Source organism: Gorilla gorilla, chromosome 8 (genome assembly GCF_029281585.2).
Source record: "Gorilla gorilla gorilla isolate KB3781 chromosome 8, NHGRI_mGorGor1-v2.1_pri, whole genome shotgun sequence".
Taxonomy (NCBI): domain Eukaryota; kingdom Metazoa; phylum Chordata; class Mammalia; order Primates; family Hominidae; genus Gorilla; species Gorilla gorilla.
The window spans coordinates 71,828,818-71,951,711 of NC_073232.2; the positions used below are offsets into that span (position 1 = coordinate 71,828,818).

The 122,894-nt window shown below is 42.1% G+C and overlaps 2 protein-coding genes, 1 long non-coding RNA gene and 2 pseudogenes across 10 annotated transcripts; 3 read left to right on the top strand and 2 right to left on the bottom strand.

Annotated features, from left to right (window-relative positions):
* Positions 1-8,522: 8,522 nt before the first annotated feature.
* ZNF485 (zinc finger protein 485) lies at positions 8,523-21,033 on the bottom strand. Of its 2 annotated transcripts, XM_019035463.4 has the most exons (5): positions 20,900-21,033; positions 20,372-20,449; positions 18,699-18,825; positions 18,090-18,185; positions 8,523-11,148 (listed from the first exon to the last, which is right to left on the bottom strand). In XM_019035463.4, exons 2-5 carry the CDS (start codon positions 20,393-20,395, stop codon positions 10,070-10,072), a joined length of 1,326 nt encoding a protein of 441 aa, XP_018891008.3. In that variant the 5' UTR covers positions 20,396-20,449; positions 20,900-21,033; the 3' UTR covers positions 8,523-10,069. The 2 variants fall into 2 exon arrangements, with proteins under 2 accessions (XP_018891008.3, XP_055208040.2); XM_055352065.2 differs by lacking the exons at positions 18,699-18,825; positions 20,900-21,033 and having other exon boundaries at positions 20,372-20,443.
* Positions 21,034-21,143: 110 nt separating this feature from the next.
* On the top strand, positions 21,144-22,835 carry LOC101146325 (adenylyl cyclase-associated protein 1-like; annotated as a pseudogene).
* Positions 22,836-28,477: 5,642 nt separating this feature from the next.
* On the top strand, positions 28,478-28,910 carry LOC101153759 (coiled-coil-helix-coiled-coil-helix domain-containing protein 2-like; annotated as a pseudogene).
* Positions 28,911-47,056: 18,146 nt separating this feature from the next.
* Positions 47,057-52,899, bottom strand: LOC129524897 (uncharacterized). The gene is made up of 3 exons (XR_008668851.2): positions 52,631-52,899; positions 51,743-51,842; positions 47,057-50,852 (listed from the first exon to the last, which is right to left on the bottom strand). It is a non-coding gene; the product is annotated as an uncharacterized lncRNA (long non-coding RNA).
* Positions 52,784-71,135, top strand: ZNF239 (zinc finger protein 239). Of its 7 annotated transcripts, XM_063710135.1 has the most exons (5): positions 52,843-52,891; positions 53,753-53,793; positions 55,339-55,392; positions 59,410-59,532; positions 69,308-71,135. In XM_063710135.1, the coding sequence occupies exon 5, from the start codon at positions 69,400-69,402 to the stop codon at positions 70,774-70,776; it is 1,377 nt and encodes a 458-aa protein (XP_063566205.1). In that variant the 5' UTR covers positions 52,843-52,891; positions 53,753-53,793; positions 55,339-55,392; positions 59,410-59,532; positions 69,308-69,399; the 3' UTR covers positions 70,777-71,135. The 7 variants fall into 7 exon arrangements, with proteins under 7 accessions (XP_018891199.2, XP_004049351.2, XP_004049350.2 ...); XM_004049303.5 differs by lacking the exon at positions 55,339-55,392 and having other exon boundaries at positions 52,788-52,891; XM_019035652.4 differs by lacking the exon at positions 55,339-55,392 and having other exon boundaries at positions 52,872-53,389.
* Positions 71,136-122,894: the final 51,759 nt, after the last annotated feature.

Sequence of the window (122,894 nt, forward strand, 5' to 3'; positions counted from 1 at the left end):
ACAGTTTTATCAAGGCATAATTCACATACAATAACACTCACTTATTTTAGGTGTACAATTCAATTATTTTTAGAAAATGTGCAGAGCTGAACAACTAACATTGCAATCTATCATTAGAACATTTGCAGTACACCATTAACAAACTTCATTTCCATTTGCAATCATCTCTCATTGCTACCCTCTGCTCCACGGGACCATAAATCTAATATCTGTTTCTATAGACTTGCCTTTTCTGGACATTTCATATAAAAGGAGTTACACAATATATGGCTTATTTTATTTAGTATAATGTTTTTGAGGTCCATCCATATAGTAACACGTATCAGTACTTTATTCCTTTTATTGTTGAGTAATATTTCATTGTGTGAATATAGCAGATATTGTTTATCCAGTCATAAGTTGATAGATATTTTGGTTGTTTCCAGTTTTTGGCTATTTTGAAAAATGACGGCTGGATGCGGTGGGTCATGCCTGTAATCCTAGCACTTTGGGAGGCCGAGGCAGGTTGATCACCTGAGGTCAGGAGTTCAAGACCAGTCTGGCCAAAATGGTGAAACCCTGTCTCAAACAAAAATACAAAAATTAGCCAGGCATGATAGTGCATGTTTGTAATCCCAGGTACTCCGGAGGCTGAGGCAGGAGAATCGCTTGAACCTGGGGGCAGAAGTTACAGTGAGCCGAGATCGCGCCACTGCACTCCAGCCTGAGTGACACAGCAAGACTCCATCTCAAAAAAAAAAAAAAGAAAGAAAGAAAAATGATGCTACGAATATTTACATATAAGTTTTTATGTGGACATATATTTTAATTTTCTTGGGTATACCTCAGAGTAGAATCGCTGGGTCATATGGTAAAACTGTATTTAGCATTTTAAGAAACTGGAAAACTGTTGTCAAAATGGCATTTTACATTTCCACCAACAATGTATGAAGGCTCCAGTTTCTTCACATTCTCCCCTGTATTTGTCCATCCTGTGTTGCTATAAAGCAAGCTTGTCCAACCTGCAGCCCAACACAAATGCATAAACTTTCTTAAAACATTATAAGAATTTTGCAATTTTTTTTTAGCTCATCAGCTATCATTAGCGTTAGTATATTTTATGTGGGGCCCAAGACAATTCTTCCAATGTGGCCCAGGGAAGCCAAATGATTGGACACCCCTGCTAAAAAGGAATACACAAGTCTGGGTAATCTGTAAAGAAAAGAGGTTTATTTGGCTCACAATTCCGCAGGCTGTACAAGCATCTGCTCAGCTTCTGGTGAGGCCTTAAGAAGCTTACAATCATGGCAGAAGGTGAGGGGGAGCCAGCACATCACATGGTGAGAAAGAGAGTGGGGTGGCAGTGGGGGAGGTCCCAGGCTCTTTTAAACAATTAGATCTCAAGGTAACTCATTACCACAGGGAGTGCACCAAGCCATTCATGAGGGATCCACTCCTATGACCCAAATACCTCCCACCAGGCCCCACCTCCAACACTGGAGACCACATTTCAACATGATAATTGGAAGGAACAAATATCCAAATTATACCATCCCTCAACACTTGTTAGTGGATTTTTATTACAGACAACACTCCCTGGGACATAAAGCATCGGTGGCATCTCATGGTGTTTTAACTTACATTTCTCTAATATCTAACGATGTTTTCATGTGCTTATTGAACTTTTTTTTTTTTTTTTTGAGACAGAGTCTTGCTCTGTCATCAGGCTGGAGTGCTATGGTGCGATCTCAGCTCACTGCAACCTCCACCTCCTGGGTTCAAGTGATTCTCCTGCCTCAGCCTCCCGAGTAGCTGGGACTACCACACCCGGCTAATTTTTGTATTTTTAGTAGAGATGGGGTTTCACCGTGTTGGCCAGGCTGGTCTCGAACTCCTGACCTCGTGATCTGCCTGCCCCAGCCTCCCAAAGTGCTGGGATTACAGGCATGAGCCACCATGCCCGGCCTCTTTTTATTTATTTATTTATTTATTTTAGATGGAATCTTGCTCTGTTGCCCAGGCTGGAGTACAATGGCGCCATCTCGGCTCACTGCAACCTCCACCTCCCAGGTTCAAGCAATTCTCCTGCCTCAGCCTCCCAAGGAACTGGGATTACAGGCGCATGCCTATTTCAAGTAAAACTATGATCAAATAAATGTGCATGCCTTTTCTATTAATCTGCCTTTTGTCAGTGATTTTCAGCAAACTTTCAGAGGGCAATGGGGAAGTTTTCCCTTCGCTTTTACATCCCAAACCAAATTTATAGTTATACCTCTTATATTTAGGTCAACGATCTTTCTTGATTTTTATGTATGATATAAAATGACTAAACTTATATTTTTTTACATGAGGATATCCAATTATTCCAGCACCATTTGTTGAAAAACCTATCGTTTCTCCACATTGAATTGCCTTGGCACATCTGTCAAAAATCCATTGGTAATGGGCTCAGGTGATCCTCCCGTCTCAGCCTCCCAGGTAGCTGGGACTACAGAGATCACTTGAGCCCATTAAAAAAAAAAATCCAATGATGGTGGGCCTGGTGGCTCACACCTGTAATCCCAGCACTTTGAGAGGTTGACGCAAGAGGATTGCTTGAGTCCAGGAATTCAAGACTAGCCTGATCAACATAGGGAGACCCCATTTCTATAAAAATATTTTAAAATTAGCCAGTGTTGTGTCGCACATCTGTAGTCCCACCTACTCAGGAGGCTGAGGTGGGAGGATCGTTTGAGCCTGGGAGGTCGAGGCTGCAGTGAGCCATGATCTTACCACTGCACTCCAGCCTGGGCAACAGAGTGAGAGAACCTGTCTGAAAAAAAAAAAAATCCACTGACCAAAAACATAAGGGTTTATTTCTAGAATCTCTATTCTGTTTGATGGGTCTATATGGCTACTTTTATGCTATGACCACACTGTCTTGATAAATGTAGTAGCTGTGACATTGTGAAATACAAAATATATAAATCATTTCCTAGCATACAACTCCTAAAACCCTTAGGAACACCAAAGTGATGTCTTATTGTATGTTAATGCATTGCCAGCCCCCCAGGTAGCTTCAGGATGGGGCTGTCACCATAAAGACCAGGGGAGGATTACAGGGTTGGGACTTTCAGGCCCACCTCCTCTGGAGATGGTTGAGGGAGTGAAGGTTATGTTGATCACCAATGGCCAATGGTTTAAACAATCATGGCTATGTAATGAAGCCTCCATAATAACCTCAAGGACAGGGTTCAGAGAGCTTCTAGATAGCAAAACCTATGGAGGTTCTGGAGGGTGGCACACTCCAGGAGGGCATGAAAGCTCCATACCCCTTCCCACATGCCTCACCCTAGGCACCTCCTCATCACTTTCCTTTGTAATATCCTTAAGAATAAACCAGTAAATTTAAGTAGGTGTTTCCCTGAGTTCTGTGAGCTGTTTCAGCAAATTAATTGTGTGGTGACAGCAGTTATGTAAATGGAACCCAAAGAGGTGATTGTGGGGGCCCCAACTTGAAGCTGGTGGGTCAGAAGTTTTGGTGGCCAGGGCTTACCTCCAGAATGCCTCCAGATGCACCTAGCATCTGAGAGGGTGTAGGCAGTCTTATAGGGTTGAGCCCTCAACCTGTGGGGTCTGACACTATCTGTCAGGAAAAATCCCCACACATTTGGTCACAGAAGTCTTCTGTGTTGATTGTCATCGTGGTGTGAGAGCAGATGGAAAAGTTTGTTTTTTCCCCTTAGTAGTTGTATAGTACACTCTGAAACTGGGATGAATTTTGTTCTTTGTTCTTTTTCAAGATTGTTTTGACCATTCTCAATTCTTCTTTTAGTATAAATTGCAGAATCAGTTTGTCAATTGTTCAGAACAACCCTGCTGCAAATGTGATAGGTGCTGCATTGAACCTACAGATCAATTTGAAGAGTTCTGCAATCTTAAAATTTTGAGCTTCAACTCCATTAATGCAGAGTGTCCCTGCATTTATTTAGATTTTTAAAAATTTCTTTCTGGAATGGTTGTAGTTTTCAGTGTACAAGTCTCACATTTATTTCGTTAAATTTATCTCAAATATTTTATTGTTGCTATGGTTTGAATTTGTTCCCCCAAAATCATGTGTTGGAAACTTATTCCCAATGCAAGTTTGGGGAGGTGGGGCCTAATGAGAGATGATAAGGCCATGTGGGTACAGTGAATGGATTAATGCTGTTGGCATGGCAGTGGGTTTGTTATAAAAGGAGGGAATTCAACCCCTTTTACTTTCACTTTCACTTTCTCTCTCTCACTCTCTTACCTTCCACCATGGGATGACATAGCGAGAAGTTCCTCACTAGATGCCAGAAACTTAATACTGGACTTCCCACCTTCCAGAACTGTGAACTGCAGTTTATCAATATTTTTCTGCATGGATTATGGTTTTTGTGTTACGTCTAAGAATTCTGTACCTAACCCAGATCATGAAGATTTTCTCCTGTGTTTGCTTCTAAAATTTTTACAGGTTTGTGCTCTACTTTCAGCTCTATAATCCTTTCTGAGTTAATCTATGTGTAAAGTGTGAAGTATTGGTCAAAGATCATTTTTAATACATGTCTAAATGCTCCAGTACCATTTGTTGAAAAGACTATGCTTTCTCTATTGAATTGTTTTTGCACCCACGTTTAAAATTTTTTAACTAGTCATATTTCTGTGGGTCCATTCTTGACTATTTTGTTCCACTGATGTGTATTTCTATACCTCCACCAATACCACAGTCTTGATTACTGTATCTTTAGAGTCTTAAATTGTGTAAAGTGAGTCAAAGTTTTTTCTAGTTTTGTGAAAACTTGTTTTAGCTATTCCAGTTCCTTTGCCTTGGATAACACTTTGGAATCCACTTATCTACATCTACAAAACAATCCTTCCAGGATTTTGACTGATATTTTGTTAAATCTAAAGATCAATTTATGGAGAACTTACATCTTGACTATGGTGAATCTTCCCATTCATGAATATGACATGTCTCTCCATTTATTTAGGTCTTTTATTACTTTCATCAGCATTTTATAGTTCTCAGTGTACAGGTCCTATGCATGTTTTGATTTATACCTAAGGATTTAATTATTTTATGAACTATTGCAAATGACAGTTTTTAATCTCAGCTTTCAATTGTACATTGCTAGTGTGTAGAAACAATTTTTATATGTGGCCTTGGATCCTATAATCTTGCTAAACTCACTTGTTAGTTATTAGATTTTGTTTTTTTTTGTTGTTGTTGTTGTTTTCTTTATGAAACAGTCTTGCTCTGTCGCCCAAGCTGGAGTGCAGTGACGCAATCTCAGCCCACTGCAACCTCCACCTTCTGGGTTCAAGCAATTCTCCTGCCTTAGCCTCCCAAATAGCTGGGACTACAGGCATGCACTTTAATGCCTGGCTAATTTTTGTAATTTTATCCGGATGGGGTTTCACCATGTTGCCCAGGCTGGTCTGAACTCCCAGCCTTATGTGATCCACCTGCCTCGGGCTCCCAAAGTGCTGGGATTACAGGCATTGAGCCACCACGCCTGGCCAGGGATTTTGCTTTTTATAGCTTCCTTTGTATGTTCTACATATTCAATCATGTCCTTTGTAAACAGAGACAGTTACAGTCTTTCCTTTACAATCTGTATGATTTTTATTTCCTTTTTTTGATTTATTGCACTGGCCAGGATTGCCAGTCCTATGTTAAATAAGAGTAGTGGCAGCAGATATCCTAACCTTGTTTTCATCTTATAGGGAAAATATTCAGTCTTTCACCATTAAGTATGAGGTTAACTGTAGGTTTTTCATAGTTGGCCTCTATGTGGCTGAGGAACTTCCCTTCTACTAGCTTGCCAAGAGCTTGTATCATGAATGGATATTGTATATCGTCAAATGCTTTTTCTGCATCAGTTGGTATGATCAGGTGGTTTTTCCTCTTTGGCCTTTAATCTTCTTTAATGTAGATTACATTGATTGATTTCCAAACACTGAACCAGCCGTAACCCCATTTGATCATGATTCGATATTATTAATTCTATATATTACTGGATTTTATTTGCTAACATTCTATTCAAGATTTTTGCTTCTATGCTCATAAGGAATATTGGTCAGCTTTCTTTTATTGTCCTGTCTTGTCCCATTTTGAATAAACACCCTATTCTTTCAAATGAAAACTTCTTAAATGAAATACATTACCAAAAATCCCATAATTATCATTAACATTTTGAAATATTTTATTCATTTTCATATGTTAAAGTAGGTTTCCTCAATAAGACAAGCCAGTACCCAGGCTTTGTTCATGGTGTTTGACAGCGGGTAAAACCACTGGTCCCTCTTGAGCCTTGTGCACACGATATAGATGATGGTGGAGCATGTTCTTTTGAGATCTTTAATCAATTCTGTAAGAGACCTCTCATATATATATATATGAGAGAAATTTTTTTATTTTATATTTTTAAGCAGAAATTTTAATTTTATATTTTTAAAAAATATATAGGTGAAATATATGTATATACATGTGTACATATATATGTGTGCATGTACATATATACATACTATACATTTTTTTAAAAAAACAGAAATGAGTATCACTAACACAGCACCAGCTAACATTTACCTTGCACTTCGCATCTGGTATTCAGCTAAGCACTTTATAAAATTACCTCCTTTAAACAAAACTAGTTTATTTTTATCTGTACATGGTAGACAATTCAACAGGCTACATAACTAGCCAGTGGTTTCACAAAGTGTAAGAGGTAAGCTGCATCTTGCACCCTGACTCCAAAGATTATACTTCAAAGTTGCTGCCATAAGCTTTCAGATACTGTCCTGTAACCTATTTCTTCATCCAACATATCCACTTTATCCTTTTTAATGGTTGTATCATATTCCATGATAGATCATATTTTCCAAAATTATTGCAATAATATATTCCATCGAATATACTTTTCTGGCAATGTGACTCTGATACTCCTCCGAAGAAGTATGGTCTATGATCCCTCCCCTTTGAGTTTGGACAGGCTTGACTATGGAGAAAGAGACACTGAATTTTTTGTTGTTGTTATCGTTTGTTTGTTTGAGACAAGGTCTCACTCCAGTTGCCCAGACTGGAGTGCAGTGGTGCAATCTTGGTTCACTGTAACCTCTGCCTCCCAGGCTCAAGCAATCCTCCCACCTCAGCCTCCCCAGCACTACAGGCACGTGCCACAGACCTGGCTAATTTTTTTGTATTTTTTTGTAGAGGCAGGGCTTCACCAAGTTGCCAAGACTGGTCTTGAACTCCTGGCCCCAAGCAATCCAGCCACCTCAGCCTCCAAAGTGCTGGGATTACAGGTATGAGCCACCACACCCAGCCGAGATGCTGTTATTTCTGATGCTAGATCACAACAAGCAATAACAGTTTCTCTGCCTGACTCTTCAGAACCCAGGCACCAAGCTGAGGAGGCCTATGCAGCCACATAAAAAGGTCACATGTAGGTGTTCATATGCAACTGCCCTAGCTGAGGTCCCAGCCAACAGCATCAACCACCCAATTTCTGATGGAGCCTTCAGTTGTGTTGTCTGATAGCAACATGCGAACCATACATGTAGGCCGCATATGTAAATTTGAATTTTCTAGTAGTCACATTAAAATTCAATTTTAATACATTGAGTTTAACCTATCTAAAATATAATCAATGTAAAAACCATTAAGATAGTTTAGTTTCTTTTTTTATACAAAGTCTTCGAAATCTGATGCACATTTTATACTTACAGTCCTATTTTCAATCAACACACTAGTCTCCATTCAGACTGGCCTCACTTCAACTGCTCAGTAGCCACTTGTGGCTATCATAGTGTGGCCGCTTCAAATGACCCCACTGACCAACTGTTGATTCCAACCTTGAGTTTTCCCAACTGAAACCCCAGACATCATGGAGTTACAAAACTGTTCCTGCTGTGCCCTTTCTGAAACCTTGACTCACAAAATCTGTGAACACAAATACTGGCAACTAAGTGTGCGACGGTTTATTATACATCTGCAGTAACTGGGATGCTAGCCTATGAGAGTTTCATAACTTATTTAAACATTTCCCTACTTAGATGTTTCTCCCACCTCTTTCCAGGATATTAGTATAACCAATGATGATGAGAAATACAAGCTCTGTAAGTTAGTCAAATTATTTCCTTAAATGTTTGAGGGTGGCATTTCTGGGTCAATGAGAACATACATTTAGATTTACATTCATGTTGCCAAACTGTTATCCAAAGCAGCTTAACCAGTTCTTACCAACAAACATCTATGTGTGTGTAACCGTGCTTCTTTTGATTAAATCTGGCCCTCTGCAATCATGAGTTGAATACTTAGATCCTTTCTTTTCTATTTTATAACATTCCTAAGTTTGCTTTATTGCTTTTACATTTTGAACTATATCTGTGATATATTTTTATCACAAAATATTCAGGCAATGCATTGACTATACAAAAGAAGTACTATACCATTATTCTTTACTTTGGATCCTTTTCAACTTAATGTCATAGACAGCTTTGCCTGTCAGCTCATAAAAGTCTAACTCACCAAATGTTAATTAATTAAAGGACCGTCTTTTAATTAAATGTTGAGTGACTACATGGTAGTCCAAAGACTGCATGTATCTTAAACATTCCTCTGATGACAGATATTACAGTGATTCCACCTCTTCATTACTACAATGCTGTAAAGACCATCTTTACTTTTTAATTAGATTTTAAGTAGAAATGTTAGGTCAAAGGGTCAAAGTTGGCAGGCATAATCATTTATATTTCTTTTTCTGACAACTGTACATTCACATCCAAGACCATTTCTCCACTGGAATTTTTATATTTATGTATTTTAAGGACTCTCTAAATATTCTAAGTGTTACCTGTTAAATATGATGATGGTAATATTTTCTCCAAGTCCAGCCCTTTGTATTTTAATACTACGAAGCCTCTAGTTGCAGAAACTAAAAGCTTTTAGTTTCTGTGTGGCATTTGTCTTATTTTAATGACTTCTGATTTTTCTTATATAGGAAGATAACTATACTAAGTTACAGAAGATACATGAATGATGCTTGATTAAATATTTCATTTCAAAGAACTCAGTCAAAGTCATAATTTCACTTCATCATACCAATGTAAGTCGAGTATCCCTCGTCTGAAATGCGTGAGACCAAAGTATTTAGGATTTCAGACTTTTTTGGACTTTGCAATATTTGCATGCACATAATAAGGAATCTTGGGGGTGCATTTTAACTGCAACCCATCACATAAGGTCTGGTGTAGAATTTTGCACCTGTTGGTGCTCAGACAAATTTTGGATTTTGGAGCACTTCAGATTTCAGATTTTCCAGTTATGGATGCTCAACCTATACTACATCCTCATCAAAGATAACTGCTGTTAGCTGAGTGTGGTGATACGTGCCTGTAGCCCCAGCTACTCCAGAGACTGAAGTGGGAAGGTTGTTCAAGCCCAAGTTCAAAACTACAGTGAGCTATGATCACATGGCACTCCCGCCTGGGCGACAGAGTAAGAGCTAGTTTCTTTAAAAAAAAAAAAAGAGAGAGAGAGAGAGATAACTGCTGTTAAGATTGGTCTTTATTTGTCCAGGTCTTTTTGAATGCATATAATATAGATTTCCTGAAACTTGCTTCTTTAACAAGGGTATATTGGGTATATTATCATGGGTATATTTCTACTGTTGTATTTTTTTACTTAGAGATGGAGTCTTGCTATGTTGCCCAGGCTGGAGTGCAGTGGCTATTCACATGCACAATCATAGTGCATTACAGACTCAAACTCCTGGGCTTAAGCAATCCTGTCTCAGCCTCCCAAGTAACTGGGACTACAGGCATATGCCACCATGCCTGGCTTTGTACAGTATTTACAGCTCCACCTCATTCTTTTCAATTAGTACACAGTATGCTATAACTACTTCCATACTGACATACATTTAGTTTCTTCAAATATTTCACTAGTAGAACCTCACAATGAATATCCTCACAAGTGATACGTTCTCTCAGAAGTACACAGAGTATTTCTGTTAAATGCATAATTTATTTAATGTCTCCTCTATGATGGTCAGAAGGAATAAACTACTCTGCACAATTTGCCACACTAACTACATTTCATGGCTCTTTCTTTATTATGAATTTTCTTATGTTGCTTAAGGGCTGAACTTCGGGGAAAAGCTTTCCCACATTCATTACATTTATAAGGTTTTTCCCCAGTATGGAGTCTCTGATGTTCAACAAGGCCTGAGCTGTGCCGAAAGGCTTTCCCACATTTCTTACAGTGATAGGGTTTTTCTCCAGTATGAATTCTCTGATGTCCAGTAAGGGTTGAGCTCTTTGTAAAGGCCTTCCCACAGTCACGACACTGATACGGTTTATTTCCACTGTGAGTTTTCTGATGACCAGCAAAGGATGAGCTATACCTGAAAGATTTTCCACATTTACTGCAGTGATAGGGTTTCTCCCCAGTATGCATTCTTTGGTGACTAATAAGAGTTGAGCTCTTCCTAAAGGCTTTTCCACATTCATTACACTGATATGGCTTCTCACCAGTATGGATTTTCTGATGTTCCAACACAGTTGAATTATCCCTGAAAGCTCTCCCACACTTGTTACATTTAAAAGGCTTCTCTCCACTATGTATTCTTTCATGACGAGTAAGAGCTGCATTCTGAGCGAAGGCTTTCCCACAGTCATTACATTTGTAGGGTTTCTGGCCAGTATGAATTCTCTGATGACTTAAAAGGATTGAGTTCTTTCTGAAAGTTTTTCCACATTCAATGCATTTGTGGGGTTTCTCCCTAGAATGAATTCTCTGATGGTTGATAAACGTTGAGTGCTTCTTCAGGAACTTCCCACATTCAATACATCTATAAGGCTGTTTGCCTGCATGAACCTTATGGTGATTTAAAAGGGATGAACTGTTCATAAAGGCGATCCCACATTCTTTACATTTATGTGGTTTCTCGCTGGTGTGATTTCTCTGGTGGCTAATAAAGGACGAATTGTATTTAAAGACTTTCCCACATTCCTTGCACTTATAGTTCTTCTCTGTGGAGCTTCTGCCCTCCCAGTCCAGGCCTTTTTCCATCATGACACTTTTCGTTCGCTCTCCCAGAACAGATCCTTCAGAAGTGCTTTGCTTTAGGGCTGACATCTTTGTTTCAAGCCAGTAATCCTGGGCTGAAAGAAAATTTTAAAAATTCAAATGTTCTTTATGTTGAAATGCTGAAAGTGAGAGCTGTGCAAGGACTTGAATAATGTTCTATTCTACATAACTAAAGGTTATGAAAAATTATTAATGTGTCCCACTTGTGATTCTTGCTGAGAAAAGATGGCCAGACTAAGGGCAGGAAAAGGAAGTATGATTTTAAAGAAAAGAAAAGAATCTGTACTATAAACATTGCATTTAAAGAATGCAGTGAGCCCCTAAGAAGTTGCCAAGTTAGGAAGACAACACAGGAAACAGCTAAAAAAGAAAAAAGACAATGTGAGAATAAATACGAAATTGAGGAGAAAGCCCAGAGTCACAAAGCAAGTATAATTACTACTAGGGCAGATTTCTGCAGGTGGTATATTTGAGAACATTATGATGTCACCAAGAACTTGAGAAAAATATTTCTCTGTGAGGATTTAAGAGTGAACCAATATTTAATTGCTCAGTGGAAAAAAGAAAACAGAAAAAAATATTCAAGGAACAAAAATAGTTCTCAGGCCAATAAGATTTTACTATAAACTAAATTTTTAACATATCTAAAAAACAACATACCTATGCCAGGCACGGTGGCTCATGCCTGTAATCCCAGCACTTTGGGAGGCCGAGACGGGTGGATTACTTGAGGTCAGGAGTTCGAGCCCAGCCTGGCCAACATGGCAAAACCCTGTCTCTACTAAAAATGCAAAAACTAGCCAGGCATGGTAGCACATGCCTTTAATCCCAGCTACTCGGGAGGCTGAGGCAGGAGAATCGCTTGAACCCGGGAGGCATAAGTTGCAGTGAGCTGAGATCATGCCACTGCACTCCAGCCTAGGTGACAGAGCAAGACTCTGTCTCAAAAAACAAAAAAAAATTACCAATCAATGGGTGTACTATGTGAATTTTCTCTAGCTTTTTACAAAGTACAGACACAAGACCTAAGACAGACAGAGCGAAATGATTCAAACAAAAACGTTCTGAAAAACTGATAGAGCCAAACTTGTAGTAAAATTAACAATCACCAACCAATTATTTTACTAAATGCACTTTTCTTATAAACATAAGTTGTATCTATCTATACCTAAAGATATATACACATACATATATTTATATGTATTTATACTTAGTAGTCTGGGGAGAAATTCCATGCAATGGATATTAGAGCTAAGACTTATTTTTTCAAGGAAATGTAAGTTGAAGGTGAAGCCCAGTCAGAAACAGCCCACATTCTTCCAATGGCCTTTGATGGGATATGTGTTTAATGTATTATGATCAAACTAGAGAAAATTTCAAGATACTGATTGTAAAGCTGGCAACGTGAAGACACATATGGGCACTTGTTCTATGACAAAGGTGGTCTTGCAAAGCAGTGAGGAAGAGGAGGTTCTGCATGAGTACATTTTAGGATAAAAAAAATATATAAACCCTAACTCATATGATGCACAGAAATCCATTCTAAGAGGATGGTAAATGTAAACATAAAAACCAAATAATAAAGCTTCTAGAAATTAACACAGAAGAATATCTTCATGATCTTGGGAAAAGAAAAAATATTAAAATCACAAAAATAATAAATGTTAATAAATAATTGTTAATATATAATTTAAAATAAACATTTTAAATAAAGCATGACACAAAAAAGCACTGACAAAAAAGAAAGGGATTGATCAACTGGAAGAACTGGGCTTGGCACGGTGGCTCATGCCTGTAATCCCAGCACTTTGGGAGGCTGAGGCAGGAGGATGGCTTGAGGCCAGGAGGTCCAGACCCACCACATGGGCAACACAGCAAGTCTCCATCTCTACAGAAAAAAACATGTTTTGAATTAGCTGAGCATGGTGGCATGTGTCTGTAGTCCCAGCTACTCAGGAAGCTGAGACAGGATTGCTTGAGCCCAGAAAAAGGAAGAACTGCTATTCATCAAGACCATTAACAGTCGGTAACAACAGAGAGAGGGATGGTACAATACATGTAATCAATAACAGGCTCTTCAAATAGTTACCTAATCAGAGATGCTCTATAGGGACCAATAAATATTCTAAAAGGTCTTTTTTTTTTTTTTTTTTGATACGGAGTCTCACTCTGTCACCCAGACTGAGTGCAATGGCGCAATCTCAGCTCACTGCAACCTCCAACTCCCAGGTTCGAGCAATTCTCCTGGCTTAGCTCCCCGAGTAGCTGGGACTACAGGTGTGTGCCACCACACCCAGCTAATTTTTTGTCTTTTTAGTAGAGACAGGGCTTCACCATGTTGGCCAGGCTGGTCTCGAACTCCTGACCTCAGGTGATCCGCCCACGTCAGCCTCCCAAAGTGCTGGGATTACAAGCGTGAGCCACCATGCCCAGCCCTAAAATGTCTTTAACCTCATTAGATATAGAGACATGGATATGAAAACCACAATGAGGCACACAGAACATCTACCAGAATGACTAACTTCACAAGACTGACCACAGGAAGTGCTGGCCAGGACATGGAACAAGGAGTGCTCTCACACACTGATGAAGGAGTATAACTGGGTACAAAACTCTGGAAGATTATCTGACATTATATACTAAAGCTGAATACATGCCCAACAGAAATGTAGCCACGTAGGAACCAAAAAATAAAGTATAAGAATGTTTACAGCACTTGCAATAGCCAAAAGCTGGAAAATGCCATATATGCATCTGAATGTAAGAGAGAAACTGCAGTAGAGTCGCACAATGAGTCACTCTAGAACAGTGATTTTCCAAGCATGGGCTCCAGCCCCGCAGCACCAGCATCAGCATGCCTGAGAACCTGCTGAATAAAGAACTCTGCAGGGGGCCCCGCAACTGTACTGCAGCATGCATTCTGAGGCACGCTACAGTTTTCAGAAGCGTTGATCTACAGCAAAGAAATAACTAAAAATGAATTTGAAAACATGTTATGCATAAGCCAGACCAAAAATTATATGTACTATATGATACCATTCACATAAAGTTAAAAACAGGCAAAAATAAATTATAGTGTTAGTTCAAGGGGAGGAGAATGGACAATAATTGGGAGGAATTATGATGTGATTTACTCGGGTATTGCCAAAGTTCTATTTTTTAACCTAAGTTTTGGTTACATGGGTATAGAGTTTTAAAATACTAATTTAGGCTGTATACATATTTTATCAGCTTTTCTATATATGTGTTAATTTTTTTAAAGGCTTTAAGAAAAGGAGAGTCTAGCTTATCAATCTCTTAGTACTTCAATCACAGAAATCAAAACACAAATTGTAAAATATCTAAAAAACGATAATGAAAGCTCTACATACTGTAACCTACTGAATATAACTAAAACATTACATAGACAAAGTTTAAGGCTTTAAATATTTATATTACATCAGTAAGAAAGAAGAAAAATCAATGAATGAATAACTAAAATGTTTAGGAGAAAGTAAATAAACCCAAGGAAAGCAAAAGGGAAAAGGAACTTAAGATTCAAAACACAGAAAACAGTAACACTAATAAATACATCCAAATGCTTTTGTTCAAAAAAATAAAACAGAGCTAATAAAGGGGAAATAGGAAAATATAGGAAATGGAAAAAAGACAAAGTAAGAAATCAGGAAAAAGTAACCAAAGATGTGGAGAATATTACTAAGAGTTATAAAAAGCTACTTTGTTCAACACAAGTAACTTATGACCTTGAATTACTGGATGCTTTTTAGGAAATTATAAATTACTAAAACTGTTTCGTAGAGAGAGAAAATCTATTTGGACAAGTCACTATTGACAACACTGTCAAAAAAAGTACCCCCAATTCCTCCCCTCTGCTCCACATCACAATAAACAAGCAAAAATGGGACAAAGGACCCAAACCTTTAAGGAACAGCTATCATGTGAGTTAAACTAGACTAAAGGATAAAAATATGAAAGACCAAAAAAAGTTTTATGAAAGTATTACAAAATTAAAATCAAAGCCCAATGAAAATGGGCAGATGAAAAAGAAAATGTAAATACATTTAAGTATCAGTGCAAAAATTTAAATAAAAAATTGGCAAACAGAATCATCCACTGTCATATTCAGAGAATGATATAATGTGTCATGGCCAAGATAATTGAGAATAAAATCTACCACAGAAACAGATCAAAATGGAAAAGACAGATATTTCCATATACCTTGAAAAGGCATTTAATAAAATTCAGCAATCATGCTTGATTTAAAAAACTAAAATTTCTTAACAAAATATGTGAATGAAATACTTCCTTTAAATAACAATGTAGGTGTATCCCAACTCAACAGCCAGCTCAAATGAGAAGGCCAGACACAATGCAAAGATGCAAAGACAAGCATATCCATCATTACCTTTGTTAATATAAAGCTGATATAAAACAAACTTTTTAAAAAAAAATCTGTGATATATATGATATACAATTAATTTCCTGAATGTATAAAGAACCCTTCACACTGACAATAAAAAGACCAACAATCTAACAGTAAAACGGGCAAAGGACTGAACAGGCAGTTCTCAGGAAAGATAAATACAACGGTTGCTGAAAATGTTGAAACATGCTAAATCACACTCCTGATAAGAGAAAGGCAAATTAAAATTACAATAAAATATTTTCACCTCTCAGATTTGCAAGGATCAAAGCATATAAGACACTGCTGACAAGCTATAAGAGTGGCACTCATATGTTGTCATTAGGAGTATAAACGTATTATCTTTATGAATAGTGGAAATACCCACCAAATTTGGTGGATTTAAAAATTTTAACCTTTAACAATTCTTATAGGAATTTATTCTATAGATTTACTTGTACACAAGAGAATTGATGTGTATGAGGATAATCACTGCAACATTGTTCAGAGTCATTATGTCCACTAAAGATAACTGATTACATAAATTATAGGACATCCATAAAGTGGAACACTATGCAGGCATCAAAAAGAAAGATAAGCTGGCATGGTGACGCACGCCTGTAATCCCAGTACTTTGGGAAACTGAGGCAAGAGGATTGCTTGAGGCCACGAGTTCCAGACCAGCCTGGGCAAAATAGCAAGATCTCACCTCTACAAAAAAAAATTTAAGAATAAATAAATAAAATTAAAAATAAAAAAATTTAGCCAGGTGTGGTAGCATGCTCCTGTGGTCCCAGCTACTCAGGAGGCTGAGGCAGGAGGATCACTTGAGCCAGGAGGTCAAGGTTGCAGTGCGCCATGATCATACCACTGTACTTCAGCCTAGGAAACAGTGAGACTCTGTCCCCAAAAGAAAGAAAGAAAGAGAGAGAGGAGAGAGAGAGAGAAGCTCTAAACAATATAGTTATGTCAAATGACTTCTAAGACATAAATGCCAAAGTAACAGGCAAAAGAGCGTGCTACCATGTGCTTAAAGAATTCATGGATACTCTCACAAAGTATACATCACACCTACAAATCTCCACAAGAAACTGACACAGGGATGCCTCTGGGGAGGGGAACTGAGTGATGAGAAAGGTATGTGAAGGAGACTGCATACCATTTGAACCATCTGAATGTGGTACCATAAGCATGTCTAACAACTAACAGAAAGGGAAATATACACACACAAAAAAAAACATAAAATACTGACTGGTTGTGAAGTCTTTGTAGAAAGATTTACTAGTCCTCTAAGCAGATGAAAGAAATATTAGGGGAAACATCGCTTGTTTTCATTACATCCAAGTTTTAAACATTCTATTTCAAATAACCAAAATTAAAACAGAAAGAACAAAGAATAAAGAAGACTGAGTGACTTTTGTTACTATATAAAGAATCTACACAAGAATTTAGGGGAGAAATGTTAAACACAGTAAGAATAAAAGGAATTACTTCAAAAGCATCCCACCCACAACCAGCAAAGACCTAGGTTAAGCAAGACTATGTATTACTGGTATTTTACATGAAATACAGTTATAAACATTCTCCTGAAGAGGATAGAGGCAAAGTGACAATTAGAGTCTTAGAAGAAAAAAATACTGGCAGGAAAAATATTTTAGGTGAGAGAAATATTCAGGCTTAGAGATTTAGAAATGAACTATGGCACAGAGAAAGTGACATACAAAAACATATACAAAGTATACACAGAAAAAAATGAGAGCCAAGAGCAAAGGACAGTAGAAAAGACAAATAAAAGAAGATCCCTAAGAAAAGGAAAGAAAATGCTTCCCCAACAATGTGTTTGCCAAAAGTCGCAATTACCTGAGAGCTAAAAAACCATGCTTATGTTTGGAATCTGCGACTACCACCAGGAAGTGGTATATAGTGAGTTAGCAAGCTTCCATGAGAGACTGGGTAAGGAATGGAAAATGAACATGGGCCAGGCATGGTGGCTCACACCTGTAATCCCAGCACTTTGAGAGGCCAAGGTGGAAGGACCACTTGAGGCCAGGAGTTCGAGACCAGCCGTGACTAATATAGCGAGACTCCATCTCTACATAAAATAAAAATTTAAAAATTAGCCAAGCATTGTGATGGACACCTGTAGTCCCAGCTACTCCTACTCAGGGGCCTGAGGCAGGAGGATGGCTTGAGTCCAGACTTTGAGGTTGCAGTGAGCTACGATTACACTCCAGCCTGGGCGACAGGGCGAGATTGTCTCAAAAAATATAAAGAAAAGAAAGAAAGAAAATGGACCAGAAGTAGAAAGAAACAAAAGATAGCCTGGTGAATGCCTGGAAAGAGAGAGAGAAAAATCACATAAAGAGCTTGAGGATTTCAGAAGGCTGGGAGATGGCACAGATGGGCCTGAGGCCCTCAGGAAGGCAGCAGCCCTCCCAAGTGCAGAAAGACTGGGGAGAAAAGCGGCCAGCCACTTGACAGGAGGATGACATCAAAAGAGGAAACCAGTGCCTTTCTGCACCAACAGGGCACTCAAAGATGAGCTTTCCACTCAGGAACCCCCGTACTGCTCCGTGTGCTCAGCTTCTGCTGGGATGTTCCCCACCCACTCACCTGCATGTGTGCCTGATGGAGCCTCTCGCATCTCAGTCCAGGGCTCTGCCCCTTGCTCCAACTGAGTAATTAGTTTTGGTTTGGAAGAGAGAAGCCCTGTTCATAAAGAAAAAGGATCTTAGAGGAAGAAAAAAAAATGAATGAAAAGGAATGTCATGGCGGTTACAAGCACAAGCAGTCATCCCAGACCTCAGTGTCAACTTGAGCATCTGCAAGGAGCATGGACAGGTCAGAGAGGCCTAGAGGGTGGCACCCAGGATGTCCAACTCATGGAGTAAAGCAAATGGAGGAGGCAAAGTCAACTAGAAAACCAGGTCCTCCTGGAGGGCGAGAAACTCCTATTTTGGGAGGCAGATGAATCATGACACAGAAACATTCCAGAACTGGGCTAGTTGGCACCACAAAGCTACCCATCCTAACTCTGTATGGCTCTGACCTTTCTTGAGGGGTGTAAGGGGCATAAACTCCAGCCTCTAAGCCCATACTTAAGAAAAACAAAACAAAAAGCACATCATTTAAGATTTTTTCAATACCCCAAACCATTCACCCTGTGAAAACACAAAGTTGCCCAGCAGACCAATCCTGAGTCAAGGAGAAAGCCATCCTCACCCACAGACACCAGATTCCCATAGTTCTCCAGCATCACATCCCTGTACAGGGCCCGCTGAGCAGCATCCAGGTGTCTCCACTCAATCCGGGTAAAGGCCACAGCCACATCCCCAAATGTCAGCGGTCCCTGCAAAACCAAACCCAATTCTGCTCATCCGGGAACCCCTGAGGGAGGCATCCCAAGAGAAGGAAGCAAGGTGGTCAAAGCCAGCTTCTGACAGTTCCAACAGTGCTCATGGAAACCAACAAGTAAAAGCTGAGGGCTGAGGGGATGTGCGACTCCTCCCTTGAGCGGGTTCTTCCCGCATGCCTGTCCTGCTCCCTCCTCCAGGCCTAGCCTCTGCTCACTCCACCCTTCATGTCACCTCATCAAAAAGGTCTTCTCTTTCTCCACCCCATCCTCTGCCACTCAGTCTCGAAACCCATTTCACTTTTCTTCACAGGATTTCTCACCACCTGGCAGGAGAGGTTTGCACTGACTGTCAGCATCCTCTCTAATGTGAGCTCCAGGGGGACGGTGTGGGTCACTGCTGCCTCCCAGCCAAAAACACTGCCTGACACAGAAGTGTTCAGGCTTTATTCAATCAACAAATGAATAGAAACTTTGAAAAGACGTGGAAAGTGATTAGCTTTATCCGAGAATTTACAAGGAGTATGATCTGACTCTGGGGCAGAATATTTTTAAAAAAGAAAAAAAAATTGCTTTTCATAACAGTAACAACTTACTATGTACCAGCCACGGTGCTAAACCCTGAGATACATATCATCTCTCTAAATTTCTGCTGTAACTATATAAAGTAAAATCTATTTCGTAGCTAAAGACACAAAGGTTCAGAGAGTTGGAAGAACTTGCTCAAGGTCCCAGGGCTGGTTGAAGGCACAGTATAAAAGGAAGCTACAAAAAGTGGTAATGAAACTAGAACAAATTGGAATGGCTATGAAATATTAAAAGAAAAAATGAGTAAGCCTTAAAAAAATGAAAAGTGTGTTTCAAATGAAATTACTTGACTTGTTAGAGCAGTAGAAATGTAGGTGATCTTTAATTTTTTTAATTTTATTTGTATAATAGACACTCAAATGTTTATCACTTCCTTTCAAAATACCAATTATTTAATCAGCTTCTCAAAATCCTTCAAAACCTAGTTTTCTCCAGGATAAAAGCAAACTCCAGTCTGGGATTCTAGACCATGAATGTTTCCAACTTTCTCAGACCAGTTTGTTCATGGTCCCGCCATAATGACTTCATTCAGGCAGCGCTTTCCCCTAGTATCCTCTGCAATTATGCAAATCTCATTTATTCTTCAGGAAGAACTAAGGCGCCCACTACTCCACCCCTCCCACCCTACCACACACTAAAGGTCAAGAGAGCGCTGCTATCACCCTATGTCTTTATGGCCTGCCTACGTCTTTATATGCTAACGTGTATTTTTTTCATCCTCTGCCAGTTTGCAAAGCACTTTTCTGTTTCTAGCACTCTAGAAAACATGGGTAGCAATAATCTACTTGGTGAATGACTACGTAATGGGTAGACAGGACGGAAATCGCGGGACCCATCCAGGATTGGTTCGGGTAGCTTTGTCCACACACAGGACAGGGCATTGTCCGGGCAAGAGGCATAAACCCCACCTCGCTGAAACACGTGGCTTCTCAAGAAATGGAAAAATCAAACTTGCCTGGATCTGGGCTCTTGGGGCCATCTGTCTCCTGAACTGTTCTCCCAGGCAAGGGCAGAGAATCCTGCGTAAGTCAATCTGGGAAAGAAGAGAGGAAATTGAGGAAGTCCCTCCGTGCCCTAGCCTAGCTAGAATCTGCCCTCTGGACCAGGCCCCCGCCCGCCCGTTCCCTCCACAGGTGGGCAGACAGGTCCAGGTGGGTACGCTCGGGAAGAAAGGAAAGGGAACGCCTGCTGGGATCCGGCCTGGACTGCAGCCAGCTCCACGCCAAACACTTTTGGCAGCACCGGGGGACGGCCTTGTCAGTGGCCCAATCTGTCGGCCGGGGCGCAAGGCTGGAGGGCTCTGTGATGCACCAGCCTCGAGCGGTCGCTCCACACGGCGCAGCCACTGCGGGTGGGCACTGCCCACCGCCGCCTTCCCCTCCCACCCCGGCTCGCCCCTCGACCCGCCCCTGGGAAAGGCGGGGAGCACCCGCCAGGGGCTCGAGGCTTCAGGGACCCAGCCTGACCGCGGCCGCTCACGAACCGAACCGAGCCGGCAGGGCTGCAGAGCTGCACGCCCAGAGAGACAGCGACCACACCACGCTGTTCCGACAGTAACCACCAGCCAGGGGCTGGTGCAGCGCTCGCACCACGCGGAGACAGGCTGGACCGGAAGCGGAAGTGGCTGAGGCCGCGGAGGCCTCTGGGAAACGTAGTCTGGGCCGCTTGGGGGTCTTAGGGGCTCCATCCGCAGAGCAGGTTGGCATCACCTGGGAATCTTTGAAAAGTGAAGGTGCGGGAAGTGGAGAGCGGCTGATCGCAGTCGGGAGGTGATACATTATGACTGACATGCAAAATCTGGTAAAAAATTGGACAGGGCAGTGGGCCGCCTGGAGGCAGTATCCCATACCTCTGACATGCACCGTGGATATGGAGATAGTCCTTCAAAAGCAGGAGCAGCTCCATATGCGCAGGCATTTGACTCGCTGCTTGCCTGCCCTGTGGCAGAGTACTTGAAGATCAGTAAAGAGATTGGGGAAGACGTGCAGAAAGATGTGGAGATGGTACACACAGGTTTGAAGTTGGAGTGAGCTCTCTTGGTTACAGCTTCTCAGTGTCAATAGCCGGCAGGTAATAAGCTTTCCGATTTGTTGGCACCTATCTCAGAGCAGATCAAAGAAGTGATAACCTTTTGGGAGAAGAACCGAGGCGGCAAGTTGTTTAATCAGCTGTCAGCTGTCAGTGAAAGTATCCAGGCCCTAGGCTGGGTGGCTATGGCTCCCAATCCTGGCCCTTATGTGAAAGAAATGAATCATGCTGCTGTGTTTTATACAAACTGAGTCCTTAAAGAGTACAAAGATGTGGATAAGAAGCATGTAGACTGAGTCAAAGCTTATTTAAGTATATGCACAGAGCTGCAGGCTTACATTAAGGAGTTCCATACCACCAGACTGCCTGGAGCAAAACGGGGCCTGTGACAAAAGAACTGAGTGGACTGCCATCTGGACCCTCTGCTGGATCAACTACTCCTCCCCCACCACCAGGCCCCCCTCCTCCACTAGTCTCTGTCAGTTCAGGCTCAGATGAGTCCACTTCCCTCTCAGCACTGTTTGCGCAGATTAATCAGGGGGAGAGCATCACACATGCCCTGAAACGTGTATCTGATGACATGAAGACTCACAAGAACCCTACCCTGAAGGCTCAGAGTGGTCCAGTACGCAGTGGCCCCAAGCCATTCTCTGCACCTAAACCCCAAACCAGCCACAAAGAAGGAGCCAGCTGTACTTGAACTGGAGGGCAAGAAGTGGAGAGTGGAAAATCGGGAAAATGTTTCCAATCTGGTGATTGATGACACAGAGCTGAAACAAGCGGCTTACATATACAAGTGTGTCAACACGATGTTGCAAATCAAGGGCAAAATTAACTCCATTACAGTAGATAATTGTAAGAAACTTGGTCTGGTATTCGATGATATGGTGGGCATTGTGGAGATAATCAACAGTAGGGATGTCAAAGTTCAGGTGATGAGTAAAGTGCCAACCATTTCCGTCAACAAAACAGATGGCTGCCACGCTTACCTGAGCAAGAATTCCCTGGATTGTGAAATAGCCAGTGCCAAATCTTCTGAGATGAATGTCCTCATTCCTACAGAAGGCGGTGACTTTAATGAATTCCCAGTTCCTGAGCAGTTCAAGACCCTCTGGAATGGGCAGAAGTGTGTCGCCACAGTGACAGAAATTGCTGGATAAGCGAAGTGCCACTGGGTTCTTTGCCCTCCCTTCACACCATGGGATAAATCTGTATCAAGACGGTTCTTTTCTAGATTTCCTCTACCTTTCTGCTCTTAAAACCGCTTCTCTGCTCTGAAAAGCACAGCTACCTGCCTTCACTGAAATATACCTCAGATTTGCAGTGGGATAGCAGGTCAGTTGATCTTCTGCAGGAAGGTGCAGCTTTTCCAAATCAGCTCAACTGCCGACCAGGACTAATGATGCATTTTAGCTTTGAGCTTTGGGGGTTATTCTACCAACAAACAGTCCACTGGGAAGAAAACAGTCCCAGGAATTAACAGATCAGAATGTTCACACTGGTTAATCTTTTTCTGACAATGAGCATGAAGGTAGCAGAAGCTGGTGTGTTTCCAGATGGTTCTTCTAACCAAACTAATTTTTCACTATTGACAAGTGAGGCAAGGATTGCACTGGACCAAAGGCTGAGGCTTGGCCATCTAGCATTCCACGCGAAATTGTTTCCTATAAGCATTCCTTTTATTCACTATTCTATCCTGGGTCTGCCTCAACCATGAGATAGGAGAGTCTCCGGTACTAGCTGCTGTAGCAGTGCCCTTCATCCAGGGCAGTTAAAGGAGTATTCGACCCTTTCTTTCTCTGGGATCCGTGCCCAGCACCTTCCTACAGAGATGAAAAAAAAAAAAAGGAAAAACAACACTCCATTCCAAGGAGTCTGGGATTCCTGAATCCTCTTTCCCTGCTAGGTGCCTGTCACCTGTCTTCACTGCCTCCTTTTCCCTGTCACACTCACCAGCTTATGGTTTCTGTCCAAGCACCTGAACAGGGGACCAAAACCTCCACTGCAAGCTGCTTTTAGGTCTTGATTTATGTAAGAATCTTGCACAGCACTGCTAATGTAAATTTCAGTTTTTTCCCTCTAGGACAAACACTTACCAAAATATGCAACTTTTTTGGTGGGAAGAGAGATTGTCCTGTGATTTCCACCCATTTCCTGATCCTGTGGAAATAAATCTTTATGTACTTAAAGTTGTACAGAAAATAGAATAAAATAAATACCAAAAATAAAAAAGCAAAGTGAAGGTACCTGGGTCCCAGCTTCAGAGATTCTGAATTAATTGCCCTAAGTGTGGTCCTGGCATTCGGATTTTTTAAAGCCCCCAAGTGGTTCTAATGTACTGCTTAGGTTGACATCTGCCACCAGAAACCGATACGGAAAGTATGAGAGACATATTTTATGTGCCTTTGGATAGCTATTTGTTTCCAAATAATCCTGTTTTTATTTCATACAAATAAAAAGCATGTTAGAAAAGTACATCACCTAGAACACTAAAAACATTATTTCCTCACCTTTTGCTGACATAGAAAATGAAAGTAGGTTGAATCTGTTTTAACAAATGTATTATTTTCTAGGAAAAACATATGTCTCTATTTATTAACTCCAGGAATTGGAAAGCTAAGGGAGGAAAATGTATCTCTCTCATTCAATTAGGGCCTTTTTTTTTTAAGAAAATTTCTCAGGATGGTGTGTTCATTTACCAATTTGCCAGTGATTGACCAAAGACCCACTGCGTGCTACTCACTTCTGGATGCTAAGGATAGAACAGCTGACAAGCGTCCCTCCTAGACTAAAGTGGAGTCAGGCTCCTTTGCATCCTCCTTTCAACTATGCCTTGTCTTGGCCTGGTGAGCCGAGTGTTAGCCAAGAATCCTACAAAGCCACTTTATCAAGAATCATGGCCAGGCATGGTGGTTCACACCTGTAATCCTAGGACTTTGGGAGGCTGAGGCGGGCGGATTGCCTGAGCTCAGGAGTTCGAGACCAGCCTGGGCAACACAGTGAAACCCCATCTCTACTAAAATACAAAAGAAATTAGCTAGGCGTGACAGCGTGTGCCTATAGTTCCAGCTACTCGGGAGGCTGAGACAGGAGAATTGCTTGAACCTGGGAGGTGGAGGTTGCAGTGAGCTGACATCGCACCACTGCACTCCATCCTAAGTGACAGAGCGAGACTCTACAAAAACAAAAGAATCACACTTTTTCCATCACACTTTTTCCATCCCACTTTTTCCAGCAAGGGCACCTAAGGACCAGTCTTTCCTTACTTTGGCGTCTGGATCCAGAATCTGCATTTATTTATATATGGCTACCATTTGCTGAGTCCAGAGGACATGCAGAGCCTTTTACATACATCATTACACTGAGCTCTCACCACCAAAGAAGGTACAATTATTATTCTCATTTTGCAGATGAGGAAATTGGCTCAGAGAACGTAACTTGTCTTTGGTCCCTCACCTAGTAAATAGCAGAGCTGGGTACCAACAGTCATTGTTGGATCCCAAAGCAAAGTTGCCCCCATTGGCTTTCCATCATTCCTCGACTGTCTGAACTCCTTGCCTAACCTGCGGGGCCCTCCACCCTTTCCTGCCTGCTTTGCCATCCTCACCTCTCCCTCGGCCAGAGCTCATGTGGCTGTGCCCCAGCGGCTTCCTTAGCCCCTTGCTCACCAAGCTTCACACCACCTAGGGAGCTGGACCCATGCAGGAGCTGCCCTGGGCTCTTCCTTCTGCTTGCCTAACTTGGGCCCCCACTCTTGTCCTGGCCAACTCCTCTCCATCCTTCCTATCTGAACTAAAATATCAATTTCACTTCTGTGGCCCAAGACTAAGAGACATCTTCTCTTAGTACACTCCACTATAAGTGCTCCTGTGTGGGGCTTGAACAAAGTGTCAATTGCCAGTGGACAGATGTAGGCAGAGCCTGCAGGAGTTACGTCAATCATTTGAAAAGAACATTATTTACTGATAATAGAGATTAAGGACTCAAAATGGGGTGTTGGGAGCAAGCCCCGCCAAAATCCAGCCATAAACTGGCCCCAAAACTGGCCATAAACAAAATCTCTGCAGCACTGTAACATGTTCATAATGGCCCTAATGCTCACACTGGAAGGTTGTGGGTTTACGGGAATGAGGACAAGGAACACCTGGCCCGCCCAGGGCAGAAAACAGCTTAAAGGCATTCTTAAGCCACAAACAATAGCATGAGCGACCTGTGCCTTAGGACATGCTCCTGCTGCAGTTAACTACGGCAACCTGTTCCTTTAATTCGGCCCATCCCTTCGTTTCCCATAAGGGATACTTTTAGTTAATTTAACATCTATAGAAACAATGATAATGACTGGTTTGCTGCTAATAAATATGTGGGTAAATCTCTGTTCGGGGCTCTCAGCTCTGAAGGCTGTGAGACCCCTGATTTCCCACTTGACACCTCTATATTTCTGTATGTGTGTCTTTAATTCCTCTAGCACCACTGGGTTAGGGTCTCCCCAGCCGAGCTGGTCTCAGCAATGGGGAGTTCACGGTTTCAATCACTACCAGCTAAAACTTACAAAGAGACAGGCTCTGTGCTAAATGCTTAACTTCCTCACTTCTTCAGCCAGTTGGCAATGTGAAGGGGATGGTGTAATCTGTCCCCATTTTTCAGATGAACTCAAGGCCAAGTGGAGATGTGGTGCTCCAGCCAGTGGGTGGCACCAAGGCTGGCAAGAGGCTGGGCCAGGATGAAGTTTGGACCTTTCCCTGCAGGCAATGGGAAGCCTTGGAAGGTTTTACACAGGATAAGACAGGAACAGGCCTTTTTCTGAAAAGATCACCCTTGGGGGGCCTGGGGTAGTGAGAACTTTAAGGGAAGGGACTCACAGCCAGAAAGGTAAGGAGCACATTGTGAGCACATCCAGTGACCCAGTGAGTACCCTTCCACGGGCTCATCCTAAAGAGATAATCAGCCTAGTGTCCAAAGGTATGTGTGTGTGAGAACACCAATTAACAAGGACTATAGTTGTGCACCATCACCCCCAGCTAATTTTTTTATTTTTTTGAGACAGAGTCTCACTCCATCACCCAGGCTGGAGTGCAGTGACCAAGCCAAGGATTCGCCATCAGACTGTACCTGTCTTACCTGTACAAACTAGATAAATTCCTCTCTTCTCTAGGTCTCAAAATATATTGAGGTTCCTGTGCCTGTCAGAAACTGATATCCTTTTTTTTTTTTTTTTTAATTGGAGTCTCGCTCTGTCACCCAGGCTGGAGTGCAGTGGTGCAATCTCAGCTCACTGCAACCTCTGCCTCCCGGGTTCAAGCAATTCTATGACTCAGCCTGCAGAGTAGCTGGGATTACGGGTTCCTGCCACCATGCTTGGCTAATTTTTTTGTATTTTTAGTAGAGACAGGGTTTCACCATCTTGGCCAGGCTGGTCTTAAACTGCTGACCTTGTGATCCACCTGCCTCAGCCTCTGAAAGTGCTGGGATTACAAGCATGAGCCACCATATGTAGCCAGAAACTGATATTCTTTTCTTACCACAAGGTCAGGAACTTTGTAAGGGAACTGTGTAGACAAGGTACCAGGCCAGTCATTCCCCATGTCTATCGGCTTTATAAGTCAACTTCAGTTATTTAAAGCAGTCTGGTCATATCAGAAAATATGTCATTCCAGTCAAATGGTGGTTTAAAAAAGAAAACAGTGTCTCCACTTGCGTCCTGTTTAAAAAAAATGGATTCTTACTGAGCTTATGCAAATAACTATATTGCCAAAATGTAAGAATACACACAAATAGTTTCTGAATTCTGGAGAAATCAGGTAGAGAGAAAGGTAAATGTCTCAATCTGCTCCCAAAAGTATATTTTAGGCTGGGTGCAGTGGCTCATGCCTGTAATCCCAGCACTTTGGGAAGTCAAGGAGGGCAGATCACTTGAGGTCAGGAGTTCGAGACCAGCCTGGCCAACATGGTGAAACCCCTCTGATAAAAATACAAAAATTAGCTGGGCATGGCGGCAGTCACCTGTAATGCCAGCTACTTGGGAGGCTGAGGCAGGAGAATCACTTGAACCCAGGAGGCAGAGGTTGCAGTGAGCCGAGATCACACCATTGTACTCCAGCCTGGGCAACAAGAGCAAAACTCTGTTTCAAAAAAAAAAAAACAGTATATTTTACCCAATTTCTGTGACTTACAAGTAGCTCAAAAGAAATAAAGTTTTCTTGATTCCGCAAAACAAAACATGAAAAGAATCAGCAATGTTTCAAACAAATAGACATAAAAATCATTTCACTCCTCCATCAGTTCAGTCCCATGTAATTAATTCTTGTTCTGCTTGATGTTGAGTTAGTGATATGGTTTGAATCTGTGTCCCAAATCGCATGTCAAGTTGTAATCCCAGTGTTGGAGGTGGGGCCTGGTGGGAGGTGATTGGGTTGTGGGGACAGATTTCCCCTTTGGTGCTATTCTCATGAGAGTGAGTGAGTTCTCATGAGATCTGGTTGTTTAAAAGTGTGTAGCACCTCCTCTCTCTCTCTTCCTCCTGCTCTGGCCATGTAAGATAAGCCTGCTTCTCCTCTGCCATGATTGAAGGTTTCTTGAGGCCTCCCCAGCCATGCGTCCTGTACAGCCTGCAGAACCCTTGAGCCAATTAAACCTCTTTTCTTTATAAATTATACTTTCTTTCAGGTATTCTTTATAGCAGTGCAAGAATGGACTAACACAATTAGTGATATTCACGAACACACCAGTTTTTTATTAGTGTTCTGTAAGTTTTTACTTAGTCTAATGATATGATCTACAAAGTGGTCAGAAACCTCTATTCAAGAGTATAATTCCTGGTCCTTTCCATGAATATCCTTGAAGACATAACACTCTAGGATTTGCACAGAGCTAAAAGCTCTATGCAGAAAAGCATCAGATTAAAGCAATTCACTACATGTACCAAGATATATCACCTTTTTAGAAATCTCATACAATTTTGAAATAATATTCATAACATATTTATGGTGTTGGGCTCTTTGCAGGCTTTCACAGGCTGAGCCTCTGTGCAGCCATAATGATGCATGGAAGCCACATCATCACTTGCATGTCCCCTCCAGCCAGCCGGGCACCTGAGATGAGAACTGCACCCAATCCAGCACCAAAGCTCAGCCCCCAGCAGCAGCCCCACCCTCTGCAACTGGCTTTTATGCTGCTGCACCTTGGTAGCTAGCTCTGATGGCCCAAATGGCAACCACTGCAGCTGGCATTGCTGCAGGCTCTACTGTGGGGCACACACTGGGGGCTTTAGTGGAAGAAATAATGCTGAGCCTCCAAGGCCTGGCCTCACTTACCAAGAACCTCAGGGAACCCGGCCAGCGCGGCAGCAGCAGCCTTGCTTCTGAGATGAAACAGTTTTTGGAGCGTGGCCAGAACCAGGATGACATAAAGCTCTGTGAGGTCTCAATGAGGTGCTGAAACACTGCAGATTTGCAAATGGAATAGCCTAATCAAGAAGTCCAAACTGAAGAAATGAAAATGGCTCTCATGACCAAGTTAATTTAGCATAAAATATAATTGGCAGTAAAGGTATAAAGTATAAAACCATCAGTTAAAATTCTCCTCTGTCATTCATATCTTTCCTGCTTCAGAATTACAATGGAAGAGGGTGTTCTCAATGTGTAGAATTTCACCGAGATGGTATAGAATTTTGGGCTGGACAAATATTTCTGTGGTTTCCTTAAACGAGCTGTTGTAATTTTATTGTTTGAGCGTTAATTAGAATAAAGTGATTTTCTCACCACCCCCCACCCAAAACAAAATTAATATAGGCATGCTGGCTCACATCTGCAATCCTAGCACTTTGGGAGTTCAAAGCTGAGGACCTCTTGAGCCCATGAGTTTGAAACCAGCCTGAGCAACATGGTGAAACCCCATCTCTACAACAAATACAAAAAAATTAGCTGGGTGTGGTGGCATGAACCTGTGGTCCCAGCTACTTGGGAGGCTGATGTGGGAGGATCGCTTGAGCCCAATAGTCCAGGCTGCAGTGAGCCGTGACTGTGCCCCTGCACTCCAGCCTGGGTGACAGAGTGAGACTCTCAAAAAAAAAAAAAAAGCGTACATTCATGCAAATACAAATCAAAGAAAGTTAAACATTTCTTTCTTTTTCTTTTCTTATTTATTTTTTTTTTTTGACAGGGTCTCTCTCTGTCATCCACGCTGGAGTGGCAGTCACTGCTCACTGCAGCCTCCACCTCCCAAGCTCAAACCATCCTTCCACATCAGCCTCCCAAGTAGCTGGGACAACAAGCATCAGCCACCATACCCAGCTAATTTTTTAGTTTTTTGTAAAGACAGGGGTCTCACTATGTTGGCCAGGCTCTAAACATCATTTCTTATTTGTCATTGCTCCCGATATGATTCTAACGTACCAGACCTGGAACAGTGGGCTCACACCTATAATCCCAACACTTTGGGAGGCCAAGGTAGGAGGATCACTTGAGTCCAGGAGTTGGAGACCAGCCCGGGCAACATAGTGAGACCTCATCTCTACAAATAAAATAAAATAAAATAAAATACAAAAAATAAACAAAATTAGCCTGGTGTGGTGGTGCATGCCTGTAGTCTCAGCTACTAGAGAGACTGAGGTGGGAGGGTCGCTTGAGCTCAGGAGGCTGAGGCTGCAGTGAGCCAACATTGCACCACTGCACTCCAACCTGGGCAAGAAAAGGAGATCCTGTCTCAAAAGAAAAAGAGCCCTGAAAGAATTCACTGCCACCAGACCCATCTTACAAGAAATGTTCAAGTGACTTCTTCAGTCTGAAAAAAAAATCGCTAATGTGAAAAAAATGGAAGTATAAAACACACTAGTAAAATAAAATACATAGAAAAACCCGGAATGCTCTAATACTGTAATTGTGGCATACAATCCACCCACAATTTTACTATGGAGCCCAATAGGCATGAGACAGAAATTTAAAAATAATAATAATAAGTACTGCATTTATTCACTCCAAGAAAAGTGAATAAATGCGGTAATTAAAGGTGAAGTGAGAAACACAAGTTTTTCTCTGCTGCAGGCAAGGGTATAGACAGGTCGTGGTGACCTAGCCTGCAGAAATGAACTCCAGACACCCCCAAGCAAGGTTAAAAGAAGAAAAACAAATTCCTTTACTGTCTCTCCTGTATTGTACTATTAGTTATGACTATGTTTGCCAATGCTTGTATTTAGTAGGATTTGCAAAGTTCCTGTTTTTCTTTTGCTGCAGCTGCTAGCCACTAGCTATGCAAGGCCACAGGTTATTGCCAAGGTCAGCAGTTATGCTATGGATTACATGACTAGTCACTGTAAAACTCACTGCCTTTGTTTTGCTTTTGAATGCTGGCCTATATAAGCTAAACTCTGTTTTGTTCAATGCTTAGCTTTTTGGATGCGAATCCACTGAGCCGGTGCGTGCCTTAAATAAACATCCTCCTGTATTGCCCATTTTGATCTCTCTGGTCCTCAGTTTACCACAACATTTTGGCAAGCCAGCCAGGAGTGGAGATGACAGGCTTACTATCTCCTTTGCCTGTGGGGCTGGAGCCCTGGGTCAAGGGAAAACTGTGACCCCAGGCGTGGCTGGGACAACTTCAGCCCAGAGGGGAGATAGGCTCTCCTGTGACCCAGTGCCCCTTCCCAGCAGTGCAACAGAACCTGAGAGGGGCTACAGAAGGATTACCAGGAGCAGCATGCTTCAGGAACCACGGTAAGGTATTGGGGCCCAAGGCAGGACCTGTTCCATAAGGACAGAAGGGGAGCCTGATCACCTCCTGGGGTGTAACTCATAATCCGACCCAGAGAGGTAGGGAGCAGTGAGAGTGGCTCACCAATTTAGATTAAACTCACACCCCAACCAACACAGGATGCGAGAGTGGCTCACTAAGTTGGTTAGGAAAAGGAAATTGGAGGTGGTGAGAGTGACTCACTACCCTAAATAGGAACACAGGAACTGGGAGTGGGGAGGTGTGTGAAAGTGTGTGAAAGAGACAGTTTCAAAAGGAACCAATGTGGGGAGTGATGTGGGGAGTCATAAATCTCTTAGCGTGCACTGTGTGCTCCAAGCAAAGTGTGGGGCTGACCTGGACTAGTGGCAAGCTGCATGCAACTAATAGGAGCTGCCCCACAGCTCAGAGTTGTGGTGGGAATAAGAACCCCTCCAAAGCTAAGCGGCATCTGAAAACTCCCTCAAAAGGAGACAGTCTGGTCAGCCTGAGGCAAAAGGAACAGTGAGTGTACTGCGCCACAGAGGGAGGAATGGAAGGAAAGTCATCAAAACCCACTCCATTGGAGTGCAAGTTACAGACTTTTAAGAAAGATTTTGCAGGGGATTATGGAGTTAAGCTGACCCTCCAAAGGTTGAGAACTCTCTGTGAATTAGAATGGCCTCCTTTTGGTATTGGATGGCTGACCAAAGGAACTATAGACAGGGAAATAATTGGCCATGTATTTAAGGTGGTGACAGGGGTCGGAGGACAGCCTGGGCATCCAGATCAATTTCTTATATTGACTCATGGTTAAATATAGTACAAACAAGACTGGCCTGGATCCAGCCCTGTTTAGCAGCTTATCGGAAAACACTTGTGGCCTGAGCTGAGCCAAAAATGAAAGTAAGAGCAGCTTCGCTGGCAGACACAGAATTAAAGGGAAAGTCCCAGAGGAAGCAAAAGAAGCCAGTCTTGCAGGAGCTGCCAGAAGGAGCAGAGATTCTTCCTCCATGTGTTCCACGCTTTGCTGAGGCCAACAGCCCCCCAAGAACGAAATTCAGGAGCTAGCACACCCCAGGTTTCACCCCAAAGGGAAGGATCGGAGCCTCGAGAGGCCAGGGAAGGAAGTCAAGATAGTCAAGCAGGCCGTCTCAGATCTGACCATGCTCAAGCTATGCAAGTGCCTCTCAGGGAGACATGAGGACCCATTTATTGTGATGACCAAGGCCAAGTCCAGTGGGGAGCAGCGGACTTGCATCTATCAGCCCTTTTCAACCACTGATCTCTTAAACTGGAAACACCATATTCCCTCCTATATGGAGAATCCCCAAGCTCTTATAGATCTGATGCAGTCCATCCTTCTGACACACAATCTAACCTGGCCAAACTGCAGGCAGCTTCTTCTCACACTGTTTAACACTGAGGAACACAGGAGAGTAACCCAGGCAGCTCTCCACCGGCTTGAAGCCCATGCACCAGCAGGCACAGTGAATGCTCAGGCATACACTCCGGGCCAGTTCCCAGACCAAGATCCTAGCTGGGACCTGGAAGATGTGACCCAGCTTCAGCATTTGCAGAGGTACTAAGAGGCACTTCTGCAAGGGCTAAGGGATGATGGAAAAGAGGCAATCAATATAGGAAAGATCTCAGAGGTGCTTCAGGGAAGTGATGAGATCCCTAGCCAGTTTTATGAAAGACTCTGTGGGGTATACCAGCTTTTCACCCCATTTGTCCCTGAGGCTGTTGAACATCAGCATATGGTAAATACATCATTTATAGGACAGGCCCAGGGTGACATAAAGTGAAAGCTTCAGAAACTGGGAGGCTTCTCAGGCATGAATGCCACCCAGCTTATAGAAGTGGCCACTAAGGTGTATGTTAACCGTGACCAGGAGGCAAAGAAGGAAGCAGATCAGAGGCTTAAGAAAAAGGCCAATTTGTTGGCAGCAGCCCTTATAGAAAGAGAGATTAATAATGTGAGAGGACATGGACATGGACGTGGATGTGGAAGAGGTCTAGTTAGACGGGGATTCAAGAGCTGACCAAGGCTAGAGAAGGATCAATGTGCACAATGTAAAAAGAAGGAACACTAGAAGGATGAATGTCCAAAAGGCAATGAGGGAAATGGCCAAGGCTGTGAGACAAAGAGGCCATCAGCCAGGGGCTGCTGCACCCTAGAGGAACCGGATACTGATCTAATTGGGCTGGCAGGGGCTGAAGGATATGAGGACTAGGACAGACCAGGATCATTCTCATTGGGCCTCCAGGAGCTTATGGTCACATTAGAAGTTGGAGGACAATTGATGGACTTTATGGTAGATACTGGGGCTGAACACTCTGTAGTAACTCAACCCTTAGTGCCATTATCCAAGAACTATAAAACTATTGCAGGGGCTACTGGAGTCTCAGAGAAGAGGCCATTCTGCCAGTCAAGGAGGTGTGTTACAGGAGGATGAAAAGTTCAGCATGAATTCCTATAGCTCCTAAACCGTCCAGTTCCCTTGTTAGGGAGAGACCTACTTCAAAAACTGCACTCACAGGTTACTTTTGGCCCGCAGGAAGATATGACTTTAAATCTAAGTCACCCGAAGGCCATGGTGTTAATCTTTATCATCCCACAGGCTGAGGAGTGGAGACTTTATGGAAAGAAACTACAGGCACCAACGCAGCCTTGTACACAGTATGAAGAGAAATTATTTCAGTTAGTTAGAGAAATTCCTGGAGTTGGGCTGAAGACAATCCATCTGGGTTAGCTGTAAATCAGGCACCAGTAGTAATAGAATTAAAACCAGGAGCAACTCCTGTTTGGGTTCATCAGTACCCAGTTCCCCAAAAGGCTGTATGGGGCATCTGTAAACACTTAGAGTGGCTCTATAAACGTGGGATTTTAGTCCAATGCCAGTCGCCCTAAAATATTCCACTTTTACCAGTACAAAAGCTGCTGCCAGGACCAAGGTCTGATGAGTATAGACCAGTGCAGGACTTGTGTGTTGTGAACCGGGCCACAGTAACCATCCATCCAGTGGTACCCAACCTGTATACTTTAATAGGACTTATTCCAGCAAGTGCTACCTGGTTTACAGTCTTAGAATTAAAGGGTGCTTTCTTTTGTATCCACTTGGCACCAATTAGTCAGCCTATCTTTGCATTTCAATAGGACAAAGAAGCTACACAGTTCACCTGGACTAGGCTCCCACAAGGGTTTAAAAACTCTCCCACAATCTTTAGGGAAGCATTGGCTTCAGACCTTAAGGCCTATACCCCACCAAATGATAACTGCCCCTTGTTACAGTACTTGGATGACCTTCTTGTGGCAGCCCCAAACCGAGAGGACTGTTATCAGGGAAACCAGGACCTCTTCTATCTCCTGTAGAAAGCAGGTTACAAAGTATCTAAAAAGAAAGCCCAAATTTGCCATGAAGAGGTTAAATATCTAGGTTTCATAGTGAGCCACAGGGAATGCCGGCTTGGCTATGAGTGAAAGCAAGCCATTTGTGTGCTTCCAACCCCAACCACCCAACATCAAATAAGAGAATTTTTAGGGACAGCAGGATTCTGCCACATCTGGATTTGAAATTTCCCACTGATGGCTAAGCCGTTATATGAAGCCACAAAGGGGGGAGAAAAGGAGCCCCTCCTTTTGGAAACTAATCAGGAAATAGCAGTCAAACAGATCAAGGAAGCTTTAACTCAGGCTCCAGCCTTAGGACTACCAGACATAACTAAGCCTTTCTTTCTATATGTTCATGAATGAAAAGGAATGGCTGTAGGGGTTCTGATTCAAGTGATAGGGTCATGGCATCACCCAGTGGCATATTTATCCAAACAACTGGACTCCATGGTGCTGGGATTTCCTCCTTGCCTTAAGGCATTAGCCGCCACCATCTTGTTAACACAAGAAGCTAGCAAATTCATTTTAGGACAGCAGCTAACCGTCTGGGTGCCACATTCAGTTAGAACTTTGACGGATCAAAGAAGGCATCATTGGTTATCAAACCAGAGGATGACTCCGTACCACAGGCTTCTGTGTAAAAATGCTTACATTATTTTAGAAACAGTGAACACCCTAAACCTGGCTACTCTGCTCTCAGTTGAACCAGGAGCTCCCCTCCATGACTGTGTCAAAACAGTAGATGCAGGTATTCTCCAGTTGGAAAGCTCTTACAGACAGACCCCTCAGAGACCCAGATGTCAAGTACTTCACAGATGGGAGTAGTTTTGTGCTAGAAGGGGTTCAACATGCCAGGTATGCAGTGGTAACATTGAACTCAGTATTAGAGACTCAGCCTCTGCCTACTGGAACATCTGCTCATGCCGAGACCAACTCAGTCGTGGAGACCATAACCCAGCGGCACTAGAAGAATTAAAGATAAACACACAGAAACATAGAGTGTGGAGTGGGAAATCAGGGGGCTGACAGCCTTCAGAGCTGAGAGCCATGAACAGGGATTTACCCACATATTTATTGACAGTGACCCAATGATAAGCATTGTTTCTATAGATTATAGATTAACTAAAAGTATTTCTTATGAGAAACAAAGAGATGAGCCGAAACAAAGAGCTAAGCTCTGGCTAGTTATCTGCAGCAGGAACATGTCCTTAAGGCACAGAAAGCTCATGCTATTGTTTATGGTTTAGGAATGGCTTTAAGTGGTTTTCCACCCTGGGTGGGCCAGGTGTTCCTTGCCCTCATTGCAGTAAACCAACAACCTTCAGCATGGGCGTCATGACCATCAAGAATATGTCACAGGCCTGCAGAAATTTTGTTTATGGACAGTTTTGGGGCCAGTTTATGACCAGATTTGGGGGCCTGTTCCCAACATGTTACCCCTTTTTGTGTTTGCAAGACGATAAAAGCAAAGACGGCTTTATCACACTGAGCTACTTCTTGCAGGAGTCGGGAGCCACATCTGCAGACTATATAAAGACAACACAGATTAAAAGCACAATCATCACTGAAATCACAGAGCCTTCAAGTGTTTTTATCTATTTTAATGGGTTACTAGCTGCTAATCCGTCTGCAGCTCCTTCAAGCATTCCAGTTCCTGGCATTAAGGTCAGGTGTGCCTGGGATGCTTTAAATACTTGTTCTTTTAATTTTTCAACATCCAAAGACAAGTTTGTAGAGTGTTCTTCTGGATGCTTTTTTTAATTCTTTCCCAAATTTTTATGTTATTAAGAGCCATTAATAGTTTCCACAAATCCTTATGTTTAGCTCCTACAGTAGGCCATATCATTTGAGGTTGAGGTGCCACTATACCGCCATGTTTCCAGATAATAGGAACTCTTGCCGTACTTCTTACCATTTCTACCATCTGACCATTTTGTTTACACCAGCTGAACATAGTGTGGCCGTGGTATGCAGACTGAGAGGTGCAATTCAACCTAAACATCCCCTTAGGGGACCAATCAATAATGATTCCATAGGAATCATTGCGCAGCACCTCTGCCTGTTCTGCAAATGCAATGTTCCCAAACAAGTACATTCATTATTTCTGACCAGGTCCAATTCTGTTTACAAATAGGTTTTTGAGGGCGATATGCCTCAATTATAGGAGCAGATTTATTATGGTAAATACTGAGATCAGAAAGCATGTGTAACTGTGTCATAGAGTGATTACATCCAGGCATTATTGCCAGCCAAGATTGATAAATATGCCCAATAAGTATAATTGTTCTCTGTGTCAGCCCTTGCTAAAGGAATACTCATGGCAATGGTGATCACCGCTATCATAGCTATCATTAAATTACGCATTATGACTGGTTGTCACACTTTCCTCAGGTTCTCTTCCACCATCTGTGACAGCTTCTTGATCTGTCCCCAGGTAGGTGGCTGTGTTCGACAGATGTTGCTTGTGACAGTTGGGGTCCTCCTCGCATCAGTTTTGACATGGCTGCAACCGGGGGGTCCTGGAGATCCTCCCAGAATCTCTTCCTCAGCATCCGGATCATGATAAGATTTCAGGTGTCTTGATGGTATCCAAAGTGGCTGCTGGTTCTGTCCTAGAGAAACACAAGCATAACCTCTACCCCAAGTTATTATTTTACCTATTTCCCAACTTTTTGTTATCGGATCTCTTCACCAAACCAGTTGTCCTGCTTCTGCCTTTGCAGTTGGTTTCTGTAGATGCTGTTCAGCTGCCGATAGCATCTGGCCTTTAGGCAGGCTCAAAAAATTTAAAGTCAATAATGCTAGATTCAACTGCATATGGGGTGTCCTGTAGTCCCTGTTTCTCCCCTTTTGCTTTTTCAACTGCTGTTTCAGGGAGAGATTCATTATTTCTACTATGGCTTGTCCTTGAGAATTATATGGGATGCCAGTAATGTGCTTAATATTCCACATAGAGAAAAAATGTAGCTAGAGCTTGGCTAGTATAGCCTGAGGCATTATCTGTTCTAATAGAAGCTGGAATGCCCATCACTGCAAAACACTGCAAAGGTGACATTTAACACAGGCAGAAGACTCTCCTGATTGGCATATAGCCCAAAGTGAGAAAAGGTGTCCACACATACATGTACATAAGCTAGTCTCCCAAACGAGGGAACATGTGTGATGTCCATTTGCTAAAAAGAATTAGGTTCCAATCCTCGAGGATTAACTCCTCCTATAAAAGATGAGGAATGCACCATTTGGCAAGTGGGGCATCGCTGGATAATAGCTTTATCTTCTTTCCAGGTGATGCTGTATCTGTGTTTGAGACCAACGGCATTAACATGGGTTAAATTGTGAAAGTGCCTGGCATTAGATATTGCAGTAGCAACTAGGTGATCAGCCATTTGATTCCCTGCAGTCAAAGGTCCTGGAAGAGGTGTATGAGCCCTAATGTGAGTGATGTAAAAAGGGTGCATTCTACTCCTAACTGCTATTTGTAATTGGGTAAATAAAGTCATCAGTTGCTCATCTGTATGAAATCGCAACTGAGCATTTTCAATTAACTGTGTGGAATGAACCATGTATGAAGAATCAGAAATCACATTAATAGGCATATTAAAAGTAGTCAATACCTCAATTACAGCTACAAGCTCTGCTTTTTGAGCTGAAGTATAGGGCGTCTGGAAAACTTTACCTTTCAAGCCAGAATAAGAAGCTTTACCATTACTAGACCCTTCCGTAAAAACATTCTCAGCACCGTCAATTGGTTTAAATTTAGTTATTTTAGGCAGAATCCAATTAGTTAATTTCAAAAATTGAAACCGTTTCATTTTAGGAAAATGATTATTGAGAATACCCACAAAGTCAGCTAAATGGATTTGCCAAGTAAGACTATTTTATAAAAGCTTGCTGTATTTGTATCTTCGTGAGTGGGACAATAATTTTTCCAGGATCATATCCATGTAATTTAACAATCCAAGTTCTCCCATTTCCTATCATAGTAGCGATTTGATCCAAATAAGGAGTTAGAGTCTGTGAATTAGTATGTGGAAGAAAAAGCTATTCTACTAAGTCCTGCTCCTGGACAATAATACGGGTAGGTGAATGCTGAGTTGCAAAAATTAGCAAATCTAGAGTCTTCTCTGGGTCTATTCTATTTATTTGGGCTTTATGGACGTGCTTTTCAATTCGCTGTAACTCTGCCTCAGCCTCCTTTGTTAATTGTCAAGGGCTAGTGAGACTAGAATCTCCTCTAAGGATAGAAAATAGATTACTCATGGCACACGTAGGAATGCCTAAAGCATGTCGCATGCAATTACTGTCCCCTAGTAATTTTTGAAAGTCATTTAATGTTATCAGTTGATCCCTACGTATGGTTACTTTCTGTGGCACAATGGTAGTGTCATTTACTAAGGTACCCAAGTAGGAGTAGGGAGTAGTAGTCTGAATTTTGTCCTGAGCTATAATTAAACCAGTGCAAGAAATCCAGTTTTGCAAGTGATCATAACCTTGGAATAATATTTCTTAAGTGGGGGCAGCACAAAGTATATTGTCCATATAATGAATAATGTAACACTGTGAAAATGTTTTACCAGTAGATTCAATTGCTTGCCCTACATAAGTCTGGCAAATTGTTGGACTGTTTAACATGCCTTGTGGCAACACTTTCCAATGAAAATGCTTAGCAGGCTGCAGGTTGTTCACCGCAGGATTTGCAAATGCAAACCGTTCACAGTCTTGCTCAGCTAAGGGGATAGTAAAGAAACAGTCTTTTAAGTCTATGACTATTAAAGGTCAATTTTTCGGAATCATAGCAGGAGAAGGCAGTCCTGGCTGTAATGTCCCCATAGGTTGTATAACTGAATTAATGGCTCTTAAGACAGTTAACATTCTCCATTTACCTGATTTTTTCTTAATTATGAAAACTGGAGAATTCCAAGGGAAAATGTTGGAGCTACATGTCCTTTTTCTAATTGTTCAGTAACTAAGTCCTCTAAAGACTCCAGTTTATCTTTACTCGGGGGCCATTATTCTATCCAAATTGGCTTATCTGTTAACCATTTTAAAGGTATAGGTTCTGGAGGCTTAACAATGGCCACCATCAAAAATGATATCCTAAACCTTGGCAGGAACTTTGTCTTTCTGTGTGAAGCGGTTTCTTCAAAACTTGCAAATTTTTTTCTAGTCCCATACCAAGGACATACCCCATTTCATGCATCATATGTTGACTTTGAGGGCTATATAATTGCTCTGGAATTAGAACTTGCGCTCCCCATTGTTGTAATAAATCCCTTCCCTATAAATTTATAGGTAGAGAAGTTACGATTGGTTCAATAGTCCCAGGTTGTCCATCGGGCCCTTCATAATGCAAAATATAACTACTTTGATATATTTCAGGGGCTTTATCAACTCCAACCATGTTAAATTGAGCAGGTTGAATTGGCCACATGGACAGCCAGTGCTGTAGAGAAATGATTGAATTGTCCACTCCTGTATCTAGCAAACCTTTAAATTTCTTTCCCTGAATAGTTATTTCACAGGTAGGATGTTTACCAGTAATTTGATTCACTCAATAAGCTGCTTTGCCTTGTTTATCTGTGTTTCCAAATCCTCCTGTTTGTTTAATTTCACTTTTCCCCATTTCCACATATGGCACAATCAGGAGCTGTGCTATACGCTCTCCTGGCTCTGCTTTCCAGGGAACAGAAGTAGATATAACAATTTGAATTTCCCCATTGTAATCTGAATCAATGACTCCTGTATGTACTTGCACTCCTTTTAAATTTAAACTAGATCTACCTAGAAGTAATCCTATCATCCTCGCTGGCAAGGGTCCACAGACCCCTGTTGGAACTTTTTGCAGGGGTTCCCCAGGCAGAAGGCTCACAGCTTTTGTGCAGCATAAATCTACTGCAGCACTACCGGCTGTGTTGGGGGACAGATATTGTACAGGGGTGAGGGAGTGGCCTCAGCCGGAAATGCCCCAGTAAACCAACAACCTTCAGCATGGGTGTCATGGCCATCATGAACATGTCACAGGCCTGCAGAGATTTTGTTTATGGCCAGTTTATGGCCAGATTTGGGGGCCTATTCCCAACATGCTCGAAAGGCAGAATTAATAGCCCTGACAAGAGCACTGTATTAGCAGAGACAAGAAGGTTAATATTTACACTGATTCTAAGTATGCTTTTACTACATTGCATGTACATGAAGCTATATACAAAGAGAGAAGACTTTTAACAGCTGGAGGCAAAGAAATAAAGTACAAGGAAGAAATTCTACAGCTCTTGGAGGCTGTATAGGCTCCAGAAAAAGTAGCTGTAATGCACTGCAGAGGGCACCAAAAGGCAGGGACGCCAGAAGCCAAAGGAAACAGAAAGGCAGACAGAGAGGCAAAGCAGGCAGCAATGATTACACCGCATTTTCAAGAGGAAGCCTTAGCTATGCCTCTCCTGCCAGAACCTCCTCTCCAAGGGACCCAAGTTATACTCCAAATGAAAGAGCCTGGTTTGCCCAGGAAGATAGAAAATATATTAAAGGAAGGTGGTAGAAATTATTCGATAAGAGATTAGCCATTCCAGTGATGTTAGCTCCTAAGTTTGTGAAGCAAATTCAAGGAACTCATATGGGAAAAACAGCACTAGAAACGTTACTGAAATGCCATTTCTATGTGCCACAGCTCTTTGCTATCACTCAAGCCATTGGTGAACAATGCTTAACCTGTGCTCAGAACAACCCATGACAGGGGCCCACTTGGCCCCCAGGAATTCAGGAAGTAGGAGCCACGCCTTGTGAAAACTTGCTTATAGACTTTACCGAACTGCCCCGTGCTGGAGGCTGTCGGTATATGCTACTGCTTATTTGCATCTTTTCAGGATAGGTTGAGGCTTTCCCCACCAAAACAGAAAAAGCACGAGTAGTGACCAAAGTACTGCTAAAAGACATTATCCCCAAGTTTGGACTGCCTCTATCTTTAGGATCAGACAATAGGCTGGCATTTGTAGCTGAAATAGTGCAAGATTTAACAAGACTATTAAAAATAAAATGGAAGTTACACACAGCCTGTTGGCCGCAAAGTTCAGGAAAAGTGGAACGCATGAACTGGACACTCAAGCAGCTACTGAAGAAATATTGCCAAAAAACTCATCTGAGATAGGATCAGGTCTAGCCTATGGTCCTCCTCTGAGTCAGATGCACCCCCACCAAACAACTAAGAATTCACCATATGAGATTTTGTTCAGTCGGCCTCCCCCAATCATAGGTCAAATTAAAGGTGATCTCTGTGAACTAGGAGAATTAATCTTAAGAAAGCCAATGCAGGTTTTAAGGACAGCCTTGCAAAGTGTCCATAGTTAAGTACATGAAAGAATACCTATAAGCCTGACAGACCCAGTACACCCCTTTATACCTGGAGATTTTGTTTAGGTTAAGAAGTAGAACCAAACTTCTCTAGGACCCATATGGGATGGGCCCTATACTATAATCTTGTCCACTCCCACTGCTGTTAAAGTTGCAGGTGTTGTGCCTTGGATCCACCACAGTCTGCTGAAACCGGAAGCTCAGGACAAGTGGACCAGCCAGCAGGACCCAGATCATCCAATCCAGCCGATCCTAAGACGAGACCAAGCTGCTGTTAAAGACAACCAGCCTGCTGTGGTCACTCCGGAAGCTGACCAGTCTACTCATGGCTGAAGCTTGAGGAGACAACAAGCCCTGCTCTAGTCATACACCGGAAGCTGACTAGTCTATACATGGCTGAAGCTTGAGGACTCATCAAGCAAGTAAAGGTGGTTAGAAATCTTAGGACTAGTAGTTTTCCTTGTAATACTAACTGTTTTCCTATTGTTCTGTTGCTGTGCTCAACCTCCTCCCCCTCTTCTGTCCTTGCTGGATATGAATATGCCATACATTGTTTTGCTGTTGTTACCCCCCTTAACCATGCTAGAAGAAGCACCTATAGAAGGGTGTCCCCACTGTACACATACTACCTGGTCAAAGAACAGTATAACTATAACTCTATTGTACCATACTTATAAGTGTACAAGGACTCACTTAAGAACTTGTACTTACAATCAGACCACCTATTCAGTCTGTGACCCAGAGGATGGCCAGCCTTATGTATGCTATGACCCTAAATTTTCACCTGGTGAATGGTTTGAGATTCATGCAGAGTCAAAGGAAGGTCCCCTTTTAAAACCAGACCAAGGTCCCTCTTTTTTACCAAGGGCCTATTTCTCTGTACTTTGATGCCTGTCAGGCAGCATACCCAGACTCACCTGTCTGTGGTAACTTACCTTTAGAAAGATACTATAGAAATGACTACAAATATGTATGTATGCCAAGAGCAACTCCACGTTGTTCCCCTGGGACCCCAGAAAAACATTGTCAGTAATGCATATCATGGCACCCTAGTACACAACAAAGGCCAATTATGCTTACTGAAATGCCAGTAAACCAGATTATGAAACAAAAACCTGTAATCCTGTAAACTTCACCATTCTAAAGCCAGACCTACCCATGTGGACTGCAGGTTGCCCCATACATGTCTACATACACACATACCCAGCAACTTACCTATATGTTATCAAAAAAGGAACCCGGAGCCGTCCAGCCCAGCAACAGTTCCAAGTCTTTAAGTCATTCTATAAGCATGTAGACCAAAAGTTACCAGAGCCTCCTCCTGTAGCCAAAAATCTGTTTGCTCAGTTGGCTGAAAACATTGCTGGCAGCCTAGGCATTTCCTCATGTTATGTTTGTGGAGGAACTAACATGGGAGACCAGTGGCCTTAGGAAGCAAAAGAGTCAATGCCACAAGATAATTTTACTCTGACTGACTTTTCCCCTGAACCGATGCCCACAAGTTCAAGCGTCTGGCTCTTAAAAACTTCTATTAGGCCAGGCGTGGTGGCTCACTTTGGGAGGCCAAGGCGGGCAGATCATGTGAGATCAGGAGTTTGAGACCAGCCTGACCAACATGGAGAAACCCCATCTCTACTAAAAACACAAAATTAGCTGGGCGTGGTGGTGCATGCCTGTAATCCCAATGACTCGGGAGGCTGAGGCAGGAGAATCGCTTGAACCTGGGAAGCTGAGGTTGCAGTGAGCTGAGATTGCACCATTGCACTCCAGCCAGGGCAACAAGAGTAAAACTCCATCTCAAACAAACAAACAAACAAAAAAGCCACTTCTATTATCAGGAGATACTGTGTTGCTCACTGGGGAAAAGCTTTTACAGACCCAGTAAGAGAATTAACATGCTTAGGACAGCAATATTATAATGAAAAACTGAGAAAAACTTTGTGGTGAGGTAAAAATAGTTCCAAATCACCTCATCCAAATCCATTCTCCTGCTTTCTCTTCTGTAAATCACACCTGGTATCAGCCTGAAGCTTTTTGGATGTGAATCCACTGAGCTGGTGAGTTCCTTAAAAAAACATCCTCCTGTATTCCCCATATCGGTCTCTCTGGTCCTCAGTTTACCGCAACAGGCATGATAGATTTGTCATGAACAATAATAGCTATAGCAACCTGTCAAGAGGTAAGTAATATAAATATATGTAAATTCAGACAACTAAAAGTCAAAATGGGGGGATAGAGTTAAAGTGTAGAACTGGTCTTTTTTTCCTTTTTTGTTTATCTTCTTTTCTTTGTGATCAAAGTTTAGTTGTCATCTGTTTAAAATAACTTGTTATATCTGTAAGATACATTTTTTGGTTTCCTCACGGGAACCACAATGCAAAAAAAAAAAAAAATAGATTCACTGCAAGTAAAAAAAACAACGAATTAAAACATACTACCAAAGAAGATCACGTAGCCACAAAAGAAGACAACAAGAAAGGAAGAAAGGAAGACAAAATTACAAAATAACCAGAAAACAAACAACAAAATGGCAGTAGTAAGTCCTTTCTTATCAATAATAAAACAGAATGTAAATGGACTCAATTCTCCAATTAAAAGGGTTAGAGTGACTGAGTAGATAAAGAAATAAGACCCAACTATATGCTACTACAAGAAACCCACCTCACCTCTGAAGACACGCATAGACTGAAAGTGAAGGGATGGAAAAAGATGCTTCATGAAACTGGGAACCAAAAGACAGCAGGACTCACTATACTTAGATCAAATAGAATACAAAATAAGACTGTAGAAAGACACAAAAGGGGTCACTATATAATGATAAAGGGATCAATTCAGCAGGTGGATATAATAATTATAAATTTGCATGCAACACCAGAGCTCCCAAGTTTAAAAAGCAAACATTAATAGGTCTGAAGGGAGAGATGGCATGCAATACAATAATAGTAGAGGACTGTCTCAGTAATGGATAAATCATACAGACAAAAAAATCAATAGAGTAACATCACAATTAAACTGCACACTATACTTAATAGGCCTAAGTAACATCTACATAACATTTGCCCAAATGCTGCATAACACACATTATTTTCATCAGCACATGGAACATTTTCCATAATAGACCACACCTTAGGCCACAAAACAAATCTCAATAATTTTTTTTTTTTTTTTTGAGACAGAGTCTCGCTCTGTTACCCAAGCCAGAGTGCAGTGGCCTGATGTTGGCTCACTACAGCCTCTGTCTCCCAGGTTCAACCAATTCTCCTGCCTCAGCCTCCTGAGTAGCTGGGATTACAGGTTCCTGCCACCATGCCCAGCTAATTTTTGTATTTTTAGTAGAGACAGGGTTTCACCATGTTGGCCAGGCTGGTCTCGAACTCCTGACCTCAAGTGATCCACATGCCTTGGCCTCCCAAAGTGATAGGATTATAGGCATGGCCACTGTGCCCAGCCTCAGTAAATTTTAAAAAGTAGAAATCGGGCCAGGCATGGTGGTTTACACCTGTAATCCCAGTATTTTGGGAGACTGAGGCAAGAGGATCACTTGAGTCCAGGAGTTTGAGACAAGCCTGGCAACAAAGTGAAACTCCATCTCTACAAAACATTTTAAAATTAGCTGGGCATGGTGGCACATACCTGCAGTCCTAGCTACTCAGGTTGTTGAGTGGGGAGGATCTCATAAGCCCAGGAGGTCAAGGCTGCAGTGAGCCATCATCATGCCACTGCACTCCAGCCTGGGCAACAAAGCAAGACCCTGTTTCAAAAAAAAAAAAAAGAAGAAGTAAAAATCATATCAAGTATCTTTCCTAACTACAGTGGAATAAAACTAGAAATCAAGAAGAAAAGAAACGTCAGAAACTTCCCAAACACATGGAAACTGTGCAACATGCTCCTGAGTGACCAAAGGGTCAATGAAGAAATTAGGGAGAAAAATTTAAAATTTCTTGGACAAATGAACAGGGAAATACAACATACCAAAATCTATTGAACACAGAAAAAGCAGTACTAAGAGGGAAGTTTTTAGCAATAAACACCTTCACCGAAAAAGCAGAAAGACAGGCCAGGCACAGTGACTCATGCCTGTAATCCCGGCACTTTGGGAGGCCGAAGTGGGAAGTCTGCTTGAGGCCAAGAGTTCGATACCAGCCTGGACAAACACAGTGAGACCTCATCTCTACAAAAATTTTTAAAATTAGCTGTTGTAGTGGCACATACCTGTAGTCCCAGCTACTCGGGAGGCTGAGGTGGGAGGATCACTTGAGCCTGGGAAGTCGAGGCTGCAGAGAGCCATAATTACACCCCTGCACTCCAGCCTGGGTGACAGAGCGAGACTCTGTCTCAAAAAAGAAAGAAAAAAGAAAGAAAGAGTAGACAGACTTCAAATAAAAATCTAACAATGTTCCCCAAGGAACTAGAAAAGCAGGAACACACTTAATCCAAAATTAGAAGGGAAGAAACAATAAGTATCAGAGCAGAAATAAATGAAGTTGAGGTAAAAAATATATACATACAGAATATCAACAAAACAATTAGTTTTTTGAAAAGATAAAATCGACAAACCTTTAGCAAGTCTAAGGAAAAAAGAGAGAAGACCCAAATACATAAAACCAGAAACAACAAAAGGAGACTAAATAACTGAGACCACAGAAATACAAAGAAACATTAGAGACTATGAACAACTATACAACAACAAATTGGAAAACCTAGAATAAATGGATAAATTGGACACATAGAACCTGCCAAGTTTGAACCATGAAGGAAAGAAAACATCAACAAGCCAATAGCAAGTAATGAGATCAAAGCTGTAATAAAGTCTCCCATCAAAGAAAAGTCCAGGTGGCTTCACTGCTGAATTCTACCAAACATTTAAAGAACTAATACCAACTCTACTCAAACTCTTCAAAAAAATGAAAAGGAGAAAATACTTCCAAACTCATTCTATGAGGCCAGCATTACCCTGATATGAAACCAGACACACACACAAAAAAAGAAAATGAGGAGCTAATAACACTGATGAATGTAGATGCAAAAATCCTCAACAAAATACTAGCAAACTGAATTCAACAACAGATTAAAAAGATCATTCACCATGGTCAAGTGGGATTCATCCCAGAAATGCAAAGATGGTTCAACATACATAAATCAAGAAATATTAAACATTTATTGATTTATGTTATACATTATTTAATAAACATTTATTGATTTGCATGATACATTAATGTGATACATTGCATTTACAGAACCAAGAACAGAAGCCATATAATTTCAATAGATGCTGAGAAAGCATTCAATAAAATTTAACATCCCTTTATGATAAAAATGCTCAACAAACTGGGTGTATCCCATACCTTAAAGTAATACAAGCCATATATTAGACAAACCCAAAGCCAACATCATACTTAATGGGGAAAAATTGAAAATCCTTTCTCTAACATCTGGATCCAGACAAAGATCCACACTTTCACCACTTTTATTCAGTATAATTCTGGAAGTCCTGGCCAGAGCAATTAGCTGAGAGAAAAAATAAAGGGCATCCGAACTAGAAAGGAAGAAGTCAAGTTAGACTTGTTGGCAGACAATGTGATCTTATATTTACAAAATCCTAAAAACTCTACCAAAATACTCTTTGAACTGACAAATTCAGTAAAGTTCCAGGATACAAAATCAACATACAAAAATCAGTAGCATTTATATACATCAACAGCAAACAATCTGAAAAAGAAATCAAAAAGCATTTTTTGATTTACAATTTGTCCCCATTTACAATAGCTACAAAGAATATAAAATACATAGGAACCAATTTAACCAAAGAAGTAAAAGATCAATACAAGGAAAACTATAAAACACTGATGAAAAAAATTGAAGAGGACACCAAAATATGGAAAGATAGTCCATGCTCATGGACTGGAAGAACTGGTATTGTTAAAAAGACAATACTACTGGCCGGGTGTGGTTGCTCACGCCTGTAATCCTAGTACTTTGGGAGGCTGAGGCAGGTGGATTGCCTGAGCTCAGGAGTTCAAGACCAGCCTAGGCAACACGGTGAAACTCTGTCTCTACTAAAATACAAAAAATTAGCCAGGTGTGGCAGCGGGCGCCTGTAGCCCCTGCTACTCAGGAGGCTGAGGCAGGAGAATCACTTGAACCCAGGAGGCAGAAGTTGCAGTAAGCTGAGATCACACCACTGCACTCCAGCTTGGGTGACAAAGAGAGACTCTGTCTCAAAAAAAAAAAAAAAAGACAATACTACTCAAAGCAATTTATACATTCAATGCAATTCCTAACAAAATACCAATAACATTCTTCACAAAAAACATTCTTCACAGAAATAGGAAAAAAAATCCTAAAATTTATGTGGAACCACAAAAGACCCCAAATAGCCAATGCAACCCTGAGCAAAAAGAACAAAGCTGAAGATAGCATAATACCTGATTTCAAAATATAGTATGAAGCTATAGTAACCAAATCAGTATGGGACTGGCATAAAAACAGACAAACAGTCGAATGGAACAGAATAGAGAACCCAGATACAAATCCATGCACTTACAGCCAACTCATTTTCAACAAAGGAACCAATAACATACGTTGGAGAAAGGGACAGTCTTTTCAATAAATGATGCTGGGAAACTGAATAACCATATGCAGAAGAATGAAACTAGACCCCTATCTCTCACCATAAACAAAAATCAAATAAAATGGATTAAAGACTTAAATCTAAATCCTGAAACTGTGAATCTACTAGAAGAAAACATTGAGGAAACACTCTAGGACATTGGTCTGGGCAAAAATTTTTTTGTGTAAGACCTCAAAAGCATAGGCAACAAAGGCAAAAATAGACAAATGGAATTACATCAAACTAAAAAGCTTCTGCACGGCAAAGGAAACAACTAACAAAGTGAACAGACAACCCCACAGAATAGGAGAAAATATCACAACCTATCCACCTGACAAGGGATTAATAACCAGAATATACAAGAAGCTCCAACAACTCTATAGTAAAAACACAAATAATCCAGTTTAAAAATGGACAAAAGAGATCCGAATAGACATTTCTCAAAAGAAGACATAAAATTGCTAACAGGTATATAAAAGAATGTTAAACATCACTAATCATGAGAAAAATGCAAATCAAAAGCACAGTGAGCTATCTTCTCACCACAGTTAAAATGACTTTTATCTGAAAAACAGGGAATAACAGATGCTGGCGAGGATTTGGAGAAAGGGGAATAGTTGTACACTGTTGATGGGAATGTAAATTAGTACAACCACTATGGAGAACAGTATGGAGGCTCCTCAGAAAACTAAAAATAGAATTACCATATGATCCAGCAATTCCACTACTGGGTATATATCCAAAAGAAAGGGAATACTAAAGAGCTATCTGCATTCCCATGTTTACTGCAACAATATCCAAAATATGGAATCAACCTAAGTGGCCATCAATGGATGAATGGATAAAGAAATGTGGTGTATGTACATAACGGAATATTATTCAGTCATAAACAAGAATGAAATCCTGTCATTTGCAGCAATATGGATGGAACTAGAGGCCATGATGTTAAGTAAATAAGCCAAGCACAAAAAGACAAATATTGCATATTCTCACTCATACGTGGGAGCTAAACAAAAAAACAAGTGGATTTCATGAAGATAGAGAGTAGATTGGTGGTAACCAGAGTTCAGAAAGAGTAGAGGTAGGGGTCTGAATAGAGGTTGGTTAAGGGGTATGTATTAGTCTTTTTTCACTGCTATAAAATATGCCTGAGACTGGGTAATTTATAAAGAAAAGAGGTTTAATTGACTCACACTTCCACATGGCTGGGGAGGCCTCAGGAAACTTACAATCATGTTGGAAGAAGAAGCAGTCACCTTCTTCACAAGGTGGCAGGAGAGAGAAGAACAAAGGAGGAACTTCCAAACATATCTCACAAACCATCAGATCTTGTGAGAGCTCACTCACTATCATGAGAACACCATGGGGGAAACTGTCCCTTGTGATCCAATCACCTCCCTCCCTCCACTTGTGGGAATTACAGGTCCCTCCCTCAACACGTGGGAATTACAATTCAAGATGAGATTTGGGTGGGGACACAGAGCCAAAACATACCAAGGTGTAATACACAGTTAGAAAAAATAAGACCTGGTGTTCAATAAACCAGTAGGTTAGCTACGGTTAACATTAACCTACTGTACATTTCAAAATAGCCAGAAGAGAATCATTTGGATATTTCCGGCATACAGAAAAGACAAATACTTAGCGATAGATATCCCAATTTCCCTGCTTTGATCTTTACACATAATATTAATCAAATTATCACATGTACCCCCAAAATATGTGCATCTATTATATACCAATTTTTAAAATTAAGTTAAAAATTAAATTTTGGGTTTTGCATGTGAAAAAAGAGAGAATATGGGAGAAAAGAAATTGGAAACATCCCTTAGGGACAATTTTTTTTAGGAGTTTTGCTGTAAAGCAAAGCAGAGAAATGAGGTAGTGGCTGGAGAGAAATAGGGTGCAAGGTAAGGGGTTTTATTTATTTTATGGACAATATTACAGTGTATTCATTAGTATGCTGATAATTCAGTACAGAATGAAAATCTTGAAATACAGAAGAGAGAGAAGGACCTCATTCATGAGAAAGCATTTAACATCCAGGGTGCAAAAGAATTTTCTCATATAGGAACTAGGGCCAGTGACTCAGAATGAAAAGTAGAGCATACAGTTTCTAATGCAGAGAGGAGGGCAGATGTGCCTGTGAGGCGGTATAGAAGTTCTCTTTACTCAGTAACAGAAAGCAAAGTCATCAGCACTCAGTGAGATGGGAGGAGTTGTTGGCGGCTTGAAAAGAGAGTAGAAGACCAGGCATGGTGGCTCAGCCTGTAATCCCAGCACTTTGGGAGGCTGAGGTGGGAGCATCGCTTGATCCCAGGAGGTGGAGACCAGCCCGGACAACATGGTGAAACTTCATCTCTTAAAAAAAAAAATACAAAAATTAGCCTGGTGTGGTGGCGCAAGCCTATAGTCCCAGCTACTTAGGAGGCTGAGGTGGGAGGGTCGCTTGTGCCCAGGAAGCAGAGATTGCAGTCAGCCAAGATCGCACTACTGAACTCCAGCCTGGCTCAAAAAAATAAATAAATAAATAATGAAACGAGAGTAGAACCTGTGAAAGAGTCATTTAGGAGAATGGATGGACTAAGAAATGTAGAAGGATAGCCAGGCAGCGTGAAGGGCCCACTTGAACTTAATGGTTATAAACTGAAAATGAAACCAATCATCCCAGCCATGTGGTTTTCTCAAACAACCTCTGCCACACAGGCGCAGGCCAGGAACTGGATTCAAGCAGATTTGGGTTTCCATCAAGAGAATAAAACCAAGAAAGACTGGGACAAGAGAGTTAAGGGTAACTGCACATACACAGGACTGGCCATAACCATGGGCCATGGCCTCTTAAATTGAGTGAGGAGAGAAGTGAGCACATGAGGAAGTGAAGGTCAGGGCAAGGGTGGTAAATCTAAATAGGGAAAAGCTCTGTGGTTTTCCACTGAAGAATGAGGAGAGGAGTAAGGTCCAAGGGAGACATTTTGTGTTCCCCAGGCAAAAGGTAAGACAGCATCTCTGAGGAGGAGACCGAAGGGGACGTGGGCCTCTCCAAGCATCGCAGGCTGAAAATAATAGTCCCCCAAATATGTCCATGTCCTAACCCCCAGAAGCTGTGGATGTTAATTTCTATGGCAAGAGGGATTTTTTTGAAATGTGATTAAATTAAGGATCTTGACGTCAAGAGATTATCCCAGATTAGCCAGCTGGGCCTGATGTAATCACAACAGTCGTTATTAGAAGGACCCACGAGGAGCCAGTACCTGAGCATGTGATGTGATGATGAAGGCAGAGGTTGCAGTCATGCACTTTGAAGATAAAGGAGCGAGCCATAAGCCAAGGAATGCAAACAGTCACTGGGAACTGGAAAAGGCAAAGAAATATTCTCATCTAGAACCTCCAGGAGGAACTAGCCCCACCAACACTGACTTTATAAAGCCCAGTAAAACTTGATTTCAGACTTGGCACCTCCAGAAGTTTAAGAGAATACATGTTTGTTATACTACTAAGATTGTGGTAATTTGTTGTGACAGCAATTGGAAACTAATGCACCAAGGAAGGGGGAGGATGTAGAAGAGAGGTCCAGGCAACATCTCTTTCCTCTCCAAAATAAATCTGAAAGAACGGAATTGGGAAAAGACCAAATGGGTAGCTCTGTGTCACTCGGTGAGAAGTGAAATAAATGTAAAATCCTGGCATCAACAACCCTTGTGTGCGTTTAGGAGAGTTCTGACTGCTGGGAGCCACTTGTCTAATTCCCTCACCTCCTGTGTTTGTTCCAAGATCCCCTATTTAAAATTGCAAAGTACACCCCCAGTCCTACACACCCACAAACGCACCTCGCCACACCCCGCCCAGCTCTATGCTTTCAGTACCACCTCATGACACACACGACGCCATATATTTACTATATTTATGGATTGCTTGTTTCCCCAACTAGAATAGGGCAGTGACTTTTGTGCAAGCATCTTGAACAGCTCCTGATACACAGTTGGCTCTCAATTAATATCTGTTAAATGGATGAACTTCAGAGGTGAGATGGAAGATGCCGAATGGCAAATATTCACTTCAGAATGTTTTGAAAGGTAAAGATGAAATTATGGGTATTTACATCCTTTTCCCCCAATAGTATTTTAACAAATGAAAATCACCTTAACAGGTATTCCTAAAATAATTCTTATTTGTTTGTAATAAAAAACGAGGAGGAGGACTTGAATACACGCGTCGCTGACTCAAAGATGGTCCCCTCCGCCCAAGAATCCCGCTCCGCACAGCGCAGAGTTCAGGGGCCCGCGCCGGAAGTGGGCGTGGTTCGCCCGCGGCTTGCTGGGACTTGTATTTCGGGGCCCTAGGCGCGCGAGCGGTCAGCATCCGGAATCTGGCCCCTGCAGGCGTGGGGTTCCACGTGGGAGGTGAGACTGGCCGGGCTTCCCCAGCCGCTGGCAGAGGCGTTCAGGGGTCAGGAAATGGGTGTGCCGCGGGGAAGGCGCTGGGCCGCCGAGCTGCGGAAGCCGGGAGGGCGGCGATGGTAGGGCACGCGACCAGCGGAGGCGCGGCCCGCGGCGGCACATGTGTCCCGGCGCCCCATTTCCGAGCTGCTGCGCCCCCGGGGCCGGGCTGCGGCCACGCCGAAGCCTGTCGGGCCCTGCAGCTGAGCGGCCGCGACTCCGATGGCCCCTCCTCCCTCCTGGCCGAGCTCTGGCCTGGGCCGGCTGGGGGCTTCGTGGTTGGCCACGCCCGCCTTTTCCTCGCCTGTGACGGGCGTTATTGCAGGAGGGTTTTCGGTGGACGTTAGGCGACGGACGGGGGCTCCTGTAAGAGACTGAGGTTTCTGTCCGCAGCACTGACTTCGCTGAAAAGAGCTTCTGAGCCCCCGCACCGCAGGAGCGAGCCAGGCTTCTGAGAATGAGGTCGGGGAAGGCGTCTTGGGCAACCGAAATCCATCCCGAGAAGCTCCTCCTCTTAACTAGAACTTTAGGACAGAGATCCGAAAAGTCAGAGGAAATGGGCACGGCTTCGAGCTGCCGGCGGCTGCGGAATTTACCTAGCCTCTTGGTTTTGGGGGGAAGACTTGGCTTGTTTAATCGAAAGCCCTGTGGAGAGAGATGAAGGTGGTGACAGAAAATGCGTCACCTCTCACCTGATGGAGGGAGTGTGGGTGGAAGGGTTGACTGAAGAAGCTTCAGAGGCAGGAGCGGAGTAACTTTTTCCCCGCAGTCTTTCTGGACTTGATTTTCATGGCTTTTTCTCTTTCCCTAACTCTGCCTTTCCAGGAATCCATCCCCTCTGGGAGTAAGAAATGACCAGGGTCCGGGTGAGTTGGCGTTCCATTTCTCCTAAAATGCCATCTCCCTGAAATGTCACTGTGCCATGTGTTGTTTTCTTTATTGTCAGGCCCCCAGTACGGTATTTTATAGGTATGGATGTAGGGACATTAAGATACTAAGGACATGTAGCTAGCAGATGATGTCACCAGGGTCTGCACAGAGAGTTTTCACTGGCCCATCCTGCCTCCAAGAATTTATTCCACTCCTCAGAGCAGTGGGCTGTGCCCTCCTGGGGAGCCTCTCAAAGCCTGCCTTTTCCTGCCAGACATTTCACTCACATTGAAAGTCATTCCAAGCTATTCCATACTCATCCCAGTGCTAAGTGGTCTCAGCAAAACAGATAGAATGATAAACCACGGTGCTTTTCTTCAAGGAGCTTACCATCTTGATGAACATATTATATTACCTGTACACAAAAAAATGCATATTAATAGTGATAATTTATTAACTATGAGTCAAAAACGAGGAAATTCGTTAAATGGCAGCACAGTGGTTACAAAATCACTCTAGAAATGCTTTTCAACCAGGCTATGCATCAGAACTCTCTGTGGTGTTTTTTAAGAACTAAGCTTCCTTCTCTCTTCCAGACCTAGTGAAAGGAGAGTTTCACTCCTTTTTTATTCTGTTGATCTTTGTACATCCAAAGGTTTATTGTGAAATATCTCTCTATACACTTGATATAAGTGTCTCTAGGGTAGGTAAAATGAGTTATTCATCCTTTATACTCAGGTTGATTTGTTCTCTTTCACTAGCATGTCTACATATTTAACTGTTCCAGTAAATTTTAAATTACCAAGTCGTACTTTTTTAAAGAGAGTTTTCAGTTGTCCCCATAAAACCATCTGTAGGAGGTTACCTCAAAATTAACCCTTAGACTCCCAGGGTATTTGAGATGGTCAGCCCCCACTTAGAATCCCATGATGTTTGAGATGGTCGGCCCCCTCCTTGCCCTGTCCTGGCGTTTTATGGTGGAGAGCTCTAACTCGGCTAACTCTGAGAGAGCCGAAGGAAAGTGCCTTGTCCTTTGTTTCAGAGAGCAGAAGGCCAGAAATAAACCCCGTGTTTTCTAACTTCATGCTGTTCTTTCTCCATTAACTAAACAGGTCATCACATCAGAAGTTGTTTGAATAAAATATCAGACTGCGTTTTAAGGAAAAAAAATGTTTTTTAACACTACCAGCAAAGGCCATCTTTTTGCTTGGCAAATACAGCCCTCACACACATGAGCTCTTAGAAAAAATCTGTTTAGAGGACAGTAAGCTGACTTGAGGTACTGAGAGCATGGCTTCTCTGTGCCCTGAAAAGTAATTGGGGACTTCAAGGGAGATTAACCTTAGTAGAATCAATACATTTTCCTTTCTTCGCTTCTGCCTGCTCCCTAATGATTAAGTATTCACTGCCGCTGCAACTGGGGATTGCCAGTTTAGTAAATTTTGAGATTCTGGTGTGTGTTACACAACAACTTTTTAATTTAAAGGAAGGACTTCATTCCAAGCACTGTGTGTTTTCTATGTACCACACATTGTCCTTAGGTCTGCTGAAAGGCGGGAGTCTTAGTTAACCCTGCTCTTCCTCTGTGACATTGGGTAAGTCACTTCGCCCTTATGAACTGTGGTTTTTTTCATCTGTAAACTGAGGGTCTTGGGCTTGACTATCTTTAAGTTTTCTTTTAGTTGTATTATTATTCATTTAAATTGAATGTGAATTTATATTTATCTTTCAGATTCCAAGTCAATTGTGGTAGTTGCTGGGATTTAAAGATGAGTTGAGGCCAGACATGGTGGCTCACACCTGTAATCCCAGTACTTTGGGAGACTGAGTGGGGAGGATCATCTGAGGTCAGGAGTTTGAGACCAGCCTGGCCAACATAGTGAAACCTCATCTCTACTAAAAATACAAAAATTAGCTGGTCATGTTGATGCCTGTTGTAATCCCAGCTACTCGGGAGGCTGAGGCAGGAGAATCTCTTGAACCTGGGAGGTGGAGGTTGTAGTGAGCTGAGATCATGCCACTGCACTCCAGCCTGGGCAACAGAGTGAGACTCTGTCTCAAACAACAAAGATGAGTTGAGTGTAGCCCCTATCCTTCAGAATCTTCCAGCCAACTTGGGAGACAGACTTAATAGCTATAGTAGAGGGATGTGAAAGATGCTATGAGATCTCAGAGGAGGAGAATTCTAACTCATCCTCATGCTTCAGAAAGAGGCTATTGTCCTGAGACTGAAAGCTCCAAAATGGATGGGAGAACTCAATAAGTTAGGGCTTACTATAGAAAGGACTGTGCTAGACTCAAGTGTGATGTGTTGAATGACTGCAGGTAATGTAGTGTGCCTCTTCCTGCTTTTCCACTTCAAAGTAAATTGTTAGATACAGCAGAGATGGGCTCTAGAAAGAAGTGGAAGGCCACATGATGGCATGTATGTAGTTCTGAGGAGGTTGACATTTGTCTGATAGAAACAGGAAACAGTTGAACTTGTGACCTTCCTCTTTGGTTGGCCTTTAGAATATCAAGTCTGCTCTCCCAGCTGTAAGCAGGAGCACAGCCTTGGAGTGATTCCTTAGTGCCACTGATACCTGGGAAGACTGTTGATTATTCAGTGTTTCAGTCCCACCTTTGTCTTGCTTTAACAGGAGCACTAATTTCCTTTCCTTTTTCTCCCTTCCCTTGTCACAATGATTCTTTTCATTTGGTCTACTCCTGTCATTTTTTTACCTACCACAAAGTTAGTAGTCCACCAACATATCCTTTCCCTTCTCAGAATGGAATCCCGCCTGCCATTTTATCTTGAGGACCTTAAAAAATTAATAACTCTGGTTGTCTAACCTAGGGACTGAAAGATGACAAAAATTGTACTACAAAGAATTGGTAAGGAGTTATTGTAGCCTAGGTAAGAAAAAAAATGAGGGTCTTACTAAGACTGGCAGTGGAAATGGAAAAGAGGTAACACATTGGAGGGAAATTTAGGAGGCAGAATTGACAGGATCTGAAATGGTTTGAATATTGTTGAGGTAGAGAAGGAGGATTAGACAATCCAGACAACTGGATGGAAGACGGATAAAAAATAAGGGAGAGAAAAGATAATTGGTGGGCTTGCATCTCTGAAGACAGAAGAAGGGATTTGATCTAGAATGCGCAGGAAGAGATTAGCCTTAAACAGAAAGAAATTTTTTTTTCTCTGTGGTCTGAAGAGAAGGTCTGGTTGGGAAGAGCAGCCAGTCCACTTGCTTTTAATATGCCATGGGTCATGCCTTGCTAAAGGATGTGGTGATGGAGCTTGAAGGCAGCAACCTTTGCTTCTGTTTGTTTGTCCCACCTTTACTCCGGGGCTTGAGCCTCCTTTTCCAGCGCTCTTCCTCAGAGTGGAGACCAGTGACCTTGAACAGAAAGCTTGGGAGACAGCACCCATCCTTACCTTCATCTTTACCCTCATCCTTCCCCACTGGTGACAAGTTGGGTAAGTCATGTCACTCCTGCAGGGCAGGCCCAAGGAAGGAGGGAGTGGTGCCTCTTTAGCCTCAGGCCAAAGCTGGCTTAGCTGATCAAATTTATGAGACAGCCTTTATGACTTTTTATATATCCTATCACTTTACTTTTGAAATTGTGCCTTAGAGAGTGGTGCCAGCCCATGCACTGTGCAGATATAAGTACTGAAATTGAGAGTTTGAAAAACAAAAAAAACTGGTTCTTCACCACAGGTAGTCTAAGAAGCATTGCTTCATCAGGCAGAGCCCTGAAGGGAACCAGATTTGCTGACATTGACTGAATAAATATTTGGACTCCCTTTATGTGCCAGGCCCTGCTTGAGGTCTTGGGGATGCAGTCATGAACAAATGAGGCAGCCTCTCTGTTCTTGGGGAATTTAAATCTCAGCAGGGAGAGACAGTAAATAAGAAAGCAAGTGAATAAGAAAATAAGGTAAGGCATAAGTTATAAGAAGAAATTAATTAAATTAAACCAGGAAAATGATATATACAGGATGCTCCAGTGGATTAGATGGTCAGTGACATGCTTTCTGAAGAGGCAACAGTTGGACTGAGAGCTGAATCATGAGGAATGGAGAGGGCAGCTAGTGCAGAAGCTACAATGAGTTTGATGTGGTTCAAGGGCCTGCTGGGTCACTGGTGCTGAATATGATCATAAGAGAGGCCTAGGTTGGGGAGGTGACAGGAGAGCCTCACGGGCCAGGATGAAGAGTCTGGATTTTACTCGATGGCCACTGAAAAGCCTTTGGAGGGTTTCATGCTTGGCCTTGTTTTTGTTTTAAAAGATCACCTTGGCTGCCATGTGGAAAACTCATGTTTGGGGGAGCAAGAGTAGAGTGAGACCAACCAGGAGGTTGGTGTGGGTGAGAGCAAGTGCTGCCTAGGCCTAGAGAGGTGACAGTGCAGGGCAGGGGAGCTGGGTGGATGCCGATATGCTTTAGCAGTAAAGGAGGTGGGTGATAGGTGAGATGTGAGGATGAGAATGAAATGACATCAGGGATTTTGGTTTGAGCAATTGAGTGGTTCGTGTGGCTGTTTACTAAAATGGGGATGACTGGGGAAGAGCAGATGCTGATGGATATTGCTGGAGCAGGAGTTCTGTTGGGGCCTGTTAAGTTTTTTGTTTTGTTTTTTGTTTGTTCGACTCACTGCAACCTCCGCCTCCCGGGTTCAAGAGATCCTTCCAGCTCAGCCTCCTGAGTAGCTGGGACTACAGGCACACACCACCACGCCTGGCTAATTTTTTGTATTTTCAGTAGAGACGAGGTTTCACCATGTTGGCCAGGCTGGTCTCGAACTCCTGACCTCAAGTGATCCACCCACCTCGGCCTCCCCAAATGCTGGGATTACAGCTGTGAGCCATCGTGCCCAGCTAGGGCCTGTTAAGTTTTAAGCACTTTAGACGTCCCAGTGTAGATGTTAAAAGGTAGAAAGCTGGAGTCTGGAGGTGAGGTAAGAGGTTAGGGCTGGAAATAAATATTTGGCAGTGAATGGTATTTTAAGTCAAGGGATCCCTCAGGAGAGTGTTTTATGGCTGTGTGTATATGTGCTATTTTATTTTCCCAGTAATGTTCAACTACTTAGTTTAGAAGAGGAAGAACAGAAAGCATAGGAAGTGATTTTTAACTTGTAGGATATTAGAGAGATTAATATTTTAAGAGTAGTGGGGTCCAGGTAGTGGACTAGTCCCGATTATGGTTATTACAGTTTGATGAAATGTGGCTGAGATCATTGGCACTGTGGAGATTAAGAAATGTGAGGTCAGAGTGTTGGGTAAATTGTTCCTGCGAGTGTTAAGGTTGTCAGGATAATGGTGGGAATGGGGTGAAGATGACAACTCAGCAATGACACAAGAAGAGAGTGACACAGAAAGATTCAGTAGCTGAGAACTTGAGCGTAGATATGTTGTGGGCAGGAGGGAAATGATTTGGATGGAAGTAGCCAAGTAAGTGAGAAAGGAAAGACTTTCCAACAAAACTTGGCTTAGCTCACTCAGATCCCCTGAGCTGCAAACTTCTTCTATACCTTTCTTACCTTTTCCAGTGCTGCTGACTTCACCCCACTTGCAGGGCATTTGTGCAGATGGTTGTTTGTTGAGGAGGAATGTGCTTAATGTTTTAGGAACCAGTTACATTCAAGGATGCCTCTGTGGCCTTCACCAAGGAGGAGTGAGGCCACCTGGACTCTGCTCCCAGGAAGCTGTGCAGAGCTGTGATGCTGGGCAACTACAGAAACTTGGTCTTGGTGGGTAAGGACATGTGAACTTGGACACCTGCCCATTGGCTTCTTTGTTTCCTACTTCCTTTTTGACACAAAAGGATGTTTTCTGACTATTCTAAGCAGCTAAAGAACTTGGTAAGAATTGGAGAATGCTAGTTTTACTGTGTTGTCTCAAAAACCATACCTTTTCCATCCTTTATAAGCCAGAGGTGGGACTGATTTTGCTTTCTGCACAATCACCCAATCCCTGTGAGTTTCTGAAATGTGATCTCTCAGATGGAGCAAGATAAAGATCATTATATAATAGCAAGTGAACCTCAAAGAGCACCAGGCATCATGGCAAGTTATAAGCCAGGCTAATCCACAACAGAGGAATCCCTTTTTCAACGTTCCAGGAGTTATCTGGTATCTTGCAGTCTGTGTCGAAAGCAGGGACTTCCGGGATGTTTCCTATGTGCTACTGTTTTACCTGATCTTTTCACTTACTGCCCTTCTACCTCTGCAGGAGGTTGTGCTCTTTCCCAGTAATGGTCACTTGCTTCCCTGTACTCTTGCCTTTCCCCACATTTCCCCAACATTGGTCATGTGCCATCTTTGCTTGGACTTTATTTTTCATTGAATGTCCTCTCCCTGCCTGGTAATATCCAGTTTCCATTATTTCTTTTCTTACACATTCAGGAATTCATCCCTCTCCCCTCCCAAAAATAATCGAAATTCATGGTGAGACACTCTCATACCCTGCAAATAGATAAAATACTTTTTTGTTTTCTTTTTTTGAGACAGTCTTTTGGGTTTTTTTGTTTGTTTGTTTGTTTGTTTGTTTGTTTGTTTGTTTTGAGACGGAGTCTCCCTCTTTCGTCCAGGCTGGAGTCTGGAGTGCAGTGGCACGATCTCGGCTCACTGCAACCTCTACCTCCCAGGTTCAAGTGATTCTCCTGCCTCGGCCTCTGGAGTGGCTGGGATTACAGGCATGAGCCACCACACCTGGCCAGATAAAACACTTTTTGACTACCTGAATCAAGGAGCCTTAAACATTTTCAAATGCAGTAATTCATTTTTTAGATATCTAGTCTAAGGCAATAATTAGTAATTTTAACTGAAAATTGTGAACAAAGATATTCATTATAGAATTATTTAAAATAGTGAAAAAATTATTAACCCACTAAATGTATCACAGGGGATTGGTCAGGCAAATTATCATGGATCACAGAAAAGTATGTAGCCATTAAAAAATATGTTCATAAAGAACTTAAATTAGATGGGGAAATGAATGTATACCTACTAGGTTGAACCATATGAACTTGCCATTTTATAGCCAAAAGCAGCCATTCTACAAAAAACACTGAAAAGTGGCTGGGCACAGTGGCTCATGTCTATAATCCCAGCACTTTGGGAGGCTAAGGTGGGCAGATGGCTTGAGCTCATGAGTTTGAGACCAGCCTGGGCAACACAGCGAAACCCTGTCTCTACAAAATATACAAAAGTTAGCAGGACATGGCGGCAGTTACCTGTAATCCCAGCTACTCAGGAGGCTGAGGTGGGAGGACCCCTTGAGCCAGGAAGGCAGAGTTGCAGTGAGCTGAGATGACACTACTGCACTCCTGCCCTGGTGACCGTGAGACCCTGTCAAAAAAAAAAAAACACTGAAAAATGTGTCATCATGTTAGCTTTCAGGGTTTTTGCCTCCCTCAGTCCACAGTAGGGCCCTGGTTCTCTTCCCTCAGTAACTGTGGCCTTTCAGTTTCTATTTTCAGCTAATCCTGGGGAGTAAAGAGAATGCTACAGGGCAAAGTGGTTACCTCCAGGTAGTGAACCAGGCCTTTCCACGTTCTTTATATAAACCCAGTGCCTGTGCTCTGTTCTTGTACCAAAATTGCCCACTTCGAAGTCACTACTGAACTTTTGTCTCTTTCAGAGTTTGTTCCTTTTTTTTTATTTCAGCATATTTACCATTATCAGTTTTATTGATGGTTTCTATAGTGTTGACCTTCTCTTGAAATTCTTTGTCATGCATGAAATCATAGTTTTTCTGTTTCCTCCAGCTTCTCTCTTAGTCCTTTGCTCTGCAGATTCTCTGGCTTCTTTTTTTTTTTTTTTTTTTTTGAGATGGAGTCTTGTTCTGTCGCCCAGGCTGGAGTGCAGTGGCGTGATCTGGGCTCACTGCAACCTCCGCCTCCTGGGTTCAAGCAATTCTCCTGCCTCAGACTCCTGAGTAGCTGGGACTACAGGCGCGTGCCACCATGCCCGGCTAATTTTTTGTATTTTTAGTAGAGACAGGGTTTCACCATGTTAGCCAGGCTGGTCTTGATCTCCTGGCTTCTGTCTTTTTTCTAACTTGAAATCTCAAAGGGCTCTTTGGTTTTAAGTTACATCATCAGTGTTTCTCGGCCTTTTTCTTTATCATTACTCTCTCCCTGCCAAAAGGAGACAAATTAAATTTCTCTTGTAGAAAAATTAAGTATGAAGGAATAAGGTTTTGTCAGGTAGGATTGTTTTTATGAGTCCCAAACCAGCATAATATGTAAGATTTGTTTGGCCAGGTGTGGTGGCTCACACCTATAATCCCAGCACTTTGGGAGGCCGAGGTGGGCGGATCACCTGAGGTCAGGAGTTCGAGACCAGCCTGGCCAACATGGCAAAATCCTGTCTCTACTAAAAATACAAAAATTAGCTGGGCGTGGTGGCGGGTGCCTTTAATCCCAGCTGCTCAGGAGGCTGAGGCAGGAGAATTGCTTAAACCCGGAAGGTGGAGGTTGCAGTGAGCCGAGATCGTGCAACTGCACTCCAGCCTGGTTGACAGAGTGAGACTCTGTCCCAAAAAATAAAATAAAATAAAAAGATTTGTTGTGTCCCCTATGAACCAATTCTCACCCCTTGGGGACATTATTGCCCCTGAGAATGCATGGTATGTCCACTTATAGGAGGAGCTGTTACACATTTAATGGTGTTCAACTCTCCTTTCTATTTTGATAAGCCTAAAATTATTTTCCTTTTTAAGTTCCCTTCTTATATTCCCACTTCTGTCAGTATTAAAGTTGTTCCAGTCTCCTAGTTTAGAAATAGGCCATGACTATATTCAATTTCTCTTGGGCCAGGCGTGTTGGCTCATGCCTGTAATCCCAGCACTTTGGGAGGCAGAAGCAGGAGGATCACTTGAGCCCAGGAGTTGGAGACCAGCCTGGGCAACATGGCAAAACCCCTTCTACAAAAAATATAAAAAATTAGCCGGGCCTGGTGGCATACACCTGTAGTCCCAGCTACTTGGGAGGCTGAGGTGGGAGGATCACCTAAGCCAGAGAGGTTGAGGCTTCAGAGAGCAAAATTCTCCAGGCTGCAGCAAGTAAAGATCTCCAGGCTGCAGCCTGGGCAACAGAGTGAGACCCTGTCTCAAAATAAAAAAAATTTTAAAGAAAAGTTTCTCTCTTCTCATCCTCAGTATCTAAAATCTCCCACCAATTCTTTTTTAACTTTAACTTCAAGTTTATTAACACTCCTAGATCCCACAGATGTTGCCCTAAAATGAGTCTGTTTAACACTTAAAATAGGGTAAAAATTAGTCAGATTGTTGCCATCGTTTTTCAAGCTCAAGTTAGATGTTGCAGGTACACTTGTCTCCTTTAAACATCATTTATGATGTCATTCTTTGGAGTGTTACTATACAGTCAGTAAGTCCTATGAAGAATGGAACACTGCTCTGAGAGAACAAAGGCATGTGATGGAATGCGGGTTGTGTATGTGTCTTACGGAGAGCCTCTGAAGTGACATTAAACTGGGAGCTAAGGGATCAATAGTTTAAACAGGTGGCTAGGGAGGGGAAGAACATTCCGGGCAAAGAGAACCATGCAAGAAGAGACCCAAAGACCTGGAAGGAGGAGTGTGGTAGACCACAGGGTGCATCTAAGAAGGACTGAAAAGAGGTGGTGAACATGGCCTGGCTCAGTTATGGCGTTGAAGGCACTGGTAAAAAGTAGATTTATGACAAAAAATTAGCCAGGCATGATGGTACATGCCTGTAATCCCAGCTTCATGGGAGGCTGAGATGAGAGAATCGCTTGAGCCCAGGAGGTGGAGGTTGCAGTGAGCTGAGATAGTGCCAGTGCACTCCAGCCTAGGAGACACTGTGTGACCCCATCTCAAAAAAAAAAGTAGATTTATCTTCAGTGGGCAGCCATTGTATCAAGGAATGGTGTGCTCTGATTGACCCAGTATCACTGTGACTGCTCTGTAGAGAGTGATTTACAAGTAGACAAAAATGAAATAGGAGATGGGCTTCCAATTTCAAGCTCTGCTCTAGGTTTTCATTGTTATTAACATAAAATGGAACATACTTGTTCAACATTTTTCTTTTATGCAAGTGAGACATAAAAGTCTCAAAAACTCAAACAACACAGTATAATATGAAATCAAATCACTTTCTATGGACTCTGTACTTCTGTATGTACATTACAAGTATATGTATTAAAATTTTATGAGATTACACTGTGTGTATTTTTAATGTGCTGTTTTATGCAGTATGTGTTAGAGCTTTTTTCTGCCATGTTAAATCCCTATAAAAGGACCCCTTTTCTCATGTCAGTATTTTCTCCTAATGTTATACACTCATTCTTCATATTTTTTTTTCTTCTTCTTTTAGACGAAGGCTCACTCTGTCGCCCAGGCTGGAGCGCAGTGGCACAATCTCGGCTCACTGTAAGCTCCACCTCCCGGGTTCAAGTGATTTCTCCTGACTCAGCCTCCTGAGTAGCTGGGACTACAGGTGCCCACTACCACACCCTGCTATTTTTTGTATATTCAGAGGAGACTGGGTTTCACCGTGTTGGTCAGGCTGATCTCGAACTCCTGACCTCAAGTAATCCACCCACCTCGGCCTCCCAAAGTGCTGGGATTACAGGCATGAGCCACCGTGCCCGGCCTCATTCTTCATATTATTTTAAACATTTTTTTAAAAGCTAACATCACACTTTCATTAAAATGCACCTTTCATAAAATTCCTCCCCCATTCGTTTTCATATACCTATAATTTCTATAACCACTAGCCATTTCCAAGTATTGTACGATATGGCTGTTGAAGCAATATCCTTTAAAATCCATTTAATCATTTCAGCCCATTTCATGATTTAATGCTACAAACTGCCCTGTTTTTCTTTTGTCATTTTTCTTTTTCATTTTTGCCATTACTTTTGAAATTTATAAACAAAGTGATACACTCACCTGGGTAAAACAAGTTGTGTGGACAGCTCATAGTAAAAACATTCCTGTTTCCTGACTCTGCTGCTCCATCAGCCACAGTGTGGCTTCCAAAGGCACTCAGTTTTCACCTTTCTAGCTGTTCCATATTGGGTTTGTCTTCCTACTCCAGACAATATGTTTACATATTGTTATTTTTCTCTCTCATGTAAACAATAAATGCATTCACATGGTTAAAAAATAAATATAAAACATGCACAGTGAAAAGTTTCTTTCATGTCTGTAGCTCTTGTCTATCCAGGTTCTGGTCATTGGCCTTTAAAAAGTGAGCTGTCTCATGTAAATGTCATTTCACAAATTATGCCTGAAAATGTGAAGAGTAAAACTCTAAGTTGGAATGCTGAGTGCATATATTTATGACATTGATTGATAATTGTCAAAATGTCTGTCCTTCATATCAGTTTACATTCACAAGTAATGTGTGTTTTCAGACTTCGGATTTGTGCTAGTGTAACAGGTGGAAAATGGTACCTCAGTATCCTTTAAATTTAGTGTATTGTGATATACTGTTATTTCTCAGTTTATCAATATTTTGTAATTTCTATTGACTTCCCTATATTATAGATGAGGATGTAGCTTTTTTATATTACCTCCCCAAATGCCTAGCCTCCCAAGAATTTATGTTAGAGTCATGTCAGTGATGAATGCTTACATTGCTTTGACTTTGTAATTAGTTGTTCACTGTAGAGTCAAGTAGTACAGTATGATTATAGTTCTTTTTAATTTTTTTATTTTTCCTCTGAAGCTAATACTTGCTTTTTAAAAATATATTTTATTTGGGGGGTTTTGACTCCATGCTGTTAATTGTAGAGTTTTGTTTATTTTTTTCTTTTATTTTTCAACTATGGTTTTGGGGTTTGGGGGTTTTTGTTTTGTATTTTGTAGAGAGAGAGTTTTGCCGTGTTGCACACACTGGTCTCGAACTCCTGAGCTCAAGCAATCACCTCGCCTCAACCTCCCAAAATGCTGGGATTACAGACATGAACCACCATGCCTGGCCTAATTATGTATTGTATTGACTTCTTGGCTTACTGTTATTTCTTGCAGCATGTATCCTTTTTCTTAAATTTTAAAAAATTTTGCTATAGTATATTCCTGAATGATTGTTTTAGTAATTGAATCTTTTCGTGTCTGAAAGGGTGTCTATTTTTTCCTCCCACTGAAATGGTTAATTGGCTGGGTAAAAATTATAATTTCACAATGACTTTTAACCCAAAATTTGAAGATATTGAAGATTTGCAATATTGCCAATTAGTTGTTCAGTGTCAATATAATTCTCATTTATTTGCACATAACCTGGCTTTTCTGTTTGGAAGCTTTTAGCATTTTCTGTTTCTCTGTTTCTCTGTTTGTTTGTTTGTTTGTTTGTTTGTTTGTTTGTTTGTTTGTTTTTTCCTTGAAGTCCTGAGGTTTTTAAAGAGTATGTTTAGTTTGGGGTCTTTTTGCATACCATTTTTTAGCATTTATTGGGCCCTGAATCTTGAATTCTAGGAAACATTTTTTTGTTATTATTTCTTTGATCATTTTCTCTCCCTGTGTTCCATCTTCACTGTCCTCATGCAGTTCCTTGAAGATGGGCTTTTACTTTTATCTTTCTATTTGTCTGTCTTTTCATATGCATTCTTGGAGAATTCCTCAATCTTCCATCTTAGCCATGTGTTCATTTTACTATTTAACTCATCTAGATTGCAGGCGTTTGACTAAAACAGCCTGACACATATCTAGGAAACAAGTGACATAACCTATCATCATCTTCAGTCATTTTATTTAGAATTATTATTTTTCATAGCAATATGTTTATATTTTATTATTAGATTGTGTTTAAATGTGATATCCTCTCCAGTTTTTCTGGGATTTTAATTATGTACCTTTTAAATTCTGCTGGTCTCCGTAGATATTTTTTCAAAATTCTTGTGTTCTCAGCATGATATTGGAGTGTGTCCTCAACCCATGCTTGACCCACTTTGGCATGCATGTGTGTTCTACTTTGGGGGACACTTGTGCTGATTGGGCTAGGGAGGGAGGTAATAAGAATCCAGATGGTGGATATTACAGGCCTTTTTTTTTTTTTTTTTTTTTTTGGACAGTTGGCAGAGCTAGCTGAGGTTTTATTTTGGGAAAAAGAAAAAATTTGAATTGTTTTGTAGCTGGATACATGGGCAAGGGGACTACCCAGGCAGTAAACTGGCCCCACGGATGGGCTAAGGGCTAGGGCTGAGCCTCAGGTGGGCCTCCTATTCCCTGTACTCCCCTGCACAGTGGTGTAGGCCATTTTTTAAGTCCACCTCTTTTGCCACTGAGTTATCTGGGGCATGCCCTGCTTCTTTGTTTCCAGCGCTGGGCTATCTTCCTTGTCAGAACTCCCATTAAAAAGTTTAGCTTGAAGTTTTATCCTGGGCACTTATGTTGTCAATTACTTCTTTTTTGTACCTTAATCCATTGGTCATTGTGTAGGTTCAACATTACCTCAACCTCTGCTTCTCTCTTCAGTCCAGTTAATATTATTAGCAGTCTTTCTTTGGCAGATCGTTTATTTTATTCTTGAGGCTTTATATGAGGGCACTGCTGCTAGCCATCCAATATTTCTGTTTCTAAGAGGAAGAGGGTGGGCTGGGAGAGTGCTGCTAACAGCAAAAACTAGCACAGCTGTTAGGAATGCCTAAGTTGAATTAAGAAATGTCTTACTTTATCATTGTTTATTATGTTCTGAGACATAGACTCCAGAGAAATGGGGTTAGTGCTCCCTTACTTTGTAATTATTGATTCTGAGTTTGGTAGTTGAATTTCTATGATTTCTTAGGATGTTTTACCCATGAAGAAGCCTTCTGCTATACATAATTTGAGCTGTACATTTTTTCCCCTAGTTCCTCCATCACTCCTAATCCATCTGCTCCTTATCATTTAGGAGTTCCTCAAGGTTTTTATTCTGACGATGTCAGCCTTTCTGTTTTCCCAAGAGTATTATGGATTTCTTGTCATTTCAGTGTAATATTAGGCTATTCACTCTAATTGTTTAAGTCTCGGGGAGGGTTTTGTTTTTGTTTTTGTTTTTTAATATACCAGTAAGTCTAAACTCTGTATTCCTAGCACAGTTCTCTCACAGGAGTTCCAGACCTATATATATCTCACAGCTTACTGACCAGTACTGCAAGAATGTTCCACCAACACCACAGATTATACAAGGCAGTTCTGCCGCCTTCCCTACTTCAGCCTCTTCCTGTTGCATTTCCTATCTGATTATATAGCACCACCATACCGTCACTCAGGCAGGAATCCCAAGGAACAGGCTTGGTGCCTCCTTTCTCTTCTAGGTTTAGTTTATCATCACATGATCTAGAATGAATTTCTCCTATTCTCTCCACAACTATCATCCTTACCATTTTTCTTCTGATTTGCTATGGCAGCCGTCTCGCTACCTAAAGTCTTGCTTTCCAGTGGTGTTTATTGTCACAAAGTCAGTCATTTCACTCTGAATTAAAATTCTTTAATAGTTTTCAATCCCTTCAGGGTTTAGCCCCAAGGTCCTTATTATTAGACACTAAGCCCTTTGCTCTGGCCTCTTACTTCCCCTCCGTGGCACATTCTTCACCACTCTTACTGTTTTTATCTCCTTTGTAAGAAGCCGCTTGTAGTTTTCTTTAACATGTCATATTTTCTCTCCACATTTCACTTCCTTTTTTTTTTTTTTTTTTTGTTTTTCCTGTCATTTTCTCCCAGAAATCTTCCTAAACACCAGGGTCTGAGTTGAGTGTTCCTCTGCTGTGCTTTCGTGGCTGGTTAGGCATACATCTCTTGTACTGTATTGTACTATACATTCATCTACACCACTCACTTAGTATTATCATTATTTGGTGTATTTGTCTTCCCAGGAAGCTTTAGCTTGTTAAGCAAAAGGATTTATATTTTCTTCCTTGTATCCCCCACACCTATGAAAGCAGAATACCAATTAAATGCAAATTTACTTAAAGGAAAGTAGGCCGGGTGTGGTGACTCATGCCTGTAATCCCAGCACTTTGGGAGGCTGACGCGGATGGATCACTTGAGGCCAGGAGTTCGAGGCCAGCCTGGTCAACATGGAAGAACCACACCTCTACTAAAAATACAAAAATTAGCTGGGCATGATGGCATGTGCCTATAATCCCAGCTACTTGGGAGGCTGAGGTGGGAAAATTGCTTGAACCTGGGAGGTGGAGGCTACAGTGAGACCAGATCACACCACTGCACTCCAGCCTGGGCAGCAGAGTGAAACTCTGTCTCAAAAAAAAAAATGAAGTGAGATGAGATGAAATGTTATTGTTAGCAAGGATATAGGACTTACAGCCTTCTATAGGATTAGTTAGGGAAGACTTTCCTTGGCTATGCTTAAAAGCCAAGAGAAAATTTCTGTCTTGTACCCAGATACAAATGTACCTGACCTTAACCCAAAGGACATGACTATAAAGACAAGCTGAACTTTTTCCTAGTTACTAAGACTTCAGGCCTTAGGCACTCTCACTCTGAAATCTTGAAGTCTACCCTTTGTTCTTACCACTGAATTGTCTTTGTTCCCTAGGAGACTTGAATGAAAATTCTGTGGAGAATCTTCAGCAGAAAACACTTCAGGATCTGTTACATGGGCTTTCCTCCTGGCTAGTTTTGGAAGGCATGGCCAGTACAATTACTGGAAGTCAGGATTGTATTGTGAATCATCGAGGGGAAGTGGATGGGGAGCCTGAACTAGATATTTCCCCTTGTCAACAGTGGGGAGAAGCATCTTCTCCTATTTCCAGAAACAGGGACAGTGTGATGACTCTTCAAAGTGATTGTTTCGAAAACATTGAAAGTGAAACATATTTGCCTTTGAAAGTCTCAAGCCAAATAGACACACAAGACTCTTCAGTGAAGTTCTGTAAGAATGAGCCTCAGGATCATCAGGAAAGCAGACGTCTCTTTGTAATGGAAGAAAGCACTGAGAGAAAAGTGATAAAGGGGGAAAGTTGTTCAGAGAACCTTCAAGTTAAACTGGTGTCTGATGGACAAGAACTGGCCTTGCCATTGTTAAATGGTGAGGCAACTTGCCAGAATGGCCAGTTAAAAGAATCTTTGGATCCCATTGACTGTAACTGCAAAGACATTCATGGATGGAAATCACAGGTGGTCAGTTGTAGTCAGCAGAGAGCTCATACAGAGGAGAAACCCTGTGACCATAATAACTGTGGGAAAATACTTAACACCAGCCCAGATGGTCATCCATATGAGAGAATCCACACTGCAGAGAAACAATACGAATGTAGTCAGTGTGGTAAGAACTTCAGTCAAAGCTCAGAGCTACTACTTCATCAGAGAGACCACACAGAAGAAAAACCCTACAAATGTGAGCAATGTGGGAAGGGCTTCACAAGGAGCTCGAGTCTGCTTATCCATCAGGCAGTCCACACAGATGAGAAGCCTTATAAGTGTGACAAGTGTGGGAAGGGCTTCACCAGGAGCTCAAGTCTGCTCATCCATCATGCCGTCCATACAGGTGAAAAACCTTATAAATGTGACAAGTGTGGGAAGGGCTTTAGTCAGAGCTCCAAACTGCACATCCACCAGCGAGTCCACACTGGAGAGAAGCCCTATGAGTGTGAGGAGTGCGGTATGAGCTTCAGTCAGCGCTCAAACCTGCACATCCACCAGCGAGTACACACAGGAGAGAGGCCCTACAAGTGTGGTGAGTGTGGGAAAGGCTTCAGTCAGAGCTCGAACCTTCACATTCACCGGTGCATCCACACAGGAGAGAAGCCTTACCAATGCTATGAGTGTGGGAAGGGTTTCAGCCAGAGCTCGGATCTTCGCATCCATCTCAGAGTCCACACTGGAGAGAAGCCCTATCACTGTGGCAAGTGTGGGAAGGGATTTAGCCAGAGTTCCAAACTCCTCATCCACCAGAGAGTACATACTGGAGAGAAGCCCTATGAGTGCAGCAAGTGTGGGAAGGGCTTCAGCCAGAGCTCCAACCTTCACATCCACCAGCGGGTTCACAAGAAAGATCCTCGCTAAGTGACATTAGCCCATTCAGGTCTTCACAGCGCTCATACTGTAAAAACTGTTAAATATTTAGTATCACTCTTACTTTATATTCTACAAAGGAGAGAGATGTAAGGGTTATTTAGATATGTTCCCTCACTGAAAAATCACTCATTCAAAGTATTTAAGTATCAAGCACTTTGTTATGCTGTACAATGAATGGATTGTTCTTGTTTCTCAGATGGGTAGAGTAAAAGTGTCTGTACTTTACAATTCAACTACATGTTCTACCCAGCATTTTAACGGCAAGAACTTTATATTTATTCTCAAGCAGGGCATGTTTCCCTTTGTTCACATTCTCTGAGAAATTGAAACTCTGGTTTCTCTTCAAATTATGTGCCTTGTGTTTTTCATATTTCTTTCCAGTCCTGATTAGCCCCCTCTAAACTATGATTGTACACTGCGTCCATTTTAGGCCAAGAGGGCAGTTGGAAATACAATGGACATGGAAATTATTGTGTTTATTGCAAAAAGATATAATAGTTTGTAGCCACACAACAAAAAGCTGGAAGAGAGTTACTCATGTAGTACATTCCCATATACCATTTTGATAGGAAGTTGAACAGCCCCTCCCAGGCAACTATTCAGGAACATAAGTAGTCCTTTTTGGTGAGTACAGCTAGTTTATTGGGATACTTCCAGAGTGAATGTGAGGAAGGGTCCAAAGTAACATGCCTGGCACTTTGGGAGGCTGAAGAGGGTGCATCACTTGAGCCTAGGAGTTCGTGACCAGCCTGGGCAACATGGCAAAATCTTGTCTCTATAAAAAAGTGCAAAAATTAGCTGGTGTGCTGGCACAGACCTGCAGACCCAGCTACTCAGGAGGGGTACCTGAGAGCAGGTGATAATAACAAATCGGTTCCAGAGGCACAGCTGGAGAAATGAATACATAAGGAGCAGGGGGCAGCTTAGAGGCTGCAGAAATCATGTTGGGGCTTGATAAGCTAAAAATGGCTAGCATAGAAAGTATTCGAGAATGCACTTTTGTTAAACATGTCTCATCACATTGGACAACATTAAGATGCGAGGAAAATTTAATTTATCAAACTACAGCAATAAGGAGAATAGGGGAAAGACTATCAGCAAATGAAAATTTGAAAGATGGAAAGATAGCCAGTAGAGCAGAAGCAGGCACAGTTACGCTGCTTGCATATGGGGATAAGGAAAAGAAGGAACCAGTTTGGCACCAGGCTCAGAAATGCTTAGTACCTTGGAAGATGGGAGTGAGATGTGAAGAGAAAGCAATGAAACTAATGGCCATTTGTATATGGAACATACCTCCTCATTACATAAACACACACTGCTCCCCAACTCCTGTACGTGGCTGACCAGAGGTTTAACGTCCAGCAAGAAATGGGAAGTTTCTTCTCTGCAGAAGTTGAATGGCCCCAAGGGAAAGACCTCTGTATTATGAGAATTCGGGAATCCTACAGCAAAGCTACTTTCTAGCTTAAGTACACATAAACAGAGCTTCAAAATTCATGAAATAAAAACTGGCAAAATTGAAAGAGGCACAATTTCAATTATAATTAGATAGTTAAATAAGTAATTGATAGCACAAGTCACTTAAGAGGTATAAGCCTTGAACAGCACTATCAACTAACTTGACTAATTGGCATTTGTAGAACACTCATTAGCATGATATATTAATGTATTTTTATTTTTTAGGGACAGTGTGTCACTCTTTCACCCAGGCTGAAGTGCAGTGGTGCAATCAGTTAATTGCAACCTTGAATTCCTGGGTTCAATCAATCCTCCTGTCTCAGCCTCCAGAGTAGCTAGGACTATAGGCATGTGCCACCACACCCAGCTATTTTTCATTTTTGTAGGGATGGAGTCTAGCTCTGTTGCCCAGGCTGGTCTCGAACTCACAGGCTCAAGCAATCCTCCCTCCAGGACCTCCCAAAGCACTGGGATTACAGATGTGAGCCACTGTGCCCAACCTGTATACATTATTTTCAAGTGTGCCTACTATGGACTGTAATAAAACAGTCTTAAAATTTTTTAAAGAATGAAAACCATACAAGGTATATTCTCTCACCAGGACAGAATTAAGTAAGAGACCAGTAACAAAGATGTCTGAACAATCTCTTAGTATTTGGAAATTAAACATCATACTCCTAAATGAGCAATAAAGAGAAAGTAAGAAAAATTTGAAAATATTTTGAACTGAATGAATATGTCAGAATTTGTGAAATGTAGCTAAAGCAGTGCTTAGAGGTGAAATCAGAGTATTAAATACTTACATTAGATAAAAAGATTTCAATTCGATAGTCTAAACTTCCACCTTATGAAATGAGAAAAAGAACAGAAATCATCCAAAGCAAGTAGAACAGGAGATGATACAGAGCTAAAAGTCACAAAAATCACAAATGGACAAACAATAGAGAAAATTTAATGGAACCAAAACCTAACTCTTTGAAAGGGTTGAAAGGATTCCTAGTATCAGGAATGAAAGAGTAAATATCACTATAGGTCCTATACACCAAGAAGGTAATACAGGAATTTTATTAGTAACTTAATTCCAATAAATTCAGCAACTTAAATGGATTGGAAAATTTTATCGTAAGGACTATAGAACCAAAGCCCACTTGAGAGAACTTGAATAGTCCTATTAAATTGAATTTTTAGCTGATAACCTTCCCCCAAAGAAAAGTCATGAGACCAACATTACCCAGATACCAAAGCCAAAAAGGACATCATAGGAAAAACTCATAGATCAATATCTCTTAATAATAATATAGATGTAAAAATCCTTTTTAAAATACCAAGTTGAACACAGCAATCTATAAAAGGAAACATATATGGCCAAGTAGGGTTTATCCTAGAAATGCAAGCTTTAACATTCAAAAAGCAATGTTTCATATTAATATTAAAAAGAAAAACCACATAATTTTTTTAATGTAGGAAAACATTTGAAAAAATTTAACACCCATTCATGATAAAACCGCTCAGTTGATTAGGAATTAAATTGAGTTTCAAGAATCTAAGAAAGAGCATCTATGGAAGAACCTACATCTGACATCGTACTTACTGGTGAAGTAAAAAGCACTTTTCTCCTAAGACTGGAAACAAGGGAAAGATGTCTAGTCACCACTTCCAGTCAACCTTGTAGTGGATGTCCTAGCCAGTACAATAAGCCAATAAAAAAGAGGCTGGGTGTGGTAGCTCATGCCTATAATCCTGGCATTTTGGGAGGCCAAGGTGAAGGTGGGAAGATTGCTTGAGCTTAGGAGTTCAAGACTAACCTGGACAATATAGTGAGACCTCATTTCTACCAAAACTTAAATAAAAATTAGCCAGGCATAGTGGCATGTGCCTGTAGTGCCACCTACTCAGGAGGCTGAACAGGAGGATCACTGGAGGCCCAGGAGGTCAAGGCTGCAGGGAGCTGTGATCACACCACTGCACTCCAGCCTGGGCGACAGAGTGAGACCCTGTCTCAAAGAAAAGGGATACAGAATGTGAAAGAAGGCATGAGACTGCTGTGACATGATTGTCTATATGGAAAAGCATAAAGTGTCTGAAAATGTTTTTAAAACTAGTAAGTGTGTTTAGCAAGGTCACAGGATACAAGCTTAATATTTTTAAAAAGTTGAAAGCATGAAAATGGCATCAAAATTATGAAATGTAGGGACAAAGTTACTAGACCTGTACTAAAGCTACAAAACATGTACTAATGCTAGAAGAAAGTAAATAAGTCCTAAAAATAAATAGATACACTGTATGCATGAGTTATAAACCTCAAGGACCTACAAAGTCAAAACAATTTTTTAAGATTTTTTTCTTCTTCTTCTTTGAGATGGAGTCTCCCTCTGTCACCCAGGCTGGAGTGCAGTGGCACGATCTCGGCTCACTGCAACCTCTGCCTCCCGGGTTCAAGTGATTCTCCTCCCTCAGCCTCCCAAGTAGCTGGGATTACAGGTGTGTGCCACCACATCCAGCTAATTTTTTTTGTATTTTTAGTAGAGACGAGGTTTCACCATGTTGACCAGGCTGATCTTGAACTCCTGACCTCAGGTGATCCACCTGCCTCAGCCTCCCAAAGTGCTGGGATTACAGACTTTTTTCAAAACTAAAGATATAGTGATCAAGATAGGATGGTACTGGATCTAGGCTACACATACAGGTAAACAGAATTGGACTCACCCATATATTTTCAAGTGGTTTTCAACAAAGATGCAAAGATAAAGGGAAAAGATAGAGTTTTCAACACAGTTCTGTAACAATTGAATCTTTGTATAGGGGAAAAATGAGTAATATAAGCATGAAAACCATAAAGTGCCTAGAAGAAAATCTTCATTAAAGAGGACATGAAAAACGTAAATCTTAGAAGAAAAAATTAAGTTGGGTTTCATCAGTTTCAAAACTTATGTTGTTTGAAACTTCATATCAAGAAAATGAAAGTTATGGAGTGGGGGGAAATATTTATAGGACAAATATGTGATGAAGAAGGACTTATATACAGAATATATTAAAGACCCTTACAACCCAGTAATTCAGAAAAACATTCAAAAATGGACAAAAGGCCAGGCATGGTATCTCACGCCTGTAATCCCAGTACTGTGGGAGGCTGAGGTGGGCGGATCACCTGAGGTCAAGAGTTTGAGACCAGCCTGATCAACATGGTGAAACCCCGTCTCTACTAAAAATACAAAAAAAAAAAAAAAAAAAAAAGCTGGGTGTGGTGGCGCTCGTCTGCAATCTTAGCTACTCAGGAGGCTGAGGCAGGAGAATCACTTGAACCCAGGAGGCAGAGGTTGCAGTGAGCCAAGATCGCACCACTGCACTCCAGCCTGGACAACAAGAGCGAAATTCTGCCTAAAAAAGAAAAAGAAAAAGAAAAAAACTAGACGAAAGAATGGGCATTTTATGAAGGAACATATGCAAATGGTCAGTAAGCACATGAAAGGATGGTCAATATCATTAATCATCAGAGAAGTACAAATTCATTTTATGATGCCAATATTTTCCTAATACCAAAGTTGTCAGACAGTAGTACTAAGAAAACCGGGATTACAGTTTTCATTACATTACATTACATACCATACCCAGCCCAATATCCTTAATATTGAAGGATACAGGATACAGATCAATACCCTTCATATCCTGCATACACAAAGTCCTCAAAAAACATTAGCAAATTGAGGCTGGGCATGGTGGCTCACGCCTGTAATCCCAGCACTTTGGGAGGCTGAGGTGGGTGGATCACCTGAGGTCAGGAGCTTGAGACCAGCCTGGCCAACATGGAGAAACCCCATCTCTTTTAAAAATACAGAATTAACCAGGCATGGTGGCACATGCCTGTAATTCCAGCTACTTGGGAGGCTGAGGCAGGAGAATCGCTTGAATGTGGGACGTGGAGGTTGCAGTGAGCCGAGATCGCACCATTGCACTCCAGCCTGGGCAACAAGAGCAAAACTCCATCTCAAAAAAAAAAAAAAATTAGCAAATTGAACCCAAAAATATATCAACAGAATCATGCACTACAACTAAGTGAGGCTTATTCCACGAAGGCAAGAATAGTTCAATATATTAATCCACTATATTAATAGGCCAATGAAGCAAAAGCACATATCAAATAATGCAGGAAAAAATGTGACAAAATTCAACACCCATTCATAGTAACCTCACCAAGCTAGGAAAAGAGAGAAACCTCCTCAGCTTTACACAGAGCACCTAAAAATATGTACAGTTACTATCATACTTAATGGTAAAAAAAAAAAAAAAGCAGTGCTTTCTTCATAAGATTGGGAACAAGGCAGGGATTCCACTCCCACAGCTCTTATTCAGCATAGTACAGGAAGTCCTAGTCAGTGCAATAAGGCAATAAAAAGGAAAAAGACATATAGATTTTTAAAAACTGTCACTGTTTGCAAATGACACAATTATCTACACAGAAAATTCAAAGGGATACATGCATACACACACTACGAGAATAAATGAATTCATCAAGATCACAGAATACAAGATCAGCATACCAATATCAACTGCATTTCTGTGTACTAGCAATGATTATGTGAAAACTGAAGTTAAAGGCTGAATACCATTTACAATCACTCAACAATAAAAAAAATTACTTAGGTATAAATCTAATAAAACATGTATAGGACTTGTATGCTGAAAATTACAAAACACTAATAAAAGAAATCAAAGAAGATCTAAATAAGTCGAGACATACATATTCATTGATATTTGAGATGTCAATTCTCTTCAAACTGATCTGTAGTTTTAACATAATTCGTATCAAAATCTCAGTAAGATTTTTTTGTTGATGTATACAGGCTTACTCTGAAATTTATATGGCAGGGCAAAGGAACTGCAACCACTGAAAATGTTTTTGAAAAAGAATACAATGAAAGAAATCATTCTACCTGACTTTAAGACTTCCTTATAGTTAAAAACAATCAAACAGTTTGGAATTGGCAGAGATAAAACAGTTTAATGGAACAGAAGAGAGAATCCAGAAATAGACCCACACAAGTAAAGAAAACTAGTTTTTGATAAAAGCACAAAAGCAATTGAATGGAGAAAGGACAATATTTTAAACGGTACTGGAGCAAATAGATAGCCATAAGTCAGAAAAAAAAAAAAACTTCAACCTAAACCTCACACCTAATACAAAAATTAATTCAAAATGGATCCTGGTTTTAAATTTAAAACTATACCACTTGCCGAAGAAAACACTGGAGAAAATCTTTAGTACATAAGCTAGGCAAAGAGTTCTTGACATATTAAAATCATAATGCATAAAACAATAAATGGAAAAAATAGAATTTTATCAAAATTTAAAACGTTTGCACTGTAAAAGACCCTTTAAGAAGATGAAAAGAAGGCCGAGGTAGGCGGATCACCTGAGGTCAGGAGTTCGAGACCAGCCTGGCCAACATGGTGAAACTCCGTCTCTACTTAAAAAAAAAAAAAAAAATTAGCTGGACATGGTGGCAGGTGCCTGTAATCCCAGCTACTTGGGTGGCTGAGGCAGGAGACTAGCTTGAACTTGGGAGGTGCAGGTTGCAGGGAGGCAGAGGTTGCAGTGAGCCGAGATCGTGCCACTGTACTCCAGCCTGGGTGACAGAGCCAGACTCTGTCTCAAGCTACATAGTGGAAGAAAATGTTTATAAACCGTATCTGACAAAGGACTGTATCAAGTAAGAACTTTCAAAATTCAACAGTAAGAAAACAAACAATCCAGTTAGAGAATGAACAAAAGATACAAAGACACATTTCACTAAAGTGAAGATACAAATGGCAGATAAGCACATAAGAAGATGTCAAACATCGTTAGCCATTAGAGAAATATAAATTCAAACCAGAATGAGTTATCACTACACACATATTAGAAGAGATAAAATAGTAAATATAACAAATGCAGGCAAGGATATGAAAAAGTGAATCTCGGCCAGGTGTGGTGGCTCACCCCTGTAATCCCAGCACTTTGGGAGGCCAAGGCAGGCAGATTACCTGAGATCAGGAGTTTGAGACCAGCCTGGCCAACATAGTGAAACCCTGTCTCTACTAAAAATACAAAAATTAGCCGGGTGTGGTGGGGCATGCCTGTAGTCCCAGCTACTCGGGAGGCTGAGGCAGGAGAATCACTTGAACCCAGAAGGCAGAGGCCACAGTCAGCCAAGATCATGCCACTGCACTCCAGCCTGGGTGACAGAGTAAGACTCTGTCTCAAAAAAGAAAGAAAAGAAAAGAAAAAAGTGCATCTTGAGAAATTAATGGTAGGAATGTAGAATGGCATCCCACTCCCGAAATTAGTTTGGCAGTTTCTTTAAAATGTAAACAAACACTATATGACCCAGCAGTTGTACCCTTGTGCCTTTTTCCCAGAGAAATTAAACTTATGTTCACAGAAAACCTATACATAAATGTTCATTACACCTTTCCTCATAATAGCCCAAAACTGGAGATAACCTAAATGTCCTACATTGTAGAGTTTAAAATATTGCAGAACATGCACCAATAGAACACACAGATGAATCTTGTAACATGCATAAATAGAACACACAGATGAATCTTGTAACTGTTATGCTAAGTAAAAAAGCCAGGCAAAAAAGAATACACACTGCATGATTACAATTCTACTTTTATGAAACTGTAGAAAAGACAAAACTAGTGATAAGCAGCAGACCAGTTGTTGCCAGTGGGTGGGGGTGTGAAAAAGAAATAATTACAAAGTGGCATAAGGACATTTTTGCAGTGATGGAAAGATTCTATATCATGTCAACAAACTACAGTGCACAGGCCCAATTCAGCCTGCCACCTGGTTTTGTAAAGTTTTATTGGAATAAGGATTCGTTCATATATGTATTTTGCACTACAGCTGCAGAGTTGAGTAGTTGTGACAGAGACCGGATGTCATGCAAAACTTAAAGCATTTACTATGTGGCCCTTTACAGAAAACGTTTGCCAACCGCTGCAATATATGTTTGCGGTGGTGGTAACATAGATGTATATATTTGTCAAAAATTCCTTAAATTGTCCATTTAATGACATTGGCAGATATTATTGTTCATAAATTTTAATTCAATAAAGCTAATTTTAATACCTAGTACTTGTATGACACTTTTTAAATCCATTTAGCCTGTATAAAAACTTGCAGAGAAAAAAAAATCAGTCTAACAGCCACATTCATAATATTTAAATATGTATAATAAACTGGACATTTTTAATCAAACTTTTTTTAGGCAGGAGATTTTTTATTCATACTCTATGACTTTAATTTCTAAGTAAATAAAAATGCAACTGAAAAAAAGGACCAGTTCTGCTGAAGAGGTAACACACTTCAACCCATCTGTGCCACAAGCTCAATGGATTTGTCTAGTAAATAAATGCATAGGAAAGTTTCTTCTTAAAAGCCCTTTGGAGCCAGGCATGGTGGCTCACACCTGTAATCCCAGTACTTTGGGAAGCTGAGGCAGATGGATCACTTGAGGCAAGGAGTTCGAGACCAGCCTAGCCAACATGACAAAACCCCATCTCTACTTAAAAAAAAAAAAATTATTTATTTTTTTTTTTGTGAGACAGAGTCTTGCTCTGTCGCCAGGCTGGCGTGAAGTGATGTGATCTCGGCTCACTGCAGCCTCCACCTCCTGAGTTCAAGTGATTCTCCTGCCTCAGCCTCCCAAGTAGCTGGGATTACAGGCACGTGTCACCACAACCAGATGATTTTTTTTTTTTAGTAGACATGGGTTTCACCATGTTGGCCAAGCTGGTCTTGATCTCCTGACCTCGTGATCCACCTGTCTCGGCCTCCCAAAGTGCTGGGATCACAGATGTGAGCCACTGCGCCCGGCCAAAAATATTTTAAAAATTAGCCAGGTGTGGTAGTGCACGCCTATAATCCCAGCTCCTCAGGAGGCTGAGGCACAAGAATCGCTTGAGCCTGGGAGGCAGAGGTTGCAGTCAGCCAAGATTGTGCCACTGCACTCCAACCTGGATAACAGAGTGAGACTCTGTCTCAAGAGGAAAAAAAAAAAGCCCTTTGGGGCCAGGCTCAGTGGCTCATGCCTGTAATTCCAGCACTTTTGGAGGCTGAGGCAGGAGGATCACCAGAGCCTGGAACTTCAAAGTGGGCAGCAAAGTGAAACCCTATCTCTACAAAAATAAAAATAAATTAGCCAGACGTGGTGATGCTCACCTGTAGTCTCAGCTACTCAGAAGGCTGAGGTGGGAGGATCGCTCAGGCCTGGCAGGTTGAGGCTACGGTGAGCTATGATTGTGCCACTACACTCCAGCACAAGCAATAGAGTAAGACCCTGACTCACAAAAAAAAAAAAGAAATGCATGATTTCCTTCCATCTCTGCATCCAATATGCCTAGATGTAGTATTAGTTTAAATCTATTATCAGAACTTTGCTGAATGCAGCAAAAAGAAACCAATATTCAATTTTCAAATTTTCCTACCGTTTCAGTGTTGTTTGCCCAAGTTTTCAAGATTTCAGTATCTGTATCCTTCCTTCCAAAGCCCTAACTCCAATAATAAGCCAATTATTTGGAGGACCTCACTTTTTTTGGGGGGAGGGGGGGAAGGAGTCTCGCTCTGTTGCCCAGGCTGGAGTGCAGTGGTGTGATCTCTGCTCACTGCAAGCTCCGCCTCCTGGGTTCACACCATTCTCCTGCCTCAGCCTCCCGAGTAGCTGGAACTACGGGCACCCGCCAACATGCCCAGCTAATTTTTTGTATTTTTTAGTAGAAACGGAGTTTCACCATGTTAGCCAGGTTGGTCTCGATCTCCTGACCTCGTGATCTGCCCACCTTGGCCTCCTAAAGTGCTGGGATTACAGGCGTGAGCCACCACGCCCAGCCAGGACCTCACTTCTTATGGCAAAATTATCACTTAGGGACTTTCCCTAATAAAAATCCACAAGGGACCTGGTAGTGAATACAAAAGTCTTTGCAGCACGAATTGAAACTCATGTTCAGTTGTTTCCCTTGAGGCTAATGAAGTTTCTAGACTGGAGAAGGTACACAACAATTTTGCAGAATAAATAAAAACAGAACTTCTAGGCTGAGCATGATGGTTCATCCTTGTAATCCCACCACTTTGGGAGGCCAAAGCAGTAATCACTTGAAGCCAGGAGTTCAAGGACAACAGAGCAAGACCTTGTCTCAAAAAAAAAATTAATTAATTAATTAAAATTAAAAACAAACTTCAAGGGAACCCACTTCAGACACACTTTCACATCTTCATTGAATCTTCTCATGAAAGGAAAATGGGAAATATTAAAGAACCAGATATATACTAGTTGATGAACAAGTTCTGCAGTGATAATTCTCAAAGGAAAAAATAGCTAGATTTGGAAGGGAGGGTGGGTGGGATTGCTAGATGTAACAACTGGTGACTCTAATTAAATCCCATCTCATTAAGTGATTTACAAGTCCCTCTTTCCATTAGTGTCTACCCTGTGAGATGGAACCTGGATGTCCTGCCTACGTAACATTTTTGGAAACACCCAAGCATTGATGACTCTTTGTACTCCAAAAGCAAAACTCAGTTACTTGCAACTTTTAGAAGCTCTGTTTATGCAAATGTTTATAAAAATAAGGGACAGCAATCATTAAACTACTTCACAGATTCACCTCAACACTTAAAGAGTACTTGGCATGAAGCAAAACGTGTCCTTTGTGATGTGGAAACTATGGTGACCACTCCTGTCTTCACAATAAAATAGAGATTGATTAAATAATGAACAATGCAACTATGGATTTTTTTTTTTTGAGACAAGGTCTGGATCTGTCACCCAGGCTGCAGTGCAGTGGTGTGATCATAACTCACTGCAAACTGAAACTCCTAGACTCAAGTGATCCTCCTGCCTCAGCCTCCCAAAGCACTTGGATTACAGTGCCACTGCGCCTGGCCTCACCCATGGAATTATAAATGGATATAGCATCCATGAAGATCATTATGGGGCACGATGAAAGTATGTAAGATTGTAGTAAGAAGGTGGGTGGCACAAGACATCTTAGCATCTTTTGACACAGCATTTGGATACCAGAATGTTTGAAAACATTTAGAAATGTAAACACACTTATCAGAATTATACCAATACCAGTGAATTTGCTTTGAAAGAGGATTTTCTGCAGCAAAACAGTGATGCCTATTTTATTTTATTGTATTTTATTGTTTTATTTTATTTTATTTTTTGAGACAGAGTTTTGCTCTTTCTCCCAGGCTGGAGTGAAGTGGCGTGATCTCATCTCACTACAACCTCCACCTCCTGGGTTGAAGCGATTCTCCTGCCTCAGCCTCCCGAGTAGCTGGGATTATAGGCGCCTGCCTCCACGCCCAGTTTATTTTTGTATTTTTAGTAGAGATGGGGTTTCACCATGTTGGCCAGGCTGGTCTTGAACTCCTGACCTCAGACAATCCACCCACCTCAGCCTCCCAAAGTTCTGGGATTACAGTGAGCCACAGTGCCCTGCTACCTCTTTTTTTTTTTTTTTTTTAGTATTTATTGATCATTCTTGGGTGTTTCTCAGAGAGGGGGATGTGGCAGGGTCATAGGATAATAGTGGAGAGAAGGTCAGCAGATAAACACATGAACAAAGGTCTCTGGTTTTCCTAGGCAGAGGACCCTGCAGCCTTCTGCGGTGTTTGTGTCCCTGGGTACTTGAGATTAGGGAGTGGTGATGACTCTTAACGAGTATGCTGCCTTCAAGCATCTGTTTAACAAAGCACATCTTGCACTGCCCTTAATCCATTTAACCCTGAGTAGACACAGCACATGTTTCAGAGAGCACGGGGTTGGGGGTAAGGTTATAGATTAACAGCATCCCAAGGCAGAAGAATTTCTCTTAGTACAGAAGAAAATGGAGTCTCCTATGTCTAGTTCTTTCTAGACAGACACAGTAACAATCTGATCTCTCTTTCTTTTCCCCACATTTCCCCCTTTTCTTTTCGACAAAACCGCCATTGTCATCATGGCCCGTTCTCGATGGTCGCTGTCTCTTTGGAGCTGTTGGGTACACCTGCAGAAAGGCTGTCACTTCACACTTGGAAGATTGCACAGCAGCCAGGCAGAGGCGCTCCTCACTGCCCAGACGGGGCAGCCGGGCAGAGGTGCTCCTCACTCCCCAGACGGGGCAGCCAGGCAGAGGCGCTCCTCACCTCCCAGACTATGGGTGGCAGGGCAGAGGCGCTCCTCACTTCCCAGATGATGGGCAGCCGGGCAGAGGCGCTCCTCACTTCCCAGATGATGGGCGGGTGGGCAGAGACGCTCCTCACTTCCCAGACGGGGCGGCCAGGCAGAGGTACTCCTCACTTCCCAGACGGGGCGGCCAGGCAGAGGCACTCCTCACTTCCCAGACGGGGCGGCCGGGCAGAGGCGCTCCTCACTTCCCAGACGGGGCGGCCGGGCAGAGGCGCTCCTCACCTCCCAGACGCCTCTTTTATTCTTAAGTGAATTTTCAATTCTGCATAATTTAATCTTTTCCAATTTTTCTAATATTATCTTTGCATAAACTATTATAACCTGTATCAATTATTTTCTATATAAATTTCACATGATGTGATCTGTCAATCAGGTGTTTATTTGTATAATGCAATGAATTTATGTGTATGATGTTCTCTTCTAGCTCTAAAAAAAAAAAAAAAAAAAGAGGCCAGGTGTGGTGGCTCACTCCTGTAATCCCAGCACTTTGGGAGGCCAAGGCGGGTGGATCACGAGATCAGGAGATCGAGACCATCCTGGCTAACACGATGAAACGCTGTCTCTACTAAAAATACAAAAAATTAGCCGGACGTGGTGGCAGGCACCTGTAATCCCAGCTACTTGGGAGTCTGAGGCAAGAGAATGGCGTGAACCCAGGAGGCAGAGATTGCAGTGAGCCGAGATCGTGCCACTGCACTCCAGCTGGGGGACAGAGCAAGACTCTGTCTCAAAAATAAATAAATAAATAAAAATAAAAATAAAAATAAATTAGCCAAGCATAGTAGTGGGCTCCTGTAATCCCAGCTACTCTGGAGGCTGAGGCAGAGAATTGCTTGAACCTGGGAGGCAGAGGTTGCAGTGAGCCGAGATCACACCACTGCTCTCCAGCCTGGATGACATAGCGAGACTCCATCTCAAAAAAAAAAAAAAAAAAAAAAAAAAGAGAGAGAGAGACCTAAGATGATGTTTCCTCCTCCAAAGGAATTTTTCTTGCTGCTAACAGGGGACACACTCCTTGATATCTTTAAAGGAATTTCATGTTAGGTGCAGTGCCTCATGCCTATAATCCCAACACTTTGGGAGGCCAAGGCAGGAGGATTGCTTGAGTCAAAGAGTTTGAGACCAGCCTGGGCAACTGGACAACAGACCCTATCTCTACACAAAAAAAAAATTCCTGAGCATGGTGGCACATGCCTGTAGTTCCAGCTATTTGGGAGGATCATTTGAGCCCAGGAAGTTGAGAATGCAGTGAGCCGTGATCACACCACTGCACTCCAGCCTGGGCAACAGAGCAAGACCATATCTCAAAAAAAAATAAAAATAAAAGGAGATTTCAGGGCTTAAGAATGTTCTGGGCTTTCCAAACATCTTGAAGTCCACTGCAATTTGTGGGAAGGCTGATTTTCTTTTTGTTCATGCTACCTGTACAGAATCTTCCAAGGGTCTGGTCAAGGCAGAGGTATCCTGGTCTATCTCATCCATGGGCCACAGAGGTCTCTTTCTGCCCCATCATCCCTGCAACACCCTTAAAAGCAAACCTCAGCCTATTACCTCTCTCAGGTCAGCCTGAGTCTCCAGAGCAAAGGCAGCCTCATACGTTGTGCTGACATGGAATTCCCATTCTTTTTACATCATACCCCAGTGATCACTGTCTTATTATTTATGTGCTTAGAAAGAATGTTGAAAGTATTTTTATTGTTTTCAAGACAGAGTCTCACTCTGTCACCCAGGCTGGAGTGCATTGATGCATCTTGGCCCACTGCAACGTCCACTTCCTGGGTTCAAGTGATTCTCATGCCTCAGCCTCCCCAGTAGCTGGGATTACAGGCATGTGCCACAAAGCCGGGCTATTTTTTGTATTTTTGGTAGAGATGGGGTTTCACCATGTTGGCCAACCTGGTCTCAAACTCCTGACCTCATGTGATCCGCCTGCCTCGGCCTCCCAAAGTGCTGATATTACAGGCAAGAGCCACTGCACCCAGCCTAAAATATTTTTTTCAGCTTTGTCCATTTTCTTTATTACACAGGTTGATCAAAATTATCTTGTCTACTTTTAATGGAATAATCCCCTACACGAGCAAAAGCAGAAGTTGTCTAAATGTCAAAATATAGGATATGGGTAAACCCAAATGCAGTTTTGAAAAGTGGAAAAATATTTGGCCATTAAGCATATTTTCAAGATAGAATGGGGCATGGAAAGAGTTCACAGCATATCACAAAATTTTAAATGCAAGTTACACAAGAATATTGGCTGGGTACAGTGGCTCACCCCTATAATCCTAGCACTTTGGGAGGCTGAGCCGGGTGGATCACTTGAGGTCAGGAGTTTGAGACCAGCCTGGCCAACATGGTGAAACCCTGTCTCTACTAACTCTACTAAAAATACAAAAATTAGCTGGGCATGGCGGTGAGCACCTGTAATCCCAGCTACTTGGGAGGCTTAGGCAGGAGAATCGCTTGAACCCAGAGGGCAGACGTTGCAGTGAACCGAGACCACACCACTACACTCCAGCCTGGGCACTGGGCAACAGAGAGAGACTCTGTCTCAAAAAAGAAAGAATATTTAAGACATGATCTCATTTTTTTATAAGTATACATATACCCTAAAATCTAAACTGAAGTGTAAGAAACAAAGAAAAATTCAATCAATACAAAACAATTACTTGGGCCAGGCACAGTGGTTTGTGCCAGTAATCCCAGCACTTTGTGAGGCTGAAGCAGGAGGATCACTTGAGGCCAGGAGTTCAAGACCAGCCTGGCCAACATGGTGAAACCCCGTCTCTACTAAAAATACAAAAATTAGCTGGGTGTGGTGGTGCAGACCTATAATCCCAGCTACTCAAGAGGCTGAGGCATGAGAATCACTTGAATCCAGGAAGCTCATCACAGCCTTGACCTCCGCAGCTCAAGTGATCCTCCCACCTCAGCCTTCCAGTATGATTGCTTGGTGCTAGCACAGCCTTGTTAATCCTGAGCCCAGGGCCACTGTGTTAGCCCATTATCGCATTGCCATAAAGGAACACCTGAGGCTGGTAATTTATGAAAAGAGGCTTACTTGGCTCATGGTTCTGCAGGCTGTACAGGAAGCATGGTGCCAGCATCTGCTCAGCTTCTGCTGAGGGCTTCAGGAAGCTTCCAATGATGCTGGAAGGCAAAGGGTGAGCCAGCGCATCACATGGCAAGAGAGGAAGAGGAGAGACCTGAGGAAGGAGGGGCCAAACTCTTTAAAACAACTGGCACTCAGCTCTCCAGAGAACTGACCGAGAACTCACTCATCACCAAGGGCATGGTGCTAAGTCATTCATGAGGGATCCGCCCCTGTGATCCAGTACCTCACTAGGCCCGACCTCTGACAGTGGAGGTCATATTTCAACATGAAATGTGGAGGGGACACACATCCTGACCATATCAGCCATGAACCCAGGAACTATCAATGCTGAGGAAGACATGAGGGCCCTAACACTCCATGGAGACTGAGTGTGGTTCCTAATCTCTCTCAATTTCCCTTTCTTTTTAACAGAATGTTACTCTGAGACCACAGAACATGATGGCACCCAGGCGCTAAGCTGTACTTGTGCAGCCTTAACATCTGAGCTCCCTCTCCTGGACCCACTGAGCATGAGGCAGGGGGCACACATTAGACAAGTAATAATGGTTTGTTCAAGGCTTAGTTCCACTCTTCCAGATATAAATAATTCTACCCATTTATAGATGAAGAGATAGAGGCTCCAATGGGAGGAGAAAAGGCTGAGTAATTGGGGCCTGAAAGGCTCATTTTAAGCATTTGTTATGGACTGAATGTTTGCGTCTCCTATGTTGAAGTCATAATCCCCAATACGGCTGTATTTGGAGATTCGGCCTCCAAATTACATCCTCAATTAAGGATGCAACTAAGGTAAAATGAGGTCATAAGGGTGGCATCCGGGTCTGATAAGATTGGTATCCTTATAGGGAGAGACATCAGGGAGCTCTCTGTCTCTCTCTCTCTGCACTGAAGCACCAAAGAAAGGCTATGTGAGGCCAGGCACAGTGGCTCACACCCAAAATCCAGCACTTTGGAAGGCTGAAGCAGGTGGATGGCTTGAGGCCAGGAGTTCAAGACTAGCCTGCCCAACATGGAGAAACCCCGTCTCTAATAAAAATACAAAAATTAGCTAGGTGTGGTGGCACATGCCTATAATCCCATTACTCAGGAGGCTGAGGCAAAAGAATCACTTGAACCTGGGAGGCAGAGTTGCAGTGAGTCAAGATTGTGCCACTGCACTCCAGCCTGGGTGACAGAGCAAGACTCTTTTTTTTTTTTGAGATGGAGTCTCACTCTATCACCCAGGCTGGAGTGCAGTGGTGCGATCTCAGCTCACTGCAAGCTCCACCTCCCAGGTTCATGCCACTCTTCTGCCTCAGCCTCCTGAGTAGCTGGGATTACAGGCGTCCACCACCACACCTGGCTAATTTTTTTTGTATTTTTAGTAGAGATGGGATTTCACCATGTCAGCCAGGATGGTCTCAATCTCCTGACATCGTGATCCACCCACCTCAGACTCCCAAAGTGCTGGGATTACAGGCATGAGCCACCGCACCCGGCCAAGATTCTGTCTTAAAACAAGAAAGAAAGAGAGAGAGAGAGAGAAAGAAGAAAGAAAGAGAGAGAAGGAAGGAAAGAAGGAAGGAAGGAAGGAAGGAAAAAAGGAAAGAAGGCAAAGAGACAAAGAGGAGGCTCATGCATGTAATCCCAGCACTTTGGGAGGCTGAGGCAGGTGGATCACCTGAAGTCAGGAGTTCCAGACCAGCCTGGCCAACATAGTGAAACCCTGTCTATATTAAAAATACAAAAATTAGCTGGGCATGGTGGCACACACCTGTAATCCCAGCTACTCAGAAGGCTGAGGCAGGAGAATTGCTTGAACCTGGGAGGTGGAAGTTGTGGTGAGCCAAGATGGCACCACTACACTCCAGCCTGCAAGACAGAGCAAGACTCTGAAAAAAAGAAAGAGAAGAGAAGGAGGGGAAGGAAAGGAAGGAGAGAGAAAGAAAGAAGAAAGAGAGAGAAAAAAGAGAAAGAAAGAAAAGAAAGAAGGAAGGAAGGAAGAATATCGGGGGAACCAGCCCCCAATATTTCAATGTAGATTCTTTCTATTTTCCATAAGTGATGGCTGGCTGAGAAATAAAGGAAAGATTACAAAGAGAGGAATTTTACAGCTGGGCCTCTGGGGGTGATATCACATATCGATAGGACTGTGATGTCCACCTGAGCCACAAAACCAGCAAGTTTTTATTAAGGATTTCAAAAGGGGAGGGGGTGTATGAATAGGGAGTGGGTCACAAAGATCACATGCTTCAAAGGTCAAAAGGCAGAATAAAGATCACATGCTTTTGAGGAAACAGGACAAGGGCAAAATCAGAACTACTGATAAGGATCTATGTTCAGCTGTGCACATATTGTCTTGATAAACATCTTAAACAAAAGAAAACAGGGTTTAAGAGCAGAGAACAAGTCTGACCACAAATTTACCATGGTGGAGTTTCCCAATCCTAGTAAGCCTGAGGGTACTGCAGGAGACCAGGGTGTATTTCAGTCCTTATCTCAGCTGCCTAAGACAGACACTCCGAGAGCAGCCACTTATAGACCTCCCCATGGGAATGCATTCCTTCCCCAGGGTATTATTTATTAATATTCCTTGCTAGGAAAATAATTTAGCGATATCTTCCCTACTTGCACATCCTTTTATAGGCTCTCTGCAAGATGAAAAATATGGCTCTATTTTGCCTGACCCCGCAGGCAGTCAGACCTTATGGTTGTCTTCCCTTGTTCCCTGAAAATCACTGTTATTCTGTTTTTTTCAAGGTGCACTGATTTCATATTGTTCAAACACACGTTTTACAATCAATTTGTACAGTTAACAAAATTATCACAGTGGTCCTGAGGTGACGTATGTTCTCAGCTTATGAAGATAACAGGATTAAGAGATTAAAGACAGGCATAAGAAATTATAAAAAGTATTATTGGGGAATTGATAAATGTCCATATTAAAATGAAATCTTCACAATTTATGTTCAGAGATTGAAGTAAAGACAGGTGTAAGAAATTATAAAAGTATTATTTGGGAACTGATATACGTCCATATTAAAATGAAATCTTCACAATTTATGTTCCTTTGCCACAGCTCCAGCCAGTCCCTCCGTTCAGGGTCCCTGACTTCCCACAACAAAGGAAAGAAGGAAGGAAAAAGAAAAGAAGAAGAAGGAAGGAAGAGGAAGGAAGGAAGAAAGGAAGGAAGGAAGGCTGGCTGGCTGGCTATGTGAGGACATAGCAAGAAGGTGGCCATCTGTAAGCCAGGAACAAAGAGAGCACTCACAAGAAATTTAATCTTCCAGGAACTCAGTCTGGGACTTCTAGCCTTCAGAACTGTGAGAGAATAAGTTTCTGTTAGTTAAGCCATCTCTTCCGTAGAATCGTATTTTATTTTATTTTATTTTACAGACAGAGTCTCACTCTGTCACCCAGGCTGGAGTGCAGTGGTGCTATCTTGGCTCACTACAACCTCTGCCTCCTGGGTTCAAGCGATCCTCCCACCTCAGCCTCCTGAGTAGCTGGGACTGCCGGTGCCCACCACCATGCTCAGCTAATTTTTGTATTTTTAGTAGAGACAGGGTTTCGCCATGTTGCCCAGGCTGGTCTCGAACTCCTGAGCTCGAGCAATCTGCAGGCTTTGGCCTCCCAAAGTGCTAGGATTACAGGCATGAGCCACTGCACCTGGCCCCTTCTGTAGTATTTTAAGGCAGCACAAGCATACTGATGCAGATTTTGGCACCATAAAGTGGGGTGCTGTTATAATACCTAAAAATGTGGAAGTGGCTTTGGGACTGGGTGATGGGAAGAGGCCAAAAGAGCTTTGAAGTACACGCTAGAAAAAGCCTAGATTGCCTTAAGGGACTGTTGGTGAAAATACTAAGATTAAAGGAAATTCTGGTGAGAGCTCAAAAAGAAAGTAAGAGAAACAGAGATAGCCTCTATTGTCCCAGAATAATATGTCATCATGAACACAATGTTCATAGATATGTGGATGTTAAAGGCCATTCTGGTGAGGCCTAAACAGAAATGAGGACCGTGTTATTGGAAACTGGAGGAAAGGCAATCCTTGTTATAAGGTGGCAAAGCTGGCTGAGTTGTGTTCTAGTTTTGTGGAAAGTAGAATTTGCAAGTGATAAAACCAGATATTTAGTTGAGATTTCTAAGCAAAACAAGGAATGTGTGGCATGGGTCTTTCTGATTGCTTACAGTAAAATCTGAGAAGACAGAGAATTGAAGAAATGATTGGCAAAAGCGAACAAGAACTTAAAGATTTGTAAAATTCTGAGCCTATCCACACTGCAAAAGAGAAGCATGTTCTGAAGAAAACACTGAGGATGTGACTGGATTGCCGCTCAACAGAGAGATTAAGGGATTATATAAGCAGAAATACTGTCAAATTGAACTGAAGGTGATGGAAAAGGGAAGACTGCTGGGCTTCTTGGATTTTGCAGGATGGGACAACAGAGCTATTTGGTTGGGAAGATGCACTATTCTTTGAAAGGGAAGAATGACCCCAAAGATCATAAAGGCTCCCTCCTTGGTTTCAAAGAATAAAGCCACCATTTCTTCAGTTTAAACAGGCCAGGCTAACCCTGCCTAGGGCCTTGTGGGCAGGTCCACCCGACAGAGTATATGGTGGAACAACCACCTAGGGCCATGGGGGTTGAGGCCACCACCCCAGGCAGGAAGGGCATTGAGCCAAAGAGGTGTTTTGTTGTTTTTTTTCCCTTGAGACAGAGTTTTGCTATTGTTGCCCAGGCTAGAGTGCAATGGCATGATCTTGGCTCACTGCAACCTCCATCTCCCGGATTCAAGCAATTCTCCTGCCTCAGCTTCCCAAGTAGCTGGGATTACAGGCATGTGCCACCACGCCCAGCTAATTTTATAATCTTAGTAGAGAAGGGGTTTCACCATGTTTCAGGCTGGTCTCGAACTCCTGACCTCAAGTGAGACACCCGCTTTGGCCTCCCAAAGTGCTGGGATTACAAGCATGAGCCACCACGCTTGGCCAACAAAGAGGTCATTCTCAAGCCTTAGATCTAATGGAATTTGTTTTGCTGGTTTTGGACTGGCTTGAGACCGTCACCCCTTTCTTTCAGATTTCTTCCTTGTGTAACAGGAATGTCTATCCTATGCATATACCACCACTACATTTTGGAAGCCCATACCTTGTCTGGTTTCACTTGTTTCATACCTGGAAAGGAACTTTGCCTCAGAATGAATCATATCTCAATGGTCACCCTTTCATAATTTAGATAATATTTAGATGACACTTTGGACTTCAGATCTACAGAATTGATGCTGGAATGAGTAACACTTTTGGGATTGTTGGGATGGAATGCATGTATTTCAAATGCAAGGACATGAAATTTGAGGGGCTAGGAGCAAAATATAATAAATGAAATGTTTGTGTCCCCCCAAAATTCATATATTGAAGCGCTAAGCCCCAGTGTGGCTTCATTTTGAGATAGGGCCTCTTTGGCAGCAGGGAAGGTTCAATAAGGTAGTAGGAGTGGGCCCTGATCTAATAGAATATGTCTTTCAAATAAGAGATACTAGAGCACACGCTCTCTCTCCCCTATCCCCCACCCTGCAAGCCATGAGGAAGTGCCATGTGAGGATATAGTGAGAAGGCAGCAATCCAGAAGCCAGGAAGCACTTACCAGAAAGAGAATTTGCCAGCACCTTGATGATGGACTTCAAGCCTACAGAATTATGCAAAAATAAATGTCTGTTGTTTATGCCACCAAGTCTGTGGTATTTTGTTATGGCAGCCCAAGCAGACCAATACAGCATCTCAAACATGCCCAATCCTTGCCCACTCCCAATATATCCATGGGATCTTCAAAAATCCATACTAACGGAGAAAGAGACTGTCATCTCAGGAACTGAAGGAGAAAGAGTCTTGGCTGGTGGGAGCTTGAATTATTCCCAACTCTGTATGAGCTCTGGGAAGTGTTTGTCTTTGAGTTCCCCAATAATTGCTCCTTTGGCAGCAGCTGTTCTTTGCCAAGCCTTAAAGAACATGACCCGTTGCATATGCAGATTGGTACTCAGATTTCTCAAATTGTCTCTGCTAGCTCCCTTTCCAGTATGCTAGTCCACATACTACAGCTGCCTTAACCTTCTTGAACTCTGAAATATTTATGCTTCATAGAATAAGAATATGTTTGGAGTTATCTCTATCTAAGCCATAGTGTAGGAATTTCCTTCTGACAAGAAGCTGTGCCAATCATAAAACTGGCCATATTTGCTTCCTTTCTTTCAAGAATCATGGTTGTGCAGTTCCTAATATCCAAGTCTTAAAACAGTTGTTTCGGCCGGGCACGGTGGCTCACGCCTGTAATCCCAGCACTTTGGGAGGCCGAGGTGGGCGGATCACGAGGTCAGGAGATCGAGACCACGGTGAAACCTCATCTCTACTAAAAATACAAAAAATTAGCCGGGCGCAGTGGCGGGCGCCTGTAGTCCCAGCTACTCGGGAGGCTGAGGCAGGAGAATGGCGTGAACCTGGGAGGCGGAGCTTGCAGTGAGCCGAGATTGCACCACTGCACTCCAGCCTGGGTGACAGAGCGAGACTCCGTCTCAAAAAAAAAAAAAAAAAAAGTTGTTTCATACATTTTTCCAGTTTTCTAGTTATTTCATCTATCTTGGCCAGTTTGCCAGTTGTTTAAGACAACAAATACTGGAGAATGGGTGGAAGCAAAAATTACTTTTATAGGTGGAAGCAAAAATCCTTTAAATAATTTTGTGTTTAACTGTTGCATAGTTTATTATTCCATTTGGCTGACTCTGATTTTACAGTCACACTATGTGGATTCTTTTTTAATAATACATTTTCAATATAGAGACAGGGTCTCATCATGTTGCCTAGGCTGGTCTCAAAATCCTGGGCTCAAGCAATCCTCCTGCCTTGGTGCCTTCGTCTCCCAAGGTGCTGGGAATACAGGCATGAGCCACCATGAGGCCAGAGCCTCTCTGGATTCCTTACCGGGTAAGTAGTTTAGTAATAATGGTGTATTAGTCCATTATCACGCTGGTATAAAGAACTATATGAGACTGGGTAATTCATAAAGAAAAGAGGTTTAATTGATGCACAGTCCTGTCCCACATGGCTGAGGATGCCTAAGGAAACTTACAATCATGGCTGAAAGTGAAGGGGAAACAAGGCACATCTTACCATGGCAGAGCAGGAGAGACAGAGAAAAGGGGTAAGTGCTACACTTTTAAACTATCAGATCTCATGAGAACTCACTATCACAAGAACGGCAAGGAGGAACTCCACCCCCATGATCTAATCACCTCCCACCCGGCCCCTCCCCTGACACATGGGGATTATAATTCAACATGAGATTTGTGTGGGCACACAGAGCCAAACCATATCAAATGCTAACACTTATTTATGTATGAGTAGAATGTAACAAGATTTCAACACATCAATTTACTCTCTACAAATATTTTATTTAAAATATACATTTTTTCTTATAGCTATAAAAAGAAAAACATTAAGTGTGGGAAATTTTAAACACATCATTAAAATTATTAAATTAAGGGCACATTTACATAAGATTATGATGAGTTCCTGTGACAAAATCAACACATATAATCTTTCTCTTATAAAGCACACTCGCAGCGGGCATTGCAAGATGGCCGAATAGGAACAGCTCTGGTCTGCAGCTCCCAGCATGATCAACACAGAAGACAGGTGATTTCTGCATTTCCAACTGAGGTACCTGGTTCATCTCATTGGGACTGGTTGGACAGTGGGTGCAGTCCACAGAGGGTGAGCTAAAGCAGGGCAGGGTGTTGCCTCACCCTGGAAGCAAAAGGGGTCAGGGGATTTCCCTTTCCTAGCCAAGGGAAGCTGTGACAGACTACCTGGAAAAATGGGGCACTCTCACCTAAACATTGCACTCTTCCCAAGGTCTTAGCAACCGGCAGACATGGTGATTGTCTCCCGTGCCTGGTTTGGCAGGTCCCACGCCCACAGAGCCTTGCTCACTGCTAAGGCAGCAGTCTGAGATCGATCTGTGAGGCAGCAGCTTGGCTGGGGGAGGGGCGTCCGCCATTGCTGAGGCTTGAGTAGGTAAACAAAGTGGCCCAGAAGCTCAAACCGGGCACAGCCCACCACAGCTCAACAAGGCCTATTGCCTCTAGGCTCCATCTCTGTGGGCAAGGCGTAGCTGAACAAAAGGCAGCAGAAACTTCTGCAGACTTAAACGTCCCTGTCTGACAGCTGTGAAGACAGCAGTGGTTCTCCCAGCACAGTGTTTGAGCTCTGAGAACGGACAGACTGCCTCCTCAAGTGGGTCCCTCACCCCCATGTAGCCTAACTGGGAGACACCTCACAGTAGGGGCCAACAGACACTTCGTATAGGTGGCTGCCCCTCTGGGACAAAGCTTCCAGAGGAAGGATCAGGCAACAATATTTGCTGTTCTGCAATATTTGCTGTTCTGCAATATTTGCTGTTCTGTAGCCTCCACTGGTGATACCCAGGCAAACAGGGTCTGGAGTGGAACTCCAGCAAACTCCAACAGACCTGCAGCTGAGGGACCTGACTGTTAGAAGGAAAACTAACAAACAGAAAGGAATAGCATCAACATCAACAAAAAGGTCATCTACACCAAAACCCCATCTGTAGGTCACCATCATCAAAGACCAAAGGTAGATAAAACCACAAAGATGCAGAGAAACTAGAACAGAAAAGCTAAAAATTCTAAAAATCAGAGTGCTTCTTCTCCTCCAAAGGATTGCGGCTCCTCGCCAGCAATGGAAAAAAGCTGGATGGAGAATGACTTTGACGAGTTGACAGAAGTAGGCTTCAGAAGGTCGGTAATAACAAACTTCTCGGAGCTAAAGGAGGATGTTCAAACCCATCGCAAGGAAGCTAAAAACGTTAAAAAAAAAGATTAGACAAATGGCTAACTAGAATAAATAGTGTAGAGAAGACCTTAAATAACCTGACGGAGTTGAAAACCATGGCACGAGAACTTCGTGACGCATGCACAAGCTTCAATAGCCAATTCAATCAAGTGGAAGAAAGGGTATCAATGATTGAAGATCAAATTAATGAAATAAAGCAAGAAGACAAGGTTAGAGAAAAAAGAGTAAAAAGAAACGAACAAAGCCTCCAAGAAATATGGGACTATGTGAAAAGACCAAATCTACATCTGATTGGTGTACATGAAAGTGACAGGGAGAATGGAACCAAGTTGGAAAACACTATTCAGGATATTATCCAGGAGAACTTCCCCAACCTAGCAAGGCAGACCAATATTCAAATTCAGGAAATAAAGAGAACACCACAAAGATACTCCGTGAGAAGAGCAACCCCAAGACACATAATTGTCAGATTCACCAAGATTGAAACAAAGGAAAAGATGTTAAGGCAGCCAGAGAGAAAGGTCGAGTTACCCACAAAGGGAAGCCCATCAGAGAGCAGATGTCTCGGCAGAAACCCTGCAAGCCAGAAGAGAGCGGGGGCCAATATTCAACATTCTTAAAGAAAAGAATTTTCAACCCAGAATTTCATATCCATCTAAGCTTCATAAGTGAAGGAGAAATAAAATCCTTTACAGACAAGCAAATGCTTGAGAGATTTTGTCACCACCAGGCCTGCCTTACAAACGCTCCTGAAGGAAGCACTAAACATAGAAAAAGAAACAACCAGTACCAGCCACTGCAAAAACATGCCAAATTGTAAAGACCATCAATGCTATGAAGAAACTACATCAATTAATGGGCAAAATAACCAGCTAACATCATAATGACAGGATCAAATTCACACATAACAATATTAACCTTAGATGTAAATGGGCTAAATGCTCCAATTAAAAGACACAGACTGGCAAATTGGATAAAGAGTCAAGACCCATCAGTGTGCTGTATTCAGGAGACCCATCTCATGTGCAGAGACACAGGCTCAAAATAAAGGGATGGAGGAAGATCTACCAAGCAAATGGAAAACAAAAAAAGGCAGGGGTTACAATCCTAGTCTCTGATAAAATAGACTTTAAACCAACAAAGATCAAAAGAGACAAAGAACCCCATTACATAATGGTAAAGGGATCAATTAAACAAGAAGAGCTAACTATCCTAAATACATATGCACCCAATACAAGAGCATCCACATTCATAAAGCAAGTCCTTAGAGACCTACAAAGAGACTTAGACTCCCACACAATAATAATGGGAGACTTTAACACCCCTCTGTCAATATTAGACAGATCAACAAGACAAAAGGTCAACAAGGATATCCAGGACCTGAACTCAGCTCTGCAACAAGCAGACCTAATAGACATCTACAGAACTCTCCAGCCCAAAGCAACAGAATATACATTCTTCTCAGCACCACATCGCACTTATTCTAAAAGTGACCACATAATTGGAAGTAAAGCACTCCTCAGCAAATGTAAAAGAAATCACAACAAACTGTGTCTCAGATCACAGTGCAATCAAATTAGAACTCAGGATTAAGAAACTCACTCAAAACCACACAACTACATGGAAACTAAACAACTTGCCCCGGAATGACTACTGGGTAAATAACGAAATGAAGGCAGAAATAAAGATGTTCTTTGAAACCAATGAGAACAAAGACACAACATACCAGAATCTCTAGGACATATTTAAAGCAGTGTGTAGAGGGAAATTTATAGCACTAAATGCCCACAAGAGAAAGCAGGAAAGATCTAAAATCGACACCCTAACATCGCAATTGAAACAACCAGAGAAGCAAGAGCAAACAAATTCAAAAGGTAGCAGAAGGCAAGAAATAACTAAGATCAGAGCAGAACTGAAAAAGATAGAGATACAAAAATACCCTTCAAAAAATCAATGAATCCAGGAGCTGGTTTTTTGAAAAGAGCAACAAAATTGATAGACCACTAGCAAGACTAATAAAGAAGAAAAGAGAAAAGAATCAAATAGACACAATAAAAAGTGATAAAGGGGATATCACCACTGATCTAACAGAAATACAAACTACCACCAGAGAATACTATAAACACCTCTATGCAAATAAACTAGAAAATCTAGAAGAAATGGATAAATTCCTGGACACATACACCCTCCCAAGACTAAACCAGGAAGAAGTTGAATCTCTGAATAGACCAATAACAGGCTCTCAAATTGAGGCAATAATTAATAGCCTACCAACCAAAAAAAAGTCCAGGACCAGACGGATTCACAGCTGAATTCTACCACAGCTAGAAAGACGAGCTGGTACCATTCCTTCTGGAACTATTCCAATCAATAGAAAAAGAGGGAATCCTCCCTAACTCATTTTATGAGGCCAGCATCATCCTGATACCAAAGCCTGGCAGAGACACAACAAAAAAAGAGAATTTTAGACCAATGTCCCTGATGAACATCAATTCAAAAATCCTCAATAAAATACTGGCAAACTGAATCCAGTAGCACATCAAAAAGCTTATCCACCAAGATCAAGTGGGCTTTATCCCTGGGATGCAAGGCTGGTTCGATATATGCAAATCAATAAACATAATCCATCACATAAACAGAACCAACAACAAAAAACCACATGATTATCTCAACAGATGCAGAAAAGGCCTTTGACAAATTTCAACAGACCTTCATGCTAAAAACTCTCAATAAACTAGGTGCTGATGGAACATATCTCAAAATGATAAGAGCTATTTATGACAAACCCACAGCCAATATCATACTTAATGGGCCAAAACTGGAAGCATTCCCTTTGAAAACCAGCACAAGACAGGGATGCCCTCTCTCACCACTCCTATTCAACATAGTGTTGGAAGTTCTGGCCAGGGCAATCAGGCAAGAGAAAGAAAAAAAGGGTATTCAATTAGCATAAGAGGAAATCAAATTGTCCCTGTTTGCAGATGACATGATTGTATATTTAGAAAACCCCATCATCTCAGCCCAAAATTTCCTTAAGCTGATAAGCAACTTCAGCAAAGTCTCAGGACACAAAATCAATGTGCAAAAATCACAAGCATTCCTATACACCAATAACAGACAAACAGAGAACCAAATTATGAGTGAACTCCTATTCACAATTGCTACAAAGACAATAAAATACCTAGGAATCCAACTTACAAGGGATGTGAAGGACCCCTTCAAGGAGAACTACAAACCACTGCTCAACAAAATAAAAGAGGACACAAATAAATGGAAGAATATTCCATGCTCATGGGTAGGAAGAATCAGTATCGTGAAAATGGCCATAATGCCCAAAGTAATTTATAGATTCAATGCCATCCCCATCAAGCTACCAATGACTTTCTTCACAGAATTAGAAAAAACTACTTTAAAGTTCATATAGAACAAAAAAAGAGCCCACATTGCCAAGACAATCCTAAGCAAAAAAAACAAAGCTGGAGGCATCACACTACCTGACTTCAAACTGTACTACAAGGAATACAGTAACCAAAACAGCATGGTACTGGTATCAAAACAGATATGTAGACCAATGGAACAGAACAGAGCCCTCAGAAATACCACCACACATCTACAACCATCTGATCTTTGACAAACCTGACAAAAACAAGAAATGGGGAAAGGATTCCCTATTTAATAAATGGTGCTGGGAAAACTGGCTAGCCATATGTAGAAAGCGGAAACTGGATCCCTTCCTTACACCTTATACAAAAATTAATTCAAGATGGATTAAAGACTTAAATGTTAGACCTAAAACCATAAAAAACCCTAGAAGAAAACCTAGGCAATACCATTCAGGACATTGGCATGGGCAAGGACTTCATGACTAAAACACCAAAAGCAATGGCAACAAAAGCCAAAATTGACAAATGGGACCTAATTAAACTAAAGAGCTTCTGCACAGCAAAAGAAACTACCATCAGAGTGAACAGGCAACCTACAGAATGGGAGAAAATTTTTGCAATCTACCCATCTGATAAAGGGCTAATATCCAGAATCTACAAAGAAGTCAAACAAATTTACAAGAAAAAAAACAAACAACCCCATCAAAAAGTGGGCAAAGGATATGAACAGACACTTCTCAAAAGAAGACATCTGGCTGGGTGCGGTGGCTCATGGCTGTCATCCCAGCACTTTGGGAGGCCGAGGCGGGTGGATCACGAGGTCAGGAGATCGAGACCATCCTGGCTAACATGGTGAAACCCTGTCTCTACTAAAAATACAAAACAAAAAAAATTAGCTGGGCATGGTGGCAAGCACCAGAGGCTAAGGCAGAAGAATGGCATGAACCCGGGAGGCAGAGCTTGCAGTGAGCCGAGATTGCGCCACTGCACTCGAGCCTGGGCAACAGAGCAAGACTCCATCTCAAAAAAAAAAAAAAAAAAGACATCTATGCAGCCAACAGACACATAAAAAAATGCTCATCACCACTGGTCATCAGACAAATACAAATCAAAACCACAATGAGATATCATTCTTGCCAGTTAGAATGGCAATCATTAAAAAGTCGGGAAACAACAGATGCTGGAGAGGATGTGGAGAAATAGGAACACTTTTACATTGTTGGTGGGAGTGTAAATTAGTTCAACCATTGTGGAAGACAGTGTGGCGATTCCTCAAGGATCTCGAACTAGAATTACCATATGACCCAGCAATCCCATTACTGGGTATATACACCCAAAGGATTATAAATCATGCTACTATAAAGACACATGCACACATATGTTTATTGTGGCACTATTCACAATAATAAAGACTTGGAACCAACCCAAATGTCCATCAATGATAGACTGGATTAAGAAAATTTGGCACATATACACCATGGAATACTATGCAGCCATAAAAAAGGATGAGTTCATGTCCTTTGCAGGGACATGGATGAAGCTGGAAACCATCATTCTCAAAAAACTATCACAAGGACAGAAAAGCAAACACCACATGTTCTCACTCATGGGTGGGAATTGAACAATGAGATCACTTGGACACAGGAAGGGGAACATCACACACCAGGGCCTGTCAGGGGGTGGGGGGCTGGGGGAGGGATAGCATTAGGAGAAATACCTAATGTAAATGATGAGTTGATGGATGCAGCAAACCAACATGGCACATGTATACCTATGCATCAAACCTACACATTGTGTGCATGTACCCTAGAACTTAAAGTATAATAAAAAAAAAAAAAGAAAGAAATCCACTACAGAAGGAACCAAGGAATTTAAGCATCAAAATTCCCACCTGCCCCCCACCATTTTTTTGTGAGCCCAGGATGGCTTTGAACTCCCAGGCTCGAGCAATCCTCCCCAGTCAGCCTCCAGATAATTAAAGGCATGAGCTACCAAGCCTGGTTCATCTTCTCTGATTTTTCTCAATGTCACTTGAGTCTTTTGTGGCCCACACTAGTTAGGGGAATAGCCTGATCATCTGGCCAGATCTAAACTGAAATATCTGATGAGGCAGCTATATTTGGAGGGGCTGACCTGAGATATAGAAGATTAAGATCTGGTACTGAGGATTCAGGCTTGTAAGGGAAAGCTTCAAATGCAAATTATATGCACCCTAATTTTTTTTAACCGATTCTTTCTTCTGGTTATAATTTACTTTTTTTGGAGATTGCATATATTTACACTTATTTGCTAGGTGTTTGTATTTCTTTTCTGAATTGCCTTTTCATCTTGATAGTGTATTTTTTGTTCAGTCACTTAGAATAAAAATTCAAGTGTGAAGAAAGAAAAGTAAGGCTTAGAAATGTAACCTTTTGCTTTATTTTAGAAATTTTTATTTATATGATTATGCATTTCCTAGATACTAGTTCTTTCTGTTCAAGGCCATTTACTCCAGCACCCAAGTGGATTTCTTGATTGCAGATTTATTACTATAGGATGTATTTGTGTAGAATTATTTCTTCCCATTATACTGGCCTTATTCACACTTCTGTGCTTTAATACAATGAAAAATTGCTTTGACATTGAAGTTCTGTATTGAGTCCCACAAGATATTATTCCCTTACAGCGCTTGTATTGTAATTTGCAAACTGAACATTTGAAAAATCAAAATGAAAGCATGTAGCATAAAGGTCTGCCTTTTTTTTTTTTTTTTTTTTTTGAGACAGAGTCTCACTCTGTCGCCCAGGCTGGAGTGCAGCAGAGCGATCTCGGCTCACTGCAAGCTCCGCCTCCCAGGTTCACGCCATTCTCCTGCCTCAGCCTCCTGAGTAGCTGGGACTACAGGGACCCGCCATCACACCCGGCTAATTTTTTTTGTACTTTTAGTAGAGACGGGGTTTCACCGTGTTAACCAGAATGGTCTCGATATCCTGACCTCGTGATCTGCCCACCTCGGCCTCCCAAAGTGCTGGGATTACAGGCGTGAGCCATGGCGCCCAGCCAAAGGTCTGCCTTTGAAGGATAATGGCGTGCATGTAAGGTGCTGTTAAAAAGTATTGATTGCATTAGCAGCACCTTGATTTTAGCACAGAGGTCAGCAAATTAGTGGCTGTAGGCCAAGTCCAGCCCGCTGCCTGTCTTTGTAAGTACTTTTTTTTTAACCTTTAAGCTCTGTTGGACTTGAGTAAGTAAAGTTTTACTGGAACACAGAAAATAAAATAAAATGAAATAAAAAATAAAAGTAAAGCACACTCACATAACCTAATGACACTTTGCATTTGTATTTGGTGTATTTATGACTATTCGACCTAATTGTGCTTTTTGAAGTTAGATTCCTAGTACACAGTATGTCTGTAACTGAATATTTTCAATAAAATTTTGGTATATCAGAAACAAGAATTTTAGTATAATATTTCTAAAGGAAGTTTTTAGTCTCAATTACCAAACTGGTATATTTCCAGTGAGCTAAAATCTCTCACGTATAACCAAAAATGAATCATTTTCAAAGTTACAACTTATTCAAAATATTCATAAGATGTTTCAAATATCAAATATCTGCTGCTCACTAAGATGGCCCTTTATTTCTGGGCAAAATATTTCTCATACTTACAAAGTTTCTCCCCTTCACTGTTTTTAATGTAAACTGAGTAGGTTAAGTAAGAAAAGGTTTCTGGACTTTCAGAAGATGCTAACAGGGACTTCTTCTCTCTGTACTTTCTCAGATTAGTGAATTCTGATAAAAAGCTCTCCACATTTGTAGATTCACAGGATTTCTGCCTTCTGTGTGTTTTCTCATGTGCTATAAGTGATGACTTCTGGTAGAAAGTCTTCTCACATTCATTACATTTGTAGGGTTTCTCTCCTGTGTGGGTTCTCTGATGTACTGTGAGGGATGACTTGTGGTAAAAAGTTTTTCTGCATTCATTATATTTATGAAGTTTCTCTCCTGAGTGAGTTCTTTGATGTTTAGTAAGTGCTGACTTCTGGTTAAATATTTTGCTGCATTGAATACATTTACATGGCTTCTCTTTTATGTCTTTTTTGATGTACAGTAAGGGATAACTTCTGGGAAAAACTTTTCCCACATGCATTACATTTATATGGTTTCTCCCCTGTGTGTGTTCTCTGATGTACTGTAAGAGATGACTTCTGGGAAAAGGTTTTCCCACATTCATTACATTCATAGGGTTTTTCCCCTGTGTGAGTTCTCTGATGCACAATAAGTTTTGACTTCACTGAGAAAGACTTCCCACATTCATTACATTCACAGGGCCTTTCTCCAGTATGAGTTCTCTGATGATAAGTGAAGTCTGGCTTTTGTGAGAATGTTTTCCCACATTTGTTACATTCATAGGGTCTTACACCTATGTGTATCCTTTGATGTACTATGAGGAATGAATTGTAAACAAAGGTTTTTCCACATTCTTTACACTCATAGGATTTCTCCCATGTGTGAGTTCTCTGATGTACTTGGAGATTTGACTTCTCACAGAATTTTTTCCCACATTCACTACACTCATTGGGTTTATCACCTGTGTGTTTAATCTGATGTACTGATGTACTGTAAGGCCTGACTTATATCTGAAGGCTTCCCTTCAGATACAAGTCACATAACCTAATGACACTTTGCATTTGTATGTATTGAATGTGCATGACACATTCAATACATTCTTAGGGTTTTTGCCCTGTGTGTATCTGCCGATGAACTGTAAGGCCTGACCTATTTGTGAAGGTTTTCTCACATTCAGTACATTCATAAGGTTTCTCCCCTGTGTATATCCTATTATGTACTGAGAGATGAACTGTGGTTGAGAGCTTTCCCACACTCATTACATTCATAGAACTTTTCTCCTACGTGTGTTTGCTGATGTTTAGGGAGAATTGACATATGCCAAAAAGAACTCCCATAATGACTATTTTGAAAGGTTTTCTTTTCTGCGTATGTATGCTGTTGAGAGAGACTTGGTTTCTTAAAGATTTCCCTACCTTCATTACATTCAAAGCTTGTTTTTCCTTTTTGAGTTCTCTGTGTCAATAAAGAGTGACTTTTGCCAGAATTATTCTCACACTCATAGTATTTTTCCCCATGATTCCTCCATGGTGTTTATTTAGAGATTTCTCACCAACAGACCTCCTTCCACAGTAATTAAACTCATAGTGATTTTCCCTTCTGTGAGTACTCTGATGAACAAGGAGGTTTGGATTGTCAGAAAAGGCTCTTAGTTGTTCATTATATTCACAAGGTTTCTCCCAGAAGCACACTCTGTTATGGGTACTGAAGGCTGCCTCCTCATGAAAAGCTTTCCCACACTCAAGGTATTCAAAATTTGCTTCAGAGTTTGAATATCCTGATGCTGAAATAAGTCCTCATTCTGACAGATGGCTTTCTCATTTCTGTCACACTCAAAATGTTTCTCTCTGGCATAAGGAGCTCATGTCATATGAAGGAGCAATTTCACATGTGCACTGAGCTCATCAAGCTTCCTTCCAAAGGAGTTTCTATTACTAACAATTAATTCTGAAATATAATTCACATTCATTATACATAAGTCATATTTATCAGATATTTTTCTCATTGGAACAAGGTTTGAATTTACATTAAATGTTTCTCCTGAAACACTATTTCTGTCTTCCGTCAGTATTTTGTTGGTGACAAAACCAGCTTTCCTCAAATGCTGGTCTTGGTTTTCCTGGTTCTTCTCCATCAGGTCAACTTTCCAGAATTCTAGAAATGAGAATAGTTTACCATATCTTATAAATATTAACACATTTCATGTGGAAAGGGGATGTAACGTGCAAATGCTCTAGGATAGCCCAGGCATCTGGTCTGAAAGTAATCCTGAAGGCATACATCTCACTCCCTTAGGATTAGACAAAACAAACTGAATATGAAAAAAGGAGAGGAATCTGCAAATAAAAACACAGTAATCTGGCACTTTAGAAATGTGACCTTCAAAACTGGATAAAGTGGAATAAACAAATACAACAAATGGTATTTTAGGATGAATGGTAGAGGCATGAAGGGGAATCATCGAAAGCATTGAATAGTAGGTAAAATTGCCAGAAAAAAAATTAGGTGATAGGGTTTGAGGGGTTACAGCAAAGGAAAAATTAAGTTTGGAGGAGGCAAATGTAGGTTTTAATCTCCTGCTGTAAAATACTCACTAATACATATGTTTCCAATGCATCACTAATTCTTTTCTTTGTTTTTATTTTTTTTATTTTTTGTTTTTTGAGACAGAATCTACCTCTTTGCCCAGGCTGGATTGCAATGGCACAATCTTGGCTCATTGCAACCTCCACCTCCCAGGTTCAAGTGATTCTCCTGCCTCAACCTCTCAAGTACCTGGGATTACAGGCGCCCGCCACCGTGCCTGGCTGATTTTTGTATTTTTAGTAGAGACGGGGTTTCGCCATCTTTGCCAGGCTGGTTTCGAACTCCTGACCTCAGGTAAACCACCCACCTCAGCCTCTCAAAGTGCAGAGATTACAGGCATGAGCCACCGCACCCTAAGGTCCTAGCAGGTGTTGCTCTATCTCTGATTTCTTTTAAATTATCTGAATGAGTAGTAAATCAGTGGACACATACTAGCAAGTGGTATTTGTATTTTTAGTAGAGATGGGATTTCACCATATTGGCCAGGCTGGTCTCAAACTCCCGATTTCAAGTGATCTGCCCACCTCAGCCTTCCAAAGTGCTGGGATTACAGGCATGAGCCACTTTGCCTGGCTCTTCTTTTCTCTTCCACTCATCAACACCAAATTACAATTTCAGACAGCAATAATTTTCCATGTGCAAAAGAAAACTCCCACTGCCCAGACAGTAATTCTTACTCTAGCTGATTCACACCAAAAGCCAATGTCCAGAGAAAGCATACATGTAGGCTATAGAAACAAGATCAGGTATGTAGTTTTATTCTGCTGTTGTATCTTCATTTTCTTCTACCACAGTTGTCATTAATGAACCTGTCATAGCCATCAAATCATAAAATTTCCCTATTTATCAATTTATTTCATAAACAGTCTTGTACCTCACACAACTCTATTTTTGTATATATAAAGTCATCCTTTACTTTTCATATACATATAATATATATGTGTGTATATATTACATATATGAATATACATATATAATTTTTTAACCATTTATTTATTTCAGCATGTCTGGTTTCTCTTTCCAGTGTGAGCTTTAAAGACCATAGTTTTCAACCTAATCTTAGAATCTTTACTGATCTTCATACAGTTAATCCTCATTATTCATGGATTTTGTGACAACAAATTCATCTACTCATTAAAACTTATTTGTAAACCCAAAATCAAGACTCTTGGTGCTTTCATTGTCAAGAACATGCACTGAGCACTTAAAAACTTCAGTCACCCAGCACACATATTCCCAGGTGAAACTGAACAAGGCCATGCTCTAGCTTCTTGTTTCAGTTCTCATACTATAAACAAGTGCCCGTCCCTGGTACTGTTAGTGCCACATTTTTCAGTTTTGTGGGTTTTGCTGGTGATTTCACTGTTTAAAATAGTCCCCCAGTGTAGGACTGAAGTACTGTCTCTCGTGTTCCTAAGTGCAAGAAGGCTGTGATGTGCCTGTGGAGAATATATGTGTGTTAAATTAGCTTTATTCAGGCATGAGATGTAGTGCCATTGGCCATAAATTCAATATTAATAAATCAGCTATATATATGGGTATATTTTTAAAAATAAACCCATATTAAAAAAGATTATGTATGGATCAGCTAACAAAAATGTGGGCAGAGGCTGGCAGGAACTAACGCTGTATTTCATCTGGGAGCAATGATTCAATATTCATTAATTCAGTGCTTGTGGTAACTTTCCAGAACATGAATACCATGAGTCATGATAATCAACCATATCTTTTTATTATGAAGCTTCCTCTGACAACTATCACCCTGTTCTTACCCAGATTCAACACAATATTAACAATACTATGGTCAAAAACCTACCACATCCCTGAGCCTAGTGTCCCAAAGGACTAAGAAACAAAACAGATAAAGTCGACACTCACAGACGAGATCTGACAAATGGATTCTATTTGCTATTGGCAACTGTCACTCCTTATTACCACAGTCACCATCCTCTGCTGTCCACAATCCAAACCATCTTTCCTCCATAATTGCTCATCCCCAACCACAGACCTGCGTTATAAGCATCCACTTGATTACTGGGCCTTTCAATCTTAGCCTACTCAGCAGCTGGATGCCTTCGAGAAATCGCTATTACCCATAATATCCCAAAAAATCTTCATAAATCTTTACAGTTAAAAGGTGGTGATATTAACTTTATCACTTTGTATGGCACTGCTCTATAACAAATATTTCTTTCTAACTGTTTAACTTTAAAATATTTTCATGCTGGTTTTGTTCTTTTGCCACAAATGCACCCTAAGGTCCTAGCAGGTGTTGCTCTATCTCTGATTTCTTTTAAGTTATCTGAATGAGTAGTAAATCAGTGGACACATACTAGTAAGTTGCATGCATCACAATTTCTTGGAAAGCTATTTCAAAACACAAACCTTAAACTTCTTGCCAATTTACACCCAATACTCAAGCTGAATATTTTCACCTTAGCATATCTATTTAAAAAGAGTTCCTTGGTTTTCTGTGTGAATAAATATAAGAGTACTCACAACCCAGGCTATACAATCAACAAAGAAATATCTACTGCATGTTACCTAGTAAAGGAAGGAAGAGTAAAAGAGGGATCTTTCTCTCTGGGGGTAGAAAAATTTAAGTGGAAAAAAAAACTAGTCAAGAACTTAATCTGGTCAGGTATCAGATAATCAGGTATTAGATAATCTAATATTAGATTAACATACAGTCATTTTGTGTACATGAATAATGCAGCTAATGGATATTTCACAAAAAAAAATTAGCAAACTTCAGCTCTAACCTAAAATGTATGTAACAAGAACAACAGCAATAAGACTTTATTATATATGCAAGGCACTGCTTTAACCACTTTTCACTTATTCATTCATTTAACCATCTGGACAGGAAAGATACATGCTAGAATGAAAAGGGCAAACAAGATAAGGAGCACTACATGTTTGAAAGACATCTGGGTGACTTTACCAAATGGAGTTAGGCAGGGTTTGGGGCAACAGAGAAAAATAAATTTGGTCAGGCTAAATGTGGCCACACGTGAGGCTTGCTAAAGAACTAACATTTTAGGCCAGGCACAGTGGCTCACGCTGTAATCCCAGCACTTTGGGAGGCCAAGATAGGTGGATCACAAGGTCAGGTGTTTGAGACCAGCCTGGCCAATATGGTAAAACTCCGTTTCTACTAAAAATACAAAAATTAGCTGGGTGTGGTGGCAGGCACCTGTAGTCCCAGCTGCTTGGGAGGCTGAGGCAGGAGAAATGCCTGAACCTGGGAGGTGGAGCTTCTAGTGAGCCAAGATCGCACCAGTGCAATCTGGCCTGGGCAACAGAGCAAGACTCCATCTCAAAAAAAAAAAAAAACTTACATTTTAGGTGTCAGGTAAGAGGAGAGAAATCATAGATTTATCCTGCCAGGCTAGTAACAAGGTAAATCAGAAGTTTGAAGTTTTACATTTTAAGTCTAATTCTATCATGAATTAGATTAATCAGAGCAAGATCATGACAAATATATGGATCTGCTTGTGGGTGATGTCAGTAGAAAGTAAGAATAAGAAGGTATTTTGAAGACACTTTATAAAAGTGAAACAAGAACTGCAAAACAACAGTAAGAGTGTGATAATGTATGGTGGCTCACACTTGTAATCCCAGCCACTCAGGAGACTGAGGCAGAAGAAACATTTGAGCCCAGGAGTCCAGGACCAGCCTGGGCAGCACAGCAAGACCCCATCTCAAAAAAAAATTTTGAGAGAGCTAGAAGATTTAAAGTGATTTCATTTTTGTCAATTATAGTAGACCTAATGAATTAAAAATGTCAAGTGATGAATTAAAAATATGAAGTGAAAATTTTAAATTTGTGAGATATAATTTTACTTTTTAGCTTTTGCTGTATTGAGAAAGTTAGAATTAAAACCCAAGAAGAATTTAACGTAAGTAGGTAAAATACTGTAGGAGTCTAGAGCAAACGGGACAAGTGAGAGAGTGATAAAATTTGAGAATCAGAAGCTTTAAGTCTTGAGAATGTATAAGAGAGTTGTGAATAATGTTTTGAGAGAATTGCTGTAAGAGAGAACAGAAGGTCCATAGGGTAGTTTTTGAAGATGCATAGAAGAGCCCTGGGAATCACCATCCATCCATCTAATAGATATGTTATTATGGGACAATTGTGTGCCAGGCTTCATTCCAGGAACTGAGTATGATGGTCTGAGCAGGGCAGACAAGAAGTGGATAAGCACTTCAAGATTGAGTGCTTATCAATCTTGATAGATAAGGGGCAATATGGCAAGATGGTCATCAAAAGGGGCATCAGAAAGGGGCAATATGGCAAGATGGTCATCAAAAACATAAACTTTAGAGGTGTCCCCCTTTATGGCCAAGAAGACAGTCTGGGAACCTGTGTGACACTGGCATAGGAAGTGCTATACCTAGGGGACATAAATTCAGTCAATGTCTGTAGCAATAGTGATACACAGCAGGGTATCCATTTGCTCCTTTGTAACTTAAATCAGAGAACTCCCAACTAAACCAGCTGCTTGGGGCCTAGATGGGAGGTAGAACTTTCATTGAATGCCTTTTCCAAAAGCTCACCACTGTGTATTCTGCGAAGTGCCTTGGTCACTATCAGTAATGTCTGGTCAGAAAGGTGTGTTCAGGTGAGGTCCTGTATTGTGGCCTTGACACCTGTTACTTTGATTTTTATTCTGGGTATCTGTGAGGCAAGAGATTCCCAGAGATTTTTACCCCAAAGGGGGCAACTCTTAGGCAATGGCCTAAAAATGTACTGACAGTATCATTTTTTGGCCAGGTTTAGGACATCCACTGCTAGGACGACTGCCTGAAAGTGGCCACTGGTGCTGACCCTTGGTCAGGAGCATCCTGAATAAAGGATGGAAAGCAGCAATATTCCACCGAGCTCCAGCATGTATAGTCTAGAAACTCCTATTTCTGTTCAGTTAATCTCACAGGGATCCTCAAGTAGCCAAGGACCTCCTCCAGTACCATGGTATTTGCCAAGAAACTGAGAACAAAGAAAGCCACCCCTCCCACAGATGGAGTATGCCAGAGGACTCGGGTGTGGCTCCATCCTACGTCAAGGAGGTTTTGGTAGCTGTGCCAAACTTGCAGGGCCCTGCTTCTGTGACCCAAGGAACAATGGGCAGCTGGTATGGAGGGTCACAAGCTCAGAACCTGTAAAAGCCTCTATTTCCAAGAGACCCCAGTATGTGACCAACAGTTGCTGCTCTAATGATGTACAGTGCAATGTCAAAGAGGGCAGTTTCTTGCGTCAGCGGCTCATGGGCAATTTGTGGCCATCATGAGTTATGAGAGAAGGCTGCTAAAGCCCCTATGGTAAAGGAGTCTTTGAGGAGACTCATGGGATTCCTGTCATATTGCAATGTGGACAGATTCTGAAGCCTTTTGTTGAAGGGAATCCAACCAAGGTGGGCCAACTTGCAAGTAACAGCATCAGTGAAATTAAGTAAAACTTGTAAATGAGGAATATGTCACCTCTAGATCTCAAAGAGGACTGAAAGATATTTGTATTAACATTGTGTGTACTGAGAAAGTCAATAGCTGCTTCTTGATGGTGTCAGGGATGAAATGGCCCTCAGATTACCAAATAACTTTCAGGAATTTAACAGAGGTGGCAAGACCCCTCACACAACGTGTGGAGACCACTTTTTGTGTGCTCCTTTTTCAGTACTTGTATGTCCTGAATTACTGTGTCAAAAGTATCTTCTCAGAAGATGTCATCAATGTAATATGATAGTTGTCCTCTTAGAGAAATTTGGACGCAGTTGAGATCTTGCCTACAAAGACTATGTGATGACAAGGCTGCTACGGTACCCCATGGATAACCTGGTAGAGGCATACTGTGTCCCTTTAGAGATGAAGGAAAACTACAGCCTAGAGGCTGTTGAAATAGGCTCTGAACAGGGCATATTAGCCATGTGATGGTTAATACCAGGTGTCAACGATTGGATTGAAGGATACAAAGTATTGATCCTGAGTGTATCAGTGAGTGTGTTGCCAAAGGAGGTTAACATTTGAGTCAGTGGGCTGGGAAAGGCAGACACACCTTTAATCTGGGTGGGGCACAATCTAATCAGCTGCCAGCATGACTAGAATATAAGCAGGCAGAAAAATGTGAAAAAGACTGGCCTAGCCTCCCAGCCTACATCTTTCTCCCGTGCTGGATGCTTCCTGCCCTCAAACATCAGACTCTTCAGTTTTGCAATTTGGACTGGCTCTCCTTGCCCCTCAGCATACAGACAGTCTATTGTGGGACCTTGTGATGATGTGAGTTAAGACTTAATAAACCCCTCTATACATATATGTGTGTGTGTGTGTGTGTGTATATATATATATATATATATATATATATATATATATATATATACACATATTCCATTAGTTCTGTCCCTCTAGGGAACCATAATACAGATTTTGGTACCAGGAGTGGTTCTAGAGGAAGAGAATATTAAGTATGAAGTTCTTTCATTGGTTTTGGAGTTTCTGGAGTTAGCTGCTTGCTATGATTAGACCCAAAAATGCCAAGGACTCTACTTCTAATAGTATGAAAAACAATGATAGTCCTTGGCATGAACTGTTTAGATAGTTATGCAAAATAAACACATTTGACACTCCTGATTCATTGCTCATGACAGGCAAGGAGTTTAGTAACCCTATATATAATACCTTTGACCATATGTGGAGAACCAAGGAACATAATGAAGCTAGTTGGTTGCTCCTACATTCAGTGGACAAAGTGGTGAAAGAAAATGATGAACTAGGCTGGGCACGGTGGCTTACACCTATAATCCTAGCACTTTGAGAGGCCAAGGTGGGTGGATCACGAGGTCAGGAGATCAAGACCTTCCTGGCCAACATGGTGAAATCCCGTCTACTAAAATACACACACACACACAAAATTAGATAGGTGTGGTGGTGCGCCCTGTAGTCCCAGCTACTCAAGAGGCTGAGGCAGGGGAATCACTTGAACCCGGGAGGCAGAGGTTGCAGTGAGCCGAGATTGCACCGCTGCACTCCAGCCTGGCGGCCGAGCGAGACTCCATCAAAAAAAAAAAAAGAAAATGAACTCAGGGATTCTCTCTCCCAGCTTCAGAAGCAGATATTGAGACTCAAATCTGCTAAGATTGCCCTGAGTGAGTCTTATCTCCTGTAGAGAAAGAGCGAAAATTGTGGAAAAACAGACACAAGCTCTTACCATGCGAGTGGCTGACCTGCAACAAAAGGTGAATGCACAGCCTCGCTAGGTATCTATTGCAAAAGTAAGGGCATTGATTGGAAAAGAATAGGACCTGCAACTTGGAATGGTGATGTGTGGGAGGACCCTGATGAAGCTGAGGACACTGAGTTTGTAAACTCTGATGAATCTTTTTTGCCAGAAGAAACAGCTTCCCCATCACTGGTAGTGGCAACATCCCCTCCCTGACCCATGCTGCCATCAGCCTTTCCACCTTTGTCTGAGGAGATAAACCGTGTGCTGCCTGAGGCAATGGTGATGGTTGCCAAGCAAGATAATGTTGATTTTCCTCAGGAGCCACCCCCAACACCCGTTTGCTTCTAGACCTATAACTAAAGTCCCAACGGGCCCCTAGAGATGAGGTTGAGAGTATGCACTACACTCAAAAAGAACGGCTTGAGTTTTCTAATTCATATAAATAAATCTGCAGAACAGGCATGGGAATGGATATTAAGGGTGTGGGATAATGGTGGAAAGAACATAGAGTTTGATCAGGCTGAATTTATTGATTTGAGTCCACTAAGTAGGGACTCTGCATTCAATGTTGCCACTTGGGTAGTTAAAAAAGGTTCTAATAGTTTATTTGCTTGGTTAGCTAAAATACAGATAAGAAGATGATCCACTGTGAGCAAGCTGGATATGCCTCATCTCCCTTGGTTTAATGTAGAGGAAGGGATACAAAGGCTTAGGGAGATTGGGATGGTGGAGTGGATTAGTCACTTTAGACCTACTCATCCCAGCTGGGAGGGCCCAGAAGATATACCCTTGACCAATGCCTTGTGAAACAGATTTGTGAGGGCAACACCTGCATCTTTGAAGAGCCCTCTAATTGCTCTTCTTTGTATGTCAGATCTAACAGTGGGAAATGCAGACACTCAACTACAAAATTTAAATATAATGGGAATAATTGGATCCCAAGGTGGCAGGGGCCAAGTGGCAGCACTCAACCATCAAAGGCAAGATGGGCATGGCTACTCTGATGGACAGCAGAGGCAAAGTGGCAATCAGAAGATCCTGACTAATGTAGAGCTCTAGCATTGGCTAATAATGGTGTTCCTACAAGTGAAAGTGATAGGAAGCCTACTGCATTCCTACTTAATTTATATAAGCAGAAAATTTCTAAGTCGAAGGGACAAAATTCTAATTTGAATTATAAAAACAGAGAATCAGCCAGCACAGTGGCTCACACCTATAATTCCAGCACTTTGGGAGGCCAAGGCAGGTGGATCACCTGAGCTCAGGAGTTCAAGACCAGCCTGGCCAACATGGTGAAACCCCATCTCTACTAAAAATACAAAAATTAGCCAGGCATGGTGGCACAAACCTGTAATCCCAGCTACTCAGGAGGCTGAGGCTGGAGAATTGCTTGAACCCAGGAAGTGGAGGTTGCAGTGAGCCGAGATCACACCAATGCATTCCAGCCTGAATGACAGAGGGAGACTCTGTCTCAAAAACAAACAACAAAAACAAAAAAAACAAAATAGAGAATCACAACCCCTCAATCAATTTCCAGACTTGAGCCAGTTTACAGATCCAGAACCCCTTGAATGAAGGGGAGACCAGGTCCCCTTGAGGAAGAACCCTACTACATTACCAACAATTTACATAGTGACTCTTTCTCCCATCCTTCCACAAGGAGACCTCCAACCTTTTACCAGGGTAACTGTGCACTGGGGAAAGTGAAATGATCAGACATTTCGGGGACTGCTGGACACTGGCTCTGAGCTAACGATTCCAGGGGACCCAAAATATCACTGGTCCTCCAGTTAAAGTAGGGGCTTATGGAGATCAGGTAATTAATGAAATTTTAGCTCAGGCCCAACTTACAGTGGGTCCAGTGGTTCCCCGGACTTACCCTGTGGTCATTCCTGAGTGCCAGAATGCATAATTGGCATAGACATACTTAGCAGCTGGCAGAACTCCCATATTGGCTCCCTGACTGGTAGGATAAGGGCTATTACGGTGGTAAAGGCCAAATGAAAGCCATTAGAGCTGCCTTTACCTAGAAAAATAGTAAATCAAAAACAATATCACATCCCTGGAGAGATTGTGGAGATTAGTGCTACCACCAAGGACTTGAAAGACACTGGGGTGGTGATTCCCACCACATCTCCATTCAGCTCTCCCATTTGGCCTGTGCAGAAGACAGATCTTGGAGAATGACCATGGATTATTGTAAGCTTAACAAAGTGGTGACTCCAATTGCAGCTGCTGTACCAGATGTGGTTTCATTGCTTCAGCAAATTAGCACATTTCCTGGTAGGTGGTATGCAGCCATTGTCTTGGCAAATGTCTTTTCCTCCATTCCTGTCCATAAGGCCCACCAGAAGCAATTTGCCTTCAGCTGGCAAGGCCAGCAATACACCTTTACTGTCCTACCTCCAGGGTATATCAATTCTCTGGCTTTGTGTCATAATCTTAGTCGGAAGCACCTTGATCGCTTTTTCTTATTTGGAGACACCTTGATCACTTTTCGCTTCCGCAAGATATCACACTGGTCCGTTACATTGATGATATTATGCTGACTGGATCCAGTGAGCAAGAAGTAGCAAACACACTGGACTTACTGGTGAGACATTTGTGTGCCAGAGGATGGGAAATAAAACTGACTTAAATTCAGGGACCTTCTACCTCAGTAAAATTTCTAGGGGTCCAGTGGTGTGGGGCCTGTTGAGATATTCCTTCTAAGGTGAAGAATAAGTTGCTGCATTTGACCCCTCCTTCAACCAAGAAAGAGGCACAATGCCTAGTAGGCCTATTTGGATTTTGGAGGCAATGCATTCCTCATTTGGGTGTGTTACTCCAGCCCATTTATCAAGTGACCCGAAAGGCTGTCAGTTTTGAGTGGGGTCCAGAACAGAAGAATGCTCTGCAATAGGTCCAGGCTCTTGTGCAAGCTGCTCTGCCACTTGGGCCATATGACCCAACAGATCCAATGGTGCTGGAGGTGTCAGTGGCAGACAGGGTGCTGTTTGGAGCCTTTGGCAGGCCCCCATAGGTGAATCACAATGGAAGCTTCTAGGATTTTGGAGCAAGGCCCTGCCATCTTCTGCAGATAACTACTCTCCTTATGAGAGACAGTTCTTGGCCTATTATTGGGCTCTGGTGGAAACTGAAGGTTTGACTATGGGTCATCAAGTCACCTGGCAACCTGAACTGCCTATTATGAACTGGGTGCTTTCTGACTCATATAGCCATAAAGTGGGTCATGCACAGCAGCATTCCATCATCAAACGGAAGTGGCATATATGTGATCAGGCTCGAGCAGGTCCTGAAGGCACAAGTGAGTTACATGAGGAAGTGGCTCAAATGCCCATGGTCTCCACTCCTGCCACCATGCCTTCTCTCCCGCAGCCTGCACCGATGGCCTCATGGGGAGTTCCCTATGATCAGTGGACAGAGGAAAAGAGGACTAGGGCCTGGTTCACAGATGATTCTGCATGATATGCAGGCATCGCCTGAAAGTGGACACCTGCAGCACTATAGCCCCTTTCTAGGACATCTCTGAAGGACAGCGGTGAAGGGAAATCTTCCCAGTGGGCAGAACGTTGAGCAGTGCACCTGGTTGTGCACTTTACATGGAAGGAGAAATGGCCACATGTGCGATTATATATTGATTAATGGGCTGTAGCCAATGGTTTGGCTGGATGGTCAGGGACTTGGAAGAAGCATTACTGGAAAATTGGTGACAAATTTGGGGAAGAGGTGTGTGGGTGGATCTCTCTCAGTGGTCAAAAACTGTGAAGATATTTGTATCCCATGTGAGTGCTCACCAACAGGTGACCTCAGCAGAGGAGGATTTTAATAATCAAGTGGATAGGATGACCCGTTCCGTGGACAGCACTCAGCCTCTTTCCTCAGCCACCCCTGTCGTCGCCTAATGGGCCCATGAACAAAGTGGCCATGGTGGCAAGAATGGAGGTTATGTATGGGCTCAGCAACATGGACTTCCACTCACCGAGGCTGACCGGGCTATGGCCACTGATGAGTGCCCTATTTGCCAGCAGCAGAGACCAACACTGAGCCCTTGATATGGCACCATTCCTCGGGTGATCAGCCAGCTACCTGGTGGTAGGTTGATTATATTGGACCTCTTCCATCATGGAATGGGCAGAGGTTTGTCGTCATTAGAATAGACACTTACTCTGGATATGGGTTTGCCTATCCTGCACGCAATGCTTCTGCCAAGACTACCATCTGTGGACTCACAGAATGCCTTATCCACCATCACAGTATTCCACACAGCACGTCCTCTAACCAAGGTGCTTACTTTATGGCTAAAAAAGTGCGGCAGTGGGCTCATGCTCATGGAATTGACTCATCTAACCATGTTCCCCATCATCCTGAAGCAGCTGGATTGACAGAACAGTGGAATGGCCTTTTGAAGTCACAAATATTACACCAACTAGGTGACAATATTTTGCAAGGCTGGGGCAAAGTTCTCCAGAAGGCTGTGTATGCTCTGAATCAGCGTCCAATATATGGTACTGTTTCTCCCATAGCCAGGATTCATGGGTCCAGGAATCAAGGGATGGAAGTGAAAGTGGCACCAGTTACCATCACCCCTAGTGTTCCACAAGCAAAATTTTTGCTTCCTGTTCCTGCAAAATTACGTTCTGCTGGCCTAGAGGTCTTAGTTCCATAGGGAGGAACACTGCCACCAGGAGACCCAACAATTCCATTAAAATGGAAGATTGCCACCTGGACACTTTGGGCTTCTTCTACCTTTAAGTGAACAGGCTAAGAAGGGAGTTACAGGGCCGGGCACGGTGGCTCACGCCTATAATCCCAGCACTTTGGGAGGCCAAGGTGGGCAGATCATGAGGTCAGGAGTTTGAGACCAGCCTGACCAACATGGTGAAACCCTGTCTCTACTAAAAATACAAAAATGAGCTGGGCATGGTGGCATGTGCCTGTAATCCCAGCTACTCAGGAGGCTGAGGCAGGAGAATTGCTTGAACCCGGGAGGCAGAGGTTGCAGTGAACCGAGATCATGCCATTGCACTCCAGCCTGGGCGACACAGTGAGACTCCTTCTCCAAAAAAACAGAAAAAAAAAGGGAGTTACAGTGTTGCCTGGGATGGTTGTCCTGGACTATCAAGATGGAATCAGTCTACTACTCCACAATGGAGGTAAGGAAGAGTATGCATGGAATACAGGAGATCCATTAGGGTGTCTCTTGGTATTACCATGCGCTGTAATTAGATCAATGGGAAACTACAACAGCCCAATCCAGCCAGGACTACAAATGACCCAGACCCTTCAGGAATGAAGGTTTGGGTCACTCCACCAGGAAAAAAACCATGACCTGCTGAGGTGCTTGCTGAAGGCAAAGGGAATACAGAATGGGTAATAGATGAAGGTAGTCATCAATACCAGCTATGACCATGTGACCAGCTGCAGAAACGAGGACTGTAATTGTCATATTTCCTCCCTCTTTTGTTAAGAACATGTTTGTGCATATACATACTTGTACTAAAAAAAAATCTTCATTTTATTTCCTTTCCCTTTATCATGTGACATAAGATTTATTGACTTCACATCAGCATTTATGTATTGTTAACTTTATGTAATAGTATTTGGGTTGGGAATTAGTACGTTTCCCATTGTATGAAGGACAGTTGTATTATGTTAGGCATAATTATGACCTTATTATTATCTTTATTTGAAGATTATGTATGATCTCAGGAGATGTGTATGGGTTCAAGTTGACAACGGGTGGACTTGTGATGGTTAATACTGAGTGTCAACTTAATTGGATTGAAGGATACAAAGTACTGATCCCAGGCGTGTCTGTGAGGGGGTTGCCAAAGAAGATTAACATTTGAGTCAGTGGGCTGGGAAAGGCAGACCCACCTTAATCTGGGTGGGCACAATCTAATCAGCTGACAGCGAGGCTAGAATATATATAGGCAGAAAAACGTGAAAAGAGAGACTGGCCTAGCCTCCCCGCCTACATCTTTCTCCCATGCTGGATGCTTCCTGCCCTCGAACATTGGACTCCAATCCTTTTGGAACTAATCCTTTTGGAACTTGGACTGGTTCTCCTTGCTCCTCAGCTTGCAGATGGCGTGTTGTGGGGCCTTGTGTTTGTGTGAGTTAATCCTTAATAAACTCCCATTATATATATATATATATATGTTCCATTAGTTCTGTCCCTCTAGAGAACCCTAATACAAGCCAAATCTGTAATAGCAAAATATTTACCAGTTGTTTATTAGATAGAGTCAGTAACTTCAATAATATTGGGTATCAGGTCTGAGGACCTTAAGGTTCCAGTAATCCACCATGAGGCACTATTCACATTCATGCTTTCCAGGTTAAAGAGGCCAAGTTTGGCTGCTAAATGCAGGTGCAGTGGGATAATCACCCCTTCATACAAGTTTCAATTCTTTTTTTTTTTTTTTTTTGGACAGAGTCTTGCTCTGTCACCCACGCTGGAGTGCAGTAGTGCAGTCTTGACTCACTGCAACCTCCACCTCCTGTGTTCAAGTGATTCTCATGCCTCAGCCACCCGAGTAGCTGGGATTACAGGTGTGCATCACCATGCCCAGCTAATTTTTGTATTTTTAGTACAGAGAGCGTTTTGTCATGTGCCCCAGCTGGTCTTGAACTCCTGAGTTCAAGCAATCTGCCTGCCTCAGCCTCTTGAAATGCTGGGAGCCACCGTGCCCAGCCTTAATTCTTGAAGGCCCTGTTTTAATTTACATTGGCCACATTAACTATTTTATTTAATTTTATTTTATTTATTTATTTATTTTGAGGTGTAGTTTCACTCTTGTCACCCAGGCTGAAGTGCAGTGATGCAATCTTAGCTCACTACAACCTCCGCCTCCCAGGTTCAAACGATTCTCCTGCCTCAGCCTCCCGAGTAGCTGGGATTACGGGCATGCACCACCACACCTGGCTAGTTTTTTTGTTTGTTTGTTTTTGTTTTTGTTTTTGTTTTTTGTATTTTTGTATTTTTAGTAGAGACGGTATTTCGCCATGTTGGCCAGGTTGGTCTCAAACTCCTGACCTCAGGTGATCCACCCGCCTCGGCCTCCCAAAGTGCTGGGATTACAGGCATGAGCCACCGTGCCCAGCCTGATATTATTTTAACTGTGGTTTTCACAAGGTCCCTTTTCATTAAGCCAAGTTGTTAAGTGCCAATGACTTCATTTTAATTTATTGCTCACTGATTCCATGTCCACCACGGTACATTTTAAGGTCATAAGTGCTATGACCATGTAGTATCTTGGAGAGACAACAGTTAAGGTGAGGCATACTTATTTAGTCTCTATTTTATATTCAGAAACTCCCCTAAAAACATACAGACAAGGAGGGGAAGTTCTTTTTATTCTGCTCATATTTATAGATTTCTTTCTCCAGAGAGCCTCAAATCATTATCATCAGGGTAAGAGGCCTCCTCCTTCCCTGCAAGGCAATGGTTGGTTTACAGGGTTTAAGAACCTCAGGCTTAAGCTGGGTTTGAATTAACCCCCTCACAATGCCACAGGGTGCCATAGGGTGGCTTTTCCCTATGACCCTACAGAGGAGGATTTTTCTTGCAATGGAGGCTCAGGCAGCAAAGTACTGCAGTGGAAACCTGTAAGGCCCATGGCCCAGTGGTGGGTAGACTGAAACTATCCTTAGCAACAGTCCCACCTTTTCCATGACACAGGCTTTTTTATTGCTGTCTATATATAAATTGCCAAACAATATTTTAGATTTCTAGCCACAATAAGTTGCAGCTTTCCATTTCAGTCACTGTCCCATCACCATGTGGACCTTCTGGGTGAGAACAGGGAAAGGTTCAGGGGCCCAATGGTCCACCTTGTAGGCAGCTGCCTCTTCTGACAGGGAAGGCCAATCAATATCTCCAGGGTTAGGATCCACATCCAGGAAGATCATTTTGTTTATGGCCCAGGTGGGAGCCAACAAGCTGTGCCATTACAAGCTTAGCCCTCTGGCTTCTTGGTAAGCAGCCATACTAAGCAAAGCCCAAGTGCACTGGCTAGGGGTTTTGCATGGGGAAAGCAGCTGAGCTACATTCTCCAGCAGGAGAGGCTGGTACCAAATGCTCCTTCTATTTTTTCATCAGCCCCTGGGTTGTGGGCTACAACGGATTCGCACCTTCATGCTCTTAGACAACAGGAGAGCACGCTGAACAGAAGCAGGGGAAGCAACAGCACAAGTGCCAGGCAAGGCCATTACTCTTACCTGAAAAACACTCACTAGGCATCCATGGTGCCATGTTTAATTCTCCCTGGAGTGGTGGTTTTCTTTCTTCCTTTCCGCTAACCTCAGGAAGGGCAGACCTGTCCCAGGGGGTGGGTGCACAATCACAAATAACATCTGTATAGCTCCCCCAGGTAGCCAGTGATGGTTCACAGAGTAGACAAAGCAACAAAAGAGATCTGGCCTGACTCGTAGTAAGCTGAACTCAAGCACCAACCGGTTAGGGTGCTGTGTTGTTGCTGCCTCTACAGGAGGGAGCCTCATAAACCACCTATAAACGCACCAAACCCAAGAGCACAGTATGCCACTGTACAGTCAAATAACAATCCTCATGTTGGAGATGAGAGCCACCTAGGGTGGGAAGAAGTGAAAACAATGAAGGCCAAAGCACAAGCCCACCAGCAGTGGCCAGTTTGGACCCAGGCAGCCTTTGCTGTATCATGGAGCCAGTTATCTGCCAAGAACAGTTAATTACAGCTCACCAGGGGCCCTGGGACCATCCTGTTCATGATGCCAATTGTCATCCCCTCCTCTTCACCCTGTGGGTGAGGAAGGAATTCCTACCCTTGGGTCGTGGGATGGCTGAAGCATACTCAACACCTCATAGGTGATTTTGACAGCATTTATCAGTCACTTGTACTTACGGCCCAGGAGAGGAGGGCACTGCAACAGGCAAGACCACAGAGATATTTCACTCGGGAATAAGTGAACAACCAAGGGCTTTGGGAGGCAGGCTTTTCACTATCAAGAGAGCTTTATTCCCCTAGTTCCTGCAGCAGGATGCAATTGTCTGGTTTAATTCTGAGAGCTGGCAGGAAACTGAAACATACTACTCAGGGGTAAGCAGGAACTGTGCCTGGAATTTATTTTATTTTATTTTATTTATTTTAGAGATGGGGTCTCAATCTGTCATCCAGGCTGGAGTGCAGTGGCATTATCACAGCTCACTGTAGCCTCAACCTCCTGGGCCCAAGTGATCACCCTGCCTCAGCCTCCCAAGTAGCTGGGACTACAGGTGTGAATGCCCTATTAATTTTTCAATTTTTTGTACAAAGTCTCACTATGTTACCCAAGCTGGTCTTGAACTCCTGGGCTCAAGCAATCCTCCCACCTTGACCTCCCAAAGTGCTGGGATTATAGGCATGAGCCACAGAGCCGGGCCTGGGCCTGGTCCTTTTGATAAGGAAGGTTTTTCAGCTCAGGGACTTCATCTACAGGAGCAAAGTGGGGAGTAGAACTGTGCCTACTCCATCATGAGTAAATGTTCCTGACAAGAAATGCTAAAAATCCTTCACGGCAAAGTGAAAGTACACCAGACAGTAACTCAAATCCAAATGAAAAGGAAAGGAACACTGGTAAAGGTAATCACACAGGCAAACATAAAAGTCGGTATTCATGCATTTTTGACAACTGAAATCCTCTTTTCTACGTGGTTTAAAAAACATAAAACGGGCTGGGTGTGATGGCTTACGCCTGTAATCCCAGCACTTTAGGAGGCTGATGCAGGCAGATCACTTGAGATCAAAGTTCAAGACCAGCCTGGCCAACATGGTGAAATCCTGTCTCTACTAAAAATACAGAAATTAGCTGGGCATGGTGGCGGGCATCTGTAATCCCAGCTACTCAGGAGGCTGAGGCAGGAGAATTCCTTGAACCTGGGAGGCAGAGGTTGCAGTGAGCTGAGATCACACCACTGCACTCAGCCTGCGTGACAAGAGTAAAACTCCATCTCAAAGAAAATGAATAAAACATAAAACAGTAATTATAAGACAATGTTGATGAGCAAACATTGTATAAAAATGTAATTATGGACCAGGCGTGGTGGCTCACACCTGTAATCTCAGCACTTTGGGAGGCCGAAGCAGGCAGATCACAAGGTCAGGAGTTCAAGACCAGCCTGACTAACATGGTGAAACCCCGTCTCTACTAAAAATACAAAAATTAGCCAGGCGTGGTGGTGCACACCCGTAATCCCAACTACTCAGGAGGCTGAGGCAGGAGAATCACTTGAATCCGGGAGGCAGAGGTTGCAGTGAGCCAAGATCACACCACTGCACTCCAGTCTAGGTGACAGAGGAAGACTCTGTCTCAAACAAAAAAAAAATGTAAATATGACATAATAACTTAAGGGGGACAGAGCTATATAGGAGAAAAATTTTTGCATACTATAAATATCAAGTTGGTATTCATTCAAACCAGAGTGGTAAAGCCAAGCATGGTGGTGCATGCCTGTAATCCCAGCTATTACGGAGGCTGAGGCAGGAGGAACGCTTGAGCCCAGGAGTTCAAGGTCACAGTGCACTGTGACTGTACCTGTGAATAGCCACTGCACTCCAGCTTGAGCAACACAGCAATACTCCATCTCTTTAAAAAACAGCAACAAGGAGGCTGGGTGCAGTGGCTCATGCCTGTAATCCCAACACTTTGGGAGGC

Coding starts and splice junctions, on each gene's coding strand:
- ZNF239 (XM_019035652.4), top strand. Junction 53,794..59,409: donor AAGAAATGACCAGGGTCCGG/GTGAGTTGGCGT, acceptor TTAATGTTTTAG/GAACCAGTTACATTCAAGGA. Junction 59,533..69,307: donor ACTACAGAAACTTGGTCTTG/GTGGGTAAGGAC, acceptor TTTGTTCCCTAG/GAGACTTGAATGAAAATTCT.
- ZNF485 (XM_019035463.4), bottom strand. CDS start 20,395: ATGGCCCCAAGAGCCCAGATCCAG. Junction 18,826..20,371: donor CCCCAAGAGCCCAGATCCAG/GCAAGTTTGATT, acceptor TTGGTTTTGCAG/GGACCGCTGACATTTGGGGA. Junction 18,186..18,698: donor TGGGAATCTGGTGTCTGTGG/GTGAGGATGGCT, acceptor CTTTATGAACAG/GGCTTCTCTCTTCCAAACCA.